General features: G+C 40.7%; 5 protein-coding genes and 1 long non-coding RNA gene across 11 annotated transcripts; 4 read left to right on the forward strand and 2 right to left on the reverse strand.

Moving 5' to 3' along the window:
- The first annotated feature begins 12,449 nt into the window (after positions 1–12,449).
- stx3a (syntaxin 3a) lies at positions 12,450–28,442 on the forward strand. Its single transcript, XM_032541734.1, has 10 exons — positions 12,450–12,859; positions 13,605–13,679; positions 13,822–13,921; positions 14,067–14,141; positions 15,948–16,018; positions 16,604–16,712; positions 18,526–18,599; positions 18,892–19,026; positions 22,960–23,070; positions 25,750–28,442. Exons 1-10 carry the CDS (start codon positions 12,830–12,832, stop codon positions 25,825–25,827), a joined length of 858 nt encoding a protein of 285 aa, XP_032397625.1. The 5' UTR covers positions 12,450–12,829; the 3' UTR covers positions 25,828–28,442.
- A 165-nt stretch (positions 28,443–28,607) lies between these two features.
- kdm2aa (lysine (K)-specific demethylase 2Aa) lies at positions 28,608–62,339 on the forward strand. Of its 5 annotated transcripts, none has more exons than XM_032539266.1 (26): positions 28,608–28,775; positions 36,915–37,053; positions 39,584–39,662; positions 39,843–39,889; positions 40,754–40,932; positions 43,515–43,621; positions 43,785–43,878; positions 44,167–44,320; positions 44,405–44,520; positions 44,609–44,735; positions 44,846–45,087; positions 45,173–45,250; positions 47,361–47,488; positions 49,335–49,458; positions 49,537–49,665; positions 50,008–50,091; positions 50,421–50,669; positions 52,904–52,939; positions 53,062–53,179; positions 53,387–53,986; positions 54,116–54,281; positions 56,408–56,659; positions 56,776–56,939; positions 58,958–59,104; positions 59,708–59,926; positions 61,522–62,339. In XM_032539266.1, exons 1-26 carry the CDS (start codon positions 28,770–28,772, stop codon positions 61,701–61,703), a joined length of 3,966 nt encoding a protein of 1,321 aa, XP_032395157.1. In that variant the 5' UTR covers positions 28,608–28,769; the 3' UTR covers positions 61,704–62,339. The 5 variants fall into 5 exon arrangements, with proteins under 5 accessions (XP_032395157.1, XP_032395140.1, XP_032395150.1 ...); XM_032539249.1 differs by lacking the exon at positions 28,608–28,775 and adding an exon at positions 29,123–29,854; XM_032539259.1 differs by lacking the exon at positions 28,608–28,775 and adding an exon at positions 29,819–29,854 and having other exon boundaries at positions 53,062–53,168; positions 53,385–53,986.
- A 5,053-nt stretch (positions 62,340–67,392) lies between these two features.
- On the reverse strand, positions 67,393–72,984 carry spcs3 (signal peptidase complex subunit 3). Its single transcript, XM_032539444.1, has 5 exons — positions 72,717–72,984; positions 71,574–71,647; positions 69,282–69,358; positions 68,949–69,064; positions 67,393–67,652 (listed from the first exon to the last, which is right to left on the reverse strand). Exons 1-5 carry the CDS (start codon positions 72,857–72,859, stop codon positions 67,520–67,522), a joined length of 543 nt encoding a protein of 180 aa, XP_032395335.1. The 5' UTR covers positions 72,860–72,984; the 3' UTR covers positions 67,393–67,519.
- A 7,301-nt stretch (positions 72,985–80,285) lies between these two features.
- Positions 80,286–91,244, forward strand: asb5b (ankyrin repeat and SOCS box containing 5b). Its single transcript, XM_032539406.1, has 7 exons — positions 80,286–80,539; positions 87,065–87,144; positions 88,242–88,349; positions 88,460–88,613; positions 89,471–89,605; positions 90,440–90,631; positions 90,722–91,244. The coding sequence occupies exons 1-7, from the start codon at positions 80,419–80,421 to the stop codon at positions 90,847–90,849; spliced, it is 918 nt and encodes a 305-aa protein (XP_032395297.1). The 5' UTR covers positions 80,286–80,418; the 3' UTR covers positions 90,850–91,244.
- Positions 91,245–91,841: 597 nt separating this feature from the next.
- On the forward strand, positions 91,842–119,790 carry galnt7 (UDP-N-acetyl-alpha-D-galactosamine: polypeptide N-acetylgalactosaminyltransferase 7). Of its 2 annotated transcripts, none has more exons than XM_032539353.1 (15): positions 91,842–92,441; positions 98,300–98,411; positions 100,149–100,467; positions 104,280–104,446; positions 104,559–104,689; positions 105,689–105,768; positions 106,801–106,983; positions 109,282–109,399; positions 109,506–109,628; positions 110,410–110,525; positions 112,414–112,516; positions 112,770–112,868; positions 114,310–114,438; positions 114,530–114,560; positions 117,456–119,790. In XM_032539353.1, exons 1-15 carry the CDS (start codon positions 92,319–92,321, stop codon positions 117,560–117,562), a joined length of 1,941 nt encoding a protein of 646 aa, XP_032395244.1. In that variant the 5' UTR covers positions 91,842–92,318; the 3' UTR covers positions 117,563–119,790. The 2 variants fall into 2 exon arrangements, with proteins under 2 accessions (XP_032395244.1, XP_032395241.1); XM_032539350.1 differs by lacking the exon at positions 106,801–106,983 and adding an exon at positions 107,240–107,422 and having other exon boundaries at positions 91,844–92,441.
- LOC116704189 (uncharacterized) lies at positions 102,749–105,107 on the reverse strand. Its single transcript, XR_004335616.1, has 3 exons — positions 105,097–105,107; positions 103,369–103,373; positions 102,749–102,978 (listed from the first exon to the last, which is right to left on the reverse strand). It is a non-coding gene; the product is annotated as an uncharacterized LOC116704189 (long non-coding RNA).
- Positions 119,791–128,472: the final 8,682 nt, after the last annotated feature.

Raw genomic sequence — 128,472 nt, forward strand, 5'->3', positions numbered from 1 at the left:
GTACGGACCAAAGTACAGAGTGTGGACTGGTAGCTGGAGAGATGCCAGTTCACCTCCTAGGCACTGTCAAGGTGCTCTTGAGCAAGGCACCATACCCCCCTCCCCCTGTCTAGCACTCGCAGCCCACTTACTTTGACATCTCTCTATCTGTGCATGAATAGGACCTGAGCATGTGTGTATTTCAGGCCTGTCTGTAGTTTTTCTAACAAACAGAGTGTAAATTGTGAATTTCCCACTTGGGATCATCAATAATGAATTCCTTGGGTCGGGAACAGGGCGAAGACAGCTCAACATGGAACAAATGTGCTTGGTTTGTTGAAAGCTAACTAAAGCTAGCCAGGATAAGTAAATAGCCAACGGGTGCCTCAAAGCTACCAAGTATCAGCGGAGACAGAGTACATGTACTTGAAAGAGTTGTGGCAGACAGAGGCCCAGTCGGGAGTTTGGATAAAGAGTCCACTTCCAGGGGAAGAAAATATCACTTTTCGTGCACCAATTCAGCAATCGAGAGTTGTAAATGGCAGCTGCGACAAAACAGCCACCACACACCCACGAGTGTCTGCTTTGCAAGCGCTGGAGGGCACACACACTCTCACAGGTAAGCTCTGCTCTCGAAGATGATTTCTTCTCGCCCGAATTAAACTACCTTTTGACCTTTTGAGGGCGGATAACAAAGAGGCACTGGCCCTCCTATGATTGGTCACCTTCAAGGCGAGCTCCCCTGGACCTCCTTAGCCTACTTTGATTGACAGCTATCGTTCACGAAGTCCAGACTTAAGTGTCCCGGCCGAAGAACTGTTTTTCTGTCTTTATTAACAACATTATACAACAAAACTCGGTTGAAGCAATCCAGTTTGCAGCATTAAAAAAAAAAAAAAAACATGAATTATAAAAAACATATGCAGGTGAGCTGTGCACGTGACCTGCAGACAAGATGGCTGCGTAGCGCGGTTGCTCTGGCCTCCTCGCCCCCTATTTTCATATAACTATCCATTTATGCTGTATTCCTAACTTAACAACTCCTCGCTTTGAGTGTCCGTAAGCCCTATGTATGCAATGGCTGAAGGTTTGAGAAGCAAAGCCGGGTTGGACCCTCTGAAAGACGACGAAGGTTTTGAGTCATTCCGACAGGCTATATCGACCTTGTTAGCTACCGCGATGAAAGAGCAGCAAACCTTCATCGAGAATCAGTTTGCAAAGTTTGAAGTACGCGGATAACATAAAAACGGAGGTAACGACGAAACACAACTGATATTAGGAAGCTGAAAAAAGGACTATAAAGATCTCTCCACCCAGCTGGTTAAACATGAGAAGTCTTTTCCGAACAGCATGCTTCAAACTGGAAGCACACATGGCAGAGCTTGAGGACAGGTCCCGCAGGGATAATGTTCGCATTATCAACTTGCCAGAAACAGTTGAAAAAGGAGACGCAACGAAATTTGTTTCATCTTCGCTCATTACATGGTTCCTGTACTTAACGACGGGAAGATGGAGGTGATGCGGGCACATCGTATAGGCCGGAGCGCGCATACTGGATCCCGCACCCTGATCTGCAAGATGCTACGCTACACGGACCGGGACCGCATCTTGAAGGCAGCTAGAGGCCATCGGATAGAGGCCGGCGGCAAAGAGATTCGCTTCGCCGCTGACTACAGCAACTACACCTTCAAACGACGCCGCGACTTTCCCAAACGATGGAAACAGCGAGGAAACAACAGAGCTGCCAACTTTTCCCAAAACCTTGGAGTGAGATTTGGGGGGGCCAACCATATTTTGCCGCGTCCAAAGCAATTTCTTTGGGTCTTTTTCCTTGAGGGTTTAAATTGGGATTTGTTATATGTGGGGGGGATGGGGCTCTCCCTAGGGGGGTCTGGGGGTATGCCCCCCCAGGAAAAAATTGGAAAAATAAACCATTAATTGGCAGTTTCTGGAGAGTTTTTTGCAAAAAAAATGTAGAAATCAAGTGTTAGCTACATGATATGTGCAAAACTGTAGGGTTAAGAGCCTTTGCATTGTTGTAGTATCAACAGGTTTTAGGGCATTCAGCATTACATTATTTGCATTATTAACTTCTTATGATATAAGAACTGACCCAACAATGTGCCAACATGATGAACCACATGAAGAGACAGTAGCATATGTCAGCAACAGCTGAGAAGATCTGGGTCTGTGGTGAACAGGTCCAGGGGTCCCTGGTGTAGGGACCAGGGACCCAAAGTCAAATTAATGTTGATGGATCAACTAAGACCACTGAAATTCTAAAGATTGAGAACCACTGTTTTACATAAATTCTAATCATTTAACCTTTGTGCCAAGGCTCAGTAATGTTTGGCCCTCATCCTCTGTGCCCCACTTACTGTATTTACTTTTTTGTGAAAATAAAGACTATTGTTCATTTTATAAAACATCAAATTAATTATTTACAGTTACATTTAGAGATGCACCGAGGTTAGAGAAGCACTATAGGGCCCAACGTTGCAGTATCGCATATATAGTATAGTAATTTTAGTATAGTATATATAGTACAGTATATATAGTATAGTAAAATGTATAGTATATTAGTACTGTATATATAGATAGTATAGCTCAGTGTGTTTCATCAATTTTGCTTTTGTTTACAACTTTGTGCACTTTCAAAAAAATAATCCTCCCATCTCTGTTTGTCCGAGATTTGGAGAAGTTGTATATAGTCGCTTTGCGGTTTTTGCTCCGTGATATGGTAGATTCACTCAGACCGTCGACAGACACAGAGGCGCTTTTGGGTCTCTGAAAAGTTTAGAGGAGGCTGTACGCTGCGGGACGACGGGTCTGTGATACTCAAAGCACATACCTTGGAAGCCGGGAAGCGCTCTTGAACCCCCTCACAGTCTCTGAAAGCACAACTAGTCGATCAAAAGGGTGGTTCAACAGCAAAATTTTATAGATAAACTCATCTTTCAAAATTTTTTGACCGCCCGGGGTTTGAACACTTCAGCGTGAGAAATCGGTGGGTTGTGGCGTGTGAGCGTGTGAAACCAGTCAAATGCGGGGGTTCTCAGGGCCCAAATGCGTGAGAGTTGGCAGCCCTGAAAACAAGGTTTCATCCCGTTCCTGATTTATCCGGCTAAACAAAAGCTGTCCCGCGGGGCTGAAGTGCACCTTTTTGAGACCCGGCAGATTGAGGATTTCCTGGTGCTAGACCCGGCCGACGGCCTAACGAAGGGATATGATATCTGGCTCCCAGAATCTACTACCATAGGACTGTTGGATGAGTAAAGCGTTATTCTGCACGACAAACCACCTCAGGGCATCCCTAAGGTAACTGTTATCGGACAAACAAGAGAGGATGTGTGTTGGGGGTTTCTTTACTATATTATTTGCTTTACGTGAAGTAAATTAAAGATTTTGGCATGTACGGATGACTAATTTGATGAATAATTTTCTTTTTTTTTTTTAAATGTGGCCAGTTTTACTGCTCTTTTGACATGGATTGGGTACACAAATAATGATTTAGGGGGTGGGCCTTGTAACGGTGTGATACCGCCTTTCTCAGTTCGGGTTTCCTAAATAGTGGGTGTTTTGTCTGTGGTTTTTGCCACCTTGGTTAGGTTATGTCGATGTGAGTTTTGCAATTTTACATTTTTTTTTTTTTAATTTGTCATATTTAATTTTTCTTTTTCTTTTTTTTGGCGACATGGGGTGGATAATTGGATCTCTACATTGTCTACTATAGGTATATACAGGAACATGAAACCTTGCTCAGTCTTGTTTGTATTAATGTCGATGTTACACATAGCTAGTTGGAATATAAAGGGTTTAAATGGCCCCCATTAAGCGCTCAATGTGTCTTGATTGGCTTAAAAGGCACAATATAGATGTGGCCTTTTTTTCAAGAGTCACATTTTAAACACCTTGATAAACAGCGCTTGTCGAACCGTTATTATTACACCGCACTGCAGCTACTTTCCATTCTAAAAGCCGCGGGCCCTTGGTGGTGTTAAGGGGTAGCCTCCCCTTTACAATAATTGGAAGTTATGGAAGTAAAAGTGGTCGAATTGCTTATATTAAAACTATATGTAGGGCAAAAATTGCGTTTTTAAGTATTTAATCCCAAAAATACTTTAGCCCAAGCTCTTTGGCCAATTAGAAAGACTTATGGGACCTGCAGGAATTCCAGTTATTATCGGCGCTGACATGAACGGGGGGTCCTGGATCCCCTACTCGATAGATCTAGCGCTCCAACCGACATCTTCCTCCGTAAAACAATTGCCTTCCAAGGATTAGTTGATGACTTCAATCTCACAGATTTATTTAGAGCTGTTAATCCTTCAACTAGGAAAAAATTATATTTTTTTATTCATATAGACACAAAACTTACTCAAGGATAGATCATTTACTGGCTTCTGCACGGTATATCTGAAATACTTCCGCTGGGGTTTAATCCTAATTCTTTGTCTGACCACTGTGTTGTCAAAACACAGCTCTCACTGGCCCAAATTCCAACTAAGGCCCACAAGGTGGCGCTTTAAACCCCACATTACTTAAAAACAACAGTTATTGTGACCATTTTGAAATACCTTTAAAACAATTTTTCAGGAGAATGCTGACTCGGTGGGGGGACCCCGGGGTCCTGTGGGGTGCAATTAAAGGGTTTGTGAAAAATACTACTTTTTCCCTTTCGCTTCCCCACCTTAAACCGATCAAGGCGAGCAAGTTACTCCCTTTGAGAGGAACCTGCAAACGCTAGAACAGGTCAGCAACGGGATGGCTCAACAGATACATTTAAAAAAAAACAACGCAGTCAGAATGGAGTTAAAAAAACATTTTGAGATTACAAGCTGAATTCCAAATTCAAAGGGCTCGAAGGAACTATTATTTTAATGGCTCGAGACCAAGTCATCTGCTCTCTCTTTCTCTAAAAAAAGGGGAAAAAAGTACTCTAATATTACAGCTATCAGTTCAGAGAAAAAACTGTTGACTACTCCCAAAGATATAATGTTGCTTTCCAAAAATTTTAAAACGAAAAATCATCCAATCGGAAGTATTTTGGATAAAACTAAATGTGACACCTTTTTACAAGATTAAAAACTCCCTATGCTTACTCAAGATAAATGCATACAGTCTTGGGGAGCAAATTACCTGACTGAGTTAAGGGTGCTAAAAGCGGGTATAAAAAAAGGTAAACCCCCGGGTTGGGATGGAATTCCTCCTGAATTTTCCCTTACCTTTTGGGAAGATTTGGGGGCAATACTTTTTAGCAATGATTCATAAAGCTGTTGAAGTTGGTGCTTTTTTAAACGATATGAATGCCGCCTTGATAGTAGTATTACCCAAGCCTATAAGGACACCACTAAATGTGGAAACTAAGACCCATTATCTCTCCTTAATGCGGAAATAAAAATTTTTGCCCTATATTGGCCTTGCGATTAGAGCCTCATATAACAACGTTAATTTAAAAAGGACCAGAACGGCCTTTTTGAAAAACGCGACTTGCTTCTGACAATGTACGACGACGCTTCATGTCATCCATGCTGCTAAGGATATCCCTGCTCCTGTGCAGGGATTGAGCCTTGACGCAGAGAAAGCCTTTGATAGGTTAGAATGGGATTACTTGTGGATGGTTTCTAGAGCGCTTTTTAATCTGGCCCCAACTTTTATTATCTTATTTAAAATACCCTTTTCAGTAATCCTCTGCGATGATAAACACAAACGGCATTATATCAATAGGTTCGAGTTATCACGGTCATTTCCGACAGGGTTGTCCTTTAGTCCTTTCTCTTTATACTGTCATTAGAGCCCCTTGCACAGAAAAAACCGCCAGCAGCCCGATAATTTCCCCCGTAACTTTCAATAAAACTTCACCACTCCATATCGCTGTATGTGATGATATTTTATTTTATTTTTACAGAGCAGCCAATCGTTACCGCACATTTGGGTACTTTTTCAGGAATTTAGCTCTCTGTCGGGGTATAAATTAATTGGTCCAAATCGGCGCCCTCCCCTTAATCCGGTTTTGAGCCTGTGTGTTGCCCCAGTATATTTCCCGTGGTTAAACAATTTAAATATTTGGGGGTGACATTTTCCCGTCGTTAGTTAATATTGCCAACTCAAATTTTCCCGGGTATTTATAAAGAATTGAAGCGGATCTTAATAGATGGTCTCACTTGCCAAAGTCATTTCAAGCACGGGTGTCAATATTAAGATGGTATTCTACCACGCATAAAATTTTTTTTCTTCAATTGCTGCCCTTACCACCCCCAACTGATTACTGGAAGAGGATTCATTCCTTGGTTTTTAAATTTATCTGGGGTGGGAAGCGGCCACGGGTGAAACTAACAACAATTTAACGACTAAAAAAGGGTGGCCTATCTGTCCTAATTTTAAACACTATTTTTGGTCTTTATACTAAGACCACTCACAGATTGGATTAACACCAATTCTGACCTTGTTGGAAACCCATAGAACAGGACCTAGCATCACCACATAGGGCTGGAGGATCTGATTTACTCTGCTGTTCCTTTAAAACGGGCGAAGCTGCAGCTGGACCCATAAGAGTTTTCCCCTTATCAACGTGGCTCACTGTTGAAAGAAAACAAGATCTCATGTAAATGGCACCGGAATAGCCCGCTCTTTAATAACTATTCTCTAAATCAGGGGGGGGGTCTTTTGCATCCCCGGTATGGAGCTTAGAGGTATACTGTTTTTAGCCGATGTATGTTTAAAGAAAATGGGCTCCGTGATTTTAATGATCGAGACAGTCTTACCAATTGCCTGGAACATCTTTATTTCTGTATTTTCAACTACGTTCATCCTGAAAGCATAGGAGTACCATGGGCTTCTCGTCCCACTATCCCACCCTTTGCACTCCATTTTACATAGTAGCAGTCGAAACAGAGTGGGTGGTCCCCCAAAATATATTTTTTTGTTCGGGGAGCCTCTTACAAACTCTCCCTATTTCACGTGTGTGGGCCAATGACCTACAACGTACAATGAAAATGTCTCACTGGACTGGGATACCATTGGTCCCGATTGGCCTTGCTTCTTTAAAAATCCAAATCACCAGCAGATTCATTTCAACTTTTCTATAGGACCTACCTCACTCCCAGGAAAAAACTTTCTTATGAAACGCTTAACTTCTCCAATTTGTACCCTTGTTCAGATGGCTGTATAGGTTCATACATGCATATGTACTGGGATGTAAGGATGTGAAGCTTTTTTGGGGGGAGGTATGTGCCCCCTTTATCTATTGTTGTGGATGAATTTTACGTGTTCCCTGCTGTCCTGCTCTTGAATGACACTTCCTCACTACGCTGGGAAACCTCCACAGCAATTACTAAGCCTCAATGGATTAACACTTCCTAGACGTAGTTGAGTTGGAGCTGTCAGTGGCAAGAATGCACGGAGCCGGACCCGGATACTATCTCAAAGGGGGCACTCAGTGGGTGATAAAGTTTAAAAATCTGCTGTAACTCAATATCTGTAATTACAAGGTTTGGTTTTGTGGTCTGTTTATGGCCAGAAAAATTGGGTAGAGATCCAGGGTATGAGGGATGGGGGGGGGGGGGGGTCGCTATTGTGTTTTGATTTATTTGCTATATGTGTATGTATGTGTAGTGTGTGTGTGTGTGTGTATATATGTATATGTATATGTGTGTGTGTGCATGTATGTGTATATATTATATATATATATATGTGTGTATATATATATATGTGTATGTATATATGTAATATATCATATATATATATATATATTATATAATATTTCTTTTTCTTTTTTTTTTGTCTTTTTTTTTTTTTTTTTTTTTTTTTTTTTTTTTATGGTAGTGATTGTTGTATGTAGTTGTTTTTGATGGTGATAAATAAGCCGACGTTGTAGTGGAAGAAAATAAAAAAGTTGTTCACAAAAAAAAAAAATTAAAAAACATATGAAAACTCACACTCACAGACCTCACTCTTTCCCATGACCACACTAACATTATTATCCATTCTATAAATAAATGCTCATATTAGCCATTATATAAATAAATTATGGCAGTGGCAGTTATCATTTTTTAATGATAAAGGTATATCTCTTTAAACAAGTCCAGCAACTACCTCTTCTTTCTTGTTGTTTAATCACTTAAATATTCAAAAACATTTACACCAAACCAACTATCTACGTTTATTTCAGTTAAAAAATTTAAATCATAAAGTGTTGATCATCTGCAAGTACAGGACACTGTAAAAGATGCTGGTGACTGACATACAGACATGTCGCCACAACCTGTAAAATCTCTAAAGTCAGTATAAAGTTCCAGACAGTCTACAGGGTCTAACCTTAGAACTGATTTCTCTAGTTTAAGTTGGGCAAAAAGAAAAAGGCATGGGGGCATTACACAAAACACTTTGACCAGTAGATGGCAGTAGCACGCTTTTTTAAAAGTGGTTGTTTTCAGATGGAGGCTGCTTCCATATGAGCAGATTTCCACAATGGACCCATCCAAAAGGTTTAAAAAAATTAAATTGAACCCTTTTTCAATCCTTCTGAAGCCTTTGTCAATTATAGATCAGAGACAAAGAAATGTAACCTTAAATTACATGGGTATCCTCTGTGGTCATCAAAGGTCTAATATGTAATATTTACTGTATTTCATCAAAGAATGACCACAATATGTCAGGAAACATGCTAAGTTCAAATACTATCTTCTCTGACAACAATGCTGAAGCCCGATTTTTCTCCTTTGAAATTGCCATTCTGTGACAGAATGTTTAGTTTAGGTCTGTTGTCATTAACTGCCCATTTTGACACGCGGGTTACCAGACACGAAACTGGTCTTTCCTGTTATACTGTAACATTGTGGCCTCATAACATTATATCAGAATAGTGGCTTGTCAGTCAAGAATAGGTATTGGTCAAGCTCAGGCACTAATAAAAGAATAATTATTGAAGATACTTCACTCTGTTGGGGACATATGCATAGTGATCACAGAATGTAAATAATGTAAATGTTATGTTATAATTTTCTTATGTATTATGTGTCCCTTATTTCATCATTTCACATTTTATTGTAAAAAATGAAATAAAAAAACAATTATAGATGAGTAGAATGTTTTTTTTTGTTTGAAACAGCCACTTCTTTTCACATATTTTCTTCCCTAAAGGGTAAATACATTTAGCAGAAAACCATTTGTGTGCTGCATATCCTCTCAATCTCTTCAAAGAAAGACAAAAACATGGAAAGCATTTAACATTGTTTTAGTTTCACATGATCAGGCCATCTGTTCTTCAGTTTATTTCCACAATGAGAGGTACAGTTGCACAGATATTTTATTGAGTCCCTGATTGTCAGTATATCAGGTGATGTCCTTTTGTGGACCTGGCCTGAAGAATTTATTTACACCATTGCGATGCCTGCAGCTGACTTGTATATTGTCATCATCCACATTCAAAATGATGCCTGGGTAGTGAGGTTTGACATCTACCACTACACACCACCTGCCAACATGGCCGATAGTAACGACCTCTGGTCACTGGATTTCAGATGTGGGAACTTCTGCTGTTACTTTTGAACCCACAAAAGCTTAAAGGGTTGCTTCTTTCAGACTGAAGGAAGCCATAGCAGTCCATGATTCCCTGCCGTCTTTGGCAGAGACAGGTTATGTCTCTGTATTGGATTTCCCCTGGCAAGGTACTCATCACTTGATGGATCGTCATTGACAGCAATCAAAGGGGGCAACTACAAAATAGACAAATGAAAAAGTTCTGGGCTACCATTTGTGCACGCTGTCCATGAAGACAAGTCTCAACACACTCAAAAATGTGTATACTATCCATTATGGAATATTTTTCATTGTATGTTCTCAGGTAGTAATGAGAAGTATATTCACACATCCGAGAAAGTTTCAAATCAGGTGCAGAATCTGTTTTCCAAATTGATTTAGCATTCATGGTCCTTCAGATGTTCCCATAGTTGCCCGTAGGCTCTTTACAGCCAACGGACGTTGAACAGGTGTTGCTTGAATTTGACCATTGTATTTTGGAACTGGTTGACGACTTCATCCTTAGTCTTAGTCACTGCTTTTAGACTGTGATTATGGACCTTTTTTCATCCTCATTGGATCTGGAAGTCTTTGTGGACCATTGGGTAAAATTACATTTTTGAGGGATGTTTCTCTATGGAGACAGCAGTAGTGTAGCATACATACATTCACCGTGTGTACCTGCCATCTCTTCTAGGATGAAAGCCTACATTTGACTTTACTACTCTTTGACCGGCTCGCAAGCCCAAATAAGTGTGTGCGGCGTGCCTGTTGTTTCCGGTCTAGCTAGATCTGGTGTGGTAACAGCATGTGAAAAAAACTACAGAGTTTGCTAGGCCAAAAAGAAAGTTAATGTCATGGGTTGGGGTCTTGTTGGGATAATTTTTCCTTTTTTTTGCCTCCTTGTGTTTGTTTCTTAGTTTCTTCCCAGTTCTTGTGTCATGTCTTGTTTTCTCCCCGGTCTTGTGTTGTCGGTCCTGTCTTGTGTTTCCCTGTGTCTGCTTGCTCTGTTTCCTGTTTTATTTGTTTGTCTGTTTTTTGTCTCGTCTTGCCTCTAGATTCACTTCCTGTGTCTTCCCACTCTTGTGATTACCTGATGTTTTTCACCTGATTTCCTGCCGTCTTGTCACCTGCCTCTCGTTACCGCGTTACCTTGTGTATATAATGTTTGTGCTCCCCTTGTCTCTTGTCAGATCCTTCTGTCTGGTCCACGGCATCTTCTCTACGTACCTGCCTGTGAGTTGCTCCAGATTTATCCCTTGTGAGTTTTCCGCTGCGTAGCCTACCCTATTTTAGTATCCCCTTCCCCTGTGCCTGTTTTTTGGATTTTGGATTCCCCTGTGCCGTTTTTGGATTTTGGATTCCCCTGTGCCGTTTTTGGATTTTGGATTCCCCTGTGCCGTTTTTGGATTTTGCCTTTTGCTCTGTGTTTTTTGTTGAACTGTTTAAAATAAAGCCTTTTGAAGCTCCCTCCTGCTCTGCTTTTGGGTCCTCCTTCTTACCCCATCACAGTTAATCTTGCAATAAAAACAATTACGCCACTAAAATAGGTTTGCTTTGACAACCTTAACGCGTTAACTGAAAGCACAAAGAATTAGTTCTTTTGCCATGCATTTATCATATTTTACTGCAAGAAATCATTATGGAGGTAGTTTGTTATAAGTAGGCCTACAACAGTACCAAGATAAAATGGGTGTTGATATTACCATCTTTTCGGTTTACCATTGTTATTTTCCTCACTTGCCTTAGCGTTGAAAAGGTATTGAGGAATTCAAAGTAAAGACAACAAAACTGTCAACATGATACAAGCCTTCCATGATTGTGCACAGCCTTCCCCCCCCCCCCCCCCCCCACACACACACACACCACAACTTGCTAGTAACCAAGGAGGACACGGAGGATTTAAAAAACATGCACTCTTCAGAAGAGGTTGTTATTTTCATTTGAGTTTCTGCACGCGAGAGTTGCCGTACGACACAATCTTCTAAACACAGCCACACTGAGAAATACAGACACAGTTGTGTGGAACTTTTACATTTACTATTACATTGATCACCAAGTATTTTGATTATCAATTAATCGGTTTGAGTACATTTTAAGAAAGAAAAGTTACAATTTTCAGATTCCAGCTCCTTCATGTGAATATTTTCTAGTTTATTCACTGTGACAGTAACTAAATATCTATGACTTTCCAAAAAAATAAGACATCTTAGGACCTCATTTTGGGCTTTGTAAAACATTGACATTTTTCACTATTTTATGACACTTTAAAACCAATAATTAATTGAGAAAATAAACAGATGAATCAACATTGAAGAACTCTTCAGTTGCAGCCCTAGTCAATAACTTCAACATCTCTGATCTCCACCGTCCTATCCCTCAAGCTTTCCCTGACACAGCTCTAGACTGACTGAGACTGGAGGAAGATCTGGACCAGACCCACTAGTTAACTTTGCAAATGCGCTCCCATGGCAACCACCTGAAGGCAGAGATGGAGGCTTTGTCATAGCACCATACAGTATGTGATGATTAATGAGTGTCTGAGACTTCCAACAATCCATCTGCTAGTTTTGTTTGTTTTGTTCAATGATTCCAGTTAATTCTGATATGCAATCACTCGCTGTAATTGCAAATGCCTGGAATAAACTCAAATATGCTTTTTGCATTGTTCTGCCTTTTAACTTGCAATTTGTGTAGGCCTAGTAAATACTTTGAATTACTAGCATGCTGAAGATACTGTTGTAAATAACACTTTTTATGTTTTCACAATAGCACTGCATTTGCTTTATTCAACTACAGTAGCTAAATATTAAGACATAAAATAATGTTTTCGGACCCTTACTGCTATTTGCTATTTATAGACCAATAGTAAAAACTAAAGGCAACATACAGTGTTTTACGCTGGACGTGGGAGGGGTGAGGGGGGAGACAGGTTTATCGTCCTGAACACTGCTGTCCTAATCCGTTCTTAGAGGATAGAGGCTTATAGGGACTTCAGGTTAGGTTGGCCACTATTATTGCCTCAGAGAGAATACTCCAAACAACCAAGACCTTCTATTCATGTACAGTTTTGATTCCTTCCTTCTTCGAACTCACCTTCATGTCTGCGGCTCCTTCTCTGGCTCTGACCACTCTCTTCCGGTCAAATCTCCAGGATTAATTGAAGAAGCTAATTATTTCCACTGGGCTAATTTGGAGGCCATTTTAATAGCTGTTATTGGCTTACGCTAGACAACGCATTGTTGTCCGAGACCTGTGAGGTTGCCTTTTTAATATATTTATTTATTTGTTTGTTTGTTTACTTTTCATTTGAACGTGTCGACTCCTCAAGATGAAGGACCGACTGGCGCAGCTGAAGGAGGTAACGTTTGTTTAGTTATTTGTCATATTTACCCTGTGGAGCACCTGTTGCTAGCACAGCCCTACTGTCCTATAGCCCCCATAATATTAATGTAATGTCAACGTTACTGCAAGCAGTCTATGCAGCACAATGTGGGGATATACGGTCCCTAGTCAGGAAAAGTCTAATGTTTCTAAGTCTAAAGGATCAGTTTGCTACCATTCCACATTTATTCCATTTAGCTTAAATCACCAAACCTTAGCATATTTGAAACAAACAAATTTCATAAATATGCTCTTGAATGCAGTTATATGTAGCCTAGCCTATATGCTATTCTGTGAAATCGTATGCATATAAATAGCCTATAAATAGCCTAAATATGGACTACTATTTTGAAGTAGATTTGCTTTTAGTCCTAAAGCGGACGTCTCCTATAACATTTAGTAAAGGTTTTATTTATTAGGCTAAGTAGGTAAATAAGAGGAATACTGTTTAGTTTCAGGCGTGAGAAAGGCAGTACGAGGTAACCATTCATTTAACATTAACCTGTATTTGGCCTCACTTCACAGTGGCACACAGTGCTTTCTTTCTTGTTTTGAATAAGGTTTTTTTACCTGTAGTAGTGCTGTAGTTACTCTGGGCTGTGTATTTCATCCTCAAGTTCAGTGTGTGTGTGTGTGTGTGTGTGTGTGTGTGTGGTGTGTGTGTGTGTGTGTGTGTGTGTGTGTGTGTGTGTGTGTGCACGTGCATGCTTGTGTTTTTACAGAAGAGTGATGGTGGAGGCGATGACATTGAGATTCCTGTGGAAAATGAGGGTTTTATGGATGATTTCTTTACTCAGGTATTGTATTTGGTCTGTGTGTCTATTCCTCACATTTGTAAAATGTAATGTACAATGTATTTCTTACTTACTGGTGTGTGTATGTGTGTGTATGTCTCTGTGTCTGTGTCTGTGTCTGTGTTTGTGTGTGTGTGTCTTTCAGATTGAAGATATCCGTGTAAGCATTGACAAGATAGACGAGAGCGTCACAGAAATCAAGAAACTCTACTCCACCATCTTGTCGGCCCCCACATCTGACCAGAGTAACAAACACACACACATATTTGTCTTCAGATATGTTACTTTCTATTACTTCTTTCTGTTTGTAATTTCCCTCTGCTCTCTCTCTCTCTCTCTCTCTCTCTCTCTCTCTCTCTCTCTCTCTCTCTCTCTCTCTCTCTCTTTCAGAAACACAAGATGACGTTGAAGCCCTCACCAATGAGATCAAGAAATCCGCCAATAATGCCAGAAACAAACTTAAGAGTCAGTATTTGTTCTTTTTAATTTCTTTTTGCGCACATTTTTTGTTTGTTAGTTTGTTTGTTTCATCGTTGACAGAAAGTAGTTCTCAATGAAAACAGCATAAAGTTGTTAAACACAATAGATGAGTGGAAAATTGTTCTAAAAAGTCTGTGAAACGTCCAGGAAATGTCACTCAACTCCATTTTTGCAGTGTTGACGCCAGGTTTTCAATTCAATTTGATTCAATTTTATTAATAGTGTTAAATCATAATAGAAGTTATCTCAGGACAACACATTCTCACTCCCATCACGTAAAGGAAATGGCCAAGAGCGGGACAGCTGGGTTTAGGAAAAGAAGAACGGGACGGTTGGGTTTAGGTAAAGAATATCGGGACAGTTGGGTTTCAGGTAAAAGAAGAACGGGACGGTTGGTTGGTAAAGGAAATGGAGGAGATAGGACAGTTGGGTTTAGGTAAAGAAGACGGGAAGTTGGGTTTAGGAAAGAAAGAACGGGACAGTTGGGTTTAGGTAAAGAAGAACAGGACAGGTTGGGTTTAGGTAAAGAATATCAGTAACAGTTGGGTTTAGGTAAAAGAAGAACGGGACAGTTGGGTTTAGGAAAAGAAGAACGGGACAGTTGGGTTTAGGTAAAGAGAACAGGACAGTTGGGTTTAGGAAAAGAAGAACGGGACAGTTGGGTTTAGGTAAAGAAGAACAGGACAGTTGGGTTTAGGAAAAGAAGAACGGGACGGTTGGGTTAAGGAAATGAAGAATAGGACAGTTGGGTTTAGGTAAAGAAGAGCGGGAAGTTGGGTTTAGGTAAAGAAGAACAGGACAGTTGGGTTTAGGTAAAGAAGAACAGGACAGTTGGGTTTAGGTAAAGAAGAACAGGACAATTGGGTTTAGGTAAAGAAGAACAGGACAGTTGGGTTTAGGTAAAGAAGAACAGGACAGTTGGGTTTAGGAAAAGAAGAACGGGATGGTTGGGTTAAGGAAATGAAGAATAGGACAGTTGGGTTTAGGTAAAGAAGAGCGGGAAGTTGGGTTTAGGAAACATGACAAGAGGGTCACAAACCCTGGTCTCCTGGGGGAAAGTCCTGCGTTGTTGGACCTATCCACCACCCCAACCAACCTCCCTATGTGGATTTTCGGCCTTTCATACTACTCATTACTGTTGTCTTGCTTAATACTAACTAATACATCTTCAACCCCGTGTAGCTGCTGCTCTCCCCGGTGCGTTCTACTCACAAGCTGAAGTGTGCTTTTTGCGTTCTATCTGACGCTGAGAGACACTGCTCAAGCGTCTGTATTTTACAAGTTTGGAGTGAGAACATGTTGCTCAAGACACTTTACAGACAGAGTAGGTGTAGACCACACTATAATTTTCAGAGACCCAACAATTCCCCCAAGAGCAAAAATTCTGGTGCGACAGTAGCGAGGTAAAACTTCCTTTAAACAGACAGAAACCTTGGACAGACCCTGACTCTTTGTGGGCAACCATCTACTATGACTAGATATGATGAGAGACAGATATCTGGAAACCTTTGCATGGTTAGATACCACTTGGGTTACGTGGGAAAATATGTTTTTGTTTTAGGTGAATGTCTTATATACAGTAGGTAGCATTTGGATTTGGATTTGATTGTGAGTGTAAATGTCTACCTCTGCTCCCTGAAGAAGTCATTCATTTTCCATTTTCAATTTCTTGCCTGAGTAGATGATAGTATAGTCCATAAGTATTTCTGTTCTGTCGCAAATTGTGTTACTTTTGAAGCAATATCTTCAATATCTGTGGACAGTCTCTTTTCACTTTTGTGTGTGCATCAGGTATTGAGCGCCAGCTTGAGTCCAACACAGATGAGAGGACCTCAGCCGACCTCAGGATACGCAAATCACAGGTCAGACAATATTAGATGACGACATTAAATTACGTTCCCTTGACCAACCTTCTACAGTGTATAGAACTGGGGCCCAAAGTCAAAAGAGCTTTTAGTTTGCACATTTCTTGAGCAGGTGGCAGTTCTAAGGCCTTCTCCCTTTGTAGAAGGCTGAGAAGCACCTGCAGCAAGACCTGAAAACTGCTATATTTCTGTTTCTTTTCTCTCTGAATAAAAGTCGTCTTTGGTTGTGTGTAAACATTTAAGAAACTAAAAAAGAGTTTAGGAAATGTTGAGAATTACCTAAACAAGTTCAGTTTGGATTATGAATGTTTCAGTGGAGAGTTTTTTAGTGTTCCATGATTACTTAAATGTTGTAGAGGCTCTTACACTTGGCATAAATAAGACTTTGGAGTGAGCCCTCAAGACATTTATAGTGCTTTAAAAAGCCAGAACCAATTTTATCTCTCATGTGTCCGGCCAAAACAGTCTTATTAATGGCATTCAGGGGAAACTCCAGTGCACATTATGATATGTGTTATGTGACTGTCATTAAACATTTCCACACCTTTTAAGTTCATTAACAAGGCATTCTCATTATCCCAGCAAGCTATCCTGGCCAAGAAGTTTGTAGAGGTGATGACGAAATACAACGAGGCTCAAGTGGACTTCAGAGATAAGAGCAAAGGACGAATCGCCCGACAGTTGGAAATCAGTATGTCATACTTGATCAATTTTTTTATTATAGTTTTCAGCAGTGACACTGAACAAAATTCAATTTTTTGTTTACAGTTTTCAGCAGTGACACTGAAAAAGCAGACAGGTTATCTGCTAGAGGTGGAGATGTGTTAACATTCTGAGTTTTATTTTAATTTTTTTTTAATTTGTATCAAATCTGTCTAATTCTGTGTCTGCAGATTTTGTGTGGTCCCGATTATAACATGCTACAATCAGACAAACAGATGATAGGTTAGCTTTCTTACTGTAAAGTAAACATTGGTAAGGACAAATATTTTGGTGTTGAGTAGAAATTTAACAATTTTGGACATGGCGGGAATGACTTTGTCAATAACTATTTACATTATATTAACACATTTTAGAACTACCCCACCTGTCACAGTCACACAGTGTAACAAATAGTGTTATGACTCTGCTAAACATGACTTGGTCTTCTGATTACTTTATTATAAAGCAGATTTCATTTTTGTCCGTATCAAGCATAATGGCATTATGTGAACTTGTAACATGGTGTCTTATAATTTCTATTGCACCTTGTTGTTGTCAGACATAAAGGTTTTATGTCTTGCTTAACATGATGATGAAAGCCACTCACCATTTCCTACAGGTCATAGTTTGGAACAAGAGCATTAAAGTTGCTCTAAGCGATGTTGGGTGACGTTACTTCTTGTTCAAACATTCAAAGTATTTTCAAACAAAACGAGACTAGCTCGCCCCTCCCTTCTCCTCCTCATCCCGTCCCTTCCCTTCTGTGATTCCGCGCACTACTCCGGAGGAGGACGTCCCACGGCTTGTCCTAACCGTTGACGGCCATTTCCACGAGTTCCTGATAATTTAAATTTAGAAAGTCTCTTGTCTTCTCATTCGTCCACTTACATCTGTCTTTGTTGACACCCGCCATGTGTGCAAACAGAACGTAAATTAACTAAAACTTCTTCTTCTTCGTTTTGTGGCGGATTTTAACCATAAAATTACCTAAAACTCGTAAATCATTATTTATTCGGCAAATGACGTTTCCATCAGCGTTTATCACATAAGCTGTATATTGATCAAGATAGTCTATATTTGTGAAATTCCATCAAATTTTACTGTTTCCATAAGGCATTTTTTATTCAATATCACCTAATTCGAATAAAAACGTGTGGATGGAAACATAGCTACAGTCAGGTTTGAATTTGATTAAGTTATACTTTTATTTATCCCCAGTGGGGAAATTACAATTTACACTCTGTTTGTTAGTAATCACTACACAGGCCTGAAATACACACACTTGCTCAGGACCTAATCATGTGCAAATGGGGAGATGTCAGAGAGAGGGTGCTGCCAGCTGGACCAGTGCCGTAAGCGGTTGGGGGGGGGGTTTGGTGCTCAAGGGCACCTGGAAGTGCCTAGGAGGTGAAGTGGCATCTCTCCAGCTACCACACTCCATACTTTGGACCAAACTTCCTAAGGCCCACTTAACATGGTACTGGCAGCAATATGGGTCTACTGATCACTTTTCACATTAGTAATATAAGTAGGGCACAGATGATATGGGTGTTACAAACTTTACAGACCCTGTGGAGTGTTTTATTAACTTTTGTCAGGTTGAATCCACTTTAAACAAGCTGTTATCAGTGATTCATTTGATTTTACCCAGGCATGTCTCAGGGCACTGGCTGGCAGTTGCTTTAATATGCCATTTTTCCTCTGTCAGTCTGACTTTACTTTCTGTAATTAATCATGCCTATTAACAGGTATTTATGTCACAATGCAATCTAACGTATAACTGTCCTTTCTGTTCGTCACAGCGGGGAAAGCAACGACTGACGAGGAACTGGACGAGATGCTGGAGGGAGGCAACTCGGCTGTCTTCACTGCCGGGGTAAGACTGACCGTGTGTGGATCTGTATGTAAATACATGCACAAAAGGGTGAACGTTGTTTACATTATCGTTATTACGTTATTTTATATTTTGTTATTGTACATTAGACTGTGTAAGTATTGCTTTTATTGACTGAACTTGATATTTTCAAGTTTTTGCGTCACTGCCACAATTAAATAGTAACTTGTTCTCTAATTATCGGAACTTTTATTTATCCTTTTGATGTATTCTCGTTCTTACCGGACGTCATATTGTCTGTCTTTGTTTCCCCACACACCCCCTCCCTCCCCAGATCATGGACTCTAAGATCAACCAGCAGGCCCTGAATGAGATCGAGGCTCGTCACAAAGACATTATGAGGCTAGAAAGCAGTATCAAAGAGCTCCATGACATGTTTGTTGATATCGCCATGCTGGTTGAGAATCAGGTACACACACACACACACACACACACAAGACGAAACTCTCTCAATAATACAACTGGGGACTGCATAGACATTTTGGGAGGCAGGTGTTCAAATGGAAAAAGGGCACACCTCTCATTATTATTTATAAAAAAAAAAAATTAAGTTACACAGAGTAACACATCTTTTACTTACTTACATATTTGGTCTTGCTAGCTTGAGTTCACCTCTTCAACCATTGTCAGTGTTTAATCCATCCATCTATCCATCCATCTTCGTCCGCTTATCCGGTGTCGGGTCAAGGGGGGAGCAGGGGGGGGGATCCCGAAGTGTTCCCAGGCCAGGTTGGAGATATAATTGCTCCACCTAGTCCTGGGTCTTCCCCGATGCCTCCTCCCAGCTGGAAATGCCTGGAACACCTCCCTAGGGAGGCACCCAGAAGGCATCCTTACCAGATGCCCGAAACACCTCAACTGGCTCCTTTCGAGCTCCTCACAGATGACTGAGCTTCTCACCCTATTTCTAAGGGAGATGCCAGCCACCCTCCTGAGGAAACCCGTTTTGGCCCCTTGTACCCTGGATCTCATGCAGGGTACATCATCATCCGCCAGCTCTGCCTCTGACATAGAGGACGTATTAGTTGGATTTAGGATTTCCTCAAAGTGCTCCTTCCACTGCCCTATTACCTCCTCAGTTGAGAGCATCCCATCCTTATTGTACAAAGCTTGGATGGTTCCACGCTTCCCCTTCCTGAGGTGGCAAACGGTTTTCAAGAAGCACCTTGGTGCCGACCGAAAGTCCTTCTTCATGTCTTCTCCGAACTTCTCCCACATCCGCTGCTTTGCCTCTTTCATGGCAGAGGCTGCAGCCCTTCGGTACCCTGCAACTGCCTCTGGATTCCTCCAGGATAACCTATCCCAGAAAGTTGGACGTCTTCCCCTGACCACCGGATGGAAACTTTGAACAATGTCCATTCAGGTTCAATGCCCCCAGCCTTTCACAAGGATGCACGAAAAGCTCCATCGGAGGTGTGAGTCTGTCGGACAGGGGCCTCCTCCAGACATTTGGGCTTACCAGGTCTGTCAAAAGTCCTCCCCCGCCCCCTGACCCAACTCACCACCAGATGGTGATCAGTTGACACCCTCTCTTCACCCAAGTGTCCAAAACATACCTGCACAAGTTTCCCTTCCCCCACAGAGCAGTGACATTCACGTCCCCAGAGCCAGCCTCTGCCGCTCAGGTCTGGTCCATCAAGGCCTCTGACCTTCACTGTCACTGCACCTTCCCCCAGTGGTTAATCCCACAGGTGGTGGGCCCATGGGATGGAGAGAGAGGTGCCATGTTGCTCTTTTGGGCTGTCACCGGCCGGGCTCCATAGCAAACCTGACAACCAGGCGCTCGCTGACAAGCCCTCCATCTAGGACTGGCTCCAGGGCCCCAGGCTTCCTCCGGGCAGAGTAACTTCACCTCTTCCTCAATGACTCACGGGGGTTTATTAGGCATTCTTTGTCTGGCCCTTCACCTGAAACTATTTTGCCATGGGAGACCCTACCAGAAGCACAAAGCTCAAGACAACACAGCCCTCAGGTTCATAGGGACACACAAACCTCGCCACTACGATAAGGTGATGGTTCCAGGTTTGATTGGCCAGAGTGTTTAATCTTTACATTTGAAAACTTGATAGCTTGCTAGCATGGACTAGCAGAGTTGGGAGAGTCTCTTCCCAGTCTTGACCATGGGTTTAGCAGTTTCTGGCTGTGGGTCAGGAGAAGATGAACTGGACAGTGATCAGAGAGTCACAAAGCTGCACAGAGAACAGAGGGATAGACGTCCTTTTAGCATTTTGGAGAAAAAGGAAAATCTGCCAAATGTTTATTACTCATTAAAGTCTCCTCTACAACATATAAAAAGTCCTCAAAGATCCCAGAGGTTGAAAATATTGAAAAATACAGAAGCATTCTGCATTTTGTGTTTGTAGTAGAACATGTTTACATGCTTTAATGTAAAAAAATAAATAAAAAAAATTTTTTTTTCATACTGCCCAGGGCTGCTTCACCTGTATACACCATGGATGTATTAAGAAAATTTATTCACCCTCTGTATGAGTTGCTCTTCCCGAGGAAGTCCAGTCTGTTTTGATTGGCCAGAGTGTTTCCTGGAATGTGTGCTCCACTCCACAGTAGGCCTGGCAAACCCGGTTCCTTTTAATAATTCGGGTTATTCTGAGTCACTCACTAAACTGAATCTGGTTGTGCGAGTCACTTGAATCACTTGAGTCAGTATTGCTAGGGGAAGAAAACTTGTTTTTTTAATTTAATCAACCTAATTGCATTTTAACATGTTACATTTATACAGCAAACCTAGCTGGGCTACCAAGCCCCGAGCCCGAGCAGATGACCAATCATAGCCGACCGGCTTAGAGTTACGTAACACCTAGCCAAAAGTAGAAAAAAACGGTAAAACCGGAGTGTTCAGAACAGGCGGAAATCGGAACGTTTTAGCTCACAGGGATTTCTCTAAAATACATTTACCTCATATTTTGAAGTTTCGGCCACGTTTAACATGGAAATCCAACATCATAACATTGTAGATATGACAGAAAATATGTAAAAGTATAATAAGTTTACTTTAATACTGAAATTGGTATCACTAATTTCAGTATTGTTCAATACTTTCCACCTCTTGGATCTCTTAGGAATTTATATGTGTTATAGAGAAGACCTTTTGAGACTAAATCAGTGTTTCTGTTGCAATTTAAACCTGTTTTGATTTGAAAAGTCCAGGGTTGCTTCGTAGTCTGGATGGGCACAAATAGAGACGTTTGGAAACGGCAACACAAGTCAGTCAGTCTAATCACATACCTATCAGTTACAGTTCTACCTAGCTCCAAGCCAATACGTCCCTGGTCTTACTTTTTGCCATTGTTGTTATTTCTCTGAAGTATTTTCAATTTATACATGCATGATTTCCTACGACAGCGTGACCTCGGACAATCTGCTTCCAGTTTACACTGGTACGCACATTCTGGGTGTATGTGAATGGCCATGTAATATTTGTATATAAAACTCTTTTTGGAGATCATTTTTGTGTCAAAATATAATTTGTGCCTAAATATCAACACACGGTAGTGTTGATGGAGCCTAACAGGCCAGAAGTGGAATGTAAACACCAACCAAAATGAACCAGAAATAATCCTTCCATAATAAAACAGTTTACAGTTTTCTAGATGAGGACTGCATATTTTCTTCAACACTGTGATATCAGAACGAACAGCCTTCGTTTATACAGACACCTACAAGGTTTCCGGCGTGTTCTCACCATGCCAAGTTTTCAGTGAAGCACAGGGCAGCTGATCTCCAAAAGTCGGTATTTGCGCATTGAAGAAGCAGAACCAAAACACGTCACTTCACCCAACTATGTAATATACAGTATATTGTTTATTGATAATTTAAATTGGAGTAACCACCTTGAATACAGAGCAACAATAATAGTAATTATCCCATAACTGTGTAGGGTTGCAGTGTAACTAACTAGATGAGTCTGTTATTTTAGATGTAGAAAGATTGTATTAACAAAGACTTTAAACCTCAGACATATTTTATATCATATTGTTTTTAATACATAATAAAACACAAATACCAGAAGATTCTAACCAGTCACCATGACTTATAACAGTAAGATGAGCAGCTGATCCCAGAGAGTGTGTCACTGCTGTACGAGAAAGTCATGCCTCAGGCAAGACAAGTCTCATGTTCTTCAAGCTCAGTCAGTCCTCACACTGTACGTCAGATTATTAAACTGCACACCTATTTGATAAAAGGCAGATAAAGGTAGAAGTTGGAGCATTTTCTTGCTTCTGGAAAGCATATAAGATCAATATCATAAACACTTTTTATTTGTCTGTCTTTCTGTGTTTTCTTCTGTCATATTATGCTGTCTTGTCCTGCCCTCCTCTAGGGTAGCATGATTGACAGAATTGAGAGCAACATGGATCAGTCGGTGGGCTTTGTAGAGAGGGCAGTGGCCGACACCAAAAAGGCAGCCAAATTCCAGCAGGAGGCACGCAGGGTAAGTTAAGACTGATTCTTTTGATTCCTCTGATTGTTTTTTCATACATGACATAAGTGCATTGCATGTAGGGCTGTCCTTGACCAAAAAAATATTTAGATAACTAAAACGCATACAATTTTGTCGACTAATCGATTAGTAGTAGAGGCACATTACTTATGACATTTGAATTTAAAGTCTGCCTTCTACTTAAGAACACACCACACCCTTTTTCAATCCAGTGGAATGTTTTCAGTGACAAAAATAAATGACCCAATCAACCAATACAGAATATTTATTAGCCCTGGTTAAGGCCCTGGGTTTAAAGGGCCCCGGTTAAGGCTCTGGTTAAGGCTCTGGTTAAAGGCCCTGGTTAAAGGGTCTGTTAAGGCCCTGGTTAAGGCCCTGGTTAAGGCTTTGTTAAGGCTCTGGTCAAGGCTCTGGTCAAGGCCCTGGAAAGGGCCCCGGGTTTAAAGGGTCTGGTTAAGGCTCTGGTTAAGCCCTGGTTAAGGCCTTTGGGTTGGCTCTGTTAAGGCCCTGTTTAAAGGCCCTGGTTAAGGCTCTGGTTAAGGCCTGGTTAGGCCTGGGTTTAAAGGGTCTGGTTAGCTCGTTAAGGCCTGGTTAAGGCTCTGGTTAAGGCTCTGGTTAAGGCTCTGGGTTTAAAGGGCCCCGGTAAGGCTCTGTTAAGGCTCTGGTTGAAGCTCTGGTTAAAGGGTTGGTTAAGGTCCTGGTTAGGCCCTGGTTAAGGCCCTGGTTAAGGCCTGTTTAAGGCTCTGGTTAAGGCTGTGGTTAAGGCCCTGGTTTAAGGCTCTGGTTAAGGCTCTGGTTTAAGCCCCTGGTTAAGGCTCTGGTTAAGGCTCTGGTTAAGGGTCTGGTTAAAGGGCCCCGGTTAAGGGTCTGGTTAAGCTCTGGTAAGTCTTGTTAAAGCCTGGTTAAGCCTGGTTAAGGCTCTGGTTAAGGCCCTAGTTCTTATATGTTTTTTATCAGAAAGTTGAAAAGTAACATTACATTACATATAAAAACAGGCCTGACTCAGTTTATAAACTGGTTTTCAGCAGGTTCCTGTTCTGCAGAAACATAAAACATGGGTACAGCACGTCAAACAGATATTAATACAAGACATTGATATAGAAAATACATTTCGGGCAACTGAAAACAGTACAGTTACATAAAGCCCAAAGACATTTATACAAGGTATCCGCTGGGCTAGATAAAACGGACAGTGCAACAAGGCTTGGATAATACTTTAACAAATTAATTAATGGGGTGAAGTGTAACTGTTAAGAATGAGCTTTTTGTAGGCCTTTTTGAATATGTGATGGATGATAGTGTTCTGATGTGATAGGAATGTCATTCTAAATCTTGGTAATTGTCTAAAAAAAAGTTTTCTGACCAAATTGTTTTTGTATGGGGAACTGGGATAGTCCTGTGAGACCGACCTAGTGAGGCGACCTGGTCTACGTTGTGTCGGAAAAGGCGGTATTTTGAATCTGAAAATCAAAGTGCAATTGCGTGGCTGTTTATAAAGTTTTCATAAGTCAGAGCCTTAGAGGTCTCGAGTGCAAAACAATGGTGAGACCACTTTGGAAAGTTCAACTTTTTTGTTAAGGTTTTGTTAAGGCTCTGGTTAAGGCTCTGGTTAAGGCCCTGGTTAAGGCTCTGGTTAAGGCTCTGGTTAAGGCCCTGGTTAAGGCCCTGGTTAAGGCTCTGGTTAAGGCCCTGGTTAAGGCCCTGGTTAAGGCTCTGGTTAAGGCCCTGGTTAAGGCTCTGGTTAAGGCCCTGGTTAAGGCCCTGGTTAAGGCCCTGGTTAAGGCTCTGGTTAAGGCCCTGGTTAAGGCTCTGGTTAAGGCTCTGGTTAAGGCCCTGGTTAAGGCCCTGGTTAAGGCTCTGGTTAAGGCCCTGGTTAAGGCCCTGGTTAAGGCTCTGGTTAAGGCCCTGGTTAAGGCCCTTGGTTAAGGCCTGGTAAGGCTCTGTTAAGGCCCTGGTTAAGGCGCTGGTTTAAGGCCCTGGTTAAGGCCCTGGTTAAGGCCTGTTAAGGCCCTGGTTAAGGCCTGGTTAAGGCTTTGGTTAAGGCTCTGGTTAGGCCCTGGTTAAGGCCCTGGTTAAGGCTTGGTTAAGGCCAGTTAAGGCCCTGATTAAGGCTGTGTAAGGGGCGGTTAAGGCCCTGTTAAGCTCTGGTTGAGGCCCTGGTTACGGCTCGGTTAAGGCCCTGGTTAAGGCTCTGGTTAAGGCCCTGGTATTGCCCTGGTTATGCCCTGTTTAAGGTTCGGGTTCTGGCTCTGGTTAAAGCCCTGGTAAGCCCTGTTAAGGCTTTCGTTAAGCTCTGGTTAGGCCCGGTTAAGGTCCTTGTTAAGGCTTTGGTTAAGGCCATGGTTAAGGCCCTGGTTAAGCTCTGGGTTAAGGCCCTGGTTAAGGCTCTGGTAAGGCTCTGGTTAAGGCCCTGGTTAAGGCTCTGGTTAAGGCCCGGGTTAAGGCCCTGGTTAAGGTTCTGGTTCTGGCTCTGGTTAAAGCCCTGTTTAAGGCCCGGGTTTGGACCTGCCTAGAACCATCTGGGTTAAGATTTTACGGCTCTCTGTTTTGATAAGATTGATTTGTGCTCAGTTTTGAATTAGTCCATTAGATTTTAACTCATCATTGGGGAATGTAATGTAACATCATCTTCCTTTCTATCTCTGTATCCTTTTCCCTCCTGTTCTCCAGAAACAAATGATGATCTTCTGCTGCTGTGTGATTTTGGCCTTGGTACTCGGTTCATTTGTCTACAGCTTCTTCAAATAGAAAACCAGAATGAGGCCACCCCGCTAACTCCACACAGTACAGGATGAGGCAGAGCAGAGCTGCTCGCCGACGGTCACACAATAGAGCCTGGGCTCTGTTTACTGTCATTTCAACTAATTCAAGATAAATATTGAAGCTGCAAATATTTGCATTTGTTCTGAGTTATTTCTGAAGATGTTCTAACAACTTTTTTTAACCTTCTCTGGCTGCCCCACATTTAAATTGAGTTTCAATGCAGTGTCTGGATATTTCAAGTTAAAGGCATGAAGTCAAGCATTCATGGTCAGCTCCAGAACTTACTAAGAGCCATATGATATTAGGGTTAAACAAAGCAATACTTAAATAACATATTAGATACACTCTTCAATGCTTACATTGCACTGCATCCAATACCCCGCCACGACTAAATGACCTCAGAAACACCATAGTTAAACCAACAGACCAATCGTTCCAACAAAAACAACAAAAATGAACATCATTGTGTTGATAAATATAAGATGTGTTGTCGAGCTGTAACTAATGCAGTTGAAATCAGAATACCTTACAAAACGTAGAAAGAAAATGTCCCATTTAAAATAAGCAGTCTTATTCGAGTTATGCTATCGAATGCCCTCATAGACCAATTTTTGGAAATATGTCTTCCTTCTTTGACTCTGCCTGCAGAAAAAATACTGTTGCAGTAGTTATATGAATTTGTATGGTATTAAGTGCCGGAATTTTCAGTAAATGCTGTTGTATATGTAGGACTTTTCAGGAGTATTGAGTTTAGATTAGCTAGTGAGTGATAAAGTAGAACAATTACTACAAAGAGCAAATTTCTACATTCATATACTCTGAATATCTCAGTCTCCCTTACAGAATTACCACTCTGATTTTGTTGAACCATGGCGACAGCTGCAACCAAGACCCTAATCAAAGGAAATAAGTATAAAAGAATTCTGGCTCTATACACTCTAAAAGTACTGTTTATTTGAATGGAGTCTGGTGAGATTGATAATGGCGATTTGAAAAAGGATATTACTCTTTAAAAAAACTGTCTATCTCTGAAGGGATCCTTTCCATAATCTTGTCAGACACCTATGATAACAACCTGAGCCTGTCAGTGGCAAAAACAGCACTTTTACTGGACGAAAATAGATGATGCGCATTTGCCCCATGTGATATGTACATTTCTCTGTTACTTGTGTTTTGATGTGGAAACTCTATTACTGTGTCAATACTTATGCTATCGACTGCATTTAATGATACCTGCACCTGCTATGACACCTGCCTTTATACAAAGTTTTCAGTGTAATGAAGGAGGAAAGTCACTTTCCATGAAGAATTCCCATATTGAAGTTTTGATGTTGAACTGATTATTATTAAAATTAGATGCTGTGTGAGCTCAAAATAGGAGTAAACTCTAAATGTGTTAGATCAGAAATGGAAATAAACACAGCCCTGCTTTTTTTGATTACACTGACACTGCCTTGGGGGTGTGCTCTGCTTTCCGGTCTTTGTTGTTTGTGTAATTACAAACATTGCTTTAATTTTTAATATATGTATGTCTGTTTTGCCCCTTTTCTTTTAAAGGACTATGACTGTGTTTCCACAGAGCTTGTTCTTGTTTCATGCCATTTGCATTCTTCCTCCACAAATGCAGTCGGCTACAACGCAGACGTGGGCTGACATTGACGCTGCCCTGCAGCCTACTCTTGTAATATCAGCCTACTCTTAAACCATATTTGGATTTTATCTTTTGCAATTTGAGACTAGAGTTGGTCACTGGCTTATGCATAGATCAGCAGCAGAGCGTGTCACATGTTAATGTTGGTTATGGAAATATTGTGTAGATTTAGTTTTGTAAGCAATACAAGCAGTGGTGTTTTCTTGTACTTATCTTAGGTGACAAGTTACAACTGGAAGACCTGCCAGAAATTCTTTGTGGATGTCATACTGTATGTCTACCACTTTCTTCACTGTCTCATGCTGCCATCAAGTTCACCTTGTAAGATCCCCCTGAAATCCAAAGATTTAACAAGACTTTAAATATTAGCAAATTGTTGTTGACTCTTTTCTTTGGGAATTGAACAGCAAACTTTTATTTTGTGCTGTCAAAATAAAACGGAAGAAATGTATCTCCCAAGAATAAGATAGCATGACATATGGGTAGCCTGACCAATTATAACCTGGCTTGTTCATTGTACCTGTAAATATGTTTTTGGACTTGAATGCAGGATCACCAGTTGTGGGTATCCACATGACAGTGGGAGGACGCCACTTTCTTTGCCAGATTTCCAGAAGACTATAGTACAAAAATACTGTAACCTTTATAGTTAGAACTTAAAATAATTCAAAAAGTAACATTCCTATGTGTCAAATGGGGATTCAAGGGGGCAATAGGAAATTAGACAAGACTAATGGTTAATAATGGTTCAGTACGCACATTGGCCATTCTATTCACTATTATTATTAGCTTGTGTGACAACATGTAGTGTGATTTTGTGTCTGTCCTTTCCCTGTGTACATTATTTAAGCCTTGTCACTGTAGCAGTGTATTACAATGTATTCTTTTGTTGTACTGTCTTTTGTAGATTTGCCCACTGTTGACGATAATAAATGGAAACTGTTATTTATTTGGCTTATAAGTGATTATTTACCTTTTAATTCATTCGTACTGCGCATCACATTTCCTCTCGCTCGCCGTATTCAAGCTGTACGTCTTTGAAAGACAAGTCACTGCCACCAATCACAAGAGCTATGCAACATTTCCCAGCCAATCGCCAAAAGCAGGTCTAAAGTACACTTCCATTTATGGACCGACAAGCACTTCCTCGTTGAGGTGAAGGCTACAAAACGTGTCCCTCCGATGCGAGCCTTCGGTAGTTAAAACCCTGGACGCAGAAGACGTCACACATCTCGGATTACTGAAGGTACATGCAAGTGGACGGACCTGTGTAAATATGGGGGTAAGTATTGTAAAATACGTAATTTTTTTAGGTAAATTGGGGTTATTTACGAGTGATGACTAGTTATGTTGGGTAATGGGGCGGATTGGCTTTTTGTCTTGACTTATTATGTGTTTGTCCAATAATTAACGTTATTGGGAAATATCAACCAATGAAGGATGAGGTCGTTTTCGAAATGTGCGGTTATTGGTAGCTTGCCAGCTCCTTCTTACGTCTATTGGTTATACTTGTCCAATCACACTTTGCAAATATTTTTTGTGAATGACACTGCTGTAGTCCAATGAATGCCTTGCCGGATTATCTGTGATTGGTCCAATGTATGGTTGTGGGCGGGATAGAGTGGTATTTCGTGATGGGATGGAAAATGGCGGCTGTTCGGAAACCGCATTAACTTTGTACCATACTAGTAATAACAGTGGCAGCAACCATGTACGCCTTTTTCTTGCAGTGCATTTAGAGATATCTGAATGTTGCTATTTCAATATGACTTAAGGTTATGTTGAGTTTTCTATCTGAATAAGCAGGACTCCTTCCAAAAGGCCAACATTAGCTGGACCCGACTTGGAATGGTGAAGGCAAGGAACAAAGAGTATTCATACAGTCTTGATTTTACGCTAATGATAAGTGTATGTACTATTCTACTTCCATTTAGTGTAGTACTATAATTGGCCTTTTTTAAATGAGTAGGGCTCTACACTAAGCTTTCAGCCGACGTCGTTTCACCAAACCTGTGTGAAGTCAATGAGTGTAACGTTGACGTTAATGTAGCTACAGCCTTCCAAAGACATATATCGCATTGTGACCTCAATAAGCTAGTCCGGAAACTCAAACACTCATTTGTTGTTTGAATTTAAGATAGGTTAGTTTAAGTTAAGTGACCGTTGAAAGCACGCGCCTTCCAGGGGCTTGTTAAGCATCCATTAGAGCCAAGGGGCACTCCAGTAACGTCACAGTTGGTTGTTTTCTGATGGTTTAACGTTAACATTAACACTCAGCGGCGTTAAATACATGCATTATTGGACAGAGCTCGGTTTCCAGTTATAATGGATGATTCCAAGCCGAGGTACAGCAAAAGGCTGGTAAGTTTAAAGTGAATGTGGTCACGTTGCTTTTTTGTCGTCTTTTATCAACACTGCCTATATGTTGATTCAGCAACCAAACACAAGAAATGGACTGTGTGTATGTGCTTACATGGGGGGGTGGGGGGATACTACCAATGAGTGTCCGTTTCATTTTGTCTTTTGCCATTATCTGAACTACGGTAGTTACATTGCAGTACTTTGTTGTCCATGTCTCCTTCTTCTCTTCTCCTGTCTCTCTCTTTGAGCTGCATCAGTGTCAGTCTTTCGTTTAAATTCCACTTAAAAACAACTTTGTTAAACATACAAAACTTCTCTGAAAAGAGCATTAGATTGGATTGAATGGATTGGTGAGGTTTGTAGTACTCAGTGAGGTTAGTTTTAATCATAGACAGTTAAAGAAATAGACCAACATGGAGCTATAATTGCTTCTTTATTACATGCGAGGAAAAAAAATCTGAGAGACAAAAAAAGTTTGAGAAAAAGTTATCGCACTGAAAGCAAAACACATTTTACCAGGAAAAAAAAAATTGAGAGAAAGTTTTCATACCAATAGCAAAAAGTCTCTCTCAAAATAATTTTTTTAACCCTCAAGTATTTTTTTGCTATCAGTTTGAAAAAAATTCTCTCTCAAAAAACGACCTAAGTCTTTGCCCTCGATTCAGTATTTCGCTCTTGTCTCAGGATTATTCTCTTGATGTGAAAATAATGTCATGGGCAGGGCCACACAAACTGCTTGATATGGACTCTACACCTTTGAATTAAATCATACCTTCCCAACCTGACTGCAGCATACATTAACAGAAATACATTGTTTTCAAATCATAGTTTTTAACTTTTTATATCTCAACAGTTTCCAAACTGATGGCTGTCCGTCAGCGGTTGCAGGACCTAGAGCTCAGCGCCAGTGTTTCAGTTTGACTGTTAAAAAGATAATTAAATTAGATAATTAAAATGTATTTATTTAGAAGTGGGCTGACTGCTAGTTGTCTGTTGACATTGGTGTTTTGATTCAGATTGACTCCCAAGACAAGACGGTGCTCATCCAACTGGCCAATAGGAACCTGGATGACATTATTTTCTATCATATCTCATATCGACAGAAAAATCCTGAGACGAGAGCAAAAAAACTGAATCGAGAGCGAAGACTTTTTTTGAGAGAGAGAATTTTTTTAACACTGATAAGAAAAAAAAAAAAAACTATAGTTGAGAGTTTAAAAACGTATTTTGAGAGAGATTTTTTTTTGGTGTTGGTATGAAAACATTTTCTCTCAGATCTTTTTTTTTTTTTCTTGCATGTTATAAAGCAACAATTCTAGCTCCGAAGACCAACAGATCCTGTTGCTCTGGACGGAGACCAGTGAAAGATATTAGAAGCACTTTTCCGGTGATGCTGAGCGTTACTGTGCAGCCTCCTACTGAGCTTGACGACGTAGATGTGACGTGAGCAACCTGTCTGAAAGTTGTAAGTCTTCTGGTAGCTGTGCAAGAGAAATCTCAATCATTCCCAATCAGCAAAGACGGAGAGCGTAGGGATGGATGGATGGATGGATGGATGGATGGATGGATGGATGGATGGATGGATGGATGGATGGATGGATAGATGGATAGATATTGATCCCAAAAAATGGGAAATTACGGTGTTACAGCAGCACACGTACATTAGTCACACAACACAGAATATAAATGAGATACTAGTAAAAAATATACACACATACAGTATACATGAAATAATAATAGGAATAAAATATAAGAACAAATATTTAAATATATACAGGATGGGAAAACAAAATATGCAACTGCTTAAATAATATGCTAAATGTATGCTAAAATGTAAATTAACCAATTGTGCAGGTTGCCCTTAGTGCAGTATTGTGGTGTCTAAAAGTCTCATCTAGCACCCAGTGATGACATGTTAAAGAGTTTTATTGCCTGTGGTAGGAAGGATTTCTTGTAGCGGTCCGTGCGGCATCGAAGCTGTCGGAGCCTTAGAGAAGGTGCTCCTCTGTTGGACCAATGGGGGGTGGAGAGAGTGGTCAGGGTTATCCAGGATAGATAACAGTTTGTTCAGAGACCTCCTCTCCACCACAGCTTCAAACTTGTCCAGTTTGCAGCCGATCACGGAGCCAGCCTTCCTGATCAGTTTGTTCAGTCTGTTTGTGTCGCTGGCTCCGATGCTGCTGCCCCAGCAGATGGCGGAGGAGAACAGAGCGCTGGCCACAACAGACTGGTAGAACATCTCCAACATCCTGCTGCACACGTTGAAGGATCTCAGCTTCCTCAGGAAATAGAGTCTGCTCATCCTCTTCTTGTAATCAGCAGTGCTGTCGACCTTCCAGTTCAGCCTGCTGTCGATGTTGACACCCAGGTATCTGTACTCCTCCACCATGTCCACGTCACTTCCCAATATGCAAAGGGGCTGCGGAGCCGTTCCCTTCCTCCTGAAGTCGATCACCATCTCTCTGGTCTTATCCACGTTCAGCAGCAGGTGATTCTTACCAGACCACTCCACAAAGTCATCCACCAGTGCCCTGTACTCTCCCTCCTGTCCATCCCTTATACACCCAACAACTGCAGAGTCATCAGAAAACCTCTGTAGGTGACATGACTCTGAGTTGTACTGGAAGTCTGTGGTGTATAAGGTGAACAGAAAAGGAGACAGCACAGTCCCCTGTGGGGCCCCCGTACCACTCACCACCACATCAGACAAAACACGGTCCAGGCAGACAAACCGTGGTCTGTCTGTCAGGTAGTCAGTGATCCAGGAGACTATGGACGCACCGACACCCATCACCCGCAGCTTCTCACCAAGTAGCAGAGGCTGGATGGTGTTGAATGCACTGGAGAAATCAAAAAATGTGATTCTCACCGCCATCCAGGTGCAAATGAGCTCGCTGCAGAAGATAGATGACAGCGTTGTCCACTACCAGACGAGGCTGGAAGGCAAACTGTAAAGGGTCCAGAGAAGAACTCACCTGTGGCCTCAGGTAGGCCAAGACCAGCCTCTCCAGCACCTTCATCACATGGGATGTGAGAGCCACTGGGCGGTAGTCCTTAAGGCCAGATGGAGTCGACTTCTTGGGGACCGGGACAAGCGGCACCCTCTGCAGGCTCAGGTTGAAGAGGTACTGGAGAACACCAGAGAGCTGACTGGCGCAGGTCTTCAGGACCCTGGGGCTGATGCCGTCCGGGCCAGCAGCCTTGCACTGGTGTACCCTCTCCAGCTGTCTCTTCACCTGGCCAGGTGTGAATGTAAAGCGGGGGGGGGTGCTTGAAGTGTCAGTGGGGGAGGGGAAAGGGCTTTAGTGGTGGTGGGGGGAGTGGGCTGACTGCAGGAGGGCTGACTACAGTGGAGTGACGAGGGAGATGTCTGAACAAAAGAGGGGGAGGGAGGAGGCAATGAGGGGGTGTAGGGGGTTGGTGGAGTGGTGGAGGAGGCAGGGGATGGCTGTGAGCTAAACCTGTTGAAGTAGCAGTTTAGCTTGTTTGCTCTCTCCCGGCTGCCTGGTGTTTGTCCTCTTCTACCCCCACCCACGGTGATCTCTTTCATCCCTGTCCATGTTATATGTTAGGAGATATCGTAGGCACAGGCTAATTACTGCTAACTAACATGCTAGTTAACATTAGTGATTAAACCTGACCGCTAATGTAAGTCAAAACTGTGAGCTAATCCTGTATTATACGGTAAATTCCTCTATGTTTTGTAACATTGATGGTAAACAATGCAGCGCTGTACATGTTACAAGTAAATCAGCTAGTGCTGGGAGGTATGACCAAAAATGAGTATGAAGGTATTTTAAGATTCTGGTAATTTCACGGTATATCAGTGTTTTCTTTCTTTTTCTTGACTGGGCCTTTTAATATAGGTTAAAACGGCTTATTCTACTGTCAGTACATAGAATATAAAACACATTTCAATGTCATCATGTTTACTAAAAGCTTTGATTATTACTAAAGGATGGCTACACAGCATTTTACAATAAAGTAATAGTAATAATGCAGGTACACCTTTACAAAGATCAATAAACTTTTATTTCTAAAGAATATTTACCACTGGAAGACATTTTAAATATCCATAATAAATTACCAAACCAACCAAAAACAATAAATAAATAAAATAAGATAATTTCCATTTTAAAATCATCGTGCTTATTTTTATTTATCATGCGATTAATTGATTTAATGCATTTAAACATTGCATGCCGTTTGGTGGTGTAAATGTAGAACTGTTAGCGTAACAAATTGATTGTCACAAATTGTTGCGTGCTATGGTGTTTTGTCCTGTTAAACAGTTAGTTGTGGGGTGTTACTTGTTGTTATAAAGGTGGTGGTAGTAGTAATGATGTATCCTTTTATTAGTCCCACAAGGGGAAATTACAATTTACACTCTGTTATTACACACAGGCCTGAATTACACACACACATGCTCAGTACCTATACACGCACTAAATGGAGAGATGTCAAAGTGAGGGGGCTGCCCATGGAAAGGCGCCCCAAGCAGTTGGGGGTTCGGTGCCTTGCTCAAGAGCACCTTGGCAGTGCCCAGGAGGTAGTGACCTCCGGTTTCCAACCCAACTCCCTACGGACTGAGCTACTGCCACCCCAGTAAGACGGGTAAGCAGTTCAAAGGGGTCCCGTTCTAAGGTCACTCACAGTTTGACCGTGCTGTAGAGCTCCCCGCCACAATGCTGATATTACAGCATATGAAACATTCATATAATTCTTGAAATTAACTCCGTTATACGGTATAAACTGGTATACCGCCTGGCACTACAAGAGGTCCTGTGATGTCCTGCACTGTACTACAAACAGGCTACGGAGACAACACCTACAGGACCTCTTTCTCATCTCTGGTGACATCAACCATGCCTCTCCATCCTCCACTCTCCTTACAGCCACCCAGTATGTGACATGCCCCACCAGAGACAATAAAACACTGTATGAACCTGAGATTATTGCGTGGTTGAGGTGGGAGAGATTATGGAGCACAGGGGGGTTGGGTGTTTAGCCTGGGATTATCCCTGGATCAGCTGTCATGACAACCCTACAGCAGTATTGTCTCCATCAATTAGAGGTGTTATATTTTGTATGTGTGCATGGTAGCATATTTTTATATGTAATAAGTACAAAAAAAAGATGTGTGCTTTCCATTCATCTTTGTGTCCTGGGGTTATTTTCATGCATTTGGTGCTTGTGGGCCTTTTTTCAATTTCCCGTTTTGCTATTTAAAGAGACACATCTTGCTCATTTTCAGGTCAATACTTGTATCTTGGGTTTCTACTAGGTGTTTACATTCTTTAAAGTTACAAAAACACATTATTTGTTAATAACCTGTCGGGATTGCTGGGAAACCTTAAAGGTAGCTCAGGATTCTTACTCAGACAATTTAAGAAGAACACTGCTTGTGATTCTCCGTGACTAGGGTTGGGTAACGCAACCGGTAGGAATCAGACCGGATAAGAATGCAAATTTCGGTTACACTTAATATGTCAACTGAAATGTTTTCCCTCTGTCGCTCTGAAACAGATGTAAAAATATCACACTTTCTCAGTAGTCTACAGTTAGCTAGCTACCATAAATGTAGGCTACTTTTAAAATGCCATATTTTCCCTCTGGGCTCTGATAAGCATACCAACTCTTGTTACTTGTTAATAGTGTAACTGTTATCTATTATTTTGTTGTTGTTGTGTGGTAGGGGACTTAGGTTTACTTATATATATAGTTATATATAAGTACTTAAATATGTTAATATATTGTTATATTTAAATTTTCAATTTATAAAAAGAGCTATAAAGGAGCCTTTCTTTGATGTAGGGCTGCACAATTAATCAAATTTGATTTCACTTGAGCTCAGTGAAGCACTTTAAACCATTTAAAAAAAATATTATATTGTTATATACATTAGAATTGTAAAAAGGTGACCTTGAAATTGTGGCGTTAATGGTGATGCAAGGAAAAGTTTGATTGTACCTAAATTTTGTGCTAGTTCACCTAAATAAAAACGTTAGGCGCACCAGTGCAACCAAGGCTCACAGTTAGTGTGGAGCCCAGGCTCGTAGCTTTAGCAGCAGACTGTTGTACGACCGGTGCAATCCTCTACAGTGAATTACATTACAACGGTTACATTTGTTTAGTTGTTTTTTTTTTATTTTTATTTTTAGCCTTGTTAATTCAGCTACTACTGCATCTAACGTTACCTGCTGTGTAATGTGTTATTAGTGTTTACTAGCGTCACATGCAGCGATGTTTCTGTTGACTCTAACGTCTGTTTTGGAGCATCAGAGAGCAACGCAGACATTTAAGTGGCCGTAATGAGGTACCGAAATCCCTGTTGATATTTTGTCCAGTAGATAACAGACATTCAACACACAACTTCAACATAAGACAAATGTAGCACAATATGGATGTAAAAGTATTTATAAATAGCCTATGTCACAATAAAATTAGTTTTGGTTAAAATAAACACTCGTGATAATTAATCGTGATCTCGGTATTGATCAAAAATAATGACGATTATAATTTTGGCCATAATTGTCCAGCCCTACTTTGATTTCATTTTTCGGTTCTTGAAGTATCTGTTTAGGAATATGAAGCGTGTTAAAAGTACCAGTTCAGCATTGAAATTGTAAAAGTCCAACCCTGTTCGGGACTAACGCATGCAATAACTGATGCATTATGCTTTAAACGCTACTTTGATTTTAATCAGGGCAGCAATCAGTCCAAAGTGTTACGTCTTGTTATAGCCTGACCTCTTGCAGTAGTCCTCCAAGGTGGGCTGAAACCACCTCATGGCTATGTGCTTGCTTTTATTTACTCATGTGCTTTGGTGTAAACTATAACACAATGCTAACACAAATAAACCTGGGATATTAAGTCGTCTAATGTAACAAAAGCAAGGATAAATTATAGCAACTTGAACAAATGTTGAATACAATATGGTGTAATGCGTCTTTAGGCTCCGGCCCTCTTGTGACTGTCTTCTTCTTCAACCATTTGTCCTTTGTCTCTGTCACCTATGCCTCATATTATATTTTCATCTGCCCTTCCTCCATTTTCCTAGCGGGCTGGTACCCGACGACGTTACCATGACGACGGCATCTCAGATGAGGAAATTGATGGAAGGAGAATGTTTGATCTGGAGGAGAAAGTCCACAGTCAGAGGTTCAGCTCTAACCGGGTCCTGCGCATGGAAGGAAAAGGTAGGTCGACACAGTCAGTGAGGTTTAAAATTTCTTTAATGTGGAAGGCTGGTTCTTGGATTGGAAAAGCTGAGAGAGAAAGGCACTTAATGTTGAGTTGTAAGAGCTAAACAAAGGATTGCCTGACAACAGTAGACTACCCTCTGGGGCCTAAGCCATTATTTTTGTCAATATTTGGATTGCCTTGTCTCATTGTGTAATAATGCATGTATATAAAGCTGGGCGATATGGAAAAAATGTAATATCACAATATTTTTGACCAAATACATTGATGTTCATATTGGGCAATACTGTTGGTGCTTTCACGAAAGAGATGGGACCCATGGCCAGAATATCATAGTTCATAAAAATACAGCGCAGTGATGATACAGACATTTCATACACACCACGTGTGTAACTTTGCTGTCCCGCCATTCGACCCGTAATAATGTGTCAGCCGTCACTCTGTGATTAGCATACGCAGTTCATCACACTCCCCCTCTCTCCCTAGCTCTTTTAATCAGTTATTGATGGATCTTTCTCAGAGACCTTTTTTTTATTGTATATAGTCCCTGACAAAAGTCTTGTCGCTTGTGTGCAAATTGACCTGAAGTGCCACTGAAATATATTTCTAATCAAGATTTATTTACAAGAAATGGCTCATTTTAATCCCAACAGCTTTTGTAATAAGGTTTCAGTGCAAAAAGAAACTGTCAAAAAGTATTCTAATATTCACAGCTTGGTAAAGCCCATTGAGTCAATTTTTGCAAAGACATAAGTGTTGTCGCCTTGTCATATGAGCTTCACCTGTGACTAATAATGGCTCAATCAGGTCTCAGGTGTGTATAAAAACAACCCCAGTACACTAGACCTTCACATCAACTGCAACCAGACATCTGCAAACATGCCTAAGATTCACCCTGAGACTAAAGTTTTGATTATCAAGAGGCTGAAGACCAGATCCACTGCTGATGTGGCAGACACCTTCAATGTGTCTCAGCGTCAAGTACAGAGAATTAAAAAAACATTTGAAGACACTGGAGACGTTTTTGACAAGCCCAGGTCAGGCAGACCCCGCAAGACAACTGCTCGAGAGGACCGTTTGTTGGCTCGAAAATCCAAGGCCAGCCCATTTTCCACTGCAGCAGAGCTCCACCAGACCTGGTCCCCTGAAGTCCCTGTGTCAACCTGAACAGTTTGTCGGATTCTGTCTCAAAATGGCCTCCATGGTCAAATCAGTGCCCAGAAGCCGGCACTAAACAAAAGACAATTGAAAAACCGTGTGGCATGTGCCAAGGCCCACAGCTTGCTAAAAGGATGGACGCTGGAAAAAGTGGAGGAAAGTGGATTTTTCAGATGAATCTTCTGTTGAATTACACCACAGTCGCCGCAAATATTGCAGGAGACCTACTGGAGCCCGCATGGATCCAAGATTCACCCAGAAAACAGTGAAGTTTGGTGGCGGAAAAATCATGGTGTGGGGTTACATCCAGTATGGGGGTGTGCGAGAGATCTGCAGGGTGGAAGGCAACATCAATAGTCTCAAATACCAAGACATCTTAGCTACCTCTTATATTCCCAACCATAAAAGAGGCCAAATTCTCCAGCAGGATGGTGCTCCATCGCATACTTCCATCTCCACTTCAAAGTTCCTCAAGGCGAAGAAGATCCAGATGCTCCAGGATTGGCCGGCCCAGTCACCAGACATGAACATCATGGAGCATATGTGGGGTAGGATGAAAGAGGAAGCATGGAAGACCAAACCAAAGAATCTTGATGAACTCTGGGAGGCAGCAGGACTGCTTTCCTATCTATTCCTGATGACTTTATCAACACATGGTCCGAATCCTTGCCAAACCGCATGGGTCCAGTCCTTCAAGCTCATGGAAGTCATACAAGATATTACATTTGGATCTCACAGCACCACTATTTAATTTGCTGACATATTTTATTATTTGCAGTGAATTTGTTCAATTTCTTTATAGGTGACAAAACTTTTGTCTTGCCAAAATTTGACCTTTCTGTCTTGTTTAAATTATAAATCTTTTTTCAGTGAAACTAATTTATTTCAGTGCAACGAACATCATTTGGAGGGTTTTAGCTTTTCATATGAGCTATTTCTTACACCAATTGATTAATTAAAAGTCAGGTTAATAGCAGGTGTTTCTACAAAATAGATAAGCGACAATACTTTTGTCAGGGACTGTATATCCAAGGCTATTTATTTCAGATAATTTTCATGTACATGACCAAAGTTGGGGAGAGTTTTCTTAGAGTTAGCTGTTGTGAGCCTTACCTACCTACTCTGCATGTGCGACTTCCAACAAAGATAGTATAGAAGTGAGATGTCTCACTCTGAAGCTTAAACAGAGACCTAAGCACACAGGGTGAAAACAGGATCTGCAACAATGTGCAGTTTAACAAACATATGGTGTTTTTTGAAAATGAAACCATGTAAACCTATTCTGGTACAACCTTAAAATACAATTATGATACTGAAAATGAACATAATAAGGGTGCTTTAAAACCATTTTATTTATTTTTTTCTTAGACTTGACATTTGAGTTCATCCAGAGAGTCGGCCTGAGGGACCCAATCGTCTTTGAGAAGCCTGATGGACTGGGACTCAAGTAGGCAGCCTTTTTTTCCTCTTACTCCTTTTATTCTCCTCATCTTACTACCTCATTCTTTTTATCAAGTATTTTGATAACTTGCCTGTTCATTTTTCTTTATTGGGAAAACATTGCCATAATTTGTAACTTAACAATGAAGACTTGCCATATGTTGAGTAACCACTTGTTGTTCTGTAGGATGCCCGATCCTGACTTCAGTGTCAATGATGTCAAGATGTTTGTTGGTAAGAATCACAAATGAAGTTTTCATTAATTAATTGATTTATTCAGTAATTAATTAGATGCTTGCTATGAGTCTCAGGTTTAGTCCTGTCAAAATGTCATGGAATAAAGACAAACTAATAATTATTCCTTATTTTAATTAATGTATAGAACAATGTACTGACGAATAATGTAGTCTAATAAATATTTAAAGTAATTTAGAGGTCTTATATTTGCTAACAAACAAGAACTGTTTAATTAACTTACAATAATATAACAATATCATCACATTCCATAATCTGGAGCTAGCTGATGTTTTATATTTTTACCAGGGCTGTCAATTAAAATAATCACCAAATGATTTGCCACAGACTTTGGCTGCTCCAGTGAGCAAGCAATTCGATTTCAATTAAATCTTATTAATAGTGTCAAATCACAACAGAAGTTATCTCAAGACACATTACAGATAGAGTAGATCTAGACCACATTATAATTACAAAGACCAATCAAATCTAGGAAGATAAACGTAATACTGGATTTTAAAATCACCTACAACAATGTTGTTGCTATTATATTTTAAAGCCCGTTACAAGGGGCGTAATGATCAATCATAACAGAACCTGCATTGATGGTTCAAAAAAAGAGTGGCGGTGACATATTTGTGAAAACACGATAATAACATGTTTACTTTGACATCCCTAATTTTTCGCTTAATAAATTCCTAAATGTACATTGCTCATCAAAATTTTCTTTATTCAATTTTCTGTTGGTCAACAAATCACTCAAATTGTATATTATTGGTTTTGCATAAAATGTATCCTGTCTGCTGCTGTTTTTACCAGATTTTATTGGCTTGCTGCAACTAACCATTGACAAAAATCTCTCAGGTAGCAGACGTATGATAGATGTGATGGACGTGAGCACTCAGAAGGGGACAGAGATGTCCATGGCCCAGTGGACACGTTACTACGAGACCCCTCCATCTCAGAGAGAGAAGCTCTATAACGTCATCAGCCTGGAGTTCAGCCACACCAAGCTGGAGAACTTGGTCAGGAGACCTGCCACAGTACGTACACACACGTAATGAAAGTCAAGGCAATTGTTTGGGTATTTTTTGTTGTTTTTTTACATTTCAACAAGGCAATTCAAAGTGATTTACATAAAACATTAAAAGGAAATGAAAGAACAGTCAAAAAAGTAGACTATAAAAACATGGTAAAATAGAATAAGACAGGTACAAAATACAAGAAGAAAAGTTACAGTGAAATGTAATACAATTAAAATTACTTTATTTAATCTAAGGCAGCCGCAAAAAGTCTTTCACCTTAATTTAAGAACGGAGTTGCAGCTGACCTGCAGTCTTCTGGGAGTTTGATTCAGACATGTGGTACATAAAAACTGAATTCTGCTATTCCATGTTTAATTTTGACCCTGCGGACAAAAAGCAGAACTAACCCAGAACACCTGAGATGTGTGGGTGGTCCATATGTAGCAGCACGTCAGAAATGAACCATTCCATGCCTTATGAACCAACAACAGTATTTTAAAATCTATTTACTGAGAGACAGGAAGCCAGCACAGACCTTAGAACTGGAGCAATCCACTTTTTTTTTTTCTTAGTGAGGACACGAGCAGCAGCTTTGTGAATTAGCTGCAGCTGTCTAACCAAAATTCTGCTAGTACCTGAATCCTTCAAATTTAAATTTATTTTGGTCTTAAAGACCTCATATTCTGCTCATTTTCAGTTTCATAATTGTATTTAGAGGTTGTACCAGAATAGGTTTACATAGTTTAATTTTCAAAAAAACACCATATATTTGTTGTACTTCACATTGTTGCAGCTCCTCTTTTCACCCTGTGTGTTGAGCTCTCTGTTTTAGCTACAGAGTGAGACATCTCACTTCTGTTCAATCTTTGTTGGGAGTTGCACAAGCTCAGTACCTACAGTGGCTTAAGTTTACACACCCATTCTAAAGTTGATTTAAAAAAAATAGTTTGGAAATTGAACTTAATGCCTTTTAATTCAAAACACTTAGGAAAATCCAATCTTTTAAGGACACCTGATTTTCTTTGTGAATGAATAATGTGTTGTAAATAAATAAATATTCATCAGGGGGCATAAATATACACACCCCTATGTTAAATTCCCATAGAGGCAGGCACATTTTTATTTTGAAAGGCCAGTAATTTCATGGATCCAGGATACTATGCATCCTGATAAAGTTCCCTTGGCCTTTGGAATTAAAACTAACCCCATATCATCACGTACCCATCACCATACATAGAGATTGGCATGGGGAACTTTCCATAAGATAATCTCTCAATGCAAATCAAACCAGCTATTAAGCTAACTGAAATAACACCATGCCAGTCTCTAGGTATGGTGAAGGGTATGTGAAAGGTATATTGGATTTTCCAAATTTTTTGGGAATTAATTGTTTTTTTATTCTTCTTTTTAATCGACTTTGTAATGGGTGTGTAAACGTTCTCAAGCCACTGTTGGTAAAGACTATTAGCCAGTTAGAAGCAGAGTATGAGGGAGTGCCACGCTAGCAGCTAGGCAAGCATTATAACGTGTGTTACAAAGCGACATCACAGAAGTAAAGGATGGACTACAACAGAGCTGTTTGTGAACAGTGGTTTCTGTTGGAGATGGTTTAACGGGTTGGACTTGGGCCCTAACCACTGCGTACATGAGACGTGCGCTTAACCACGTGAGCTACCATGGTGCTCCAACCATCAACATATTCTTAAATTGTGTTAATGTGGCTGTTAAAAATGATGGTCTGATTCCATGACTACAGCAAGATTTCTTGCTTGTCTGTTTTTAACATAGCCAATCGAAGTTAAGCCCCTACTCCTAACTGTTCCTTTTTGGCTCTAAAAACGACTACCTTGGTTTTGTTTAATTGGAGAAAGTTCTGGCACATCTAATTGTTGATTTGTCCAATGCACTTACCCTGTACTTGTTTTGGACCATAGTCCCCTGGTTAAATTTTTGTGTTGTCTGCATAATTCTGGTAACTTATTTTGTTGTTTTCCAAAGTTTGAGCCAACGGAGGCATGTAGATGTTAAACAGAAGAGGCCCCAGAATGGAGTCTGTCATATTTGGCTGCTTAGATACATTACTGAAATGAATTGCTTATAGAAACAAAGTAGTCCCTGTTCTTTAAGTAGGATTTAAACCAATTTTTGTAACGTGCCAGAAAGTCCAACTTAATTTCACAATCGGTCTAGAAATGTGTTATGGTCAACTGTGTCAAATGCAAAACTGAGATCCAGCAATACTTTGACTGAAACGTTTCCACTCTCTGTATTTAAGCGGATGTAACTAAAGACCTTAACTAGAGCAGTCTTAGTGCTGCGGTTGGGTTAAAAAACCTGACTGGAAGACATGCAAGAAGTTAAGCTCTGGGAAAACACCTGAGATGTTCACAATTTGTAGAATCTCTGATTTGCCAAACTATTTTAAACATTTTTGAAAAATTCTGTAACTCACCTTTGAGTCTGCGCCCCATGTACCAAGTTTCAAGCATTACCACCGTAGCAGCTACAGTGAATCTGCCTCTGTACTCTTAAATAGTAGTATGTTGTCTGTTGAGAAATAGTAAATCAAGAGTCTGTCTGTCTTGTGTTTGTGTGTGTAGGTAGACCTAATAGACTGGGTGGACAACATGTGGCCTCGTCACCTGAAAGAGAGACAGAGAGACTCAACCAACTCTATCAATGACATGCAATACCCCAAAGTACAGAAGTAAGTCCCCAATGTAGACTTTTATCTGGAGTCAAATCTTACTAATTACTTTTTGAATTGAGCCAATTAAAGAAATGAATTGAGATGAACATGGTTAGATAAAACAACGAATTGATATTGATATTTGAACATTAACATTGCTGTTTTTTGTGTGTCTCTGCAGATACTGTCTGATGAGTGTCGAGGGCTGCTACACAGACTTTCACATTGACTTTGGCGGGACCTCGGTGTGGTACCACATACTCAGAGGAAGCAAGGTGGGGCCAGAAGGTGTTTAGCCAATGTTTGGAAAGCACCACCTCCTCTATAACAGCCTCATACTTTCTGATTCAGGCTCCTTTTTAAAGAGGTGGATGTTTAACAAGAATGCTGTTCTTTTCTTTTTTTGTTGTAGAATCAGTTATTTGAAAACATACAGTCCAGACTTGGAGGGGATGTTTTAAATTATTTCTGTTTTTACTCAGTAAACAACCCCAACATGACCACATGCTGTTAACTGGTGCAGTGAGCGGAGCGTGGTTTGAAATGCAGTTGTGTGTTTTCAGGTGTTCTGGCTGATCCCCCCCACCCCTCAGAACCTGGAGCTGTATGAGAACTGGGTGCTGTCGGGTAAACAGGGAGACATTTTCCTCGGAGACCGAGCTTCGGAATGCCAAAGGATTGAACTGAAGCAGGGCTGGACCTTCATCATACCCTCTGGTATACTATTAAGTCGCTTACGCACACTAAAAGGATTCCACTGATGTGACAGAAATAGAACTATTGGGTTTGTGTTCTACTCAGGTTGGATTCATGCCGTCTACACCCCTGTGGACTCTATGGTGTTTGGAGGAAACTTTTTGCACAGCTTCAACATCCCCATGCAACTTAACATCTGTAACATAGAAGACAGAACGCGGGTAAGGGGAAAAACTCTTCCATTAGGTGTAAATGACAGGAAATGATGGATTGTGAAACGGTAAATTTCCTGTTTCACCACCACCGTAGGTTCCATTGAAGTTTCGTTACCCCTTCTACTACGAGATGTGCTGGTACGTGTTGGAGCGCTACGTCTTCAGCATGACAAAGACCTCCTACCTCACACCAGAGTTTCAGAAACACACGCTGGGCATTGGTATGAACACAGGCAAACATTTGGAGTATATGTATGTAGAGAACTTTTTCATGGTGTTTTTTTTGTGTAAATTGGTTGTAAATCAAATAAGTAACTTATTTTTCTGTCAGGTTTGAAGAAGCCGGCAGGCCCAGATCCAGCCGGTGAACAAGTGGAGGAGGAGGATAGTGGGGGCAGTGATGAAGACGCTTCAGAGCAGCAATCTGACAAGCCTGCAGTGAAAATGTATTTGACTCCCCTTGAGCTGGAAGGAATGTGGAATCTCCTCGGTAAACTGGAGTCTCTGCCCTCCAACAAAAAGTGTGTCCCAGCGGGCATACACAATGCCCCGGCACTCATTACACACATCAAGGTGCGTGTGTACGCTTGTGTACGTGTACGTGCGTCCATGTGTCCTTGCTTTCTATCCCACCACTCTTGTCTCTGCTGTCCTGCAGGCTCTACTGAAGGAACATGCCAATGACAATCCCAAACTGTCCTACACAGGAAAACCCATCGTCAAGTGGCCAAAGAGAGTAAGCATCCTTAACTTTTTAGACACACACCACATTAGTAATGATTGTAATTAGTGCTGACCTATTAATCGTATATTTTCATCCTCGCTATATGAACATTCACGATAAACACATGGCAAAAATTGTACCGAATAGTTTGAAGCATCACTAAAGCATTGACTTTAAAATTCTGAATCTGTATTTGAATAGATGGATTGTTTATTAGCCACACAACCAAGGCTGGTGGAGACTGTTTTCAGTACATTATATTATTCTCTGCAGCACAAATGCATAAACAGACAACAGCAGACAATCTGGTAATGCATATCAGTAGTATTTACAGACAGGCGTCCACACAGGCAGCTCTGTGTTGCTAGAAACGCCGCTGTTGATGTGCAGACCATGCACTGCCCCTCCCCCCATAGCAGAGTACTGGAAGCCTGCTCTTCCAGGCAACTGTAAGTTTTAAACTTTCAAAGCATCTTTTAACTGTTTGACTTAGCTGAAATATTGCCATACACGTTGAAAGTAGAAACACGTTGCTCTAAATGTGCTTGCAACTATAGCTAAAATGCAAATGCTGTGTCTATAAAACTGCTTGCCAATGTATTTAGGGAGCTTTTAAGTTGTAGGCTATCCTTATGCATACAGTAGCTGTTACAAACACTGGTCATAGGATTAAGCAATGCCAACGTTGTTCCTTGGAAGTTTTATTCAGCGACAAACTGGCCGAGGTTTGGACGCGTTTGGTGTGTGTGTCGCTCGGAGAGAGACACACTCTCCCTCTCCCTACATGGAGCTGGGCGTGGTTGCCATTGCAGTGAAATCAGAGCTTTTTAATTTTAATGATGAAAGATATGTTTTATGCGTAGTTGAATATTAATTTGTGTTAACGTTTATCATGTACCAGACATAAGTGCACTGTATATGCCTTACTTGTGTAGAGTGTCGCTTGCTGACGTAAACGTCTGTATTGTATTTAGACAGTGCTTTTTGTTTGTCTTAACAACTACTCAAAGTGCTTTATCATAGCACAGGTTCACACACATTCACTCACTGTGGACGAGGCTGCCGCACAAGGTGCCACCTGCTCATTAGATAAACACTCACACACATGGCACAGCATCGGAGGCAACTCACGGTTCAGTGTCTTGCCCAAGGACACGTGGGGACCGCAGGGCCAGGGATTGAACCACCAACCTTTCACTTGGCAGGCGACTGCTCTACCACTGACCCCCAGCCGCCCGCCATGTACTACGTGTATCATTATTTTCAGTGCTGCGCCAACTGAAGGAGAGCTTTTAAAACTTTGAGAGAATTATACGTGGTTGAATATTTATACCTTTTAAGCGTAGTGCAGTTTAGAACAGAAACTTAAACAATTTGTTGCTTAATGTGCATCTGACATCACGTTATTTTCCTTTGCTGATTTATATTTGACATGCTCATTTTATTTTATGTAGAAAAATTGAAACTTATGTATACTACAGTGTGCACTTTATTATGCTGCTTGCTTGTTGCAACTGTGTGCAATAGTGTAAATTATTTTTAGAATTTATTTTCAGAATTTAAATTATGCTTAAATATTTTCAGCAGTTTTTTACTTGTTCTACTTCACCTGTTTTTACGATTTGTTAAATAGTTGTTGTTTTTTTAAGTTCAATAAATTTTCCTTTTTTAAATTGAGAATTGTAACATTTGTTATCATCATGTCATTTTTATGATGTAATTGAGGGCGCAAAAGCAGTATTGGCTCCAAATATCGACTCAAGAAGATCAGCAGCCCATTCAGCAGATCATCAGTCATTGGCTAAGAAAAAATCCATATATTCGATCCCTATTGTTAATGCTGATTAAATGACCTGCCCATGAAGATCGAGCTACACTGAGCTGCCGACTGCTCTCACTCGGCAACAAGTGAAAAATGAGTTCCCTTATTGATCCCTCGGCTTCCCTTAAAATGAGAACTAAAAGAAGAGATTACCCAGGCAAATCCCTACAGTTTATACACGATACATGTATTATCAGCAAATGCGTATGGAAAATAAATGTCATGACCAATATTGTTGTAAGAATGCCCTTTTTAACTCAGCTATTGTTCCCTCTTTCCATTTCTGCTCCTCTCCACCAGCCCTCATGGTACCAGCCTCCTCCTCCTCCTCCACCTCCTCCTCGTCCTAAATTGGCCACCATTCCCATCATCCCACGACCACAGAAACCAGCCTCCTCCATGTCTGTGCTGAGACGGCGCAGGGTCAGGTAACAAAGCTTGTGTGAAACACATTTTGTCATTGCAAATAAAGATGGACTTGAATGTTAGTCACTTTAACTGGGTTTCAGTGGTGCTGGGCAAAATATCAATACTTTATCTCATATTGATTAGGGGTGGGAATCACCAGAGGCCTTACAGTACGATATCATCACGATACTAATATCACAATACTATATTATTGCAATTTTAATCATATTGCAAAACTCTGCAATATATGGCAATTTAATACCTTTATTCAAACTTAATACTTTTCCCAATTTCAAATGATGTTCCCAAAAGGAAACTTGTCAACATCTGTTTTATCTAAAAAGATACATTTCTCTGTTTGTTCAATACAGTACTGCCACGGAAAATATAGCAATACTCTGCTGTATCGTTTCCCCTTCTGTAAAACCATGCTTGTTTGGATGCACACTCGCACCTCACTCACAGCTCTCTTCCAGCAGCGCCAGTCCACACTGCTGACATTTGTCCGCAGTTTTAATTGTTAACACAGCTGTGTATTGGTAAGCATGATAGGAAAACCTGTATTTGTACCAGTGTTTCCGCTGGTACTTTTCTGTTGTGGCGGCCACCACGGCAACAAACATGGAAGAAGTTACTGGATGCAACTAACTTCGGTTCTATGAGTAATATCGTGTATAAGAGTGGGGCCTATGGTCAGCTTATTACAGTTGGTATAAATGCATCGCAGTGACAATACAGACATTTCATACACAATGAATCATCACTATATGAGTAGAGAATCCAGGCTTCAGTGTAGTTCAGGCATTTCACCGATAAACCAGAGAATTGTACTGCAACAATCAGCTTTACAATTCAAAGAAAGTTTTTGTATGTTCACTTTGTTTTACTGGCTGGACAAAAAAACCTACAGCTGTGTTGCGAAAGCATGAGAACAAAGATACATATAAACAACAACAGTACATCTGAGATAATAATTCAATTGAACAGGATAATTGGGATTTAATTGCAGATACTAAACTAATTCTGTGCATATCCCTCAAAGGGTACGTTGAAACAATAATTAAAAGATAATAATAATAATTAAGATGATAATATATACAGTACAATTCTTGCAGGAAAAGACATTTATTTGCCAGCCATGCCATGTTTTTATCCCCTAAAATACATACATACATACATACATACATACATACATACATACATACATACATACATACATATATACATAAACACACACACACACACACACACACTTATTTTTCTACCACTGCCAACACCAACATTCCCAATTAGAGAGGGTGAAAAGTAAAGCAAGCCCTCGTTTACCTAGGCCCCAAAATCACTAAATCCCCCCCTGAAAAACACCCTATGTTACAGCTACGTGGTCAGAAACACTCTGAAATACACCCGGTGAAGTGTTAATTTTGGCGGTTTTTAAGATTTTAATCTTGGTTCTTAGACAAAAATGCTTATTCGTTTTAGGCATATTAAGTCATTTTATCCTTTTTTTTTTTTTTGTTGATGACAACTCAAAATGTTTTAGTCAATGAAAAGTCCTTACAGTTTAGTTTACTTTTAGTCAAAACTTTTGCTCTCTGAATTTTGTTAGCTAGTTTTTAATTTACTCTTATTTACAGTTGCATTTTTGAACATGTTACGTTTCCAACCTGCACCGAATTCAACACTGCACGTCATTGCACCCCAGCAATACACCCGCCAAGTGTGAAGTACGGTTATTGATATTCGAATGACAGACACGGTCACTCACAGATTCCTCATTTTATACTTGAATGTAATTGTACCAATGTATAATTTAGCCGTCTTCAGTGATCATCCATTTGCTGTTATTTTTTTCCTTCCCTGCAGATGTAAGCGCTGTGAAGCCTGTATGAGACCAGAATGTGGAGACTGTAACTTCTGCAGAGACATGAAGAAGTTTGGAGGACCAGGGAAGCTCAAGCAGACCTGTGTGCTTCGACAGTGTCTCTCTGTAAGTAACTTATTTAAAAGAATAAAATAATTTTAACATTGTGTGTGAGTGATATAACTTCAACTCTGTCCCTTCCAGCCGGGCCTTCCTCTGTCTGCAGTATGTGAGATCTGCAAGGAGCCCAATCAGGAGGAAACTGGAGACCCCTCCCTCACTCTGATGGAGTGTTCCAACTGTGCACAGATAGTCCATCCGGCCTGCCTCACGGTAGAATGTGCAAACACACACACTTGGGCTGTCTGCAAAATATATCCCTATTTACTGTCTGCCATTTTATTTGAGTTTCTAAATTCTGAGTGAAACATTTGATGCTCCATACTTTACCCTTCAAAAAATCCTACAAAAGGAGTGTCCATGGGATGTACACTTTTTTTCTACTGTTACTACAAACGTGGACTTACCCCGGACACTTGACTGTCCTGCTGTTATTACATTCTGTCCATAACATTACCTGAACTGCATTCTGTTCCCAGGCTGGCTGTTTAGTAGTTGTTGTTGTGTTATTACCGTGTTATCTTCATTTTACTAATAATATGTCTGCCTCTGCAGGTTCAGGGTGAAGGAGTGGTGAATAAAGACCTGCCCAGTTGCTGGGAGTGTCCAAAGTGTGTCCAAGGGATCACTGACCCGGAGGTACACAATGTCTTACTACATACTTACTCACACACACACACACACACACACACACACACACACACACACACACACACAGTCTCAGGGGTTCCTACTTCGTGTATGTACATATATTGAGGACAGAGATGGACAGAGACACAGTCATGGGTCTCTCTCAAAATCTTGCACTCAGTCTATTACCCCGCCGTTTACACAAACACACACTTAGTTGCAGACGTGTGTCAAAGCTAATGGGTATTGTGTGTTTCCTGTCTTTTGTTTTTCATATATATATATTTTTTGGTTGCTTTATTTTATGTTTTTCTTTAAATTTAATTTAACTCCGTCAGTCATCAGGCAGTGATGAACCGTTGGCTGCCGGCCAGCAGCACATCCGTCCCCATGGCCCCCTGGTCCTTAGACTGGGCCCCGGGCCCTCTGCTACCATAGGGGGTCCTGTGGGCACCCAGCAGGATGGGGAGGTGGTCCGCTGTGGTTTCTTCCCTCCTCCTTCTCTTCCTTCCTGCTCTTCCTCCTCCTCAGCGTCACTTCTATTGGTGGCGGCCCCTCTGCCTTCTCAGCCAATCAGCTCGAGACTGGTGAGAGGTGCCGCCTACTTCCTACTCTCTACATTTACCCGTCTGTGAAGTGCACCCCACCCCTTCTTTCCATTCCACCCTTTCAGGAGAACAGACTTAATTCTTGATATAAATTTTACTACTCAAGTAATCTTGTTACTGACAGAAAATGATTTCCTGTGTAAGATTTCATAGTTTATACAAGAGTAGTGCCTCTTCCCTCAGGCTTTTTTGTTTTGGAGCTGCCTTTAGCTGAAATGATTTTTGTGCTGTTTTCCCTTTTCATACTTTCTACATCATTTTTCTCATGGCTCATCATAGTAGACAAGGTGAAGCCTGGTTTTAAATAAAGACATGCTCTTTAACAAAACCACCCTTGTCTCCAGGTTTGGATCACACTCAGACCTTGAACAGTTGATTTGTTGGTAAAGATAAATGAAAGAAGTCATTTTGTGCCTGACACTGCATATGTACAAATAGGCTTCGTGCACATTTTTACAGTCAGTTTATTCACTTTAAATAAGTGGTTTCCAGTACCTTTATAAATGCATTTTGTTTGCTCGCTCCTAAAGGGAAAATGTGTGTCCAATCAGTACTGGTGGTTTATGTAGTCTATTGAAGAAATGCATTCCCCAGTGTGCGTTATGTTCACTAAGAAAGCAAGTTGTCCTGCGTGGCTGTGCCTACATGTACCAGGAGGCATTGCATAAGAGCGGTGAATTTGCAAAGCTCTCTTAGCTTTGTAGTAAACACAATTAACTCTCAAAATGTCAAGGAATAAAATCTTCTTACATCTTACCAGAAAAGTACAACCTTCTGATTTCAAGTTTGTCACAGAACTATGACCAGATTAGTAATGTATGCATTTCCCACAGCTTCTCTCTGCTATCCCGACTGCTCATTTACAGCTAATTTGCAGTTCAAGAGAAAAGAACAAGGAAGTTTATGAACAACATAGCGCCCCCCAGCTACCAAAGCTGAAGTAGCGCTGCGTAGTTCTTCTGTACACCAGTGACAGTGACGTCACATTTTGCAGCTGCAGCCAGCTGAGCTCTATTCAGTTAAATTCAATTTATTGATAGTATCAAATCATAACAAAAGTTATCTCACACATTACAGATAAAGTAGGTCTAGACCACACTCTAAGAGACAGAGAGAACACTGAAAAGAACTGCGGGCCTTTTTCACACCATATCCCGTACCCACATATAGAGATTGGTTGGAAGGTTGAAATTTTCCGTTAAGATTGTAAATGAGTTTGTCCCTCCTGTTTACGTTTTTTTTTTTTCCCCATCACTGTAGTCTTGAATGACTTTCCGTCAATTGGTGATGGGGAAAGGGTGTTGAGAAATAGTCGTTAATTGAGTTGTGATTTCTTTATAAATATCAAAATATAGATAAAAGTGGCTTTTCTCTGACTACAGCCATGTTCTTCAGCAGGAAGTCCAAAACAATCTCCTAATGATCTAATCAATGTTGTACCAAATGCTTGTTATAGATGATAAAGGCGTTTCAGCTGGTAAAGGCATGTGCTATTCTGGTGCCACACACATACACACACACACACACACACACACACACACACACACACACACACACACACACACACACACACACACACACACACACACACACACACACACAGAGTCAACATGTTTAAATATCAATTATAGAAATATTCTCTTTATTGTGCCATTATAGCTCTGTATAAGATTATAAGCTTTTGTTTTTTGGGGGGGTTAGTTTGGTATATTGTATAAGCATGATTATGTAGGTGGTCTGATCGGGGGGGCACTATTACTTCATGTTCCTACTTTTGTTTTGAGATGTTCTATGCCTTAACTATATTTAATGTTTTTGTAACTACACTTTGACTGATGAGTGTGAGTAGATGACAGCTGGAGTATCAGTTCTGGGTAAACTCGTCCTTTTTGATTAACAACTAAACCCATTCTGCCATGGCTTTAAAGTGTTTCCTGATAAGCCTTCAGAGTTTTTTTTTTTCCTTGCCGGTAATAAAAATATTGGCAAAACAAGTTTTTCCTGCTTCAGATTACAGATAGTTTGCAGATGCACAAACTTGGTTATTGAACTTTAGCACAGCATAATGGCAGTTTCTGTCCAAATTGCCCTTGCAAAGCACAACACTGCCAATACATCTCAAAGAATTCTACTGTCAGCTAATTGAGATTCTTCTGTCAGTTTCTTAAGTCATTTCTGAATTTTTTTTTTTCATTTTTTCCTTTTTTCTCTAGCAGTCTAAAGGAGACAAAGGTGAAGGCCTTCCAGCGGTGAGTGTTATTGGATATCTACGTTAACCTGTTTATCCTTCCTTTTTATATTTTTGTTATTCTATTCAGTTCAATTTACATTGAATTCTTCCCTTCTTTTCCTTCTTTCCCTGCATATCCAGAAGCGGAAATCTTCCACCCTGTTGGATGCACGCATGGCTAAGATTTATCGACGGCAGAGACACAGCCGCGATGGAGACGACTCTGCTAGTGATGATGATGATGATGATGATGAGGAAGGTTTGTCTGTGTTAAATGACTAACCAGAAGCACATTTCTGCCGCCTACTGCCCGCCAGTTATTTGTTTGACTGGTTATTCACCAAGAAGATTATTTGAAATCTGAAAACAAAGTACTTGAATTTCATCGTCCAGCTATCTTTTGTTGTAATGTCACCACATTGTTCTGACCTGAATGCTTGTCCCATCCTTACGTCCATCTCTGCAGCCTGTCAGAGAAGAAAGGGGGCACTCCATGCCCGAGGGGGGAGCCACTCTTCCAGGAGGGGGTTTGGTGCCAACAGGAGAGGCCTGCTGAGAGGAGGCTCGTCCCACAGAGGAAGCAGAGGAGGGCTCATGACTCCCAGCTCCTCCTCTTCCCTCAAGCTAAAGCGAGGGATGGGCATGAGGGAGGGAGGGCGGAGGGGACGAGGGGTGAGGCTGAGGGGAGGCTCCAGGATGCAGCGAAGAGGAGACGACTCCGAGGAGTCAGACGATGACGACGACGATGACGAAGAAGACGACGACGACGAGGAGGACAGTGAAGACGCAGACAAAGAACGAGTGCATCGTCGATGTAGGAGGAGGCGCAGGACGGATGATGATGAAGATGAGGACAGTGATGGGCAGGACTTTGACCCAGAAGAGGACGAGATGGACACGCTGGAAGATGAAGATGAGGAGGAGGAGGAGGTGGAGGAGGAAGGGCGCTGGGATTCAGATCCAGAACCCCCAGTCCTCTTGGTTTCTGATCTGAATGATGACCTGCTGAGTGGCTCCTATCTCACCGTCACTCTACAGCGCCCCCACAAGGCCAAGAGACACTCTGGTAAGACTTCAAATTCAACAACTACAGTATAATCAATTTAGATTAGTGCATGTTCATTTTCAAGAACTTAACTGTAAAGTAAAAATGAATAAGTTAAACTCCTAACAATAACATGTTGTTGCTGTTCAGGCTCCATTGTTCCAAAGCTAGAAGCAGCCATGGGTCTGAGGACAGCTGCTGGGGGTGCTGGTAGTCAGCAGGGCTTTATCCAGAGAAAGACGGCTCTGTCCAAACCTTCACGACTCAAGAGCGCTGACACCACAGCTGACAGTATTACCCCAAGAGGGCCTGGCAGGTACAGCTCAACACATTGTCAAATTCAGTCAAAGATTATCATAGACCTATATCACAAAGCATGCCTCAATTTATGGTGATTTATGGTTCTGCGGAGGCTCCATGCAGAGCTTTCTCTGTAGCCTGCGGCCGTCGCCTGAGGTTTATACTTGTGCGTCGATCTCTTTAAGAAAATGGCAGGGCCAGTGTGTGTGCGCATGGGGAGTTTGGTAAGATTAGCTTCAGAGCAAGTGATGATTATAGAGTCATAGTGAGGGAAACAAAGTGTCTCCCCTGTGCTTTCTGACCATGGTGAGAAATCTGTAGCGGGGGGGATGCAACGCTACCAAGCCACGGCTGAGCGACGCACATCACCACGACGCTAACGCTATTTTTCGAGAGGTGCCCGTCATGCTACGGCGTAGGGTCCGACATATGATCCATGCCTCCACATGCCTACATTTGTAGCCACAGACGCAGAAGCATAAATCATGCTTTAGCATTAAAAATTAAATATTTGACATCTACAATATACGCGGTGGACGGTTACCTCCACCGTAGTCTCAACCTGTTACTTGTTAGAGCTATAACTGCTTTCTAAGTTTTTCCCACTAACTAAAGCACTCTGACTTTACTTTTAATGTTTTTTCCCAACATTTCCAAAAATACATCCACTGTAAACTGAGTACCTTGACAAACAACCTGTGACCATGGTAACGTTGATAAAGTGTGACACCTTTTGGTGATGGGCTGAGACGGCAAAAGTACTCACTTCCCGTACTCAAGTCGAAGTACAGATAATTGTGTTAAAAAATACTCTGGTAAAATTAGAAGTACTGATTTAACGTCGTTACTCAAGTAAAAGTAACAAAGTAGAGGCTTGGAAACTAAAAGTAAAAGTAGCCGTGCGAATGACAAAGCTACCTGGACCAGACAGATGTTACTAGAGAGCACGCTGAGAAACTACAGTGGACGTGGGAAAAAAGGCTCTTTATGTCATTACCTACATTTTAAATGGCTGTCTGTCAATAGGCCTAAAACATATAGCTTATTTAATGTGCCAGAGCCTGGGATTCCAGGTTAATAAGATTCTGACCGAGTAGGAAGATATGAATTCAAGTGTAATTTTGTGAGAAGTCTGTGTATGTTCCCATCCAATTAGATTCAATTTGGTATTGATGACGCAAAAATAATAACTAACTCCAGTGAAATTATTTTAAACTTAGTGAGGACTAGATTAGGACTGGATTTAAAGCTGATTCTGGTTCGCCCAGGTGTGTCTGTTAAAACACGCACGGAGACAATACCTCTCTGTTGATGCTTTATTACAATCAAGCAACAGTATAAACATGGGGGGGGGGGGGGGAGTAGCTCTGCTATTGCTGTTTGTGTTGTAATAAAAGATATAAATAACATTGTAAAGGCTACCACACACAATGCATAGAATCATATATACTAGTAAATAATAACAATAAACCCACTATTAATTACATTAGGACGTTCAACAATCGCCGTTCTATCGAATCAACAGCCAGGTGTAACCTAGGTAACAGGTGAAGAACACAAACAAACTAACTTTTAAATGTGCAAGAACTACAGACCAATACAACAACAGGCTTAAATGAACTGACAACATAAGTTACACGACTTACAGTTCTCAAAGACGCACATGATCTCATATTGTCTCTTTTTTTCTTTTCTCTCACTTTTGTCTCCGTGTGAAGTGCACGCGGTGTGAGGCGCGTGTCCGCGCTATTCTCCTAACATGCACTCACAATCACACCTGATAGACAACCTTTTGTACAAAACTAAAGTAACGAGCCAATTTTGTAAAATGTAAAAAAAGTAAAAAGTCGGCAAAAAATTAATAGTAAAGTAAAACATATCTGAAAAATCTACCTGAGTACAGTAACGAAGTATTTGTACTTCCCATCTCTCGTGATGGGCACGTAAAATGTTGCTTTCCTCAGATATTAAGTTTCCCAACTTGCTTGTACCAATGTTGGAACACAGTGTTTTGTCCAATCCACTGCCATATTCTCTTATTTCTTCGGAAATGAATACTCCCAAACTGTGACTTTTTTCAACATGCCACTGCCAGCTGACATCATTAACTCAAACGCTATTTGATATTGTTTTAACTTATAGGCCACGTCTGCGGGGTAACCATGGCGACAGAGGCACTAAAGATCACTCGGCGACTTCTTCAGAGGACGATGAAATTGCTGCCACTCCTGCACCCTCCTCCCTGTCTCCTCCGTCCCTGCTGTCTCTGCCATCTTTTAAGGACGTGGGCAACGAGAGAGGAGGGGAGAAGGAGGTGTGGGTGTCTGTGTTCATGTACTTGAACAGAGCTGAGCTGCTGGCCTGCATGATTGTCTGTAAGGCCTGGTACAAGTGGTACGTAACACTCTTTTATTTTACAACCACTCATCACCGTACAGTGGTGTCCTTAGCTGGTGAACAAGAAGTAGCGCTCTGACACAGCTTGTGAATGAAACCACTGTCCTGTGCAGGAGCTGTGACAAGCGTCTGTGGAGCCACGTGGATGTGAGTCGGTGCAGCCCGCTCAGTAACCAGGCCCTGGCAGGCATCATTAAACGCCAGCCCACCTCTCTGGACCTGTCCTGGACCCCCCTGGCCAAGAGACAGCTTAACTGTCTGCTCACCAGGCTCCCAGGTACAAACCCATACTAACACTCACACACACAGATCCCCCTGTCCCTATCCGTGTCATTACTAGGGGTGTGACAAGACGAGACACGATATTGGGTTCACCATAGTCTGCCCGTCATAGATTTGCTAGACTGTATCGCCACAGCACTGCACCCCGCTTAATAAATTGCCACATACGATATTTAATGAAGTTAACTGTTCACACAATACAGTAAAGTAAGCTATTTAAATTAGCATTTTCAATGTGTAAGTTGGCATTGACACGGTCTGTAAAAAATGCAGGTCTTTCCTTTTATTTTGAATGGAGGTAGTGCGTTTAGACTGCGGTGTGGGTAGAGGGGACACTCTGAAAAAACGCAGCGGGCTTGCCTTTTACTTTTGAAGAAACACAACCCCACGTCCCACTGCGGTGGCCAATCATGTAACAGACCAGACTTGTGTGTTTTGAGCTATGGTTTGAGGCGGTGAGAGACTGCCTTTATCACTGCCAAAAAGTTTTAAAACACTTAGAGGGTAAAAAATGAAACCCAAGCACAGGGCTTAAAGTATTCCGGCACCGTGCCAGATCTCCGACGTGTGGCCCTGAGGAAAAAATAAATAAAAATTGGGAACTTGCATGCGGTTTAATATTTTCGAGTCAGTTGATTTCATCTACCAATCATATGAGCGGAACTTTCCGCAGCTCTAACCAACGTTACAAGCCAGAAGCCTATCAGAAGCAGACCAGAGTAGGTCCTGGCAACACAGTGTGATTGGGATCCAAACGTCACGTTAGCGTTGTTGGTAAAGCATGGCGTTAAAGTTCATGAAGCCCGGGGATTATTGATGGTCCAACCCAAAGATAAAGGACTCAAAAAGAAATGGCGCTGGGCGTGGGGACAGAAGTAGTAGAGACGGTGAGCTGTTGGCAGTGCCAGAAATGGAGAGCCTGGTGCACTATATGCCGGGACCAACTAAAGCTGACACACTGCTGTCTATGACTGACCCTGTGTGCACATTTATTGCGGAATGTGACTTGTCATTCACAATTTATTTTTCAGCCACTGGTCACCCTGTGTAGCAAACTAGCAGAAGACAAAGTGTTAACTAACTAACTTCAAAACATTACTCATGGCATTGCACTACATCTGAGAAGCTACAAAAATGAATATACATATATTATTTTACATTGTTTTCGTATTTCAGTAACAATTTTAACATACAGCCGCTATACTAATAAAAAATAAATGGTGCCATTAAAGATAAGTCCATAGGTGCAGTTTCTCTTCTTTCTCTGTGAAATGAAGCTGCCCTTAAATGCGGTCGGAAACATCAGGAATCAGGTATGGAAAACTAAGTCTACTTCTGCTAAGTTGGGGGGGGGGGTTAAATAACACAAGATGTCACAGAAATGGGCCATTTCCCTGAGGAAAATTGGCAGCACCGGAACTATCCGGTAAATGAGTCGTCGTCGATCCAGACTAACTTCAGCAGACGGGACGAGATTTTAACACTATTTTAAAGAAAACTTCAAAAAAATTAGTCTTTTATTCAATTGGACGTCACAAAATGAAAAACGAGCACTGGAAAGGGTTTCTGGCCTCTGTCCCGTATAACTATCCTCTTCAGACCCAATAACTGCTGCAGGAGCTGCTAAATTCTTAAGCTGTAAACAAGGTAGTAGCTACTCTTGTAGTATAGATATATGATGAAGAGGAAGGTAGACATTTCTCTTTGTTTAGAGTGCTCGTTTAACACACTGAACTGCAGACGTGTGTGACGGGGAGAGAGAGCGCTGCTGTACCGGTAACGTTCTAGCAGCTTTTTTTTTTTTCCATCTGCAACTCGGACAATTAACACAGAATCTTTGGAGAATACTAATTTCGAGATAAAAGCCAGGCCAGACTCTGTCATGCTGGCTGCTGGTCTGCACTTGTACACTGATATCAAGAGACAACTCTCAACCTCAACAAGAAATATCGTCACGTTTTAGGTCTCGTCAGTCATTCCACCCCCTATCTCTGTCTTTGTGTGTGTCTTTAGGTCTGAGGGAGTTGAGGGTGACTGGTCTGTCCTGGTCCTGTCTGTCAGCGATGGTCTCTCCCACTCTGCCCTACCTGCGGCTGCTGGACCTGCGCTGGTGTGAAGGCCTTAAAGATGCCCAGATTAAAGAGACCATCACCCCACCTGGTTAGTAGCAGCAGAAATGAGCAGCCTCAAAGCTCTGTGACTATACACTTGGGGCTTATGGTGTTGCGTGGAATGCAGCTCCTCACTTGCAAACTGGTATTTTTCTGGAGAGCGCTGAGATTATTTCCTCGCCTTTGTCGGTTTGGTATCTTGGTGCCTGGCTGTGGGCCAGAAAAATGTTGTAGTCCGGTTATGGCATCAATGACAGAGAGGCAGAATAAAGATTCATACGTGATTCTTACCAGCCCTGTAATACGAGTTAGTAGTCTATATTGAATTCATTTATTGTCCTTCTACAACAAGTGATGCACAACAAAATGCAAGTTCTAGTTCCTTTTAGCTACACAAGAAGATTTCTCCAATCTGAAATACAAATACAACTGTGCACATTACACACAGAAAACACGAAGACATTAGGATCGTCAACATTTCCAGAAAGTGAATGCAACTTATGAAGAGACACCATCTGCTCTTAAAGTGCACCAGTCAAGCACAGCCACCAAATTTCTAAAAGTGCGTAGTTGGCATGACAATCTGCACCATGCCCCTGGGATGCAATCTCCATACTTTGACCATTTCTATCACCTCTGTCTGTTCCTGTAGGTTCAGAGTCGTCCCGCAGCAGGCTGAGGAACATGGTGACACTGCGTCTGTCCGGTCTGGACATCAGTGAGTCCACTCTGAGGCTGCTTCAGCGCCATATGCCCCAGCTGGAGAGGCTGGACCTGGCTCACTGCAAAGACATCACCGACTCGTGTATCGCTCTGCTGGCAGCAGCCGGGACTCACACCCGCAACACTCTCACCGAGCTGACACTGGCAGGTGAGCACAGGGTCTCTGATAGGAGTTAAAACTTCTTAGCATTCTTGTTTTACGATGCCTAGCTCACCACTCCTTAGGTTTAGATAAAATAAGGTCCTTATAAAGGGTTGTGAAGTTCATACTATCAGTATCAACTGACACAGCATATTCAGTCTGCTGAACTGTCAGAGAAATAGTAAGTTTATAATGATAAGAATAAGGGTGTCCCAATCCAGTTTTCTGGCCCTTACCTCAATCTGAGTCTTTTATGTTTGCTGCTCGTTCTTCAGCCCCTGCAGCAGACACACCCCCAGCTTCTCAGAGCAGACAACTGCCTACTTTAAGGATTTTTAAGCATAATTTAATATACTTGCCAACTCAGCCAACACATTTATTGTTGCACTACTAGGACTTCCATTTTCACAAGCTACTTAATCCAAATACTGAAGGTCCTGGTTTAAAACTATAAAGTTTGTAAGATCAAATTATTGATATAATATTAACAAAAGCTGTGATGTGCGACCATTTTAATGAACATCCGCTACATTCAAGCCGCTGCCAAATGAGTTGATACAAAGCTAATTAACTGAATAAAAAACTCTGTCTGGATTTCTCAGTGCTAGTGCAGTGCCCGATCAAAACGTCCCTGTGGGATTGGGCCGATAGCTTGGTCTCCAGAACCATTGTACTCCGAAAAAAATCCATATAGTAAGAAGGACCCCAAAGCACGACCCCAATGTGCAACTGTAGGCCTATGCTACTGACTTACTATGTACTTGTACTTTGCTGATTCAGATTCTACTCCCCCAAAGAATTTAACTATCCAGCATTATATTTGAGGTGAAAATATCCTTTTTTTTTTTTGAGAAATGTTGGAGCTTTTCCCTTCTTATTAGATAGTGACAGTGGATAGACAGGAAAGGTGGAGAGAGATGGGGGGGGATGACACGCAGCCAAGGGCCACAAGTCGGACTCAAACCAGAGCCGCTGCAAAGGACTCCCTGCCCCCGCTGCTGTACTGCGTGTGTGTGGACACACACAGATGTCGATTTATAGATGGATGGCTATGTTAACAAAATGGTGTCGTCAGGCGACATTTGCGCGCAGAAGCTTGAGTGATGCGTTTTACGTCACCGCTGAGAAAGGACATCAGCCGCGGTGGTCAGCTTTCTGTTGAGTCCATGGTTTTAGTTTTCAATCCTCCGTGTTATTATTTGACAGGATAAATGCTACTAGGACCTGCGTGGTGGGGGTGGTGTGTGATCACCAAAGGTCATGCAGATGCACCGACACTTTTGTTGTCATTACATTGAATTCCCCCTGGGGGCGACCAAAACTACACACTATAGCTTTAACTGGGAGAGGACAACTACTGAAAACTCCTGAAATTGACATGAAGCAATCCACTTGAGAGAAACCACTCGGTTGGATTTGTTGAATCTACCAAATGACACGCTCCACCTGCGGTTGTAAAGCAACGCTTCTTTTGCCTCATCGGCTTCTTTTTCCTGATCAGCAACCTTTAGCAGAGTACAGACACCAGCTGCAGAGAGCACTTCAACCAAAGTTCTGTTGTGGATGAGAGCAGTTCCTGACGTCTGTGTCTGTGTGTCCAGGTTGCAGTGAGCTGACAGACGGCTGTCTGTCCTACCTGAAGCGACTTTCCTCTCTGACTCTGCTGGACCTCAGAGGCTGTAAGGGCATCAGCAGACGTGCGTGTGACGCCTTCATCTCTGACCTGTCCCATGTTGCCCTCTACTGTATGATGGAGGAGAAGCTCATCCAACGCCTGGATTAACATGAACACTGTTACAGCCACACTGTTACACAGCCAGCTTTAAGAGAGAATAAAACACCTTTTGTGTAGGTTCTTCAAAACCTATAATGCAGCAAACCTGGAGTTGGCCAAAACATTAAACTTGAACAAACTGGCAATTATGGCTCCACAGCTCCTAAAATCACAATGTCTTCTGATACAACATATGAATAAAGACTTATTTTACTAAGCTAGCTGTTTCTCCTTGGCTCTAGTCTTTGTGATAACCGAGGCTAAATACTCAAACTTGTAATTTATTTAAATCTTTTCATCTGGCAAGACTTCAAACATTTTTTTTCAAATGTCAGAAGACTGACACAATCACTGACTGAACTATATAACTGACTTCAAAGATTTAGTGACTTCTCAAAGGTCATAGGTTAGGTATAGACTGACGTAGGATGGAGCACTGCTTGAAACACATCTTGTTATTGGGAGTTTAAAAAAATGAATCATTTGTACACTAAACCTGAACAAATAAAATGTATTAAGGAGTGGTATTCTGTGTGTGTATATATGTTTATTTTTTGTTTCATCCATGTTAAGATTCATGCAAAAAATTTGACTTTGTACATTTTTTTTTCTAACTAACAATAAAATGAGAATGGTTAAACTTTCTATTTGTAGCATTTGTTCACAAGTTCAAACATTATGTTTCCCACAAAGGAAATACCTATTTGAACTGCTGTGGTAGTCGTTATTGAGCAGTAATTTTTTTCTCTCAAAATGAAGAGTTTATATGTGACTGGATCAGTACTGTATGTGACTGGATCAGTATGGCTTACAGCCATACCACCGTGAACCAGAGCCCTGAACACCAGGCCAGTGGTGTATGCTGTTTCACTTTAGTTTGTGGACAGCAGAGGGCGCTGCTTCAGCAAACAGCTGACAGACATCAGCACGCTCACACTCAACAGATTCTTCTGTAGGGTCCGTTTCAGTTAACCTGAGATGAGGGAAACTCTGGGTTTTCGGTTTCAGATTAATCAAACCTGGGAGAGAGGGGTAACTCCAGCCCATTTCAGAAAGAGAGGGGACTTAGGCTGAATCCCCTTTCTCCATCTTACCCCTACCCCTCAGTCAGTTACTATGGTAACAAAGTCTGTGAACCTAACCTGGTCAGGAGCAGGTTTTCTTCTCTCCTCTCTGTGACTCAGCACTCTTTCATTTCCTCATTCATTCAGTCTGTATTAGGCGCATTTTAGCACAGTTTGTTATTGTGACTGTGGGCACATGTGCAAAACTCAAACTACAGTCTGCATGACCAACAATCACCTGAACTAAACAGTTCACATCTCCTGCAGATCTCATTCAAGCACACACACTCTGAACACACACGCTCTCAGAACAGGTTCAGTGCATCAACACTCAGACAATCTCACTCAGACACACACACACTGTCCCTCAGAACACCTCCTGAGACACACACACTGTCCTCAGAACAATCCTCACTGAGACACACACTGTCCCTCAGAACAATCCTCACTGAGACACACCACTGTCCCTCAGAACAATCCTCACTGAGACACACACACTCGTCCCCTCAGAACAATCCTCACTCAGACACACACACACGTCCCTCAGAACAATCCTCACTGAGACCCCACACTGTCCCTCAGAACATCCTCACTGATACACACACACTGCCCTCAGAACATCCTCACTCAGCACACACACACTGTCCCTCAGAACAATCTCACTGAGATAACACACACTGGACACACACACGTCCCTCAGAACAATCCTCACTGAGACACACACACTGTCCCTCAGACAATCCTTACTCAGACACACACACACTGTCCCTCAGAACAATCTCACTGAGATACACACACAGAGACACACACACTGTCCCTCAGAACCACATCCTCACTGAGATAACACACACTGAGACACACACACTGTCCCTCAAACAATCCTCACTGAGACACACACACTGTCCCTCAGACAATCCTCCTCAGACACACACACTGTCCCTCAGAACCAATCTCACTGAGATAACCACACTGAGACACACACACTGTCCCTCAGAACAATCCTCACTGAGACACACACACTGTCCCTCAGACAATCCTCCTCAGACCACACACCACTGTCCCTCAGAACAATCCTCACTGAGACACACACACACTGTCCCTCAGAACAATCCTCACTGAGACACACACACATGTCCCTCAGAACAATCCTCACTCAGACACACCACACTGTCCCTCAGAACTCCTCACTGAGATAACACACACTGAGACACACACTGTCCCTAAGAACAATCCTCACTGAGACACACACACACTGTCCCTCAGAACAATCCTTACTCAGACACACACACAATGTCCCTCAGAACAATCCTCACTGAGATAACACCACTGAGACACACACACTGTCCCTCAGAACAATCCTCACTGAGACACACACACTGTCCCTCAAACAATCCTCACTCAGACACACACACACTGTCCCTCAGAACAATCCTCACCTGAGACACACACACTGTCCCTCAGAACAATCCTCACTGAGACACACACACTGTCCCTCAGAACAATCCTCACTCAGACACACCAACTGTCCCTCAGAACAATCCTCACTGAGATAACACACACTGAACACACACTGTCCCTCAGAACAATCCTCACTGAGACCACACACGTCCCTCAGAACAATCCTACTCAGACACACCACACACTGTCCTCAGAACAATCTCACTGAGATAACACACACTGAGACACACACACTGTCCCTCAGAACAATCCTCACTGAGACACACACACTGTCCCTCAGAACAATCCTCACTCAGACACACACACACTGTCCCTCAGAACAATCCTCACTGAGACACACACACTGTCCCTCAGAACAATCCTCACTGAGACACACACACTGTCCCTCAGAACAATCCTCACTCAGACACACACACACTGTCCCTCAGAACAATCCTCACTGAGATAACACACACTGAGACACACACACTGTCCCTCAGAACAATCCTCACTGAGACACACACACTGTCCCTCAGAACAATCCTTACTCAGACACACACACACTGTCCCTCAGAACAATCCTCACTGAGATAACACACACTGAGACACACACACTGTCCCTCAGAACAATCCTCACTGAGACACACACACTGTCCCTCAGAACAATCCTCACTCAGACACACACACACTGTCCCTCAGAACAATCCTCACTGAGACACACACACTGTCCCTCAGAACAATCCTCACTGAGACACACACATGGTCCCTCAGAACAATCCTCACTCAGACACACACACACTGTCCCTCAGAACATCCTCACTGAGATAACACCACTGAGACACACACACTGTCCCTCAGACAATCCTCACTGAGACACACACACTGTCCCTCAGAACAATCCTCACTGAGACACACACACACTGTCCCTCAGAACAATCCTCACTGAGACACACACACACTGTCCCTCAGAACAATCCTCACTGAGATAACACACACAGTCACTCAGACACAGAGTAAAAACACTAGCATCAAACACCAAAACAGAACATACTAACCTTCTCATCTTTACAGTTTGAGTAACTTCACACTACTCAATAGTTTCTTTAAAGAAAAGATATAGATTTGATAATTATATAATAATTGTATATATACATATACTTACGTACAGTGTATATACTCTCTTATATATATATCATATATATATATATATTATAATATATAATAATATATATATATATATATATATATATATATACCAAAGGTAAACAAGGAATAAAATCAGCACTTTGCTCATATCGTATTTTGTCTCTAGTATTAATGGAATACTGAAAAAGACTTTTTTCAAACATATTCAGAAAACAGTTTTACTATGTTAAAGATAGTGTTTTGAACCTCAGACATCTGACCTGGACACGTTGGTATTGTTGCTCTTTTACCTGGTTCTCTCTATCGCTACAGTGTGTAACTGTCTCATTCTTATTTGGTGTTTGTATACAAAAAAAGGCTTTCTTTATATGAATACCTTATATGTTCAGTAAGTAGTATAAAACAAGACACCTGCTTAGGCTTTCAGCTAAAATTACAATCAGCAGAGTTTGATAGGCACCAGTTTTGAGTGTGTGGTTAACAGGTGTGGCAGCAGTGTGTTTGCATCTGAACAAAGTGCTGTAAATCCACAGTGTTGTGCAGCTTGTGGTTAAAGTCATGGAATAAGTGTGTAGAGATTTGAAAACTGTGTTCAAGCAATGAAAAATGAACTAGAGTTTAGTCCACAATAACTGCTGCTGTGCAAACTGGAGTTACAGTTTAGTGCACTCAAAACATGTCATTTCCTTTTGTTGATTTTACCTTGCAGGGAGTTAAACATATGTTATAATGATATTGAGACTATAGATGTATTTTCCTTTGCAGATCTGAGCAGTAGTGTTTTTCTTCCCAATCTGTCAGTTATGTAGCCTACATAACCTAATCCATCCTCATATCACTAATGTCACCCATGGTGGACATGCTCCTACATCCCAGCAGATTCTGTGTCACATCACGTTGGTTTCTTTACACCATCGGTGATGCGGAGATAGCAAAGCGCCGTCAGAAGACTGACTCGCTCTGAAACGTGTTTTAAATCTTTTTGGAGTGTTCCCTGGACACAAACCAGGAAGAGCCATTAAAAAGGAGTTCCACAGTATTGCAGGTGAATGATGTTAACCCTTTGAAATAAAAGATTATAAATTAGAATTGGGTTAATGATGGTGCTGCGGCCTCAAAATGGGATTTTTTTTGCCCGTAGGATTGCACCTAAATGAAACAGATTATAGGTTTAATGCCATCTCACCAGTAATATTATAATTTGATTACATATGAAATGAATACACTATATTGGAGCTTATGCATTTACTCTTGCAGCAATTTTCTCCCACGCAAATTCGGTTTTGCAACAGCCGCTGTGTTGCTTTTTTAATGAAATACATGTTCGAACTCACTTTATGTGCGCATGAGTATTTGTTACCATGGTGAATCGTAGTATCATGGCTCCATTAATGCCGTCTTTATAGTGGTAGTGCACGCGCTTAACTCTGAGTGACCCTACTCTGAGTTGATTGAACCAACTCGAATCAGCTGTTCTGGAAACGAAAACTCTGAGTTTCCATCTCAGGGTAAATCAACTCAGAGTTCAGGGTTAGACTCAGAGTTTGTTAAACCTCAGGATGTCTTAATTGTCTCAACCAAAACCAGTTTACAGGACATTTGAGACAGGCACTTTTATTTCAAACCAATCAAAACATTTCTCATGTACACCCTGAATCCATTCACTGGGTGTTAACAGACAGCGCGGACCCCTGCCCATTAAAAAGGCCCAATCTTGAGCTAGACTAGATTTCAAAGTCAACATCACTATTAAACCTGTGTGAATGTTAACCTCTCAAACACAAACGATACGCCAACACATTCTGGATATACAAGTTTTTCTGGCTGACGGTGGTTAAAAGTGTCATTGTCTTGTTCCCAGTGGGATTGAATGTATTTCATTTACAGGGTACAGTATAGAGAAGCGGTTTTTAGCACAGCACATGTTCTCTCATGGCTGAAATCACCCCCATAATGTCTGCATGTAAGAACCATGAGAACATGGTTGTGATTGGGGGAATTGATCCTTCATCAACAGTTTACTTGTTATTTAAAAATTCTTACAAAGACACTGATATTCCAATCTCAACTTTTTTATTACAAACCAAAAATTAATTTAGGGTTAGGGCTATGAAGAAACGTGTGTGTGTGTGTGTGTGTGTGTGTGTGTGTTGAAACTGGCTGGGTGTGTGTTTCTGTCTAATAGGTCTTGGTGGTCTCATATGCATCTGGGAAAGGGAGGCTGACTTGTCCACTTCCAGCCACCAGAGGCAGGATTCCAGCGTTGGGAACAACGTTCCATGACAAAGTTAGCGTGATGTTCTTATTGGCCCTGGGGACAGACATGGCAGTTAGTTAGCCAGTCCCATTACGTCACAGATGTACAAACTTAAACCTCACATTTTGAAACGGTATTCACAAGCTCAAATGAGTATGTGTAAACTGTGCTATGTCTTCTATGTCTCCGGAGGACCTGTGTTTGAGGTAATATCTCGGATGATGTCCAAAGGTTATGTCATTAGGGTTACCCCGGCTTGAGTCTGGAAGGTGTGGGGTGAAAAGATCTAGGATCCAGTGTTTTTGATAACTGAACCATACTGTTAACAAAAAGTCTCTGCAGCTTAGATCATGTCCATTCTTTTTTTATTTAGTCACCTGTCAGTGCCACAATTTGATGGAGCCCTAAACTGCAGTATTAGTCTGTATGTAATCTGGCACTGTTTAGGTTTTTGTCCAGTGGCTGACCAAATCTCCAAACTGTCTACAGTATGTTTGTTGGGACTGAATAGCCTCATTGATGTATTGTCAGATTTCTGAAGACTGTCAAGTCTGGTAAGGATGAAAAATGACTTTTATTGACCGTACTTCATATTTCTTATTCTCCATCTTCCGCCACATTTTTTGTCCCGCTACTAGTCTTGCAGCGTTACCAACACGTATGCAAAAAACACATCAAAACGTGCCAAATCCCTTTTTTATAACAATTCAACTTTATTTATTGTCTCAATTCATAACAAGAGTTATCGCAAGACACTTTACAGAGAGAGTAGGTCTAGACCACACTCTTTAATTTACAAGGACCCTACAGTTCTGGCAGTTCCCTCCAGAACAAGCAACAGTGAGACAGTATTGAGGGAAAACTCCTTTTAGGAAGAAACCTGGGACAGACCCAGGCTCTTGGTAGGCGGTGTCTGACGGGGGACGGTTGGGGTTAGAATGAACAGGGACTAAAAATAGTCCAGAACCTGCCCGGTGTCGTATATGTTTGACACCACAAACATAGAAACCACATCAATGCGTTTGCTTTTCTCTGGTGGACTCGTGGTTTTTGAATAAAAGAAGGACCTTGAGAGGTTTATTAATCGGTAAATGAACATGTTGGGCCTGTCTAAGATACTGTCTATCCCTCCCTCCTTCTCAAGCAGTGGATTTAAGGTAGCTCAGCACAGGTGTTCCTAATGATATTAACTATACACCTGTGGTGACGATGGTCTTTGATCATCCACATAGTGGCCTATGGACCAAGGCAATCTGTCAAAATGTCTTGCGATTGAACCAACATGATTTTTGATTGCGCTAACCCTTTACCATAACATTTCATCTAGCACCACCGGCGTGTGTGTCTCACCTGAGTCCATTCCCGTCATCGAAGAAGAAGTATTTGGACTTCATGTCTCTGAGGTTCAGTTTGGTGTTTTCACCCCGAAGGATGATCTTATCCCACAGCACCACCTGGTTCAGAGACTGAGACACACACACACACACACACACACACAATATTGTAAAGGTGTACCTAATAAACTGGAGTATATTACTAGATTGTACATTTTGGAATGTTGGCACATTTTACCCCTTTTACACTGGATACTGTGGAATAATATAGACGATTTATATGATATTCGTCTTTAAGTGTGTGTGTGTGTGTGTGTGTGGGTGTGGGTGTGTGTTCACTACGACTCACATTGCTCTTTGTGCTGTACTCAGCAGACAGATAGAGAAACAGCTGTTTAACGTTCCAGTCAAAAACTGGCTGCAAATGTAAGAAAACATTAAGGAACAAGAGAACAGACATTTATTTCTGTTAATATGGGCCACAGGGACCATATTAACAATAGAAAGCTGTAAACGGATTATAGTACTCAGAAAGGATGCTGTTCCTTAGGGACTTCTGTAGAAGGTAGTGATGAAAACTGGATTAACAGGGGCACTGATTGAGTTTAAGGGCATTTTAATGCTTGGATCAGCAAAAATGGAATGTAATTTATCTCCACTTTTTTGGAGTGGTGGACGAAATGCTTTCAATTATCTGAGTTTTTTTCTCTCCTTGTCCACAGGTTTTCAACACACAGTAAATATAAATAATAGTGTCAGTGATCCAGGAATATCAAGGTGACATAATAAGTTTCTTATAATGACGTTTTGAGTCTTAGTAATATCAAAAAAATAAATGGTTAGTGCAACTTAAAAATAGCTCTCATCATTCTTTCCGTTTCTTCAATAGAAAGTTATGTTCTTTTATGCTTTAGTTTTGGAACTACAGTTCCCATCATGCTTTGGGTGATGTGACAGTTGATGTAACAGTTAACTGCTGCCATGGATTCAGTGGGGGACTGATTTGTTCAGCCTGTATCTGTTTATATATTATGATGAAGGCTGGTGTCTGCAGAGGATTTACACACTTGTTGAAATAAACAGGGCTCCTATTAAAAAGGATTCTCTCCACCCAGCAAGATTTAAAGAATACCTTTTATTTCAGGACAAATTTTCTGTTCCAAATAGGAAAAACCTGGCCCTGTGGGGCCCTATTTTAACAACCTAAGCACACAGCGTGAAGCGTTTGGGATGTGTCCAGATCCTCTTTTACTAGTTAAATGACAGAAAAAAGGGTCCAGACACATGGTTCTGAAGGGTTGTACATACTGTCTGCATAAATCAGAGGTGTGTTCTGGGCGGGCGATCAACCAATCAGAGTCATGTCCCATTCCCTTTAAAAGCCAGGCGCGTTTGGACCTTGGTGCATTGCTATTATGATGGCGGATTTGCGTGAAATGAAAAACGGCGAGCAGATCACGTCATAATACTATTTCACATTGTAATATTTATATTTTTAATCTTTTTTGTATGTTGGTGTGCAACACGAATAGTGTGCGTGCACTGTCCACAAGCCTAGAATGCACCTGAACACACCTCCCTGTGAGATCAGCACACCCACGGGCGCACAGACGGACACTTGCACGCAACACGCGTGTGTTGAATCTTGAAAAGAAACAAATTTACAACATCCATGCATATCATGTCACTATATAAACCCACTTAAAGGGTAACTACTGTTTTTTTTCCCCAACAATATTAAGCAAGATCGTTGCAGTTGGCAGCGGCGAAAGAAGTTACAATGTAAGTTGATAGGGCGATTGTTCAGCTTGTATTTATCTTCACAAAAGTACTTTTTTTAACACTGAAAGGCTCAGATTAATATTCTAAGGGTCTGACAACATTATGGAAAAGCTCACTTCAGAGATAAACCTTAGAAGCCTCAATAAAAACCTTTCTGTTGAACCAGAAACAGCTTTTAAGTCGCTTGCGTTAAACCCACCAGACTCCATTTAAAAAAAACATACTTTTAGCGTGTATAGAGCCAACATATTTTCAGATGTAAATCAGTAAACTATTTGTTCATTTCAACAAAAACTAGAGTTGTGATGGTTGGAAAAGTGGAAAGACGACCCAAAACTGCTTTTCATAGTTTTGTTTTGTTTTTGTTGACTTTGAACAAAGTGCATTTTACGATGCTAAAATTACTGTTTATTTACATGGAGTCTGGTGGGTTTAGCAAACACAATATTGCGGATGTTTTTATGTTTTAAAAAAAGGATCTTACTCTTTACCAGAAAGGTCAACCTCCCTAGAAATCCTTTCCATAATGTTGTGTTTGTAAAGGTAAATACAAGCTGGACAAAAGCCCTATTAACTTACATTGTAGCTTGAAGCCAACTAAAGCCATTTTGCTTAATACTGGACCAATTTCAAAGATTGTTGTTCCCATCAGTCACCTAGACACAAATACAAAAGAAAATAGGATCCAGGTGGACAAAAACAGTAGTTACCCTTTAAGATTTTGACAAATAAGTCACCTGGCGAACAAGGGTTGAACTGCCCCACAAGGCGTCTGACACTGGCTGCTGGCTGTAACTAAAATGAGATTTATTTCACTACAGTAAATGTCATTTTGAGTAAGCAGTGTTCCAAAGGATATCAGCTGAGAGGTCAAAGGTGAGGAAACCCAGATCACTGCGCTCTCTGGGTCCTGTGAAGTCGTCAACATTCTTCCTGTCAAACCGAAAGAGAGAAGAGAGATGTAGTGAAGTGATGGAGAAACCAGGAAGAGTGAAAGATCTGAGGGAAAACACGCCTCCAACCTCAAGAATGTGACTGAGGATGAGTGATTTGGGAGATGCTAAAATGAAAGAAACTGATGGATGTGTATTAGTTTAATACACATCCATCAGTAATAATTAGTTTAATAACTTCTGCCACATCTACACTTGTTATATGCACTTTGTAATTTAGTCGTTAGCTTCAATTAGCTTCAACATCCTTGTATATGCACATGCAGTTCATCTGTTACCATTAATTGCAGTTGTTTATTTCTCATAACAGCTACATCATTAGAGAACTGATTAGAGCTGCAAAGAAGGCTTAAGTTATCCACACACACACCACACATGATATATATATATATATATATATATATATCATCCATACTAGTTACCTGTTTGGGCATGATATATTGTCTGCACCAACTGTTATCTAGTTTTTTTTTAACCTACTATTTTGTTATCATATTTGAACTTTTCCAACTTTGCTTTTCAACTGCTGCACAGCACTTTCCCTCGAGATACATAAAGTTGCATCTTATCTTAAGAATTTAGTGACAACTCTCAGTCCTTGACAGTTTGCTGGAATCAGGTATCTGCAAATAATATGTGATGAATTCATTAGCGGATTCTATAACTGCTTCATTACTTTACGAACACGTCTGGCTTAAAAGACTTTTTCTATATTGACAGTTTAAAAACCATACAGACTGCTAAAACTGTAGTCAGGTATGCAATTCAAAGTCCCACAACCAGAGTTTGAAGCAGAGTAGATATCAAACTGGGACGTTTGACCAGCAGAAAGAGGGTTACAGGCCCTCCTTCAGCTCCTGCTCTTCATACACCAGAAGCACCTAAACGCACCATGCACCAGTAACGTGAGTCTTTGAACTGCCGCTTGTTCTCCTGCATTAAAACGTTCAAGGACGTTACAGCAGAGTAATACATGTTACAACGCTACAATACAGCATAGTTAATGCTAACATCTGTTACACATGATAGTGCCAAACACGGCATCTTACAGCATGACTTTAGAGACGTGGATGTCAGCAGGAACTCTTCTGTCTTTGAACGCTGTCGTGACGAAACAGCCAAAAGTTAAGGCCGCCATGACGCTCAGGGAGAAGGCGAACAAAGAGTTAGCCCGCGACAGAACCGTATTCATCTTTAAATAGTACGAGAAGAACGACAATTACAGTATTTCAATAAGAGATGTATCGCATCAAGATGTGCGCTGTTGCTAGCTACTGTGTACAGAAAGGAAACGTCAAGTCTCTCAGATTGAATACGTACTTCCGGTTCATGCGTTTCAAAATAAAGCATTTTAAGGTAACGCAAGATACAAAAAAAACTTGTTTTAAAAAGGAATTATTTGTATGAAGATACACTCTTTTGAAAACTAGATAGTTGCATTCACACAGTCCAAGAAAGAATCGCTCCTTAACTAACGTTTGTAACAGGCTAATAGAAAAAATATAGAACACAATTCTCAAACAGTCTGTAAAGGTTCGTCTATATATCATGGTTGTGGCATAGTTGCGGTCGTGTAACAGCAACATCTAAGGGCTTAAAGGGCAACTGGACTTGGTTTGTATGGGCTTTCAAACAACAATTTTAGACAAGCAGATCGAAAGAGTCTGCTGTAAACGAAAATGTATTTTAAACTCATTAGACAAGTGTCGTCCTTCAAGATTGTTTTACTTTTTGGTGTACTTCCGATTTTGTGTTTGTGACGCAACAGCAAACTTGACGCAACAGAAACAGAAAAGAAATTTAAATACGAGCGATGAGTAGACGGAAGAAACAGGCATTCTTTTTTACAATAACTTTATTCGTAGCAAATGCAATGACAACACCGGTTATGTGGTGTGTACCGGATGTATATGTTTTCTCTTTATACACACTCAGTACAATGCTAACGTACATATGTATACAGTCACAAAATAAAAACTGACGAAGGGCAAAGTAAGGCTAGACTTTTATTTACAATTAGACATAGGTTACTAAATATTAATAGCAATATATAGATGCAACGTAATTAACCTAGCACGTGATATTGATAGATTAAATATAATATAATAATAAAAAATTTGGGGATACTTTATACATTTTAATTTCCCATTGCTATTATGACTTTATAGGAATATCATTTTTTCTTGTGTACTAATGTTAAAAAATCATGTGTGTGTTCATAATTTATAATCAATGTGTAGAATGTATTTAATTAAAGCCAACCTCCTGTAATTTTAATTTTATTTGAATTATTACGCCAAGACGCTAATGCTAACCTAGCCGCTGAGATAAAATTGATTGTAAGATCAAATCAAACTGTTTCAAAATAAATTTGTAGAGCGAATCTCTTTTTCTCAGTCAGTTACATCCATTCACCATTGTCAACAATTTCTGACTTTTTTGGAAATGTCTGTTACAACCTGGAATTGTGATGCCACTAAATTTGACACATTTGGTAGTTCTAATTTAATAATTAATGTTGGTATTTGTTCACGGTAACCTACCTGTTTTCACCATCCTTGCACTAAAATATTTTGTGTAGATATCAGGAGTAATTGTGGGATCGCCAGCAGGGGGCAGTGTGACACTTATTGTGCTCCAGGGGGGGCTTTACGTCAGTTTGGTCCGCTTTGCGGCTCTTCCTCTTTCTGCTGAGCGAGATGAAAAACGGACGCACAGTTTGCCTGTCTCACTTATTTCTCCTGTTTCCAGGTTGGTGGGATAGTAAATTAAGTTAAGCAACTGAGATGTAATATGTGACATGTTGCTGAATGTTTAAATGTCCGCTATTAAGGCCGTTTTATGAATATGAGGACATATATGTACATGTAACAGTAGCCCCATGTTCGCGCTTGATAACGTCACTTATTGCTACTGAAGTCACGTGGGGCAGAGTTTTATTTTTAGCTCCTAGAACGTTTTTGTAAAGTCTAAAAGTTTTAAAATGTATGATGTTGTGTTAAATGTGGGAAACTAATGTTAAAAACCGATTTTATGTACTGTAAAACGGTCAAAAATTAATGTTAAAAACGAATGTTATTTATGTTAAAAGTGGTTAAAGACAAGGTAAAAATCTGTCAGCTCATGCATTTTGGAAGAGTAAAATGATTTTAGTCGGAAATGGAGATGCATTTAGGAACCATATGTAAGTGGTAACACAAGCTATGTTTCATTTTAAGCTGAAAAAAAGACAAAAGACGAATGGCATTGTATTCTGAAGTTGTGTTTATTTCATATAGTTCATATAGTTCATGAGTGTTCGTAACAGAGAGGGATTTAAATTGTGAATGTTTCAATAAATTCTCTCTCTCCTCTCTTTCTGCTGAGCGAGATGAAAAACGGACGCAGAGTTTGCCTGTCTCACTTATTTCTCCTGTTTCCAGAAAGAACATATAAGCTGTTTATGTGGTGCCAGTCAGTACCTGTAACATCATCAATTCATCAAAAATATTTCAAAACATGAAATCTGTTCATCAACTCATTACAGTAAATGTGTAAAAAAAAAAAAAAAAAAAAAAAGAAATCCATCAAAACGTTACAAAACAAAACAACATTAATCAAATCAACATTATTATTTTTTTTAAACACCACTATTGTAATTAAAGGTTTTCTTGTAAAGCTAATGCTAAAGCTAAACTGGATGGCTGGTCAAAATGTGTGAGAAGAAGGTGAAGTTGTAAGAAATGTGGAAAATCTTATGATTAATATATCTTTAAATGTTGAATGATAGCCATATTGAATGTTGCAGGTGCTATGGGTGCTTTAGCAGTGGCAAAGCAGTGGAAATCAAACAACATATTACTGTCTCTAGTTGCAATTTGACTGGCTGGTGAAAATGCTTCGTCATGCTTACTAATCAGGGGCCGTTTCAGGAAGGAGGTTTAACAAACTCTGAGTCTAAACCTGAACTCTGAGTTGATTTACCCTGAGAGGAGAAACTGAGTTTTTGGTTCCAGCGTTTCAGAGTAGGTTCATTCAGAGTTAATGCATGAATGAAGGAGCAGGAATGCATAGACCGTAAAATTAATGGACAAAGTGACGCCGTAGACTTCGGCAGAGACCAGTGAAGCCTATTAGAAACGCTTTTCCGGTGATGGCCGACACCTGATGTCCACCAACTGCAGAAAGGCGGCTGAGTCATTAGGTTTCCTTTAAAGTCTGTGTGGGTATTTTCACTGACCGCGGAACGGTTTGCGTTCTGACTTCGCCCCAGCTCCAGCGATGCCAGAGAGCTCCACAGCAGCTCAGCACAGGGAAGATTGTGCGAGACCGGAAGTTGAGCACAAAAACAAATTAAAACATCCGGTTAATTTTCTAATCTGCAGAATTCAGTAACTCGGTGCTGCTATGTTGACAGTTGCCTGCAAAGCTTTCCATCATCCGTTGCAGCGTAAACACTTCTTCACAAATTAAGAGCTACCCTTTCAACTGAAGGTTTTGACTTTTGTCGATGGGCGAGCACCAATCCTGCTGTGATCAGTCATTTACCACCTGAAGAAAGATTTGAAAGCAGTGAACTTTGGCTCTCTGAAAGCCATGCTGATCTCCAAGAACGCACACTAGGATTGCTGTGAGACTGCAAACCTGACCTCCTCAGGTACAAATACAGAACCTTGGAAGAACATACCACAACAATGCGTCACATCTACAGAGTCCTAGCTCGTCTGTATGACCCATTAGACTACCTCCTAACTTTCACAACTTGTGCAAAAATTCTGGTTCAACAACTGTGGAGAAAAGAACGAGAATGGGATGATCCTTTTCTTCCACAAGGCATCCTAACAGCTTGGAAATCCTGGGAAAAGGAACTCATCTAACTTCCTAAAATCACCATCCCTTGCTGTTACATTTCCAAAGAGATGGACGTTTCCCCTGGTCGTCTAATGGTTAGACGGAGACCTGGAGAGGCTTACAAGCCACAGTGTCTGGCCCCCACTTTTACATTTGGTGGAGGATCAGTGATGATCTGGGGGTGCTTCAGTAAGGCTGGAATTGGGCAGATTTGTCTGAGAAGGACAAATGAATCAAGCATTGAACAAGGTTATCCTGGAAGAAAACCTGATTCCCTCTGCTCTGACAATATTCCCCAACTCTGAGGATTGGTTTTTCCAGCAGGACAACGCTCCATGCCACACAGCCAGGTCAATCTAGGTGTGGATGGAGGACCACCAGATTAAGACCCTGTCACGGCCAGCCCAATCTCCAGACCTGAACCCCATTGAAACCTCTGGAATTTGATCAAGAGGAAGATGGATGGTCACAAGCCATCCAATAAAGCTGAGCTGCTTGAATTTTTGTGCCAGGAGTGGCATAACATCAGCCAACAGCAATGTGACAGACTGGTGGAGAGCATGCCAAGACGCGTGAAAGCTGTAATTAAAAATCAAGGTTATTCCACCAAGTAGTGATTTCTGAACTCTTCCTAAGTTAAAATATTAGTATTGTGTTTTTTAAGAATGAATGTGAACTTGTTTTCTTTGCATTTTTTGAGATTTGAAAACAATGCATCTGTTTTGTTATTTTGACGAGTTGTCATTTTCTTAAAATAAATAATTTGAATAACTACATTTTTATTTGGAATTTAGAAGAAACGGTGTCAAAACATTTGTAGAATAAAACAAACATGTTTATTGTAATCAAACACATGCCTATAAATAGTAAAACCAGAAAAACTGATAATAATCTTGTGGTCTCTTAATTTTTTCCAGAGCTGTATATCTCTTGTGATGCTTCTGAACATGCGTGGTGCTGTTGCAGACTTAGATCAGAAGATGACAAAGGCCAAGTGGAGATTAGTTTCATATTAGCCCGTTCACGAGTTTCCTCAAAGAAGTACCAAGTACCAAGATTGGAGCTATGTGCTGCACTAACAGGTCCACACCTCTGTGACCTTATCAGAAAAGAACTGACCATACCAATCCCAACATTGTGGACTGATTTTACCACTGTAATCTCACACCTGCCTCCATCTTGTTATCTGCAACATTATAATATTATAATGTCCACCTGCACTGCTGACTGTTACTACAGTAACAACTGTTTATACCTGCATCTTTTTGCACTACTTACCTTTTTGGACTACTTACATTTCAATCTGCACTGCTGACTGTTTGTTTACTGTACCGACTGTTTACATATACATCTGCAATATCGTATTTTAACTGTAATGTTCAATTACTTTCCACTGCACTTTAATTCGGATAGTTTCTGCCCAAACTTTATTTATACTACCTTAAATCATTGTTATACTGCTCATTTTAGCCTAACTTATATCTATCTGTAAAAATTCTGTCTATAATAATAGCCGCCTGTATATATATTCATAGTACATACTCACCTGTAAAATCTGTAAACCATTAGTATATTATGTTCATTGTACACATCTGTAAAAATTCTATTTATAGTAATATCCACCTGTATATAATATTCAGTACATATCCAGCTGTAAATCTTGCTCACAAACTTGTTATATCTATATTTTATATTCATAGGACAAACCCATCGGTAAAATTCTGTTTATAATATTATTCATTTCCATATTTATTCACTTTAGCACTTATGGAACCATTGTTTCTATCCTGCACTTACTGCTATTGCACTTCTGGTTAGACCCAAACTGCATTTCGTTGCCTTGTACCTGTACAGGTGTAATGACAATAAAGTTGAATCTAATCCAATCTAATCCACCGAAGACAATGTTACAAGAGGCAAATCTTTGTTGTAGCCTCTGTACAAACAGATTGAATAATGGCCCACCATTCTTGGATGGACCTCCAGATACTTGGCCCACACTTCAAAATGCTGAACCTGATGAATCTATTGATCAGATGGAGATGAAGAAGTCTTACTTCTGTGGTATTATCAACACTGTTGCTAATATTTTCAAGACTTACAACAGCTTCTGGATGTCACTGGCAAATCTCTCACCAATCTGACTAGTGGAAATCCTTCCGCAGCTGACTACCTGAAAGCAGGACAGGAAATCCCCCTACCAAGCAGAGACGGCCACATTAGACCAGCTGCAGTTACAGTGAAAAACAAGTCCTATGTCAGACCTGTAGTTCACCTAATCCCCCTTCCTGGCCTACCTGATGACCATTCATTTTGGTTTGGTCTGTAATCACATTTCTCACCAGAAATCTGAGGGTGGCTGTACAAAAGATACCTATTTCTATCTTATTTTGACACTTGCTTTCCACCCCCACCTCACTTCCTGTACCTCACTTCCGTCCCTCACGTGTCTTCACCACTGATTGGTTTTTGCTTCCACCTTAATTACCTGATTGAGTTCACTCCTTATTTAAACGCTGCACTCCTTCGCAGTCTTATCCATTCCTTCACACGGGGCAGCAGCTAGTAAGATGAGTTTTACTTTGTACCTTATTTCTTGATAACATTATTTATCTAGTTACATTATGAATGTGTGAGAATATATTGACTTAAGTTCTGATTTCTATTTGTTTCTTCCGAGATTCTCCGACCCGTCTGTTCTGTTATACATCATTTTCCTCATTCGATTTTATTAAATAAAACTTCTATTGAATAGGCAAAACATTTCTGTGGCTCAGCTGATGCATTCTGACCAATGCTCCATGACGATGGCACCGACCAACCTCAGAAACTGAACCTCCTTTACAACAACCATTTTTTTTAGAGTGCAAGCTGAGAAACTTAAGGGGACATGGACAAAAGACTCTTTATATGCCACTGCAAACATTATAAATGGATATCTGCCAGTAGGCCGAAAACATTACATATGTGATTACATATGTGATGTGACAACCATATAGACAGATTTGTACAGTATATACAGCTATGTGCAGTGTGGTAACATAAGAGTAGTAAGAATAAGTATGTGCAGGATGAATAGCGTGAAAAACAGTGGCTACATAAAGGTATAATTACAGGATGTACATCTGTAAATAAGTAAGATATATATTGTATATCAATCACCAAACATGCATAAAAATGCATCTAAGATGCATGCAATTATCATGTCATGCAACTGCTGATTTAATGTACCGGCGCCTTTTTTGATCCAATTCATGTACTGATTAATTTTACAAAATCTTTATTAGAAATCATGTACCCATTTTTTTTATTCAATTTGCACATTAGGAGCTGAATCCTTTGGTTAACATTAGTACTGCATAGTCTAAATAAAACATACAAAATGCAATAACATGTCCAAACTTCACGTCCCCAAAATGTATAAATGTTGACTTAAATACATAAATAAAAGTCCCTTGACATAAATAAAACTAATCATTTAAAAAACCTTTTCGTTTATTTATTAAACTATAATGACTCGATCATTATTGTTATATATTTAATGTCTCATTCATTTTAAGTATTTCATAGACATATTTATGTATGTGTGTATTATGTATTTATTTCCTATTGAATAAAATGGCATTTCATAAAATCCTGGTGTTGGTTAGCACTCTGTTACCTCTCTAACTCACACACACACACACACACACACACACACACACGGCTGTCAGTGTCCACTTTAAGGACATAAATAGTTTTTCTCGTCCACACGTGGGCGCGCATGTGAGAAGGTCATGTGCGTTGAACACAACAACAACAAAGCCGTTCAGCCAATCAGATTTCTCCCCTACAGTCCCAGCCCTGCCTTCCCAGCTCGCCTGTTCTCTGCCAGGCTGCTGCAGTCTGTGTTTTGAAGGGGCAAGCGCGTGAGGTCCAACCATGCCAGAGGTTCCGTCCGGAGCTCCAGAGATGTCCCGGAAAAGAGGCGCTGAGCCCGGGCCGCTACCCGAGCACGTCCTGGACAGGAAAAAAGCCTGCTGGGGCATTCTGACTAGTCAAGGTCGGTACACTGCTATGCTGTGGTTAAAAGCACACGGTGTTTACTGCTGGGCAAAGGGAGAGGTTTGCTACCAGAGGGTGGTCAAACCTTATAGGTTATATAAATATAAATATAAATAAAAAATATATATAGGCCCTATATAGTAGGCCCTACAGTCATGTAAAAAAAGACAAAATCAGTGAGGAATAAAAGTAACAGCATAAATAATGTAAGATTTTATACAAGTAGCTGGATGTGTATGGCATTTGATACTGGGGCCTCACACTCATTTTGCCTTCCCATATTTACAACTCTTGACAGCCTGATTCCATTTTTGGCTTTCAGGTTTACATGCCAATAAAGCTTTTAGAAACCACTTATAGTATATCCTGTATGCGTGTACAGTGTTCTCTGTGTTTTTGTTCATTTCTCAGTTGGATTTAAAAACAACTGATGGGGCCAGGAAAGAAATAAGGGAGCCCTTAATAATCAGTGCTATCTTTAAGATAGAATTGTTCAGCTGCTTTCTGCAGCTAATGTTCAGCAGTGTAGCCTACAACGTTGGAGGAAAAGCAAACGAAACACAGCACATAAATGTAGATTGAAAGCAGCTTTTGGATTATTATCTATACTGTGAACTTTTGCTCATGCAGGTGTAGAACGTATGTGGTACTTGGCTTTTCGGCTGTAGTTTTGGCTGTGTTCAAGTGCGTTAACGTCGACCTGCGTCGCCACTAGTTCTTGGCCGTCTGCTTTGTGTGTCCTCCGCTGGCAATCTCCAATGGAAGTGATGACTTGGTCATATCTCCAGACTCTAGCCTGTGTCTGTGTTCTTCAGGCTGCAGTTGAAGACCTTCACAGGACTCAGAATCTGGTCTTGTCCAACCCTAAAGTGAAACTTGTCAGTGACCCTCCCTCTTTTCAGAATCAAGGACTGTGACTTTGCATGTTTTAAACTTATGCACACCCCCCACATGAGCTTCTTTACAGTTGCCCTGCCACACGTTTTTCATTACTTTGTGGTAATGTCTGAAGTTCTACCATGGACTCTGTAACAATTTTTGTGGGGAAAAAAAGCCTTGATTGCCTTGTTTCAAGCCATTTTAGCATGGTATAGAAAGCCTGCAGGAAGACTCAGCTCAATTTGTGCCAGTTCTCAGTAATATTCAACGAGCTAACCTGCTTGACTCTGACTGGCTAACAGCTAGCCAATGAGAGCCTGACTATCAGCATCCTTTATCCAGCGCAACTGGGCGAGCTCATGAATAGTAATGAGCTCAGGTAACATGATGTCAGACTGACCAGCTTATGTAATTGGCCTGAATTCTCCTCTTATTTCTTTTCAGTAGCTAGAGCTGATAGAGGAGGGAGCAGTTCATTTTCACATTCACGACATAACACAAACATATGGACCTATCATTTTTTTTTTAAATGCAAGTAAAAACAGTTTTGTGTGGCAGGGCACCTTTAAACCCTCCAGGATCCACCTGGCTCCTGGCACTGCGGTTGTTGTCAGAGTGAATCGTCCATTAATGATGACTTAAACAGCATTAATGGTACACCTGGTGATTCTCCCAATTTCTAGCTGGTGCCAGTCAGATGTTAGCAGGCCAGAGGAGACATACAAGCCTGACTTGCTGCAATAGTTCAGAATGAGGTCTTTCACCTTTTGGGGTATCATGTGGTGTCTCTCCAGTGCAGTTTGTTGGATATTGAGCCATAGGCATTGGTAAGATCTAACCACAATACAGCCAGGTCCCCAAATTGATCAGTCTCTTGGACACAACACTAGAGAATATCCTGGTCTCCATGCTGAGCAAAGAGAGGATCCGAAACGTTGGTGTTCTCCCAGTGTATCTCCATTACTGGCCAATCTTCCCTCTCTTCCAGATCTCCTTCAGGGCCCCCCAAAGCCCATGGAGTAGCTTTGGGATGGTCTTATAGACCACGTAGGGCCTGGTGCTGAGCTAGATCTTGCCCTCCTCATCACTTCATCCATTTCACTCAAGACAAGGCTCTTTCAGATGGTAATCTGCTGTGTTGTCATGGCATTACATGGACCAAGTGGTTGGTCTCTCCTGAGGTCTATACTACGAATCAAGATCAACATGCCCTGGATTTATTTCAGTTACCTGGCTTAACTAACCCTAACAACTCCAGTCCTGCATAACCTGTATCACAACAATGGTTAACAACTAGTTCAGTCAACCCAGGGTTTCCAAATCTAGAGAAGAGGGCGTTCACATAAAAGAGTTGGTGTTTGCACAGCATATATTTTACATAAGAAGAGCAAACTATAATTCTAAATAAATTTGAAGAACACAGACACAGTTTTACAGGCAAAACTCAGTACCGTCGCTGCTTCCTTAAACAGGAAGGAAAGCTGGCAAAAAAGCAGACGCTTTAAATGTCTATATCACAACACTTATCAGTATCACTTCCCCATCAGTCAGGCACAAGATCTGACCATAATTACACTTGACCTTTCCATAAACTGCCATTGCTTTAGCCTTTTATTTCAGTTGCAACCCTGGCAGTGGGAATCGATCATGAGAGCAAATAAAAAATATTAAAACATAATTCAACTGATGTGCACATTGGCAACACACGGCTCAACAAGCTGACAACTACACGTAAGTCCCTCCGCTGAAAATCTCTCATAAAGATACCCATCGGGGAATGTCAAGGGGGTTTTACACCGGTTGATCTCTGCTCCCGACCAGGTTAGGCGTTCAGCATAAGTTACCACGAGTTACAAGTTATAGAGAAAACCCTGGGTTGAACCTAAAGTTACCTCGATAATGCAAAATGTTGCTTTGTAGTACAGGTCTCTGGTGTTGTTGCAGGTGAACTTGAGGTAGTTGTTGATGGTCCTCTGGCACATTCGTTACAGATATATTACTTGGCTCATGGCAGTGTTAATTACAAGACTGTCCTTATCTTCACCAAACCATCCCATTTGCTTGAGACATGTTATTTCAAGCTGGCTAAATAATAGCATGGGCAATATGACAATAGCTACTGTAGGACGACATATTATGTATGATGGCAAGTAAGAATGAAGAAGAGTATTGTAAACAATATGCACTGGCCAACATATTGCTTTGCAAGTAGATTATGGGTTTTGTCAATGTAAAATATGGTGACATAATCATTTCTTTGTTATTTGAATGATTTTTAACCTTGTACTTACAACTATTTTGGTCAACATGGAAAGCACAAATATTTAATATCATTACTCATTGACTTTTAAAAAGAGGTTGCATTTAACTTAAACAGTGAAACAATGAAAACACATGAACTGTAAAGTTCCCCTAAATACTAGTAAGATATTGAAAAATAATTCAAATATTTAAAAAAATATTTAAATGTTGGCTGAGGTTTTTTTTCTCAATTACACTGTTTTGGTGATTGTTAGGAGCCAAAATTATGGAGTTAGATTTGTGTCTTTATTACATGCGAGAAAAGAAATGATCTGAGAAAAAAAAAAATGTTAGAGAGAAAAAGTTATTACACTGATAACAAAGAAGCATTTTATGAGAGAAAAAATATAATATTTGTGAAAAACTAAAAAGTTTTGAGAGAAAGTATTTTCTCATAGAACATCAAAAAATATGAATTCCAAATTCTTTAAATTATTTCTGAGAAAAAACATTTATCTCAAAATACTTTTTAAACTCTCAAATATATATTTTTTGTTATCAGTGTGAAAACATTTTTCTCTCAAAAGAAATGTGTTTCTCTCAAATGTTTTTTTTCTCACTCTCAAAACCCAAGTCTTTGCTCTCGATGTAATTTCTTGCTCTCGTGTCAGGATTTTGCATAGACAGTTAAAGAAGACCAACAGATCCCGTTGCTCTGGACGGAGACCAGGGAAGGATATTAGAAGCACTTTTCTGGTGATGGCTTAGCGTTACTGAGCTTGACGACGTAGTTGTGACGTGGGCAACGTGTCAGAAAGTTGTAAGCCTTCTGGTAGCTGTGCAAGAGAAATCTTAATCATTCCCAGTCAGCAGAGACGGAGAGCGTAGGTACATGTTAGGAGATAACACAGGCTAATCACTGCTAACTAACATGCTAGTTAACGTTACTGATTAAACCTAAACAGCTGATATGGCAATACGGTGATTTGTTGACTATGCGACATCAAGTTGCGTGGTTATGACACAATCGTCAGGCTATTTTTACAAAAACGTCTGCAACGGAGCCCTAACGTGAGCCACAAGGTAATGGAGCCTTTTATACATTGTCGTTTTTCTTCAGAAAAAAACAATGCACAAATAGAGTCTTGAAATGCTTCAGATGTATAGTTATTCACTGTCAAAGTGGCGCCAAAATGAACGGCAGTCAATGGGATGCTAACGGCGTAGCATTAAAATGGCGCCATGGGAGCTACGCTTAGAGAGGAGAGGCTTACCCCCTTGGGATTTTGATCTCGCTGGGAAAATAATGTCAAGGGCGGGGCCACGTTCCTATTGGCCAGTCGAGTGAGCATCATCTTGTCTTGGAAATTGAACTGAAGCATTACACCATTGTCGATTCACAGGCATATATGCGCTGCCTTAGTTGAGCGCGAAGACTCCAATGTTTGGGTAAGATGATGACAAAGATAACTTGATGGGTCTGCTATGGGCCGGTAGCAGGTAGTAGTAGGTAATAGCCACAACAGAAATTTTAAAGAAATTTCAAAAACATTTAAATTTATATTTTTTTGCTATTGGTATGAAATATCAAATGTTTTTTTTCTGTCATAAAATGCTTTTTTGCTATCATTGTGATCACTTTTTCTCAAACATTTTTTTTCCTCCCAGATCATTTATTTTCTCGCATGTAATAAAGACACAAATCTAACTCCATACAAAATCACCATCAGAATTTGATTAATTGCACAGCCTTACTTGTATGTCTTAATTTCTATTTGCTATGGACCCTCTTGTGAGTCTGGAATAAAGTTTGCATTAAATACAAATTAAATAGACAGCCAGTTGGGAGGAAATGTTGATCCCCAAAACTTTGATTGGTGCAGTACATATACCTATCAGGCTAATATTATTTGTTTGTACATAAACAAAAACATTAACAAAAATCCTATCCCAACATATTTGCCAATATTGACATATATCTACGGTAGCCTAATATTGGCTGATATATCACTCCGGCAAATTAATCAGTTCCCGACTTGACTCATAAAATTCTAGCTAATGAGATGTCTGGTTTTGTGAAGCAAAAACAAAGAAAATTGAGGAACATGAAAGGAGACAAAGGTATGAAGGGAAAACGATGGAGAAATGATGGACAGTGTTGCAGTGACAGAGGATGCCATTCAGACAGGTAGATTAAATGTCAGGTAAAGAGGGAGCTCATTTGTGTTGATTTTCTCGTAATCTGTCCCAAATAGCCGCTGGCATGTACAGAGGTCAGGGACAGAAATCACCTCAAAGACCATCTAAATAGCTGCTTTAACTGTTGACTCTCTAGTCTAAGCAGATTAGATGATAATAGCAAGGCTTTAAAACACCTTTGTAGCTATTAGGCTAATAGCAGATTCACAGAACATGGCTTCGTCTGCTGCCAGTCAGTTATCCAGCTACTTATTCAGTTAGCTAGTAAGCTAGCTAGTAGTTATTATTAGTATTTGCAGTGAGTTGTCAGTGTGGCCGGTAAGGTGATCTTCCAGTCTGGCAGACCCTACACAAGGACAAGCTAACGGTGTGGAGGTGCTTTCACTTCCATTTCATTCATAAAATGTCTTATATATACCAGTGGCTGGATGTGCCATGGGGAGACGGAGATATGGGTATGCTGTAGATAAGATATGTGTGTGTTTATGTGGTGTATGTTGAGGTGCAGTTATTGATGCCGCAACTGTTGAAAGAAAGCTCACTGGCACTAAATATAACCACAGAGAGCAATGCTAAAGTCAAGAGAGGAAAACCTCTCTTAGCTCGGAGCAAGTAATTTGATTGTGTTCCATGAGTGCTAATATAGAGTATAACATCACTGGGACTTTTCAACTATATATGTATCACTCTTCTTTACAAGTGTTAACTGTTAAATACATTAAGGGTCCTGAATCTATCTATCTTTGATTTTAACAAACTTTGCACTGTAAAGATACATAAAGCATATTTCGCCACCCAAGAAAATTGTGATCGGTCTGAAGAAATCCTAATAAGCCAAAGATATTTTCCTTCTATTTCAGAATGTTTAAGCGGTATAGCCAGACCATGACACACTGACATGGCGAGACTAGTGTTCTGATAATCCATAACTGCTATTAAAAGCCTCATTAATAGTTGGAAAAGGTAATTTTATGGGGGAAAACAAGTGTAATATCCCTTTGCTATATATTTTGCCGTCTATTACAATGTCCTGTTAGATACTACAAACGGGAGTCACAAAATCATTTTCACATTAAAAAAGAATATAACACAACTGAAGTTCAGTGGCATAATGAGAGTATTATATATCCAACTGAGTGTGTCAGTTAAGTGGTATATTTTGCTACACAACAAAACTCTTTGTTTGTTTCCTTTGTGTGACCAGGGTCCTGGGCAGATCGCTCCCCTCTCCATGAAGCAGCTTCTCAGGGTCGACTGCTTGCTCTGCGCACTCTGCTGGCCCAGGTAATACCCACCCACACCCCCACACACACTTCTTCTATTAAGACATTAACATTAGCTAGGTAGCTAACGTAATGCTACATTAACACACATCAACAAGATTACAATTGTGTCATGGCTGCTTCATAAACGCCTTGGCAAAGCGCATCAGGCAAAACAGTGAGGTGTACTAGTACAGCAGAGCGGTCAAATGTGATTAACAAAGAAGAAAAGCCTATACAGACTAATCTACTGTTGTCTCCCCCATGCCCCCCTTAACATGTGGACTCTCTCTCTCAAAGACAGTAGCCTACATGAGTCAACATATTTAAATGTTATTTATAGTGTCAAATCATGACAGACGTTATGGCAGGATACTTTACAGATAACGTAGGTCTAGACAACACAAAAATGTACAGAGACCCAACAATTACCCCAAGAGCAAGCATTTTGATGGTCTCTTTACAGGTTATTCTACTTCGTTAGAGAGTACATTTTACAAACTATGTGAAAAAAAAAAAAAAAAAAAGTTTAAAAACTTGTGTGTTTGTTAGTTTTTCTTTTATTGTAGAAAATGCTGCTGTAAAAAGGAAATTTCCCCGCTGTGGGATGAATAAAGTATAATCTAATCTAATCTAATATCTAATCTAATCTAATATCTAAGATGCTTATCAGGGTTGTGTGGCCTTCTTTGTGGGTAAAATCGGTTTTAATATAAGGACTGATACACTAATGATAAAAAAGAACAACTAGTGTGTTTGTGTCACTGCTGTGTAATATACAGTTAGCTATTAACTGTGCAATATACAGTTAGTTCATATGATCCAAAGTAGTGTTTTAAAAAAACTGAGTATCTAAATAATCAATGTAAAAGCAGGTTGCAATGGGTTTGCTTGCTGTCAATAGTGTGCATTAAGAACCAGTATTTATTTGCAGAGAAAAAATGACCTATAAAGACAGAAATCTGGACAATGCGCCAATACTCCAGTCACTATCATTTACTCAGGGTTAAATCAAACAGAAAAACTGTCTCACAAAGTCAAATAAAAAGACAGATTCAAACAAAGCAGTGTGCTTCCTGAACAACTAAAGTCATAATGCTGTGTGCTTTGGTTCTTCAGGGATATCACGCCAACATTGTCACCATCGATCATGTAACCCCTCTCCATGAAGCCTGCCTGTCAGGACATGTAGCCTGTGTCAGAGCATTAATACATGCTGGAGCTAATGTAAGTATTCTTCATCTTATCACCACTTCCATTAGAGAGTGTGAGAGAGAGTGTGTGTTAGTAGATATTTTTGACTGTTTTGCTCAGATCTACAGTATGTCCGTGTCTAGGTGAACGCTGCTACCATCGATGGTGTCACTCCTCTGTACAACTGTTGTGCTTCTGGGAGTGTCGGTTGTATAGAACTGCTGCTGCAAAATGGAGCACACACCCACACACCACACACACACTTCCCCTCGGCTCTCCACGAAGCCTGCAAGAGAGGTAAATACGCAAAACATGAACTATGTGTGCAGTATATGATTCAACAGCTCAGTATCCAGAGGTCATGTGTAGATATAGTTGGAATATTCTGCTGTGCATAACATCTGAACCAGCCCATCACCAGATTTCGCTGTCACTTGTACATGGTGGCATTTTCAAAATAAAACAGATCAGCTAAGGCTGCAACTACCAATTATTTTGTTTGTCGAACTTCTAATCTGTTGATTATTTTCTCGATCAATCAATTAGTTGTTTGGTCTATAAAATGTCAGAAAATGGTGAAAAATGTCAATCAGTGTTTTTTCTAAAGCCCAAGATATGACGTCTTCAAATGTCTTGTTTTGTGCACAATGCAAATATATATTCCGTTTACTGTCACAGAGCAGTGAAATAACTAGAAAATATTCACAATTAAGAGGTGGGAATCAGCAAATTCTGACTTTTATCAAAAGTTGGTAATTAATTTAATAGTTGACAACTCATGGATTAATCCTTACAGCTTTAAGATCAGCTAAAGGCAGCTACAACATTAAGGTCAGTATAGGTCAGATTGTAATGTTTAACTACAGTAAAAAGGTCACGTCCTGGTGAAAACCTGCTACAGAGAGCAAAACTATACTACTCAATATATAAAAGCACCAAAAGCTGTTTAAGTTTACACTTTAGTTCAAAGATATTACTATCACTGTTTGTGGATTCTTCATCTTGTGGAATGTGACAATTTAAAGGAATGACTCAACCTGAACACTTTAACTGGTCTGAACAGATTGTTCAGTGGGGTGTGTGTAGGAGTCACACTTAACCGCTGTGTGTTTGTTTGTGTGTGTGTGTGTGTGTGTGTGTGTGTGTGTGTGCAGGTAACAGCCAGTGTGTAGAATCCCTGCTGTCTCATGGGGCAGATCCAGACTATGAAGTGTCCCACTTGGGTTCTCCTCTCTACATGAGCTGCCTACACCGACACACAACCTGCTCAAAGATTCTGCTTCACAGCGGTGTGTCTCATTTATAGGCCGCTTTCTGCCATTTCAACTTGTGGCGCACATCTGTTACCTCCTCTGGGAGCAGGTGCCCACAGTTTTCTTTGATTGTTTTGGTCTTGTTGGTACAGAAAATAAGCAGCTTTAGTCCATGTGCTTAAAGCTTTGCCAAGTTAATGCTGCAATGTGTGCGGTGATTCTCAGTCTGCTGTACTAGCAACCCTATGACATTAAAGAGGTTTTTTTTTGGTTTAGTGGTCAAATATAAAGTATTGCTTAATGCAACTTCAGTCAAAATGTTTAGTCGAAAAAAATACTTCACTTATATTTTCTGGTGGATTAGATTAGATTAGATCTGGAAGTTTTTCTGACCACCAAACATCCTTTTAGGATTCTTCTCTGTCTTTTATTATTCCACATTAGCTGCATAGATGCAATGCTCTCAGCCTGTGGTTTTGATAATTTTGAACCGTTTTGGATTGTGACCCCATTGAAATTAAGCCATTTTTTTTACCCTTCGTAACAGGCCTGAAGAAATGAAGGTATGCACTATTGAACAAGAAAAATGCAAAAAGCACAGAAACATTTATTTTTCCTTTCTCATACCTGTAATTGACCTGTGAGCCCACAGGATTGTCTTGGGACCTGACCCACAGGTTGGGATCTACTATTCTAGGCTCTGTGATGTTTCATTATTCCTCTGAACTCTAATAAATGGTCCAATTCTAGAGTACTTTGTTTCACTGCATACAGAAGAATTCTTCTCTTCTATTCTATCTACACTATGACTACATTTTAGTATTTAATATCTTTTCTTCTCTCCTCTCCTATTGTCTGTGTCTTCTCTAGGAGCCAATGTTAATGTAGGCAAAGGAGGTGACAGTCCTCTGCACGCCTCTGTCAGACAGGACAGTGCCGATCAGGTGTCACTGTTACTGGACTACGGAGCTGATGTCAACATCAGAGACAGTAACAATCAGCGGCCTGTGGAGCTAGCACCTGCTGGTGGAAAAACACAACAGCTGCTACTGACATTTGAAGGTAGTAATACTGATGCAAGAAAGTAACTACTCAAAATTCAAGCTGAGCAGTATCCCAGCAGTAAGAGGATATCATTCTTTCTCTCTTTAGTTTCCCCGAGGAATCTCTGCCAGTTGTGTCGTATCCAGATCAGGAACCTGATTGGTCAATCCAGACTGAAGCTGCTCCCCCTCCTTCCTCTCCCTTCTCTGCTCACTCACTATCTGGAGCACACATAGGATGATGGGCACACACACACATGCAGCATGACAGGGGAAAGAAACTGCAATTCAAATGCAATTTCATTAACATTTTAAATTTGGATGTGCCAAGCCACCACATGTGATGTTTACACATTACACTGTTTTACACTGCGTGGTTGAGTTTGGCTACTACAATGTCATTACATACAAATACACTGCATTTACTCTACTGCACGCTGTACTCTGGTACATAGTGCAATGCCTTTGTGTTGCCATAATTGGCACAGTCTGTGTTTATTTAAAAAGTTCATTCAATATGCGCACAATATGTCATATTATAAATATTGGACTTTCCATTGGCAAGTGCTTGCCTTCAGGTGTCAATAAATGATGCATGGCATGACCTTACTGAGCTGTCCAGCAGGCTCACAGCAGTGGGCCAGAAGTTTAGTTGTTGCAGTCTCTGTCATTACACTTTTAGCATATTGTCAAAAGGTCATTTAGGAAGTGTTTCAGTATGTAAATACTCATTTGCAGTGACTGGAGACTTTAACACATACTGCAAGTAATCTAGGAAGATTCCAATTCTAAGTTCAAACCATAGGGTCTAAGTAATACCCTACAACCTGTTTGTCCTGCTGTGATGCTTGGCAGTGTATTTCCGAAAGCCTTTTGTCTATAGAATGGCGAAGAGTAAAATGAGAAGTGGAGCTGTGAGGGTGTTCAAACTATGATCCAACACCAACACTCGCCATGAATATGTCAAAGTTGACAACAGAATTTACAGACAACACTCTTCAATCATTTATTGATATTTATTTGTATTCTAATGATTTTTTATTAATATTATTGCCTCCATTGTTTTATATTAATTTGTGTGTATATCCAATTGTGAATACCTGCTGGCTCTTTCATTTCTTCCATGGTAATCACTGAGGTATTATCTCTGCTTATTATATTAGTAGCCTACATACGTGGGCGTAACAATGAGCCACAGTCCATATAATGGTTGGGCGTCACCTAACATAGTTTGGAAACCAGACAGACCGCTCTTAATTTGTCTTTCCACAACAAGTAAACCCATAAGTAAGCATCTTTTGATTTGCGTGAGTTCACGAGCGAGTCCAGCCATATCAGAAACTTATGTGTGGGGGGCTGCTGCTACGCTGAGCCGTGTCTGTCAGCAGTAACGTTAGGAGGTTGGAGGGACCGTGTCAAGACGGAGACTGGGAGAAGAACCCCGGAAAGGAGCAGTTTCAGTCAGCCTGGTCAATACAAAATATTTTAGAGGAAGCTCACGGTCGCACCACTGCCTGTTTTCAAGATAACGTTAGTACCAGCCTTGTTGTTCAAACTTGCAACATCAGCAGCGAACTAACTAGTTAGCTATTGTATAGCCTATCGTGCCAGCCGGCTGGCCCTAGCTAGGTGTACGAGCAATAGCGGCTAATCTAGTTTAGCTAGCTAGCTGTTGGCAGCCTGGCTACTCGGGAAGAACTTCCAATATGAGGTTAAAAGTGGGGTTCATTCTGCGAGGTTTGCTTGTCATTGGGACTTTTCTTGGTTTGGTGGTGCTCTGGTCATCTCTGTCGCCGAAGCCCAACGATGAAAACCCATTTGGAAAACGGGTAAGTTGAAAACGGCAATCCGGTAACGTTACCTTAATTTAGCTAGCTAGCTTGCTAAGTCTCCAAGAGGGAACTGCACGTATCAGTGTTAGCATAACTCCAACTCAACACTTCAAAGTGTATAATACACGTAGCTATGAAAAACGTCTATGTACGATGACTGATAAATATGAGTTGTCGTGGATTCTGTATAAATCATCACTCCTAATACAACGACATCAGAACACGCTTCAGCTCCAGCGTAAGCTAGGTAACGTTACTAACTTACATTGGTTGTCATGGAGATTTGTTCATGGCTAACGTTAGCTACGGACGCTGGCTTTCTCATTTGGATGTATCTTAGCTAATGTTACAGTTGCATCCACCCTCGTTAAATACTAGTAACGTTAGCTCTATTTACATATTACTGTTTACATTAACGTTACATTCCTAAATTACACACGTTCATTCCAGGATACATATCCGCATATGTCACCATACAGACTGTTCTAATGCGCCGTTAAGGCGGAACTGTCTTGAACATCAACCAACAGCTTTACCAAAAGTCCGGCTAACGTTATTTGTACCAGAAACTTTGCTGAATACACTTTACAAAAAAGAAAATAATTGTTATATTCATACACCCAGAATTATCCAGTAACAATGGTTGGTTTTAAACTCCCTCTAAATAATATGAATCCCTCTAAATGTGACTTGAACACAACTTTGTGAGTAATATACAGATAAAATGTTTTTGAAACTTGGAAGCTTGTTTTCTGCTTTGTCCAGCGTGCCTTCACCAAGTTCTTCATAAGCAATTCCGTGTCCACTCATGCCTTTTTTAGGGTTGCTTTAAATATCAAGTCATAAAGGCATTTTCAGTGTATGATTCTTTGCTTATGTGCAACAAAATGGCCCTATGATGTAAAAACGCCTACCGAAGTATAGTGGAGCAACAAAAAACATTTGTGCAAGTGTGAAATTAGGGTTGGGTGAAAGGATTATTACCTCAATGAATGGGTATTTGTTATGTTTCTGTTACATTGTAATCAAGGGGTCAAAAATGACAGTTAGCTGTAAAAACACAACTAGATTAGTGGAATAGTGTAAAACCATTGGCAGGTGCATGTGTGTCCTTGTCTGCGTCAATGAGAACAAACAAAATAGGAACCCACTCACATTACTCCCACAGTTCTATTAGTGGGATTTTTAAGGTTTCCTTGGCCTAGGTTCACACACTCAGGCTGTTCTCAGGCGGTTCTCAGTCGGCAACGGTCCTTAGGCGCTGCTCAGACGGGCTGGGATAACTGCTAAAGCTGCAAAGCTTAATCAGTTATTAGATAACTTGTTGACCTATTAAATTAATTGCCAACTATTTTCAATAATCAATTAATTGGTCAATTATTCTTTTTGAAGAAAAAAAATCTCTGATTTCAGCTTCTAATTTGGGAACATTTTCTAGTTTCTTCACACCTTTATGACAGTAAACTTTACGGTTCAATCAGGCTCGGCTGCGGATTACCCAGGGATTCGGCGTGTCCCCATTTTTTTATCTAGCATTCAGGTAGAGATGTGGCCCAGGCAAGGGAGGGAGAAGCCTGGTTCAACCTGCTGGAGAAGCTGCTACAGCGTGTAGCCCTGGGCAAGGGAAGTTTCTCCTTCCTTCCTTCCTTCCTTCCTTCCTAGCAGAACGGCCAGATGTAAATGTAGACTATGCAACTGCTGGCAACAAGACAACGTGCTGTGGAGCCCAGGCGCATATCTAACATTTGTCTGTGTATTGTACACATGTATTTGCATGAAGGAAGAGGATCAATATAAAAACGTGCTTAACAAAGTTGCATTTAACAATATTCAACAAGTGTGTATTGTCAGGTAATTAGGACATTTAACCAATATTTGAGATGTGTGAAACACTATTTGGCTGAAATGATTATCAGAAATAATCTCAGAAAAACATTATTTACAGAAAGACTAAAATGTTTTGACTAAAACTTGACTAAGATACCAAAGTTTTCTTTTGACTAAAACTAGACTAAAATGATGAGACTTTTAGTGGACTAAAACTTGACTAACAAAAAAATATATATGTGAATGACTAAATATAAAAATAGGTGACAAAATTAACAGTAATGTCGAGTAAATCTTTGTCAATCAAAGTAGTTCTGGTTTCAGCCTTAATTTTGGCGAAGGTGCAGCTACTTTCTTCTGCTCCTCTGCAGGTCGGAAACACACACCAGACGCCAGCCACCACATCACTTCTGTTTATTGATAGCTATTGTTTACCTCAGTCTAATTCCTTAGCTAGTAAGTGGCGATTTTTTGGCAGCCAGCTTTCCAAAAGAAAGCACAATGAAAACTAGAACTGCACGCAGTTTAAACGGGGTCCAAGCCTCCCCGGGCCAGTCGTCCCCAGCGACCCGGGGAGCGCGCCAATCACTACCCCACTGTGAGGACTGCCTCAGGAGTGGGCCTAGATGCTATCCATCAAATTTTGTAAAAATCGGATGAGCGGTTCATGAGAAATACACTTTTTTGTATTCGTAGCGCCCCCTAGTGGCCAAATGTTCGTCAAATGTGTTACAGAGCCTCAGGGCGTCATAGCAAGTAATATTGTAAAGTTTGGCTTTGATATTATTTATCTTGGGCGAGATATGGCAAAGCTAATATTTTCATAGTTAGCTACACAAATTTGTTTGCCCGTAATATGCGCAATTTTTGTCAGGTTGGTCTGGAGATGCTATGTGCCAAGTTTTGTGCAGATCCATTGCACGGTCTCGGAGGAGTAAATCGGATACATCGCTATTTTTCATGCATAAAAGTCTAGGCGGAAGTGGGCGTGGCCTATATCACGAGATTCAGTAGGATCCAGGGAACGCGTGGATGTAAGGTTCTTAAATTTCCGATGTACGGTTTGGGAGTTATAGGGCTAAACGTGTTTTTCTCTGCTATTGCGCCACCTAGTGGTAGAAGTGAGTCAATTTTTATGACTGAGGTCTTTGCAGACTTTCGGAACAGTCCTGAAAATGGCGCGTTGCCACCATGTACGGTTTAGGCTGCAGCACCACTTTTATGCGGAGAAGAATAATGGAGGAAAATAAGAAACCCTACGAAAACAATAGGGTTCCACAGCCCTGCTGTGTGAACCGTGTATCGCCTTGCGATTACCGCGGTGCACGCATCCTCGGGCTTAGACCCCTAATAACAATAAATAACCGATCAATAACCCTTGACCGACAAGCAGATAAAAAAGTCTCAGTGCACCGTCCAGGAGCCTCCGACACACTGACAGCGGACAGCTGTAGGCTTGTACCGGTAATGTTCTGTGCATTATCGGACACATGCAGCCACTTTCCTTAGAGCGCTTGCGAGACTGACGGGTCCACAGCATCCCGTGGCATTTATGTCTGAGCCTGCCTACACAGGAACGCTGTCAACTGTGTGGTTTGGAATAAAAGGAAGAAAACAGGACGCCGAGTAACACAGGGGATATCGGTCATATACTTCTTCTTTTCGACGGCAGGAACCCCGCCACCCCACACAAAGACATATGCAACTGACAAGAGGGTTCACTCCTCATTACGCTAAGGAATCAAGAGTGGTCATCCAGTGTCTTTGGTAGAGAGAGAAGGAACACAAACAAGCATGCAAATGCAAATTATTGAGACCCGAAAAATGCTCATTTTTTATATTGTGCGATTAATTGATTTATTGACTAGCACCAGGGATGGCAAAAGTACTCACTTCCTGTACTCAAGTAGAAGTACAGATACTTGTGTAAAAAATACTCATAAAAGTACTGATTTAACTTCTTTACTCAAGTAAAAGTAACAAAATACAGGCTTGGAAATTTATTTAAAGTATAAAAGTAAAAGTAGCCTTGTGAATGACAACCATGTTTAGAGTGTAAGCTGAGAAACTTCAGTGGACATGGACAAAAGTTCTTTATCTGCCATTGGCTACATTTTAAATGGATGTCTGCCAATAGGCCTAAAACATCATATTTGATTATTGTGACAGAGACTGGGACTCCAGGTTAATAAGATTCTGACTGAGTAGCAAGATATGAATTCAGTTGTGATTCTGCGAGAATTCACAGATCAAGTTTCTTTTTTTAAGAAGTTCCCTATATTTTAGAATTACGCAGCACATTGACCAGGAGTTATTCTTGATGCATGGTCTACTATCTCAAACATCTCTCTCAGATAAGGCAGAGGATGATGGGAATCTGTTGAGTTGTCTTGTAGTTGTGCATCAAGTGCAACGTACAGTAGCCTAGTGTATTAACAATTAGATTGAATTTGGAATTGACGACTCAAACAACAATAATAATGGTAACTCAAGTGAAATGATTTGAAACTTGTTAGTGAGGACTAGATTAGGATTGTATTTAAAGCTGATTCTGGTTTCCAACTCTGCCCCAGGTGTGTCTGTTAACACACAGACGGAGACAACTTCTCTCTGTTGATGCTATTACAGTCAGCAACAGTACAAAGTGTGTGTGTGTGTGTGTGTGTGTGTGTGTGTGTGTGGTGTGTGTGTGTGTTGTGCTGTTGAGTTAGTGTGTGTGTGTGTGTGTGTGTGTGTGTGTGTGTGTGTGTGTGTGTGTGTGTGTGTGTGTGTGTGTGTGTGTGTGTGTGTGTGTGGGCGGGCGTGCAAATAGTAACATTGTAAAGGCTACCATGCACAATGCATATAGGAATCGTATATGCTAGCAAATAATAACAATAAACCCACTATTCCATTATCTTAATGCAGTGTAACTGTAGCATGTAAATAATGCACCTAAAATACAAACTTGAGCAAGGGCGTTCAACAATCGCCATTATATCGAATCAACAGCCAGGTGTAACCTAGGTAACAGGTGAAGAACACAACAAAATCACTAGCTAACTTAATTTAAATGTACCAGAACTACAGACACACAATATCTCAACTGATTATCCACCAGACAGCTAGTCTCTTTTTTTTACAGAGCCCCCCTGGGGTCAGCTGAGAGACAAAACAAAAAAAAGAATTCTGTGATAAAAAACTAAAAACCGTGCGCATGATTCATAATCCGTGCTCTCGGTTTAACAAACTGTGCGCACGGATTCATAATCTTGATAAACGTGAGCAAAGTAGGAAAGATATTCACAGATTCAAACTTCTGGGATCAATTACTCTATGGTAAAATGACATTAAATCTCAAATGATGCATCTTGTGTAACGTAGTAAGGTTAACAATGAGCTACAAACAAAAAAAATGAGCCGTCCTCCAACCTGGAGAAATAAGATTGGTCTCTAGTAGGGGTTAGCAGCCGGCGGTGCTTAGACATATATAAACTGCTTAGCCTATATAAACTACTACACCGACACAAAAATATCTGTTAATTTAATGGTTAAATAAGGTAGTGTCTCCAAACTTATGTTTTAACAGTAAGTGCTGTGAGGCGTGTGTCCGCGCTATTCTCCGACATGACAACCTTTTGTACAAAAGTAAAGTAACAAGTCAATTTTGTAAAATGTAAGGAGTAGAAAATACCGATTTTTGTGTTAAAATGAAAGGAGTAAAAGTAAAAAGTTGCCACAAAAATAAATAGTAAAGTAAAATTATCTGAAAAATCTAGTAACAGCACAGTAATGAAGTATTACTTCCCATCTCTAACTATCGCGACAGGCCTAGATACACATAGCCGTTTTGTGCTGAACCATATGTGTTTTATACTGCTCACCGTCACTAGACCTATAGTTAGTCCATAGCCATATTTAGTCATACTGTTTTATTTTTCAATAATTTCTTTGTCCCAGCATGTTTACAACAGTATTATTCTCTGTTTTAATAATGTGCATCTGTTAAATGTACTGTATAATACCTTCTGTTGTATCCCTCTGTAAAGGATGACAGTGTGCTGCCTAAAGGCGACCTAGTAGATCAGTTTAAGCCTGTGGTGCCCTGGCCTCATGTGGAAGGGGTGGAGGTCGACCTCAACTCCATCAGACTCAAACATGGTGAGACACCGTTCCGTTTTAAAACATCCCATAAACAAACCCAGCTCCTACATTCTCAAAAAGAGTCAGTCTCATTAAGGTGCAGGTTTTAAAGGAAACCTGCCATTTTACTGATCCTGATATACACAATTTCTTTTTTTCTGTGACATTTATCTGTTTAAAGGTACGAAAACTGTGGCGCACTTTATCAGAAAACGTTTGTTAGAGAGTTAATGAAGGCTAGTGAACACCCAGAGGTCTGGAAACTGTTGAATTTACTCAACAGACCACAATTGTTTTTTATGTTTTTTTTTACACTCATGGTCTAAAAGAGGTTTAAGATCTCTACAACTCTATTTATGTTACAGTTAAGATATTTCACCATGTTTAAAACTACAGTGCATAATTTCTGTCGCTCTTATGAGTAATGACAACAACACTATCGGCGCATCCACATGACCAGGGGACCTCCGCTATTCCCGGGGCCATAAAAAAACGGTCAGGGACGATGATAATACATTTTGGGACAAATTTGGTAGGATGAAAGAATGCAAATGTTACAATGAACGACAAGGTCACTGCAAGTATTGACTGTCAGAGTCATGTAATGTTTTATGTTTAATGTTTTAGATTTTTAACGTTACATCAAGTAAACAAACGGCAGGAAAACGCAAAGTAGAGCCAGACCCTGATCTGCTAGCCTCTAACCTCAGGGCAGCTGCAACGGGGAATCTGTAAGTTTGCTAGTGACTTTATTGGTCGTTAATGTTGCTGTTAACGCCAACTGTTAGCTAACGTATGCCTGTTTAATAATAGCCTAAGTTACAGTTAACGCCATCTGATGAGGCAGCAGCTGATGTTTGCATTTACAATGAGTGTGCTGACGATAATGTTATGTTAAGAGTTAAAACTCTGCAATAGCTCAAATCATGTCACTGACATTAACACTTAATGTTCCTTACTCCTCTTCATCCTCTATTGAATTGAAGGCTGCAAATAGATCTCTCCATCCCATTTCATCCTTCGCATCACTCTATGTAAAACTTGTTTTGCTTTTGCATAGGGACCCCATAGGGCCAACTTCTTCTTAAGAAAGAACAGTCCTGTTGTTGCCAACTCACCCAAAAGGTTGATGATTAATTATCTAATCATTTTTATGATGTTATATTTGTGTTAATGATCACTTTAAATTATTATTCTAACTAATGATAATGTAGAAAAACAAGGATTTAAAATTTTGGAAGGTCCACATTTATTTCAAGACTGCTTACACAGGATTCTGTCGCCTGTCCCCATCACACACACACACATGCACACACACATACGCTCACACTTGTGTTCTGTTAACCTACAGAGAACTGTCATCTCTTGTGTATCAGAGAATGAAACTCTAGTACTGTAATGCTATGTTGTAGTTACAGCAAAATGTTGTTATTCTGCCCCAGTTAATCTTTATCACTTTTGATGTTCATAAATTCATTTTCAGCCCTAGGCTAGGTGGAAATTTGGTGCTATTAGATGCTACAAAATCAGAAATGGTCTTTTAAATCTTAAAATCTTTAGTAGCTGTTAATAATGCAAACAAATTACACAAACCGTGAGTACCAATATTTTTTATTAAACACTATTTTTTTTTATAGTATTTCCCTCTTATAAAGAGAACATAATGTAGACAAGATACAGGTAAGGTAAAGTTTCTTTGGCACTTAGTATGTTGTGATAGTGTGTCATCTTTTGGTTTCTGGTTGTCGTCTCCAGGAGGGGCCAACCATCCCCAGAAACCTGACCAGCAGCCCAACCAAAAGCAGGTGATCCAGCAGCAGTATGTGACATTCAAACCCCACACACAAGCCTACACCAGCCCCGTCCTGAAGAAAGGTATCCTGGGAAACTTTGAGCCCAAGGAACCTGAGCCTCAAGGGGTCCACGGCGGTCCTGGAGAGGGAGCCAAGCCCTTTGTCCTGGGTCCAGAGTACAAAGACGCCATCCAGTCTTCCATCAAAGAGTTTGGCTTTAACATGGTGGCTAGTGACATGATCTCACTGGACAGAACCATTAGTGACATACGCCATGAAGAGTGAGTACTGCTGTTCATACTGACTACATATCTGCCACCTTCTTAACTGTAGTCAGCCCTAAATTACTATTACAGCACCTATTCACATTTGCAAATTAATCCTAATACAGCATGTCTGTATTGAGCAAAGTTCTTACTACGTGACTTTTAAAATCAACACATCCCTGTACTGTTCACACTGAACAACTTTCTGTTTAATTAACACTACCTAACTGACCAACGATAGTGAAAGGTAAATCTTTCACCAGGAGGAATCCCTGCATCTGGCCTCAAAACTACGTTTTGTCACAAAACACATGCAAAAAGTTACACGAGACATGATGTAATAACAAGCGCAACACAATAAAAGGCTTAGTGGTGGTTACACCCCACTGAACAAACGGTGAAGACCAGTTAAGATGGTCTGACATTTGAAGATTAAACATGAGTCAGTCCTTTACATTGCCACATTACGGATGCACTATGTTTGGTGTCAATTCACTTCTCAGTCCCACACAGTGTTTCCAGAAGGTAGGTGTGTGTAGGTGTGTAGGTGTGTGCGCGAGAGTGTGCGCACGCGCGCGCGTGTGTACAGGCCAAAAGTTCGAACACACCTTCTCATTCAATGCGTTTCCTTTATTTTCATGACTATTTACATTGTAGATTATCACTGAAGGCATCAAAACTATGAATGACCACATGCGGAATTATGTATTTAACAAAAAAGTATAAAATAACTGAAAATATGTCTTTTAGTTTCTTGAAAGTAGCCACCCTTTTCTCTGATTACTGCTTTGCACACTCTTGGCATTCTCTTGATGAGCTTCAAGAGGTAGTCACCTGAAATGGTTTCCCAACAATCTTGAAGGGGTTCCCAGAAGGCTCAGCACTTGTTGGCCCTTTTGCCTTCGCCCTGCGGTCCATCTCTCCCCAAACCATCTTGATTGGGTTCAGGTCCGGTGACTGTGGAGGCGCAGCACTCCATCACTCTCTTTCTTGGTCAAATAGCCCTCACACCACCTGGAGGTGTGTTTGGGGTCATTGTCCTGTTGAAAAATAAATGATGGTCCAACTAAAAGCAAACTGGATGGGATGTTGCATGCCGCTGCAGGATGCTGTGGTAGCCATGCTGGTTCAGTATGCCTTCGATTTGGAATAAATCCCCAACAGTGTCACCAGCAAAGCACCTCCATACCATCACACCTCCTCCTCCATGCTTCACGGTGGGAACCAGGCATGTAGAACCCATCCGGTCACCTTTTCTCCGTTGCACAAAGACACGGCAGTTGGAACCAAAGATCTCAAACTTGGACTCATAAGACCAAAGCACAGATTTCCACTGGTCTAATGTCCATTCCTTGTGTTTCTTGGCCCAAACAAATCTCTTCTGCTTGTTGCCTTTCCTTAGCAGTGGTTTCCTAGCTGCTATTTGACCATGAAGGCCTGATTCGCGCAGTCTCCTCATAACAGTTGTTCTAGAGATGTGTCTGCTGCTAGAACTGCTGTGTCTGCTGTTTTTATCTGGTCTCTAATCTGAGCTGCTGTTAATTTGCGATTTCTGAGGCTGATGACTTGGAAGAACCTATTCTGAGCAGCAGAGGTGACTCTTGGTCTTCTTTCCTGAGGCGGTCCTCATCTGAGCCAGTTTTGTTGTGGCACTTGATGTTTTTTGTGACTGCACTTGGGGACACATTCAAAGTTTTCTCAATTTTCCGGACCGACTGACCTTCATCTCTTAAAGTAATGATGGCCACTCGTTTCTCTTTACTTAGCTGATTGGTTTTTGCAATAATATGACTTCTAACAGTTGTCCAATCTGTCGGCTGTGTATCAACCAGACTTCTGCACTACACAACTGATGGTCCCAACATATATATATATATATATATATATATATATATATATAATTGTATATGTATGTGTGTGTATATAAAAACCGAGAAAAAAACATGAAAAGTCAACCAAGAACACATCAAAAACCCCACATCCTCTGTTACGATATTACTGTCTGTCTTTGGATTGTTTTTACTTTAAATTTATAGATCAAAATACTCCACGCCCTCTACAGACAAATTGAAGTGTACATGTTATATTTTAGAAAATAAAGTGCCAAGAGTCTACACATTAGTTGGTAGCCGGGGAAAACCCTGACAAACTTGCGGCATATTTGAGATTTGCTCTGCAAGTCAGTCTGGCCAAGAGCCCGTTCAAGCCCATTTTCAATTTTCCCCAATTGAGGCAACAATCACAACCATTGAGGCGGGCTTCACACGATGACTATAGTGCAGCAATGACGAGCAGCTTTTTGTTTACATTCAACATGATGGCCACCAAAGCGCAGCAACCCGTTGATGCTGCTGTCGCTGCTACATCACCTGGATCGTCGGCCTGATTAGTTAAAGGACTATCCAGTTGCGCCCAGAGGCATTTCAGCGGCGTCTGTTTGTGATGCCCCTTTGGAAATGTGCTGTGAATGAACCTTCCCCAGACCCAATCTCAGTTACAACGGGGAAGGGTCTGGTGTCAACCAGGCTTATTAGTGGGGGGATATTTCACCCACTACTGACAGGTTAAAGTTATAGTGCGTAGTTTCTATGACAACAACACTGTAGGCGCGTCCACGTGATACAATCCTTCCACAAACGCAACTCATTTGGCAGTGGTTTGAATGTAATGGACTTTCATTAATATTAAAAAGTTCTGCACTAAAGGTTTAAGGGCAAATGAAAACACAAAAACCCTCTCATAACAAGAAATGATCATACAACTATCAACCATCTTTATACTTGAACTCCGTGCACCCACCCTTAGGCTGGCTCTTCTCTCTCAAGTTAGCAGTCACCACATTTTACTGGAAATCATAAGTCAAACAAACTTCTACAAGCTCTTGGAAGATTGAATGCCCTAAACCTTTATTATTACCTAGCCTACCTACATACCTACAGTATGTCAAACATTGGTCAAATTATTTCAACTTCTCAAGGCTAGACTGAGAAAAACCACTAATCTACATCCACACATTAAAGACATTCCCTTCAAACAAACAAAACTATCAAGAAAGATGTTTTAGCTATCCTACTTTGTGTCTGCCATCCTGGTGGAAATCTAACACCATACTTTACCAAACCCCTCCCCATCAGCACGACCTCAGCTATGGAATTATTACATGTTTTGTATTTTCAAAAGACATTTTAATTTCCTCAATGTAAAGATTCAAGATTCCTTTTACTATTGAGAGAGGTGGCCAGCCTGGCAATCTTTGCAATAATTGCTTGTTTATGACCTTCCACCTATGCCTGTACACATAAAACGGTCCCGCCCAATCAAGAATTTGAAGCTCAAACAGGAAGACAAAGTTAATATTGGCACCTTTCAGTTAGAGGCTGCTTAATTATGTTAATAATTAGGTCAATAATAAAATCACGATTATTTAACTTGATTACTCGTTGACTTTTAGAAAGATGCTGCAATTACTGATTTTGCATTGAAAGTAAGTCTGTGCAATTATTTGAATCCACTCCGCCTAATGAAGAACATTCTTTCATAAGACACTTACGTCTTACTGCACGAATATAACCCCCTTCATTTTGGTGACTTGTTATGCACTAATTGGTCCTGCATTAGCTTCTCTACCTACTACTCTACTACTAACGAGAAAGCTTTTTGATGAACCAAAACTATTTACTACAGTGTTGTCGAATTGACTATTTTCCCTCATGTTGGACTCACCTACAAATCTAATGACATGACAAGAAGTTGCAGTTGAGAGATAGCAACAGCCTGTTCCATGAATGTAATTGACTTGCACCTGGCACTCTGTCCTACCTCTTCAGGTGTAAGTACTGGCATTATGATGACAGACTGATGACCTCTAGTGTGGTGATAGTCTTCCATAATGAAGGCTGGTCTACACTGATGAGAACCATCCACAGTGTCATCAAGAGGACTCCCAGGAAATACCTGGCTGAGATTGTCATGATAGATGACTTCAGCAACAAAGGTGGGTTTACTTTCCTCACATACAATATATGGTTGGGGAGGAGGTGTTGTATACTTTGTTACCTTGTCATCTCTTGAACAATTCCTTATCAGTATAATATAAATGTGTGTAGCCCATCTCAAGGAACGTTTGGAGGACTACATCAAGCAATGGAACGGTCTTGTAAAACTCTTCAGAAATGAGAAGAGAGAAGGACTGATCCAGGCCAGGAGTATAGGAGCCCATAAGGCCACAAAAGGACAGGTATCATATTATCTTACTGCTACTGCTCTGACCACAATTACTGTTAATAATGTGTGAATATTAGGGCTGTAATCAACCAAAGAAAGTCTTGGTCGACTAAAGTCCTGAAATTTTGACAAAAATCGACTGGGGGGGGCCGTTATCTTAAATAACTGTACTGTCCCGCAGTACTTGTCCTGGTAGACTATTTGCAGTATATTAAATGTTTTTGACCTAATTATTTTGCACTGAAATGCCACTCGTCTGTCGGCTCTGACAGCGCTGCATCAGCGCTCTGTGCATGTCCTCGCACGGAGCGGCTGAACCTAGGACATTCGCGGCTGAGACACGAATAGACTATTCATTTAAAGCTTTTACTCTTAAACACAAAAGGCACGTCCACTTTAATATATACAGTATATTTAAACATATCTGTGGTCAAGCTCAGTGCCTTGCTGTGTTGCATTAACTCGGAAACTTTCTCTTTGAGTCCCTCACATTTTGTGGTAGTCCATGCATGATTGTGTGGCGCGCTGTATATTAACAACTTCTTATAACCTCAGCCCTCCATAACAGCAATGAGCCTCATATCCTGAGCAATAAAGTTGACAATTCCTTCCGTGATATTATTTTTGCGTTTGTATGATAGAGGCTTAACAGCCAGCGGGGTCTGGGTGTGTTTGGGGAACGCTACCGTCATTGCGGGTGGGTGCGACTGTTATTATAAAACGATTATTAGACTATGAAATATGCCATCTCTGATATGTTCACATAGCCTACTCAAAACAGACAGGGCAAAACAGAATTTTGGTCGAGCCAGAACGTATCGACCAATAAATCGACCAGTCGACTGGGAGATTACAGCCCTAGTGAATATTTATCAGTGGCTTTACCTTCAAAGTGTGTGCCCTCAATTTATGCTAGGTGATCAACAGTTGCATTGATCAGACTGACACCGTGTCCTTCTCCTTAAACAGTACGGAATAAAGACATACAAGTGTTTGTGTGTTGGTTTTGTAGGTGCTAATCTACCTGGATGCTCATTGTGAGGTTGGAATCAACTGGTATGCTCCACTGGTTGCTCCTATTTCAAAAGACAGGTAACACACACACACACACACACACACACACACACACACACTCACAGACACACCACTTTATAGAGGCCGGCTGTCATCCAACAGAGATTGTTTACAGACTGGTTTAATACTCAATTTCAGTCTGTTTATTAAATCATACGTTTTCTTTTAGCACAGCTTTCTTATTTTTATGCATTTGGTACTTTTTTTCTTAGACAGTATGATATTATTAAAATTGGAAACTTAGGAACTTTATTTAATGTTGTTGTAATTAATCATTTTATGCTACCATTTCTTTATACAGTTTATCAGTAATCACTGAATCACACAGTAACACTGTTACCATATCTTTACTTGGGTATCCAGTCACTCAAATATCTGTGCTTACCTTTATTCTAAACTACAGGGTCACTGCAGCCTATTCAAAGACATAAATATCACAACTTAGCATATCTTTTCTGTCCTGATCCAGTGATAGAGATTCATGGGTTGCTTGTATTTTACAGATTTGTATGAGGTGTTGTCCATTTTGATCACTGTATTTAATCTGCTTCTGCTCTCAGCTGCCACAGTGTACTAAAACACTGTTGTTGCAGGATTCTGTACAGGATTCTGGCCACAGGTGCAAATAAGCATCACCCTTTAAAGATACAAACTAGAGATGGCTCCGCTTTTTAATATCTACCACCAGCACTGAGGACTGTATTTGCAGTTGTACAGTATGACCTGTAACAGAGTCTTGTTCATTCCAGGAATAATTCTAAGATATGAAGTGCACCTTAATTTGCCATGCACTTTCTCCTGCATAGCTTCTACGATTGAGTTCTCTGTGTGAGCCACATAACTGTTTAGCCTTAACACAGTGCTTTCAGATTTTGTAATGACACAAGACACGTCTTAGCTCCAAATCTCAGCTGTAAAACTCTCCTCTGCAAACCTTTGAACAGAGCATTGGAAGGAATTCACTAGTGAGTATTGTTCACTCAGTCATCAATCATCCCAGCGCAATACAGACAAAGGCTTGTTTGTGTATGTCTTTTTGTGCGTGTGTAGGACAGCATGTACAGTACCACTGATAGACTATATAGATGGTAATGAGTACACTATGGAGCCCCAGCAGGGTGGAGATGAGGACGGCCTGGCTAGAGGAGCATGGGATTGGAGCCTGCTCTGGAAGAGAGTACCGCTTAGCCAGAGAGAGAAGGCCAAGAGAAAACATACCACCCAGCCGTACCGGTACACACACACCACAGCCAGCATGCTAACACTCATCCCTGTTCTGTTTGTGTCTCCATCTCCCATTCCTTCATCCCACCTGTCCTATCCTCCACTGTCTTGCTGTGTCTTGGTCTCTGACACCCCACCCAATGTCTTTGTGTTTCGACTGGCACTGCTGTCCGTATTACTGTTTTTATTTCCTTCATGTACACCACCCCTACACCTCTTTCCCCCCATGTATCTTGTATGCTTGGCCCCATCCCCACTCTGTCAGAAAGGTGTGTACGGTGCCTCTGATCGACTCCATCCACGGCCAGAAGTTCACCATCGAGCCCCAGGGTGGAGGAGATGAGGATGGCTTTGCTAGAGGAGCCTGGGACTGGAGCATGCTCTGGAAGAGAATACCTTTGGGAGACCGAGAAAAAAAACTCAGAAAAACTCAGACTGAGCCATATAGGTACAGAAAATCGATGCCTTCTGACTAATTTGGACAAATGCTAATGATATGTCTGACATTAAGACTATTACTACCCTAACTAACCTGTTAAGAAATGCTAATCTTAAACCAGAGAGGTAAAAATGAAAGAAAAAAACTCATCTCAGTAGAACCTTAAAAAAAAACTCATAAAGACCAGTGAGTATGGGTACCATCAGCTGATATTAACAATAATACCAACTTTAAATCTAACAAAAATATATACTGTATACAAGTCAAACCCTTATTGCATATCGCAACTAACCAACTAAACCAAAACTGTCTCACTCCTCTGATGGGGAGTAGCTCACTCCTGTCCTGTCCACTGCCTGCCTGTGTGCTTCAATGTTTCTACTACTGGGGGTTAATCGGTGTTGGTTTCACCACACTGTGTTAAGGGCTTGTTTATTTAATTTAGTGGGATTTACTCCCATTAGCTACTGCTTAGTCTGGCTTTCTCATGTTTTTGCTGAAACTAAGGTTATGTGGGCCAATTTACCCATAAAACAAGAAAGAATTTGTCTTTTCCTTTTATGGGAGTCTGAATCTACCTTTTCTTTTTAGCCTTCTTGAACTGCAGGGAGTCTAATGGGCTAGGCATAATGGATGGCTGGAAATGGACTGAATCTAAAAGGAAAGGAAGTGGAGTTTGTGTTGGGACATTTTTTCGGGTCTACAGGGGAGCTTCTGGTGTGAATCGGGTTCGGACTTGGGCACCATCACCCCCATCTTCCCCCATTCACTTTTTCATTAATGTCTTGTTGTCAGTCTTTCTCCACTTTGCTTCTGCTAATTTGTTTTTGTGCTTAGACTCTGTTTCTCTCAGTCTGATGTTATGCTTTCTGTGTTCGCCATTGTTGTTATTAATACTGTAACTGACTGAATGTGCTTTAAAGGTGACCTATTACATTGTTTCAGATTCATTCTTATATTTTGGGATTCTGCTAGAACATGTTTACATGCTTTTATATGAAAAAAACCTCTCCTACAGCCCATGGCTGCTACACCGGTATGTACCCTCTGTCTGAGTGCCTGTCTATTTGAGCCCCCCTCCCAGAAAAGCCCAGTCTGGCGTTTCTGCATCTCAGAGTCTCCTGAAATCTCCGCTGCTATGTTGCAGCTGGAGACTGCAACGAAGAAGAAAGGACCTGGATTAGGGGAGAAATAAACAACAAATTCAGCCAAGATTACAGCTTTCTCTGGCATTAGTATGCAGCTACTTGCAGTTATCAGTGGATTGTAATGCAATAGATCAGCACTTTGTACCATCAAAAATCACAGATAAGGGTTTTTTAACCAAATACTACCCAAACAGACATGTTCCAGCAGTGATATGATCCAAACTGGGGGAGAAATTAACGTTTGCAGCCAAGATTACAGTTTCTCTGGCGTTAGCCTAAAAAAACAGTAGCCTGCCTGGCGCAGATAAACAATCATAGAAACCCAGCTTCTTGTGATGGGACACAGCGCCAAAAGTAGAAAAACTTTGAAACCCGAGTGTTCTGAACATTGGGAAAGCCAATGTTTTGTCTAATGGGGATTTCTCTGAAATACATTTACCTCATTATTTGATGCTTGGACACATTTAACATAAATACTTGACATTGTAACATTTTAGATATGACGGGATTACGGAAAATAGTGATAGGTCACCTTTAAGTAAAGGCAATGTAGATGCCAATGTTTAGACAGAAATGAACTGTTTAATGTTGGATTCAGACCAACCTCAAAAGAAAAGATGATGTTATGACAGTGATAGTGACAGTGATGCACCTGTTTGAGTATGTGTCTATATTTCTGTTTCTGGATGTGGATGTGTCTGTCTGTCTTTTAACCTGTAGGTCTCCAGCCATGGCAGGTGGTCTCTTTGCTATAGAGAGAGACTTCTTCTTTGAGCTGGGTCTGTATGACCCTGGACTACAGATATGGGGAGGAGAAAATTTTGAAATATCATACAAGGTAGACATGGAATGGACCAGTTTATACACACTGAGTCTAAATGGCCACAAACAAATCATTCAAAAAACTTCCATTATGTTAGTTTTATTTCTGTGTTTTTATGTAGATATGGCAGTGTGGTGGGCAGCTGCTCTTTGTACCCTGTTCTCGTGTCGGACATATCTACAGACTTCAGGGATGGCAAGGGAACCCTCCACCTGCACATGTCGGATCGTCCCCTACTCTGAAGGTAGAGTGACTCATGCTTTGAAACTGTGTAGACTCTGTACACTCAAAGATATGCATATGCATTCTTTTTATCAGAATTTTACATCTCTCTGTAAGCATGGTTCTGTTATTTCAATCTTGTTCAATGTGGAAATGGGTGCACATCCACAAGCTTCATTTCCATTACCACATTTGGCCCTAAAATGGATGCGGACATGTCCTTAATTACCTGTGCCGGTACCACCTGTACCGGCTCCAAATGTCCAAAAGGTAATCTGTGATTCAGTTTACATGCTCATTTCAAAACAGACTTTTCAGATATTGATAATACAGGATAAATTGTAAAGATCATTAGCGGAAAATAAAATGATGCCTACAATGAAATAAAATTGATCACAAAAGTAACTGATCAACTTTAAGTATATAAATGTGATTTTTGAGTGACAATTTTACAGATCTTTCTGTGCACTGCAAAAAAAATCCCACAGTCAATGAAAATGGTTGTCAACCCAGATAGACAAATATTATTACATTCCATCTCTCACCTTTCTTTTAGTCTGCAATTTTATTTCATATCACCCCCTAATGGCTCTAGTAGAAAAATATCTTTTTGCGCCTACTCTGAATTCTGCTTGAGCTGTCCACATTTGTCCTTTATAAATCCCATTTTTGGGGGGGAAATTGTGTATGCATGCTTATTGTACATATGCAATGAATGATATTCTTTTTTTTTTTTGTGTGTGTGTTGTGTGTGTGTGTGTGTGTGTGTGTGTGTGTGTGTGTGTGTGTGTGTGTGTGTCTAGAACTATGTTCGTGTGGTAGAGGTATGGTGGGATGAATATAAGGACTACTTCTATGCCAGTCGTCCTGAAACTCTCACCCTAGCCTACGGAGACATCAGCCAGCTTAAGCGCTTCAGGTAAAACAAAATATGCATACTTTGTGTTTAATTCTGGTTAATGTTAAAGACTTTTATTCTTTTGTCTTATTTGATTACCCTTATTCACAATTTCTCATATATTTGCTTGTTACACACCTTACCCTGTACACTGTCGGATTTTTAGGCTGTCCCTGACAAAAGTTAACAATTGAGAGATCATACTGTAAGAAAAGTCCACTGACCGACTGTTTAGAGCAGACTTCCAAAAAAGGGGACTGGAGCAAGCTAATTGATTTGCAGCCTTTAATTGTGCAAACCAATGTTAACACCATTTTGTCTTCATCAGAGTCAAAATGGACAAAGGCAAATGCATAAATAGTTAACCTACGACAGGTGTACAAGTCTCATTTGATAATTGGTTCAACAGGATTTCAAATATATTGTATAAATAATCCAAGGGTGGGAATTGCCATAGTCAGTGTCCAAGTGCCACAACCATTGCACTACAGTCATATCAGGAACAAAAGAACACATTAGGTACTGGCTTTTGTTGGACCAACAAAAAAAACGTTAAGGGTACAAAAATGCAACACACACACAAGACATGGATTACGCTGTTGCTCGATATTATGCACAGGCTAACCATAGCTAGAAAAAATACTAGATTATAGAGGATAGATTGAGATTGACTTATCCCGGGCGGGAGAAATTAGCCAACGTTACTATTAGCCACAATTTAGCCTGACATGCACTATTAGCTAGCTATCATTAACGTTAGCTTGTGTTCAACAAAAAACTGCAGAAGTAAAGAGACTTACTTGAGATTTGGTGGCTGCAGGTGAACTTGCAAAACCACATGCTTCATAAGGTCCACTCCAGGCATTTGTGAGGACAACAGACTCAAGGCCGTTTTTTCCAGGTAGAGTGGCGTGGCATAGGCGCGCACAGCCACTCTCACAAGTATGCAAATTATTTGTAAATCACGTCCTCCTTGTCCCTCCCTTCAAGCCAAACCCTTCTGTGCCAAAATAGTGACCGAAAGTTGAAACTGAAAACCTGAAAAATCCTGACAGTGAAAAAAAAAAAAAAAAAAAACTAAAATCAAGGAAATCTGTAAAGATTGAAATTGGAAAATGACCTCATAACGCAATAAAATATCAAAATAAAATAATAGGTGGATGGGGTAAGGGTCGCATCTAGGTTTTTTTATTAGTATTTTTTTATTTATCCTATTTTATTTAATATTTTTTCCTTTTTTTTTATTGTAATATGCTGATTTTGTAGTCGGAATTATATATTTCTTTGAGTCTAAATACAATAAACAGTTCACACAAAAATAAATAATAGGATTTTGAGATTTTTTTTTTTCTTTCAGTTGAATATTCTGTGCCAATACTTGTTTCAATGCCAATTTCTATTTTTAATACCTCAGTTTACTGTCACTGTTCTAGCTCCATACTAAGTGCAGTGTGGCTTAATGGGATGTGGCACTTGGGCATTGACTATGGCAACTCCCACCCTTAGTATCCAGTATCTAATAGAATTTTAAATACTGTTCAACCAATTATCCAATGAAAATTGCACACTATGTAGTGTATGTGTTTGCCTTTGTCCATTTTGACTCGGATGAAGACACAGGTGTTGAAACGTTAGTTTTCATGTTTGTGTCAGTTGTGGTCATAGTGTATATTTTATTCATTTACTCATGCTATCCATTTATTTATGCATTTAAAAATATGCCTTAAGCCTTGAATACTACTTTAGACACTAAAGATTCTTAACATTTTGAATAAGCTGACGATCCATGAAATTCCATTGTCTGTTATTTGGAATTGGTTAGAAATGGAGACATAATTAGCTTGCAGTCAAACTAAGTTCATTGATTGTGATTAATGGTTTGTTGTTTGTTGGCTGGACTTTTTGTCAGGGAGGAACATCGATGCAAGAGCTTTAAGTGGTTCATGGAGGAAATAGCGTATGACATTCCACTGCACTACCCTCTGCCTCCAAAAAATGTAGAATGGGGAGAGGTAGGCACACACTCACACACAGCACTATAGTACTGTTTCCTTCCTGGTTATTTGACGGCTCGTTTTTTGTAATATCGTGTGTGTGTGTGTGTGTGTGTGTGTGTGTGTGTGTGTGTGTGTGTGTGTGTGTGTGTGTGTGTGTGTGTGTGTGTGTGTGTGTGTGTGTGTGTGTGTGTGTGTGTGTGTGTGTGTGTGTGTGTGTGTGTGTGTGTGTGTGTGTGTGTGTGTGTGTGTCCTATCTATGTGCGTGTAGATTCGAGGCTTTGAGACAAGTTACTGTATTGACAGTATGGGACATACCAATGGAGGCAATGTGGAAATAGGACCGTGCCACAGGATGGGGGGTAACCAGGTAATAGCACACACACTGTGCCTAATGTGGTGTGTTGCTTTGTCTCCTGTAGCTCTGTTCGGTCCAGATGGAGATGGTCTTGATCTAGTTAGGTTTGCTTGTTGAAGAACAAGGCAATTGAACTCCATGTCCCTTAGTAAAGAAGTGTTTTTTCTTATTTTGTCCATGTCTCAAGTTGCCAAGCTCCATCAGAAATCCTTAATTTTTATCCTCAAAACTACTTCTTATATAGGAGTATTAGTTGTTTTGGTCAGACAGGTTATTATTTATTGGTGTGCATTGCTGTCTACCACAGTCTTTTTTTATAATACCAGTCATCCCCAGAGTCCCAGGTCTTTCTCATCTTATCTTACACATAAGGAGCTTGTAAAGCAAGATTCTGTCAACCAAAATATTCAGAAACACCACAACAAAATTGTTTAGTTAAGGTTTTACAAAACAATGCAATCTGTCCCAAACAGCAGGTTTAACAAACTCAACGCCACAGTTGACCTTTGCCTCCACTTGTTCTTAGCGTTCTGCTTGGCATGTCAGGGCCTTTTGAGTTGTCAGTACTCCCACTTTCTGGAACAAACCCCTGCTAGTTTTGCCAGATACAGATTTTTAATGGCCTCAGGGCAGCTAGTAGGGATGGCATGATTTAATCAACTATCGAATTGATCTTTAAGAATTTCGTTGATCATGTTAATTTGTTATCAATTAAACTAATGCAGGTTGCGTTGCGTAGTGTGAGTCTTGAAGAAATTAAATGATTTTCACTGTGTGGCAGCAATTAAACAATTTACCACCCATGGGCAATATTTGACGCCATACTAAGTTACCTGCAAGTTTCCGTTTTGATTTCAAAAGTAGTCATGCAGAGATCACGGTGAAGTAGACTGGTGTAGAAGTTGTATGTCAGTTACTAGTTATTTTTTATGAGGCTTTTTTAAGTAGCCTAATAAATTGTTAGGCATACTTATCGCTCTCACCCTCTTTCTCGACTCCTTGCCTTGGATAGTTTTGAGTTACATTTCACAAAACCTGCCAGATCTAAGTATTATTATCTTTTTGGTCAAGTTATTGTTTAACAATTTTTTAATATTTTGGAAACACCGGCTCGCAGCTGCAGGTTCCTCTGCTTTAGAGCATCGCAGCGCATATATCTTCAAGTTTAGCCTAACCGAACGTCCAGTTTAACTGCCGCAAGTTCTTCGTCTTGAAATAAAGATCAAATCGACAAAAAACATGCTGTAATTTTGTATTTTCATTGCATTTTTAACTTATATCAAGTTAAAGAAATGATTTTAATATAGAAAGCATTAATGATTAATTGATAGTCGTTTGTTAATTCTCCCAACAATCAACTAAGAAAATTCCATCAAATGCCCGTCCCTAGCAGCTAGTACTTTACACTAGACTCTGTGATGTGTTAATTTGTGTGCGCTGTGTGTGGGTTTAGTTGTTCCGTATCAATGAAGCCAACCAGTTGATGCAGTATGACCAGTGCCTGACTAGAGGAAGTGATAATTCAGCGGTCATCGTCACACACTGTGATCAGAACCAGAACACTGAGTGGAAATACTTTAAGGTGAGACACACATGCACACTAGACAGAAAGTAGAAAGTATTGGAATAAAGAAAAATTCACCCACTCTCTCTCTTTCCCTCTGCTTATCCAGGATCTCCATCGATTCACTCATGTACCAACAGGTAAAATCTGCACTATTTTAACAGTGTTCATTTTAACTATGTTTTCATATAGTTTTCACACAGTGATTCATTGTCATCAGTGTCACTGATAATAATCATGTCGCCAGTGGAAGGAAAATTAGGAAGCCTTCATTTTAATTAAGTTTTTTTCAAAATCTCACACTCTGAAAACTATAAGTCATTGATGGTGTCACACTACTGTTAGTGTGGTCTGTAAAGGGTTTCCATGTTGGGGGAAAACCTGAAAAAGTCTTACAAAGGTTTTGAGATTTTGTCCAGTAAAATGTGTGGGAACCCCTTGCTGTAGTCCTTCTGGTATAGTTTGAGGAGAAAACACTGCCATCTGATCAGACCGAGCATGAAGCAACCACTAGGCACACGCAGAATTTTCACCCTTTGTGTAGTTAAACTCTTTAAACCAGTGGCGATATTATCGGCCAATATTAGTTTAACACAGAAACATCAGTATAAGCAAGTTAGGAACAAGAACTTGCAGTACAGTACAGTGTCAAATATATATTTGAGGACATTTAGTATTGTAATGTTATATTTTTATAATTAAGGAATCTTAACAAAAATGTTTAAAAATATTACCAGATATGTGCCAGATTTTTGAGGCTGATATATATATATATATATATATATATATATATAGTGGTGTGAAAAAGTGTTTGCCCCCTTCCTCATTTCCTGTTCCTTTGCATGTTTGTCACAGTTAAGTGTTTCTGAACATCAAACCAATTTAAACAATAGTCAAGGACAACACAAGTAAACACAAAATGCAATTTGTAAATGAATGTGTTTATTATTAAAGGTGAAAAAAAATCCAAACCATCATGGCCCTGTGTGAAAAAGTGATTGCCCCCTAAACCTAATAACTGGTTGGGCCACCCTTAGCAGCAACAACTGCAACCAAGCGTTTGCGATAACGTGCAATGAGGCTTTTACAGCGTCCTAGAGAAATTTTGGCCCACTCATCTTTGCAGAATTGTCCTAATTCAGTTACATTAGAGGGTTGAACGGGCTTTTTAAGGTCATACCACAACATCTCAATAGGATTCAGGTCAGGACTTTGGCTAGGCCACTCCAAAGTCTTCATTTTGTTTTTCTTCAGCCATTCGGTGGTGGACTTGCTGGTGTGTTTAGGATCATTGTCCTGCTGCAGAACCCAAGTTCGTTTCAGATTGAGTACACGAACAGATGGTCGGACATTCTCCTTCAGGATCTCTTGGTAGACAGCAGAATTCATAGTTCCTTTTATCACGGCAAGTCTTCCAGGTCCTGAAGCAGCAAAACAGCCCCAGACCATCACACTACCACCACCATATTTTACTGTTGGTATAATGTTCTTTTTATGAAATGCAGTGTTCCTTCTACGCCAGATATACTTGGACACACACCTTCCAAAGAGTTCCACTTTTGTCTCATCGGTCCACAGAATGTTGTCCCAAAAGTCTTGGGGATCATCAAGATGTGTTGTGGAGAAATTGAGACGAGCTTTGATGTTCTTTTTGCTCAGCAGTGGTTTTCTCCTTGGAACTCTGCCATGCAGGCCATTTTTGCCCAGTCTTTTCCTGATGGTGGAGGCATGAACGCTGACCTTAACTGAGGCAAGTGAAGCCTGCAGTTCTTTGGACGTTGTTGTGGGGTCTTTTGTGACCTCATGGATGAGTTGTCGCTGCGCTCTTGGGGTCATTTTGGGCGGCCGGCCACTCCTGGGAAGGTTCACCACTGTTCCATGTCTTCGCCATTTGTGGATAATGGTTCTCACTGTGGTTCGCTGGATTCCCAAAGCTTTGGAAATGGCTTTATAACCATTTCCAGACTGATAGATCTCAATTACTTTCTTTCTCAATTGTTCCTGAATTTCTTTGGGTCTCGGCATGATGTGTAGCTTTTAAGGATCTTCTGGTGGACCTTACTGTGTCAAGCAGCTCCTATTTAAGTGATGCCTTGATTGTGAACAGGTGTGGCAATAATCAGGCCTGGGTGTGGTTAGAGAAATTGAACTCAGGTGTGGACAACCACAGTTATAGTATGTTTTAACAAGGGGGGCAATCACTTTTTCACACAGGGCCATGATGGTTTGGATTTTTTTTCACCTTTTAATAATAAACACCTTCATTTACAAATTGCATTTTGTGTTTACTTGTGTTGTCCTTGACTATTGTTTAAATTGGTTTGATGTTCCGAAACAATTAAGTGTGACAAACATGCAAAGGAACAGGAAATGAGGAAGGGGGCAAACACTTTTTCACACCACTGTATATATATATATTTTTTTTTAAACAGTATCAGCCTCAAAAAATTGTATTGGCCCTATTGAAACACTAAATGAGATCACAGAGAGTTGGGATGGCAAGAAAACAGAATAAATCTGCTGTGATTGAACAGTCGTATTTAACCTTTTTTAAACACTCAATTGCACTATCAGCAACCATACCTAGGTTAATTATAGTAATTTAGCTTGTGCAATTGCAAATACGTTTTAAAAGTCCATCACTACAACAACCCACTGTGTTTGACTGTGTGTCAGTCAGTGAACCACACAGGTTCAGAGCAGTTACAAACCAACCAATTGTTCAAAAACAAAACAAGATAAAACCATCTCAAACGTCATTAGTCACATAATTTTGTGACTGTTGAAGTCATGTTTCAGATGTAGCTGCTGTGGAATATTGAAACAATCTCCACTTTGAGACATAACATCACTATCACATTGCCTTAAATTAGACAAGCTCAAATGTTCTAAAGTTGAGTACCTCTAAACACATCCATATTGGAACACAAACCCCTTTGGAAAATGTCCACCTTCAGGGATCCATATGGGAGGCTGGGCTTCTGAATCCCCGTAACAACTGCTAATAGTAATGTTCATCTGTGTTCTCCTAACAGGGAAATGTCTGGACCGCTCCGACCTGCTCCACAAAGTCTTCATATCAGACTGTGACAACAGTAAAACCACCCAGAAATGGGAGATGAACAACATAGTGGCTGTCTGAAGACTGAACCACTTGCACATAGAAAACCACTGGAAGCTTAGAGAGAAACATGGTGACTGACGACACACACACACACACAAACACACACCACTAAATACATTTATACTACAAGTTTACAGATATATCAAGCTGATACTGTCCTTTAAAGAAAAATACTTTTTTTTTTAATGAGCCAGTTAAGTATCAGTGCACCTCCAACATGAGGGAGTTAAAATGTCCCCATTGAAAGACACTGAGTATCGACTATTAACAATTTCAACCCAAAAGTGGGTTGGTACTGTTGGTTCATACACTCCCGCATTCTACAGACACATAGACACTCCAGGTGACTCCAGGTGGTTGGTATGGAGGCTGAAGCTACTGGTCCTCCAATTGTCCTGTTGGATAAACACTGAACTAAGACATAGTAGACTCCGTCTCTGTCCTTCTGTTTTCTGTCGCTGTCCTTCATAGTGGTTTTGTTTACACTGTCTATTTGTTCTTTTCAACCACTAAATTGATTAATGAAATGAGTCACATCAACTCTGACTATTGAAGAGTCTCGCTCTTATTAGACCTTTTCAATCAACCAAGGAGTCCTTTTTAGTGGTGGAGGATTCTATGAAACATCAGTGTGTTTTACTAGGTGTTTTAACCAAGTCTGTACATACGCTGGGGACATAAAATGGCTTCCGGGTTGGAATAGTTAGTTAAAATAGGATGTCAAAAACTAAGCATTTATTGGATATATTAAAGAAAGAATAGTCAGATGAGCCAAGTCTGTTCATAGAGCAATCATCCTTGCATGTATGGAACAATCAACATGTAAAGAGTATTTCTCAGCTTGGTCATCTGCTTCACCAATAGGCCAATTTTGTAATGTCAGCCAAAATACGTACAAACCTTGTTCTGGGGCCGGGGAGAGGCCGTGCCCAGATGCCAATGAGATGTAAGCAAAGCTCCAACAGGCACATAGTAAATAGGCTGGACACTGACATATTCTAGTATTGAATTGTACTATTTCTTCACATTTGCACTCCGGAGTCTGTGAAAGGCATTCTTAACATCCCTGATTAAAGATGCCACCAAACTTTCAAAAGTATGGCTATACTACACGCCTGTGGCGTAAAATGCGGAAGGATTATTTCAGATGAAGTATTCTATGGGTATTGGTACTGGTATCATCAATTTTTTTTAAAGATACCCAGCCCTACAAGCAATGCTTGAGTCCTACATAAAGCTTCATTCATCTCAAGTCCATTCCTGCAATGCCATTGAAAGAGGAAGCTCTCAAATGCACAATAGCATGAATAAAAGTAACTTGTCTTTATTTTGTTCAATTTCATTAGTTGCCTTTCACTTCTATTAGTTTTCCATTGGTTTGAATTCCTTTTCATCAACTTTTACAAACACAGAGATGCTTAGTGTTACTTAAACATGTTGAGGAGAGCACGTCTTTAAGAACAGTAATTTGACTGACAAAGGACTTATGAACTGCCTGCCTTACTAACAGCCTTGATGATAATTCAGTAGCTGACCAGTAATCTGTGACATAGTTACTGTCTGTTTGATAGGGCTAGGCGATATGGAGAAAATCAAATATGCCGATATTTTTTACCAAATACATCAATATCGATATTGTGGCGATATTGTAGGGTTGAACGTTTGTGCTTTCACAAAATATGCACACAATAAGATTTTTGATAAATAATCATTAGCTATGTTGATATAATAACTATGTGAGTAACTGCAAATAAAAAAACAGAACAGTCTAGTGTGTTCATAAAATTACGTCACTCTACTGTAATGCAGCCTTTAAAACCAGGAAAAGACAACACTTCATATCAGGATATTACGATATCCAAAATTTAAGACGATATCTTGCCACATATATCGATATCGATATGATAGCGATGTATTGCCCAGCCCTACTGTCTGAAAATAAAAATATCACTCTGGGTTGTTTGGCTGGGGATTAATACTTGTGAGAAATACACAACTTCTGTTGTGGAAAACAAGAAGAAGAACATGTGGGTTTTTTGGTTTGTTTTTGCAAGGGAAAGAGGGTTTGGTGTATAGGTGATCATGGATGCAATGTTTTGTACAATGTAAATATATTTTTTTGTTAAGATCATGATGTATTTTGTGAAGGGCCTTGAATGATGTAAATATCTAACTTATAGCAGAAATTTAATAATATGGGCTAAACAGTGGGTGATTGAGCAAATAAAAGACCTGATTTTTACTACTGCCACTGTGTTTTGTCTTTGATATTGTGATTTCATTATAAAGCATTTTTCAGTATCATATTTTATAATTGCGGGTCACTTTGTGTATATAATGCATTTGAGTTTATAACCTTCTTAAAGCAATGCAATTGTATACTGTATATGCATAATGCATAATAATCTCTCTTGTTAGGCATTATAATATGATTATAAGTTACATTAAGTGGTCCCACAATTTAACTGGACTTGATGTGGACTGGACTTGGGTCAAAGAATCAGGCTCCAGAGGAGAATATGTCTGGTTAACAGTTTATTTGAGTTGGTCTTTGTGGTCTACAAGAAAAAAAGATAAATACAATAAGAATACAACAATTTAAGCTGCAGTGTAATGATGCCAATAATAAAGGAGCTGTACTACTAAATATGAATGGTGTAGAAATCAACAGTGGTTAATATAATTACTAACTGAACTAAAAACAGCAGCTATGAACTTAAAGGGCACAATAATATTACAGTAGCTGTAATTGTTACAAATGTTACAAGTAGGCTACAGACATGGAGCTTTGAATAAATCACGAGGTGATTAAATGCACATAGCCCATAGAGCACAGAAACAGATTCACTTCACAATAATCTTCTCCATTATATTATTAAAGTTAACTTAAACCTATAAACTCAAAGCACACAGAATGTGAAATAAACCGGCGTTATCACATTAATGGCAATGATTAGCTTAGTAGACTATTAACGAGCGTGCCGTGGAGAGAGGAAAATAAGGCTTTTATGATAACTCCTGCAATAACTTTGATCTAAATAGTTAAACTAACAAATGTTTGTCCTGCATGGTGTCACACAACAAACTCCACATGTACAATACTCACATTTTTCTCACAAACGTACCAACCGGACAGAATGAAGCAAAGGAATTAAAAAGTCTGCTGCCTCTCTAAACAGACATTCGTAGCGCAGTGCCACTCCCTCAACTGACATCAGACTGCAGTACTGCGGGGGGACGTGGACAGACTATCCAACAGGCACCTTTAGTAAAATAATGAAATTCCTGGGGTAGGCTTTAGGTAGATAAAATACCTTAAAGGAGGTTAAAAATCACTACAAGTGGTAATTGTTTGTTTTAAGTAAAGTGAAAAATCATTATTTAAATGCAATGCTCGGTTACGTTTTAACCTTGGTTCTCTGAGTGAAGAGATCTCTCCACCGTCTAAGTTTCGGCTTTGACCCAGAACTCAGAGACACACAGCATGGACACAGAAAGTTAGTCTAAATATTTATTGAACAGTCTTGGAGGGTACAAGCAGCCAAAATGGGTTTCCTCAGGAGGGTTGCTGGCGTCTCCCTTAGAGATAGGGTGAGAAGCTCAGTCATCCGAGAGGAGCTCGGAGTAGAGCCGCTTGAGCTAGTTGTGGTGGTTTGGGCATCTGGTATAGATGCCACGTGGGCGCCTCCCTAGGGAGGTGTTCCAGGCACGTCCAGCTGGGAGGAGGCCTCGGGGAAGACCCAGGACTAGGTGGAGAGATTATATCTCCAACCTGGCCTGGGAACGCCTCGGGATCCCCCAGTCGGAGCTGGTTGATGTGGCTCGGGAAAGGGAAGTTTGGGGTCCCCTGCTGGAGCTGCTGACCCCGCAACCCAATACCGGCTAAGCGGATGAAGATGGATGGATGGATGGATGGATGGTCTTGGAGAATGTGCAGAGAAGGAAGGGTCGGGATCGAGGCAGAAGGAGGCAGACAGGACTGAAGCCGAGGCAGAGCTGAGACTTGGAGTTGGTGGGTTGTGAGCGTCCAGTACTAGCTCACCAGGGGTACGGTCAGGAGAGTGATGAGATCCAAGTAGTGTTTTGAAAACAATGTATTTCTGTGTATGTATGTATGTATATATGTATAATGGAGCCAGGATAGAATAGTTGCATTGTCTCTGTGAAGAGGTCAAGACGGCCCATTTGTTCCTCACCTTCCCCGTCTTTTTCTCTGACTCTAAAGAATTGATCAGTTCAAGTCTGGCATTTAACATGTGGAAAGGAGCCTTCTGCTACACACCAGGAGGTGGCCTCCTGTCTCCTGCCCCCTGGGGTCTTAGACTAGGCTAAGACAATACAATGTTGATTAAACTGTATTGATGTTAGAGTTTCACATTTACATGATACATGATACAAAACTACAGCTGACCTTAACACAGTCACATATTCCACATGTACAGGGATGATCCCCCTGAGGTCAGTTACATAGATACTTCTTTAAGACACACTGGCTTGCCTGGCCACTCCCAATGTTATTTCCTATAAAGGACCTGTGCTGGTGTGGAATTACTGAGTTTGAAACTGTCTCCGGGCGGCCTACAGCTGGAGAGAGAGTGTCTTTACTCAAGAGAACCAAGCTTACAGCGTAACGGAGCATTCTCTATCATATCAAGACCATCATCTCTCCACCGTTAAATATTCCAATGTGTACAGGGAACTCTTTAAGACACCCCGTGAGGGTAAATTGCTCTCCAAGCGTGGACAGTGTAAAAACTAGTTATAAGGAACTGTTCTAAAAGAACATTTTGAACCATCAACCAGGTCAAGACCCTGCAAGTTGCAAAGGCAAAGCCTGAGAGAAAGAGGGGCTACTGAAAGAAGGCAGCATGATGCAAGACCGATCCAAGGAACATATAGTGGTGTGAAAAAGTGTTTGCCCCCTTCCTCATTTCCTGTTCCTTTGCATGTTTGTCATACTTAAGTGTTTCGGAACATCAAACCAATTTTAACAATAGTCAAGGACAACACAAGTAAACACAAAATGCAATTTGTAAATGAATGTGTTTATTATTAAAGGTGAAAAAAAATCCAAACCATCATGGCCGTATGAAAAAGTGATTGCCCCCCTTGTTAAAACTATAACTGTGGTTGTCCACACCTGAGTTCAATTTCTCTAGCCACACCCAGGCCTGATTATTGCCACACCTGTTCACAATCAAGGCATCACTTAAATAGGAGCTGCTTGACACAGTAAGGTCCACCAGAAGATCCTTAAAAGCTACACATCATGCCGAGACCCAAAGAAATTCAGGAACAATTGAGAAAGAAAGTAATTGAGATCTATCAGTCTGGAAAGGGTTATAAAGCCATTTCCAAAGCTTTGGGAATCCAGCGAACCACAGTGAGAGCCATTATCCACAAACGGCGAAGACACGGAACAGTGGTGAACCACAAGTGAATCACTTTTTCACACAGGGCCATGATGGTTTGGATTTTTTTTCACCTTTAATAATAAACACCTTCATTTACAAATTGCATTTTGTGTTTACTTGTGTTGTCCTTGACTATTGTTAAAATTGGTTTGATGTTCCGAAACACTTAAGTGTGACAAACATGCAAAGGAACAGGAAATGAGGAAGGGGGCAAACACTTTTTCACACCACTGTATAGAGGCCCACACCTTTTCTTTGTTCAAGGCTGACACCTAAACAAAAAGGACTCTCCGGTTAGCCTGCAAAACGCTCAGTTGACCAGGGAGACAACAAACCGGTGAGATGAACACATGTGCACACATGTGAACACACTCACAAAGGAGGGGCTGACTGCCACATTCAGCAAATGAAGGTGGCCAGAGATGACCAAGTGGCTGATGTACAAATAGCAGCGTGGGAGGCTTGCCACCATTAGCCCAAGAGGTAGCAATGCCAAGGGTTGAGTGCCCCAGTAGGGCCCCCAGAGGCACACCTGAAAATGTGTACGCCTGTTCAATAGCGTCTACAACCCAGTAGGACAGCCATGGCTTTGACAAAGGTACGACCAGATGACCGGATGCAGAATGACCACTGGACAGTCTTCCTGAGGGCCCACGTGCGCTTCATGTATTCAGCCAGGGCCCTGACCGGGCAAAACGTGGACTGGGGAATTCTACCATCTAAACGTTTTCAGGAGAGGCGAGTGAGTGGAAACCAGATGAAACCTATTTCAGGAATGCTGGATCAGGGTAAAGGACAAACCAGGCCCATCCTGCAGGAACCTGCAACCTTAACTGCTATTTTTGAACAGGCAGATCATGGAGCTTGCCTACTCTTCAGGCAAAGGTATGTCAGAGTAACCAAGTGTCAAGGGAAAGCCACTAAAGATCAGGAAGGATGCAGAAGAGCTCCGAGGACCATGGTCAAACCCAAAGAGACTAAAAGACTGGACTTATGATGCCAGCCTCAGGGATCTTCTGAGAAATCATGGAGCAGTCATAGTCATGCAGCGTGGAAACACACACTGCCTAGACCACTGCCAGAATTCCTTGCAGGGTTGAAACCCATTTTCTCGCCTCGAGCTGGGTCAGCAGAAACAACAGGAGGCCACGCTTCTGTTGCAGAGTAGGGATCCACCTGGTGCCAAAGGAGGAGAAGCATAAAGCAGACCCTGAAGGAGTCAGCCATAGGAGGAAGCATAGGGCTGCACAAATCAAACCTGGGCCACTGCAGCAAGGGCCTTAGTACACGGGGGGAACGCTCAACCAGGTGAGCCACAAGGGCACCTTCCTTTACTTTCGTGCCAGAGCGTCCCAACCCAGCGGCAGACTGGCATTCCTAGAGAGAAGAAGAGTAGACACCATCTGTCATCTTGTGAACAGATCTAGCTCCAGTTACAGAGTTACCATTGCGGCTTAATGTGCGGATATTAAGCGGCACACTACGTGTGTGCGTCACTACATAGCTTACTGCACAACTTATTGCGCCCTTGCACAGCTTTAAGTCAGGGCCTGAGGCTTCATGCGACAACCTTGAGTGCTGGCCGAGGTTCAGAGATCCACACCCCTTAACACCTGAAAAACTTTTTTTTCCAAAAAATCTCCTGTGCACAGCAGCAGTCATGGCACAAGCAGAGGCCGCTTGCAGGACAAGGGCTCCAACGGAGGTCCCTGCTCACCCCCTTTTCACAACAGGTCTTACTGAGCTGAGGGAGAAAGAGACAAGGGAGGACTGTATTCATCGGAAGGAGCAGCCCCAGCCAACCTGCTCCCAAGGATCTAGACCACTTGTGAGAAGCACAGCAGTGAGACACACAAGGTTTGTGGAATCAGAATTCTACCAGTTGCAGGTTTAGTGAAAACTTTGTTTGTTAACCCTGAAATGAAGGAAACTCTTAACCTCAGATACTATGTTAACTGAGTCTGTGAACCTAACTTTGAGTTTCTCTCAGTCTCCTTCTGACACATTGCTCTTTAAATTCCTCATTCATTCATTCATTCATGCATGAATAAAAAAACAGGGTTGGTTTATAACCGTGTTAGGCAGTTAGGTATTCCATTGACTCAAAACAAGGTTTACTTGTGTTAGGCATTCCATTGACCGCCATTCATTTTGACGTCACCTTGACAGCGAATAACTTTACATCTGAAGCGTTGAAAGACTATGCAACGTGACAGTAAGTCACTTGGTTATGACACAGTCGTTAGCCTGTACAAAAACATCTGCTAAGGTGCCATAACGTAAGGTAATGGAGCCTTTTATACAGTGTCATGTTTCTGTAGAAATAAACAATGGACAAATGGAGTCTTTAAGTGCTTCAGATGCAAAGTTATTTGCTGTCAAAGTGGCGCCAAAATGAATAGCAGTCAATGGGATGCTAACAGCGGGTAATGGCTGGATAGCATCAAAATAGCTCCGTAGGAGCTACCCTTTGTGGATGCTCGATTACCCCCTTGCTTCAGTCTGTTTTTGGCAGAACAAAGACAGTCACCGAAAAAGTGAGTGTGTGTTGCTTGAGAGAGAGATAGAGAGATTCCTCTTAGCTAAATGCTGACCACTTCCAAACCCTAGGAAACCAAGTGTGAAAAGATTAAATAAATTAGTAAACGGTTCAAGAGATATTTCAAAGACACACACACACGCACGCACACACACACGCACACACACACACACACACACACACACACACACACACACACACAGATATCCCGCGAGATAAATTCAGAGCCGTGTAGCAGTCGTGCTTCGCCTATGGAACGCCAAAGGTATCACTTAACGTCACTTCTGCTTCATGTTTGGAATGGTCAGAACCCCGTTTTTTTACGTCGTTCAATGTCAAAGCGCCGTAAAAAAACACTGCGGATTGATCATTTAACGCCGCTTTTTACGTGGATTGGGATGTGTATCATAACGCGTATCATAACGCGTTGTGTTAAAATTCTACTGGACTCCACCCTGTCTTTTCCAAAGCCAATATATTTGTACTGTTATCACCCAATCAGTAAAGAACAAGAACAGACCAAATGAATCCAACCCAGCACAAGTATGAGCAAAGCTCGGTGGATTTGGGAGAGGCTTGTCTCTTTTTCTACAATCTGTTTTTCTATTAGTACGGCCATCGGTAAACTGAAATTGTAGGTAGCTTAACTGTATTGTGTTTTCATTGAATAGGTTATCATTTGTGAAAGGTTTGCTGCAGACACAATTGACTAACGTCCACTGATATTGTACTTACTTGCTCTTAGTAAAATCAGAGAAGGCTACTAACCTCCAAAAATTAAAACCCTGAGACTTTCACCTTGCAAAATGAATTGTCTAGTTTTGATTGAGCTTGCTTTATTGTTATTAAGTAAATAACATCAGTGTTTCCCCTATCTTTATAGAACCAATCCAGTTGATTATAAGAGCACAATTCAAACACAATGCAATAATTCCACTAGGGGGCACTCACACACTCCAAATACATTAGACGTATTAAGGACCTGACCACAGCACACATGCATTCTTTGTATATTTTAATTTCTAGAGAAATTCGTTTTTCAAGGCTTTAAAGACTTGTGTATACAAGTGTATACATCCGTACCAACAATGTATTTATGGAACAAGTCCACCAACATACTTAGGCCTATACTTACGTACCTATATTAGTTGGTGAAAGGAGATGTAGGTAAGGCAAAGCAAGGCAAGGCAGCTTTATTTGTATAGCACATTTCAGCAACAGGGCAATTCAAAGTGCTTTACACAAAATCATTAAAACAGATAAAACACAAGTACAAACAGTTAAAAGTCATAAGCATTAAAAATCAATAAGACACATGAATAGACAGTTAAAAACAAAATAGAAACATTAGGACACATAAAACACAAGAATAAAAGTTACAGTGCAGCATAAGAAAGAAATGAGCATTAATTTAAAGAAAGGCAGCATCAAAAAGAAAGGTCTTCAGCCTTGATTTAAAAGAACTGAGAGTAGCAGCGGATCTACAGGTTTCTGGGAGTTTATTCCAGATATGAGGAGCATAGAAACTGAAAGCTGCTTCACCCTGTTTAGTTCTGACTCTGGGGACAGAAAGTAGACCTGTCCCAGATGACCTGAGAGGTCTGGGGGGGTCATAGTGTAGTAGCAGATCAGAAATGTATTTGGACCTAAACCGTTAAGGGATTTATAAACTAGCAAGAGTACTTTGAAATCAATTCTTTGAGACACAGGAAGCCAGTGTAAAGACTTCAGAACTGGAGTGATGTGATCCAGTCTCTTGGTCTTAGTGAGGACTCGAGCAGCAGCGTTCTGAATCAGCGCAGCTGTCTGATTGATTTTTTAGGGAGACCTGTAAAGACCCCATTACAGTAGTCAAGTCTACTGAAGATGAAAGCATGGACCAGTTTTTCCAAGTCCTGTTGACACATAAGTCCTTTAACCCTTGATATGTTCTTTAGGTGATAGTAGGCTGACTTTGTAATTGTCTTAATGTGGCTGTTAAAGTTCAGGTCTGAGTCCATGACTACACCAAGATTTCTGGCTTTGTCTGTTGTTTTTAACATTGTTGTTTGAAGCTGAGCGCAGACTTTTAATCGTTCCTCTTTTTTTCCAAAAACAACTACCTCAGTTTTTCCTTCATTTAATTTCAGAAAGTTCTGGCACATCCAGTCGTTAATTTGTTTGATGCAGTTAGTCAGTTTTTGTATTTGACTATAGTCCCCTGGCGATAAGGTTATGTAAATTTGTGTGTCATCCGCATAACTATGGTAACTTATTTTGTTTTTCTCCATAATCTGAGCCAGTGGAAGCATGTAGATGTTAAACAGAAGAGGCCCCAGAATGGAGCCTTGCGGAACTCCGCACGTCATATTTGTACGCTCAGATGTATAATTACCTATTGACACAAAGTAATCCCTATTCTTTAGGTAGGATTCAAACCAGGTAAGAGTACAAGTGGCCAAATGATGATAAAGTAAATAGTGAAATTCAAGGTTGTCAACTGGGAGTAGCCTATATGGATGTGTGCAACTGACTGTTCACCAAACGCACAGCTTGTGCATAGAAGCTTTGATTGTGAAGTTTTGGTCTGAAAGCAGCAGCACAGACGATCAAAAGCCATTAAATGTCTATGCACCACAATTTTCTTAAATTAAAAGAAATAAATATTTGTGGAGCCTAGAAACCTTTGGACAAACACGTTCCAAGAAGTACTCCAAAATAAGGGAGCCGTACAGTTCAAATCTGGAGAGAATATATAATTTTTATATTATCAAATATGACTGCATGGAATTGAAATTCAGTAATTTTTTTAATCATCAATTCAGGGGAAATGTTCTGGCCAGGGTCAAGTGCAAATGCACCTTTATGTTAGACGTTGAACAAATGGCTTAATTTGAAAGACCAAGTAAAGTTGTTGGTTAAAAATTAAGTCAACAATAGATCATCTTAACCCAGTCGTCCATGAATGGTAGCCTACAAGGGATGGGTCCACCAAC

This window comes from Etheostoma spectabile, chromosome 2, assembly GCF_008692095.1.
Source record: "Etheostoma spectabile isolate EspeVRDwgs_2016 chromosome 2, UIUC_Espe_1.0, whole genome shotgun sequence".
Taxonomy (NCBI): domain Eukaryota; kingdom Metazoa; phylum Chordata; class Actinopteri; order Perciformes; family Percidae; genus Etheostoma; species Etheostoma spectabile.

Bases quoted from the DNA above. Each gene is read 5' to 3' on its own strand.
- stx3a (XM_032541734.1), top strand. From the start codon at position 12,830: ATGAAGGACCGACTGGCGCAGCTGAAGGAG. The intron at 13,922-14,066 runs GTAACAAACACA...TCTCTCTTTCAG, and splicing joins GGCCCCCACATCTGACCAGA to AAACACAAGATGACGTTGAA. The intron at 16,713-18,525 runs GTATGTCATACT...TGTTCGTCACAG, and splicing joins CGCCCGACAGTTGGAAATCA to CGGGGAAAGCAACGACTGAC.
- kdm2aa (XM_032539249.1), top strand. From the start codon at position 29,819: ATGGATGATTCCAAGCCGAGGTACAGCAAAAGGCTG. The intron at 37,054-39,583 runs GTAGGTCGACAC...TTTTTTTCTTAG, and splicing joins CCTGCGCATGGAAGGAAAAG to ACTTGACATTTGAGTTCATC. The intron at 45,088-45,172 runs GTGCGTGTGTAC...GCTGTCCTGCAG, and splicing joins CACTCATTACACACATCAAG to GCTCTACTGAAGGAACATGC.
- spcs3 (XM_032539444.1), bottom strand. From the start codon at position 72,859: ATGAATACGGTTCTGTCGCGGGCTAACTCTTTGTTCGCCTTCTCCCTG. The intron at 71,648-72,716 runs GTAAGATGCCGT...TCGGTTTGACAG, and splicing joins CACGTCTCTAAAGTCATGCT to GAAGAATGTTGACGACTTCA. The intron at 67,653-68,948 runs GTGAGACACACA...GTCTGTCCCCAG, and splicing joins GATGACGGGAATGGACTCAG to GGCCAATAAGAACATCACGC.
- asb5b (XM_032539406.1), top strand. From the start codon at position 80,419: ATGCCAGAGGTTCCGTCCGGAGCTCCAGAGATGTCCCGGAAAAGAGGC. The intron at 87,145-88,241 runs GTAATACCCACC...TTGGTTCTTCAG, and splicing joins TGCGCACTCTGCTGGCCCAG to GGATATCACGCCAACATTGT. The intron at 90,632-90,721 runs GTAGTAATACTG...TTCTCTCTTTAG, and splicing joins GCTGCTACTGACATTTGAAG to TTTCCCCGAGGAATCTCTGC.
- galnt7 (XM_032539353.1), top strand. From the start codon at position 92,319: ATGAGGTTAAAAGTGGGGTTCATTCTGCGAGGTTTGCTTGTCATTGGG. The intron at 92,442-98,299 runs GTAAGTTGAAAA...CCCTCTGTAAAG, and splicing joins AAAACCCATTTGGAAAACGG to GATGACAGTGTGCTGCCTAA. The intron at 104,447-104,558 runs GTGGGTTTACTT...AAATGTGTGTAG, and splicing joins AGATGACTTCAGCAACAAAG to CCCATCTCAAGGAACGTTTG.